Source organism: Thamnophis elegans, chromosome 3 (assembly GCF_009769535.1).
Source record: "Thamnophis elegans isolate rThaEle1 chromosome 3, rThaEle1.pri, whole genome shotgun sequence".
Lineage (NCBI taxonomy): Eukaryota > Metazoa > Chordata > Lepidosauria > Squamata > Colubridae > Thamnophis > Thamnophis elegans.
In genome coordinates, this window is record NC_045543.1 from 90,888,439 (window position 1) to 91,032,617 (window position 144,179).

General features: G+C 36.8%; 1 protein-coding gene across 1 annotated transcript; it reads right to left on the reverse strand.

The window, feature by feature from the left end:
* Window positions 1–16,736: 16,736 nt before the first annotated feature.
* On the reverse strand, window positions 16,737–99,578 carry MEGF10 (multiple EGF like domains 10). Its single transcript, XM_032214117.1, has 24 exons — window positions 99,463–99,578; window positions 97,201–97,302; window positions 96,228–96,328; window positions 91,630–91,722; window positions 64,708–64,954; window positions 63,089–63,209; window positions 62,248–62,384; window positions 60,244–60,456; window positions 54,701–54,875; window positions 52,029–52,149; window positions 51,117–51,280; window positions 50,318–50,420; window positions 41,757–41,903; window positions 36,168–36,302; window positions 34,708–34,836; window positions 32,184–32,312; window positions 28,708–28,836; window positions 26,753–26,881; window positions 24,861–25,097; window positions 22,327–22,454; window positions 22,052–22,175; window positions 21,866–21,910; window positions 20,031–20,237; window positions 16,737–16,897 (listed from the first exon to the last, which is right to left on the reverse strand). The coding sequence occupies exons 1-24, from the start codon at window positions 99,576–99,578 to the stop codon at window positions 16,737–16,739; spliced, it is 3,393 nt and encodes a 1,130-aa protein (XP_032070008.1).
* Between the last annotated feature and the right edge of the window lie 44,601 nt (window positions 99,579–144,179).

The window sequence follows — 144,179 nt, forward strand, 5'->3', positions numbered from 1 at the left end:
GAATGTATTGCAAAATCCTCCTAAGCAACAGCTGTGCTATTTTGATAGAAAATATGCCTGGACCAAGTTCTGAAGGTAGGTTTTGATTTGACAAAGTTTCAATCAACCCCGCCCCCTCAAAGCAGAATAATGAACTGAAGCCAAATCCCATTTTAATACTGCAATTTGAATCAAGTAGCTGCAAAGCCCTACTCAACACTGCTTTTATTACCATACATAAGGGAAAGGGAGACGTTGATTAATGTCCCACCTCTTTTGGGGTGGCAAAGCTGACACTGTTTGGATTTCATTCACTTTCTCTCCTTTTAGCTTTGACTTTGTTCTTCCTTGTCCTAATGGAATGCGGATCCTGTCAGTGCAAGCAGACACTCCATTCAGCTCCCAGCATGCTAAATATGGGCTTAGGACTGATCCTGATGATTAAATTCTGCTCATTTGGGGTTCATTTAAATCACTGACCATGGAAGTGGAAGTGGAACAGCCACTTCCTTTGTGCCAGTCAATTTCTGTTATTGTTCTCTATATCTAGGAGAGCCGATTTCTGCTCTTTCTGCAAATCAATTCATTACCAGCAAACCACAATCCTAAGTCAACACAGTCTTGCCTACAAGAGGCCTGACTCCCAACCTAAGGTAGAGATAATTTGGTACTTCTCCCTCCCAACATCTAATCCATTTGCTTTGAATCGTGAAGTAGAACTCAAATGAAGTTACACCCTCCTTTCCAGTCCTAATCAAATCAAGGCTGATTTGCCCCATCCTCACTCATCTTGAGGCACTGGTTCTTCTATGGGAAACAGATTTTTTTTGGTGTTGTTATAAATTATATGCTTTTATATTCAAATTCAGGGGAGATGGGGAAGCCTTGCACAGATTCTAAAGAATTACAGAAAACAATATTCAGTCCAATGAACCGGTGGGACTCACTTACCTTCCCTACCAGTTCACAAATGTGAGTGCATGCGTATTCTTGCTTCACTTGTATGTGCCTTGTCTGCGCATGTGCAGTGCTCACACATTACATGGAGCGGGGGGGGGAGACCCTACCACAGCTGCAACTACTAGTTCTCCTGAACCAGAGAGAACCAGCTGAATACCACCTCTGGTCCAATGGATGGAATTATACCCACCTTTATTTTATTTTATTTTAAAAAGTAATAATTTCCAGTTGTTTGTGTGTAAAGATTTATTTAAACAGCAAATTCAGATTTATGCCATTTGCTGACTTTTTCAGTGTGGTAAAATCTTTCATTCCTTTTTCTCCATATACACAGTAACTATTTTTAGTAAAAACAATTTTATATGGGTATAATCATAAGAGATCATTCAGAAAGAAACAAATTTAGGGTTTTTTTTAAAAAAAAAGTTTTGGCAGACATCCTTCCACCCAAAATGTTTTCTGCCAAGTCCTTGTGTAATGCCTTTCATTAATTTATAATGGAAAAACTATAATATGCTTTTTGTTAAGAGAAGAAAAATTGGGGGGAGGGGAAGCTGCAAAATAGAAAAGGAGCCATTTTACACCAAGGAAACTCTATTCTGATAGGCAGATGCTCTCTAAGGTCTCAATTGGTTTAATACTTGCCTCACAATTAAATCAGGTTTGAAAAGAAAAGCTTGGTGATCATGAAAGGAAGTTTAGAAACTCTGCTATGTATGAAAGCTTATAATATTTTTAAAAAGAGTAAGTTAAATTTAGTTAAACTAAGATTAAAAAAATGAAATGATGATAGATATTGTTAAATAAATGATTGATAATGATAATAATGTAATATTTGTATTGACATGATAAAAGGAAAATTGGATATAAATTATAAACAGTGATTAAGAAATGAGGTTTAGAAACGTTGTTATTAAACATAATTAATTTTTATTTAGAAAGTGTTATAAAGATGTAATGTTGCTGGATGATATTGAAAATAGATAAAAAATGCCATCATGTGGTTTTGCTTTAAATTTTGGAATATTTTATATAAAGGGACATAAAAACAATTATAGTCATATGAGGATTGAGGTATGATGATAGTAATATATATAAATATATTTGATTTAAAATATATAACTTGATATGAATTGTAGGTGATGACTGTGGAAGGGATGCACGAAAGCTCTTTGTAACCAATTAACACACTTTTTACAATTTGTAGTGGAAGATATTTTTGTGGTGTTTGGTGTGTTTTGTCTGTTTGTGTTTATTCAAAAATAAAAAATTATAGATATAAAGAAAAGAAAAGAAAAGAAAAGCTTGAGGAGGCTAACAAGCCAGCAACATCTCGGGTGTGCCTAATTCTGCCTCTACCTCATATGGGTGCCAGTTGGACTCTAAACTGCTTAAGAAAATTCTTTCTGGGCTGGAAATGCATCAACATGACAGGTATTCAGTCCAGACTGCCAGATGCTGCTCTCTCTCCAATTGGACAGTTTCTCTGCTACTGTGTCCTCCCAACTTTCTGTGCCAGAAAAGAATTGCCAACCATCTTTTTTTAGTAGAAGTATGAGAGTTTTCAAATACATTTACATAATCAGAAAATAAGCATATTTATCCCCAGACTAAGCTGATTTCCAGATAGGCTTGCGGAACAGAGGTGTAACATTCCCTCTCCTACTGATGATCAGAAATAACTTCTTCAAAAGCCTAAAAAAAAAAAAACCCACCCCAAACAAGCACAGAATTGCAGCTGCGGGAGAATAAATGACTAGAGAAAGAAATTGGGCTTGGAGAGAAGAGAACTGGCAGAAATAGCCAACACCCCAGAAGATAGGCTCAGAATCAAGATGGATTGGAACAGCCTGGGACACTGGGCCCTATCTAACAAAATGAAGTTCAAGGTAGAGAAAAGTAAGGTTTTGCATGTAGGCAAGAAAAAACAAATGTACATGTAAATGTACTACAACAGTAGTAACTGTGAAAGGGATCTTGAAGTCCTAGTGGACAATCATTTAAATATGAGCCAGCAGTGTGCAGCAGCTGCCAAAAAAGCCAACACAGTTCTAGGCTGCATAAACAGAGGGATAGAATCAAGATCACATGAAGTGTTAATACCACTTTATAATGCCTTGATAAGGTCACACTTGGAATACTGCATTCAGTTTTGGTCACCATGATGTAGAAAAGATGTGGAGACTCTAGAAAGAGTGCAAAGAAGAGAAACAAAGATGATTAGGGGACTGGAGATTAAAACATATGAAGAACGGTTGCAGGAACTGGGTATGTCTAGTTTAATAGAAAGAAGGACTAGGGGAGACATGATAGCAGTGCTCCAATATCTCAGGGGTTGCCACAAAGAAGAGGGAGTCAAACTATTTTCCAAGGCATCTGAGGGTAGAACAAGAAGCAATGGGTGGAAACTCAACAAGGAGAGAAGCAACTTAGAACTGAGGAGAAATTTCCTGACAGTTAGAACAATTAATCAGTGGAACAGCTTGCCTTCAGAAGTTGTGAATGCCCCAACACTGGAAGTCTTTAAGAAGATGCTGGATAGCCATTTGTCTGAAACGGTATAGGGTTTCCTGCCTAGGCAGGGGGTTGGACTAGAAGATCTCCAAGGTCCCTTCCAACTCTGCTATTGTATTGTATTGTATTATATTGTATTGTATTGTATTGTATTATGTACAGATTAGATGAAACTTGGATCAATAGCAGTAAGTGTGAAAGGGATCTTGGTGTCCTAATGGATCACTTTAAATATCAGTGTGCAGCAGCAGCCAAAAAAGTCAATGCAATCTTAGGCTGTATTAAGAGAAAGATAGAATCAAGATGACGTTATGTACTAGTACCACTTTATAAAGCCTTAATAAGACCACACTTGGACTACTGCATCCAGTTTTGGTCACCATATTATGTAAAAGATATTGAGACACTGGAAAGAGTGCAGAAAAGACTAACAAATATGATTAGAGGATTGGGGGATAAAACATATGAAGAACAGCTTCAGGAATTGGGTATATCTAGTCTAGTGAAAAGAAGGACTTCGGGGTGACATGAGAGCAGTGTTGTAATATTTGGGGGGCTGCCACAAAGAAGGGAGGGGATCAACATATCCAAAGCCTAGAAGGCAAGACAAGAAACAATGGATGGAAAGTAATCAAGGAGAGAAGCAATCTAGAATCAAGGAGAATTAACCAGTGGAACAGCTTGCCTTCGGAGCATTTGTGGGTGCTCCATCACTGGAGGTTTTTAAGAAGCTGGACAGACAGCTGCCTAAAATGGTATAGTGTCTCCTGCTTGAGCAGGAGGTTTGACTAGAAGACCTCCAAGGTCCCTTCCAACTCTGTTATTCTGTTATTCTGACTAAAGCAATTAGTTTATACAGGTAGTTCTTAACAATATTGAATTTCCATCACTAAACGCAACATCAAATGACCACATTGCTTAGTAATAGCATTGCTAGAATTCACTGTTGCCATTGTTAAGTAGGGATGGTGTTTCATTAAGTGAGACTAGTTGGTTTGCAAGCAGGCTGACAGGCATGTAAGTGGATACTGCTAGGTGGGGAAGAGTGCACAAGGACATGCACGGCACATCACCAACATGTGGGTTGCTGCTAGGTAAGGGAGAGTACAAGCAACTTACTGGAGTAGTTTGTAAGCTTCCCTGTCACCTTTCTCATTGACAATATGTGGGAAGCTTGCAGGGAAGGTTGCAAGTGGTAATTACATGATTGTAGGACACTTGACTTCACATAACTGCAGTTATGTGATTGTGCATCCAGATCACAATCACATAATCGCAGAGGAGCTAGAACTTCAAGGACAGGTGATAAGTCCCATTTGTTAAGTGTTGTTTTAACTTGAAATATCCATTGAACAAGTGGTTGTTAAACAAGAACTCCCAATAAGTATATATGATGCTGGCCATCACGGAAGGTAGGACAGAAGACAAACAGAATAACAGAGTTGGAAGGGACCTTGGAGGTCTTCTAGTTCAGGCAGTGAACCCAATTATTTCTTTGTCAATTACATAATGCCTACTCAATTAAATCCTATATAAGATTAGTTGCATGACAATTTTAATCTAGTTCTGCTTTGATGTCAGCGTCGTCAGCATCATACACTTCCTCTTTCTAAACAGTGATCCCAAAATAACACTTTCTTCTACTTGTTTATGTTGCTTCCTGCTCCGCAACTCAGCTTTCTCAAGTTGCTTTCAAACACAGTGCACATATAAGAAAGCCAAAGGCCAATCAATCAGTAGACCAAGTAAGTACTAAGAAAGCTAATTGCCAGTTTACTTTGGCCTCTCTAACCTTTTACTAATCACTTCATTCTGAATTACCAATCTTGGCCCTGGTTTGCATTAGTAGATCAGTAAAAATGGCTTGTGAAACCTTTCCTGGAACTTACAAAGAAGGTCAAGACTGTGGGTGTTTTTATGATTATGAATCACAGCTAGCCAAGTGTATATTAAACTCAAATGTTGTGCAAACCCAGTTCTTGGCTCAATGTGTTGGGTAATGCAAAATTTTGCATTACTTGATAACACATAATGTAAACAAAGCAAGCAAACTTATTACAGTATAGCAATGAAGTACAACCACCTATGCAAATATTCCTTTTGGTAAAGTATATAAATTTTAAAAGGAAACTGTACAACCTACTCCTTTGGGTCATTCTTCTTTCAATATTTATTTTAGGCCTGTGCCATTTCTCGTTCCCTCACAACCAGGGCGGGATTTTCCTATAGGCTAACTAGACTTCAGCCTAGGGCCTCAAGATCAAGAGGGGCCTACATTCAAATTGTTAGCAAAATTAAAATTACACTATTCTAAAACCAGTGAACACTAAAACACTGAACCGAAAATAAGGAGAAATTCTACACATATGACTAATAAACAAACATAAAAATGTATTAGTTAAGATCGCTCCAGCGCCACGGCAGTTGGGGAGGCCACCCACGTTCCCTACACCGGCGGTCATGCGAGAGGCGCGGCCACTCCCAGTAGCCGCCCTGTCGACGTGGAGCCCACCAGCGGCCAGGCAAGTGAGGGCGAGGGGGCCGAGCCGGACAGCTGAGCGCAGCAGGGGAGGCGGCTGGCCTCGCTGCCTTTGCCGCAGAGCAGAGCCGCCCTCCGTCAGGAGGCCAGCTATATATATTGATATATATTGATATATATCACAGTAATGATGTATTTTATTGTCTCTCGTGTAATTTACAAACTTTGGGAGGTGAAAGGGCCTCATAAGTGGAATAGCCTAGGGCCTCTTTTCATCTAAATCTGGCCCTGCTCACAACCCTCAAGTGAGTCTAGGTGAAACCTCTTCCTTCTTTTGGCTGATCTACAGAACTGCCACTTTGCTTTGGGGAAGAGGAACAAAGGAAGCAGAGACCACAAGAAAAACTGAATTCCTCATTCTGGCATGTCCCCAATGGCTCCCTCCATTGGGAGGAAGAGAGCTCATCCAAACCCAGTGCACTCCTGCCAGCCCTGCCTCACTAGCCAGCACTAATTCAGTCAAATATGGCTCTCCCCAAAACGACTGGGGGAATCAGAGGTGGGTTCCTACCGGTTCACACCGGTTCAGTAGAACCAGTTCGTCAAATCTACCGGACCGGTTAGAAGAGGTTCCACCAGTGGACCCGGAAAGCAGGCCACACCTACAGGAGAGGTTCCAAAAAATTTTGAAACCCGCCCCTGGGGGGAATCTATTGCTGTTCTGATTTGTTTCCATTTTTGAGATCATTTCCATTTGGTGTTGATTGGGAGCCAGAGATCTGTCCCTTGGCCCCTGTTTTGGATAGGTGCTTACTCCATTTTTTCCATTCCTATTTTAACATCTACATGAAAGCATTGAGTAAGATCATCTGCCACCATAGGATGAGATATTATCAGTATGCTGATGATACTCAGTTGTACATCTTTGCCTTTGGTGAGTTAAGTAATGCCACACCACCCTTTCATGGGGCCTGGAGTTAGTTGATGTGAACTAATCAACAACTTATGAACCTGCTGCCTGATGGGGAGCAACAGGTTAAAATTGAACTCTGGAAAGCAGCGTGGTTGGGAATCCTTGGTTTTTGCAAAATTGTTGGGGAGAATGTGGGGTGTTCTCCAGGAATTGCACTGCTCCAGACAAACCCGGTGCCTAATCTGGGGCTCTCCTGGATTTGTGACTCAAGATTGAGGACCAAGCAGGAGTCATGGTCAGGAGGGCCTTTGCACAACTGTGTTTTCTGCACAAGTTAAACCCTGGACCAACAGGCCCTTGTCACAGTTACCCACACCCTGGTCCCATATGGACTATTCTAATGTGCTTTACAATGGCTGCCCTTGGACAGCATCCAAAAGCTTCAGTTGGCTCAAAATACAGCAGCCCACATGGTTTTGTGCAAGTCCAAATTTGCCTATGCAACCTCTTTTGTAAGAGCTGCAGTGGTTGCTGATTTGCTTCTGGGTGCAATTCAAGGTGCTGGTTACTACATTTAAAACCCTACAGGCCAACCCACTTTTCTCTGATTACATCTACCCAGCCCACAGAGCAAGAAGGCAGGTCATATGGCAAGTCCCAAAGAAGAACATCTTGTGGGATCTGGGAACAAGGACTTTTCTGTGGTGGCTCCCTCCCTTTGGAATATCATCCTCCCAAAATCAGATTACCTTGTTGCTTTTATGCAAGATGGTGAAGACATGTTTTTGTCATCAGGTTTGGGGACCATATTCAGAATTGATCAAGTGGCTTGTTTGATTCTGTTGTCATTGCCACAGGGTGGGGAGGAGGGATTTAAATTGTGCATATTTAACTGTAGGCTTTTAATGTTATCTGCCACCCAGCACCATTTTGTGTGAATTCGGCAGCTATATAAATTTGTTTAATAAAATAAAACTTTATCTTAGTTTATATTATTACCATCCAATGTTTATTCAGATTTGCTCACTTACTATTTTTGGCCTGGTTCCTTTGGCCTCTTTTATGTTCTTCCAGTTCTACCACTGGTGACTTTAAAGGCTCTTTATTGTCTACTTCAAGCACATCTCTTCTTCGGTATTCTTGTGACTAATCTTTGCAGAGTCCTCTCTATCAATTTATTATTTTCCACTGATTCTGTATCTATCATAGTACTCACTGTACTATAGAGCCAATTTTCTTTTTTCTCATAGAAGCTGAATTCTGATAGCTTTGTTCTCTGAATAACTGGAGACAATTTATGGACATCCCCCTCTCATTCTCCCAATTTCCCCAGCCGTCGTCAAAATCTTTGATTTAGCTATATTATTCATTAGAATGCAAACACTAAAATGAAAGGCAAGCTTTATACAGAATTCTGTACTGAATCATATTTAAAAGAATGACAAACATAAAAAAGATCTGTTCTGTTGCTTGCAATTCCATATACTTTGGAAAACAATAAGAAAAAAAACCCATTCAAAGTATTACATTGTATTGTATAACATTATATTATTATATATGAGATACAAACAGGACCTACCTTAGACAAAATGGTATTAAATTCATGATCCCAAAGCTTTCCTTTATGTAAGTTGGTGAAAAGAGCCATTTGGAAAGCAGATCTTCTCCTGCCTTCTACCTCTTCCACTAGAAATTGATGTCGTGTTCAGGCTGCTTATATATCTGGACTCCCACCCACTGCAGGCACTTGGCATCTCATCCTACTTGACAACCGTAGTAGCATGATTGGGCCCCATCCTTTTAATTCTCTCTCACTTACATTTTTTTTCACTTCATCTTCCTAACCAGAGTAGTATTCTCCTTTGCGGAAAGCCTGAGGATGAAAACTTTCGCCATATTTGTCATTATTAATTCAAGGCTACTCCAAGATAGTGAAGCATGGTGTTCACCACTATCTATGTCAAATGGTATTCTATCTATTTGGAGTCAATTAAAAGATCTTACACCAGAGTCAGAAAATCCCACAAGTGTAAAATCTCTCTCATTCTGACTGTCTAGTTGTCATCATCTTATTTTAAAGACAACAAATCACTGCTGGGTGTTTTCACCCACTTCACTTTGCCAGATGGTAGTCTGGTAAAGTCGTTTGAATTTTTTGTGTTACACGTATTGGCGATCACAAGCAATCGACAGCAAAGTTAAATTCTACAGCTGACCTGTGGGAAAGTGCAAAAGGAGAGCAGTTCAGTTCACAATGTGCTGAAAGGGAATTAAAAATGTACTTTGCAAATCAAGCTAACAATTAGGATTGATTGGCCACATAAAGTATAAAGCTGTTGAGTGTTGTGAATGAAAGCCATTCAAACAATGTAAGACAGTTGTTTGGACTATGAAGGGGCAGCAAGATTTTAATTATATTATTATAATAATCATTATTATTATATTTGAATGGCATAGAAAAGGAGATTCCAACATGAGTTAACTGCCTTTGGCCTAGTTTAGAGAAATATGACAGCTCTAACAGTCTACAGGCACTTGGGGAATCCCTAGAGTGAATAGAAGAGGATTCTTCAAGAATCTGAGAAGTAAAATGGGAAGGGTTTTTTGGTCAGGCTAAATTATTTAACCATGTAGAAAGTAATGTCCCTTTAACAACCAATGAGGATTTCAAGTGAGGACTGCAAACTCTCAGAGATAGCTGTGTGTCTCCTATGTCACAATGCTGAAAAGTATTGAGTTGTAGATGCTACTCAGAGTTCTCACCTCACCATTCCCCCATATCTTTTTCTTTTCTTTTCTGTTTTCTGACTGGCTTTCTACTTCAGCTTCCTTTGAAGTTTATGAACCTGCTACCTGAAACTGAATGGTTCAGGCCAAACAAAGATCACCAGGTATATATACAGTGATGTCCCACATGACAATCTTCTTTTTTATGCAATTTGAGGCAGGAAGAATAAATAGGTGCCTTGCTAAGCCTCTAATGAATGGCTATACATGGTCCTAGGCTATGATTAGATCAGGTGGTCACAGGCTGCATCTAGAAATAGACTTATCATTTCAGGTCCATGGCATTTGCCTCTACCTTTGAACATAAAAAATGCCAGACAATTTAGCTGGATATTCTCAAATCAAGATGCTGATTTCAAGTATAAGTGCCTGGATCTGCTTTGTACCACTGTGAGAGACCAGGGATTTGGTGTGAATTAGTGGAAGAAATGGAAGAAATGCAGAAAGAAATGTGTTGTGGCCCAGCAGGAGCTGTTGGAGCTGTCACCAGACTCTGACAGCGAGGGGCCCTATGAGTCGGCTCTGGAGGATGTGGAAAACCCTGGACAGGGTTCTGACTCCAAGCAGGGTGCAGAGAGGCTAGTTGGCCATCAGGAGGCGCCTGAGCCTTGGACCAGTGGGGAGGAGACAAGGGAGTGTGATCCGGACGTCAGCAGTGAGTTGTTCCTGGATGCCCAGCACCGAAGAGCTGATAGGCGTAAGGAACAGTTGCACAGTTACAGGAGATAATTGCACTCAGCTGGTGGTAATTAGGCTCCTCTCAAGACTGTAAGAGGAATGTTTGTGCACATGCCCTGTTGCAGGAATCAACGCATTGGCTAAAAGTTGGAGAACTTTTGTGGCTAGCTTGGCAGGCTGGATTGCTGCCAAGGCTTGTCTGTGCTGGATTGCTGCCAAGACTTATCTGTGTTGGTTTGCTGCCAAGGACCTGTCTGTCTTTTAATAAATTCCTTAAAGTATCTTTGGCTCAGCGTGTGTTGGTGTGGGACGAGGGGAGTCAGAACAGAAATGAATAAATTAAAATTCCTTCAGAGCGTTTTGAATCAAAACTAGTGGAATATTGTGGCATCTTATAAATGTTTTATTGTACACACTTTTTTGGATCACTTTTCACTTCATGAGCTACATGGAGTATACCAGGAGACTGGGAGCAAAAAAGGAACCAATGACAATCACACCTATAATGGCATGCTGAAATTATGGAATGACAGGCCTTCCTGTCCTCTACCATTCTTTGAAGTCCATTTAAGCTCATGCCTACTGCTTCGGTGACTTCAGTCACCTCGTTCTCTGTCGTCCCCTTCTTCTTTTGCCCTCAATCTTCCCAGCATTAGGCTCTTCTCCAGTGAATCCTTCCTTCTCATTAGGTGGCCAAAGTATTTGAGTTTCATCTTCAGGATCTGGCCTTCTAAAGAGCAGTCAGGGTTGCTCTCCTCTAGGACTGACCGCTTTGATTGCCTTGCAGTCCAAGGGACTCGCAGGACCAGCACCATAGATCAAAGATCAGAATCTCAGTTGCAAACATACTATAATCAGTGTGTTTCTGGATTCAGTTCAAGGTGCTGGTGGTTACCTATAAAGCCTTATATACTATAGGTAATCTCCAGCACCTTGAATTGAACCCAGAAACACACTGATAATGGTAATACTGTCTTTAAATCATGTTTTACAACTGGATGAATTGCATCAAGTAGCCTTTCAGATAATTTGTTTTCTCCCATGAATGTTCAGAAGACATCCATGCCTTGCCAAAGCTTCTCCTAGGAGATCAGGATCCATGACAACAATTAAGAACTGGGTATCAGAAAAAAATAGTGGGTGGCTAAAAAAGAGGCAGAAGACTTGAGCTCCTTCTTTAGACCAGAAGCCTTTGGATGAACAATTCTGCACTGAGTAGTGTGTGTAGTGAGGGTAGAGCAGGGAAAGCAAGCAAATGTGGATATAATTCAAAATCTAAAAATAAGGGGCTAAGGAAAAATATTTGAATATTGAGACATTATATAAATAACTTTTATTCACTCTGTTTAAAAAAAATCTTAGCTTTGTAAATAAAGTTAAGGCTAAAACTTTCAGCTACCAGATCTGCGCTGCCAAACAAGTTCTGTTGGTAATCTGGGTATTTTTGCAGGCCAGATCTGGTAAACCTATTAAAGTCAAAGATAAAGGCGAATGGGAAAACTCATCCCAGCAGCCTTCCTCAAACTGCTATCTGCATAGACCGCTAAAATAGAAAACTGGGTTTGATTGTTGTTTTAGTTCTTGGACTGTTCACAAGAAACTGCCTACCAGACAGTCAGGCAACAGTGTCAGGACACAGTTGTCAAACTTCACCGCAGAACTGATGAGGTGTCTGTTTTGTGATGGCGTGATGGCGGTCTAAAGGAAGATAAACATACCAGCAACATGCCTTTCATGGGCATCAATGTCTATTGAAAATATTCCCCTACCCACATATTTTTTCCAGGACAATGCTGGCATCCATTATGATAATCTCACCCTAAGAATTATTTCACAAAACTCAAACAACAGAGGTAAAGAAATGAAACTTATTTCCCCTTCCAAATCCTTTCTCCTGCAATAATAGGCAGTAAAATTTCTTTTTCATACCCTACATAAAAAAGATGACAAAAGTGAGCAGATAGGAAAAATTTCTCATATGTCTCTAAGAATGCACATACATGGGAAACAATAAATCTATTATGGCAAACTTATGCATGTGGGCTTCAAAGGTTTGTGGGAGGAGAATCAGTGGTGGGTTCCTACCGGTTCGGGCAAGTTCGGCCAAACCGGTAGTGGTATGGCGGCCTAAGTTGCTGGAACCCTCAGTGATCCAGGCCTTCCACGCCCCCAAACCAGTTCCCCAGTTTCTTCTGCTGTCAGCATGTTTCTTCGCATGTACAGAACAGTTTTCAGTCAACTGCGCATGCGCAGCAATGTGCGGTGGCCGCACGGACAAGCAAAGCGAGCAAAACTCCTTCTCAATGAACTGGTAGTAAACCCGCCACTGAGGATAATCTATCGTCGCCAAAAATCCTACATCTTTTTTGCCATTTCAACCATTTCATGAAGGCAACTGTAGTCCGCAAAAGGAAATGCCTTTTAATAAAACCCAATAAATGCTATCATTCCTTCTAATTTAGCACTTCCAAAGTGATCACAGTGCATCTTCTGGGTTAGTATTATATTTCACGTGGCAGGTTTGTGATCAGAAAAGCAAATAAATAAAAATGTATTGGTGTAACTGGGTAGGGTTTTTTATATTAAATTGATTGAAAATGTACAAAATTGGGTGACTGATTCAGGGTATATTCATTTCAAAGGGAAACATTGTGATAAGACTGCCCTCTCCTGGACCTTCGAGATAGTGGCAAGGACTTAATTATGTCACTTGCATTTGGTTTATATGTAATGTTGGTGAATAAAATTTTGGGATTTCAGAGAGCTGTTCCTACATTTCTTTTAATTATAAAGCGATTACAACTTAATTTTAAGTAACCTGTAAGTGCCATAAGATAATTGCTGGCTACATATTGTTGGGAATTCTAATGGACTAAATAATATATTTTCTTCTTGTGAAAAGTAAACATGAATGTAAATGAATACAGTAACAATGAATGGATAATATTTTTACTTAATAAGCATCTGGATTTCTTTGCTCTCTTTGTATGAAACATAGATTAAGTAGACATTCATCTTGCATCAGTCAGCACATTTGTTTGGCATCCATATTTCTAAATCCTCATTTTCTTGCCTTCTTTATTGCTAGTAACATATAAGTCTATTTGTTCATTATACCTTGGCGTATGAACCCAACACTGATAATATCCAATCTAATTGTTTATTGCAATAAGATTTAAAGAAAAAAAGATGCCCTTCCAAAGTAGGAATTTCATCTACTTACCATAATTCTGCATTTTATATTTTCAGGGCTTCGTCTACTACCAGAGATAACAGGAAAGAAACTTGAAAAACAATATTTATTTTTTAATCTTTTGATGAGGTCCTCTACAGTTATAACTACTGTTTTCATTCTCTGGTTCTCTGCTAGGTTTCCTGACAGAGGTAAAGATGGTGAAATACAATAGACATGTTACACAATTATTTTAACCATATGCGTTGGATCTAAAGTATTATTATTCCCTCCCCCTCCTGAATTCTTCTGTAGGACTTGGGAATCTGCAACCACTTTTGAGACCACATACTTAATGTCTCACATTTCTGTAGGTAAATATCCTCATGCTGGATATCAGGAGAATCTTTAGTCCACTTAATATTTTTCTAAGGGGAATGACAAACACTAAAAGTGAAGTCAATTTTATAGAAAGGTTGTTCTTCAACCAGCAATGACATATCACTACTTTCTCTTCACTTTAAAACATAAAAAGATACGCCTTTACATAATAACAAACTGAAAACTATTAAAATTATGATAACAAGATAACAAACTATCCTAGGAGTTGAATTATGAACTGCACATTTTCTACTTTTCAGCCACAGTTAAATCTAGTGTGTTATAAACCAAGATGTTATCAGTCTGAAATTGGAAATCCCACAATATTTTAACCTGCTCATTTTACTACTTTTCAGCTATATGAAAATTATTCCTGCCAATTGAAACAGAGATAAAGAAAGAAATGATTTTACAATTTTAGACTATCTCCTGGTGTCCTTTTATTTAAATAAACATTTACAATTTTTTAACAATTAACAGAAAGACAGAAATTTTGGAATAGGGAGCCTGGCCAGCACCAATGGAGACAACGTGCATACAGCTGAGTACCCTGTTAAACCCAGGTTTTATTTACTCTATATATCTTTTCTTTTACTGGCATTTTCCATTACATTCTCTCTTAATATGAGACAAAATGAAATTCAGTAACTCTTCAGGTACTAAGTCAATTTGTTTTACTCTTAAATTGTTGATAAATTAATACTGAAGTCCAGTTCAAAAAAAGCTTTTTATACTGTGACACAAAAGCCAATAGAGCTATTTCTGACGCTATTCCAACCTTATCCTTCAGCAAGATATTTGAACTGTTTAAATTGCAAAACTTTGTTCTTTTGTCCTTCAGGTTTGCATCTTCTAAGCATATTATGTGTTTTAGTATACAAAGACATTGCCTACCAAGTCTGAATCAAGTTTTGGCAGCACCTTTTGATGTAGAATGCCTTTGAAGTAAAACACCTTTTCATTTCAATCCAGGTTTATCTTCTGGAATATCTAGAAAAGTCTTTGTTTTCTAACTCTATCATTATCTGCTTTCAATTATGTTAGATCCGAGCAATTGATATTTTAAAAAATTTAATAGCTCTAAGGCATATGACATACCAATTTTAGGAACTGAATGGTAAGAAATAGAAAATTGGAAACTGCAAACTGAGAAGTCCAACAGTTATACTTTATACATATAAGGAATAATCTGTTACTATTAGAGCTAAAAATGATATAGTAATGAATAGCTGCATTGTACAAAACAATTCTAGATTGAGAGCTGATTATTTACCAATTTTTTACCTTTTATGTGAAAATTTAGCTATTGGCATATTACAACATAAGAAAATGCCCTTGAAACAGAGATATTACATTTTAATTAAAGAATTAATCACATATAAGTTCTCTCCAGTTTAATATTTTTTGTATAAATAATCCTTGCCCTAATATTAAACCTGTCTTTTAAAAATCTGAATATCACCACAGTTTACACACTAGTAAATTGCAACTTTTAGGTCTGTTGGGAAATTGATGTACTCAAATAATTTCATGAAGCTGAAAATAAGGGGAGTTGACAGGGTAATAAAATATAATATTTCACCATTGATGTTCTAAACCACTAGAAAACACAGCTACATTATTTTAAAATACAAGTTAATTAAATGTGGGCTAAGCATGCCAAGTTTTCAACAATGCGAAAGTCCAGCTTAAGCATATTTTTCTATTCCTTTCCTATCATAAAAAAGGTACATTTTCAACAAGTATACAAAGATTGGTTCAATTAATTTCAGATGAAGAATACTCTTCCTTGTTAATGAATTGAAACCTTTTTTCATTCAGAGTGTATATATGTTACATCTGGGTTCTTTCATCCAGTCCTTGAAGACATTTTGGTAAAAATAAAACTTCTATATGTTTATGCAATTCTTATAGATATATGTATTTGTTATATATTACTCACATATAACAAATATTGTAATTAGAATAGCCACTATTGAGCCAACAGTAGGTATGACAAATCCCATTTCATGATACAGGTCTCCAGACATATTCATTCAATCTTCAATCTTCACTGATTCACTCCAATTCAAAATTATTCCTGTTCTATATTATATTTCCATTACTAGCAATGTGATAAATATCTTGGAGGTTTGTCCAATCAGTCCAGGATTGTGGTGAGTATACTCTGAATATCTCCTTATGCCATCTTTGCCATTTTGCAAAAATGGTATCTGTTTCTTTTTTACAACCCCTACCCATAATTAGTAATCCTGGCTACTTGGCTAAGTGAATATTTGGCAGATTATGCTGTCTTGATTGTATGTCATCATATATGAACGGTGTGGGGGCCTAGTAGTGAAGATGTTTGCCTCCCACTCAAAAGTTTGAAATTTCAATCCTAGGTAGCAACAGATGTATCCCTCTCAAGGCGCAAAGGGAAAATATCTACTGCAAACTCCATATAGCCATCAGGAAGGGCATCTAGCCAATAAACATTCAGCTCCATTCAGTTAACCCAACCCTATCCCGAATAAAGGGTTTACAGTGTTGTAAAAAGAAAAAAAAATGTATGTCAACATATATAAGTTGAGATAGTGAAAGATGGCTTCTTCTTCTAAGCAGTAGAGTTCTCACAAGCATTGTTCCATAAGCTTGGATATTGAGCCAATGTATCACAATGTAAATGTTTTGGCCCTTTTTTTAAAGTTTGATGGAAAATCCAATATGACCTTCCAAGCTTGACGTGTATTCATCAGTAGTGAGTTTACAGAAACTGTAGTTTGATTCTCCTCCTTTATGTACAGCAAACGTTTACTGAATGCAGGTAGGAAAACAGAAGAAGAATAGCCAGATTCCACTTTTCAAGATAACTTGATTATGTTCATCAAGGGTTATTCACTGTTTTCATCTTTGTCAGAAGATGCAGGGCTATCCCGAGGAGGCAGCAGGTCATAGTGGCAAGGAATGTGGCTGTTTTTTGGTAAATCATAAAGATCTTGGCTGATGGGTCCATTATTACTTAAATTGCCTTGGACAACACTAACTGTTGGTTCTGCAATTTTAAAAATGTATGCGTTATTACTCTGATATTGTGAGAAAGAATCATAAAGTTTAATCAAAATTAATGAATTCATTCATTTAGAAGTTTCCATGCTTTAAACAAGACTCTCAAAGGGAGGAAGCTACTGATAGCAAGTAGCTTTGCCAAAAAAGGAGACGCAGCTTCCCTTAATTACCTCAACCAGTAATAAATAAACATGAGGCCAAAGTCACCCAGGGACTTCTTGTGTTTCAGGAAGTTCTTAGGATGAAAGACAGGTGGGTTGCTGCCAGTTCGGCCTGGTTTGACCAAACCGGTAGTGGCAGTGGCGGACGGCTCAGCCCAGATACTTCTGCACATGTGCAAAGGCATTGCGCATGCAAGCGCATACACATGCATGAGCAAACTGATAGTAAACCAATTAGCAACCCACCACTGGTGAAATTGAAACAATGGTCAATTCAGGTGGTGGGATAAAAAAATCTAATCAATCAATCACAGAAAAGGTGTTTTATTTCCAGGAGTATGTATAGTGAAAAATCTTTGGGTCATATTGGTAATGAAACTCATAAAACTTAAATCTTTGGGGAAAATCTACTCTAAAAATAGGTGATAAAATGTTCTATTGGAAAACTGGAGCAGAAGCTTTTGTGATTTTAAACTAATAATGGTTGTTTTAAGGATTTATCCTGACTTCAAATTAGATTTGGTCTTCCAATTCACAACAGTGGTGGTATGTTTCAACTTAAGCATGTCCTAATGGATCCATGTACACCAGATGGTTTGGCTGCTCCAAAGGCATCTGAGATACTCAATTATTTGAAGGAATCCATGGCAGAAGTACAATTTGTAACGTATCTCTATTTAAAGTTTAAGTATATTTTTAAAATAGAACTCTTGAGATATTCAAAAAGTGGACTCAAGAATAAAAATCTTGGCTAATAAAGATTAGAAACAATGTACAATGTACTTACAAACTTTAAAATGTATCAATATATTTGAGATTGATTCATCAAAAACTTGTATTATGACCATATTGGACTCCCTAAGCAATGTGCTTAAAAGAATAATCAACTTTCTTTGTTGTAGGTATAAAAAAAATTGAGGAATCATTGATCCATATTGTGGGGTTATATGATCATCTGGTATCTTTTTGGAATAATATTTATTGTATATAAAAAGTGGAATGGTATTTTAATATACACTATATTGCCAAAAGTATTTGCTCACCTGCCTTTACTTGCATATGAACTTACTGTAAGTGACATCCCATTCCTAATCCATAGGGTTCAATATGACGTTGGTCCACCCTTTGCAGCTATAACAGCTTCAACTCTTCTGGGAAGGCTGTCCACAAGGTTTAGGAGTGTTTTTATGGGAATTTTTGACCATTCTTCCAGAAGCGCATTTGTGAGGTCACACACTGATGTTGGACGAGTTTACGTGGCCTATCACTTTGTGGCTGAGTTGCTATCATTCCCAAACAGTCTTATAATACACCTGACAGTTGACTGTGGAATATTTAGGAGCAAGGAAATTTCACAACTGGATTTGTTGCACAGGTGGCATCCTATAACAGTTCCACGCTGGAATTCACTGAGCTTCTGAGAGCGACCCATCCTTTCACAAATGTTTGTAAAAACAGTCTGCATGCCTATACATCTGTGGCCATGGAAGTGATTGGAACACCTGATTCTGATAATTTGGATGAGTGAGTGAATACTTTTGGCAATATAGTATACATAAAAGTACATTAATATACATGTCATTATGTAAAATGGTTACACAATGTGCTAAATAATAAAATAAAATAAAAAAAATAAAATCAGATTTATGGAAAAATCCTAATATGTTAATGTGATGTTGAAATCAATATGAAACTTTTGGAATTATCTAGGATGTTTTGATTGTCCAACTTTGAATGAGAATATTCAATGATGTAGCAGTAGCAACTGTCACTACTTATTCATTCTCATGGTCCCGGAATTCCTCTTTATTTAGAATGTGGATTTCCTTTGCTAAAGCTGCCATCCATTAGTAGCTGTCCTATGCTTGAACACTATAGAGTTGCTGCATTTGTTTCTGCAAAAGTCTTTCTGCTGAGCATCTTTGTCTTTTATTACCCTGGAGCTTCCCGATAGACTGTCCTATCTCCTTCTTGACACTGTGTTATTTCCCATGAACACAGACTTCCCAGAATAACTGAGCCCACTTTCTGCCTCAAGCTGTCTAATGTCTACCTGTGACAGACAAACAAGATAAATGAAGCTTAGGCTCCAATCTTAAACTTAATTCAGAACCAACTTCAGTGCTTCCCCATTAATAGTAACTGAAAAGCACAACATATCAGCTGCTGTTTTCCCATGTCGCTTATATGTTTTTTTAATCAATTTTATTCTGCATTCCATGACAAGACATTTGAAGTGGAGCTGAATTTTCAGGAATTGTAGTTGACTTATATAACACATGCCAAATTGAACATAAACTTCTTTTAAAGAGCTGCCAATATCATTTTTATTTCCTTGCAAAATTGGAAATAATTTTGGGCATAGTTGCCTCTTACAAGAAATAAGTCCTGCCAAGTTTTCAGATGATAACGTCCAACAATTTTATACTATTTTTTCAGCAACTACCAAATAACCAGAATGAAATTGTGAAAAAAGTTCTTCACTTTCACAGTATTTTTATTTAATAAATGTATGTTTATTGACATAATTGTTTCATTTTCCTCATTTTGGACTCACTAGCAATTTTTTAATCAGTTATATGAAAAAAACTTTAATGTTATGGCTCTTCAACTAATGAATTAGTCCTCATGTAGCACTTAAATGATTTCTGCTTAAAATAATGTTTTTTCCCTTTTCCAGGCTCTTTTGATAATGGCATTAAACAATTTGCATTCATTTCAAAATAGTATTTTATCATGACAACACAAGATAGATGAGAGCCTCCTAGGACAGCATCCTAATGCCTTCTTAAAAAATTAAGATTTTTTAAAAAATCAAGTTGTTCATTATCATTATTGATAAATTAGAAGATGGTAGAGTTCTAGAAACTGACAGACTACTAAAAAAAAAAACAACCAAGAAAAACAGAACAAAAGTTACTGTAACATAAGAAGTACATTTCTAAAATTGGAACTTACCAACTTCATATACATTTTTGTTAGATGAAACAGAATTATTAATTTCTGCATAGGCAGAATCCCTGTGTGCTGGTGATTTCATTTCAACATATCCACATTCTGAATTTTTTGGCATAAGTGCTGGTGGATCTTTAATAGTAGCATATGGATTTTCAGAGCTACTTAAGGAACAGTTACTTAAATTATATTCAGAATTCTTTATTAGATCTAAGAAAACACAAAAATGATAATTTAATGGTAATATAGAATGACAACGAATAACAAACTAGAATTATTGTTTGAAACATTTTGGTTATTTGCAAAGTTTCTATTTTTAGTGCAATGTATACAGCAATAACAGTGAAACAAATCAGCAAATTAATTCATGCTAAGCCAATGTTTTCTTCTGCATTGTTTCTCATTGTATTCACAGTGAATTTAATGAAAATGAAAGTCCTTGGAATAGTAGCCGATTATAAACTTGATATAAATCAGTATCATGATGAGGCTGTAGAAAAAAAGCCAATATTGTTTTGGGCTGTATCTACAAAAATATAGTTTCTGAATCATGTGGATTAGTATTTCCACTTTCGTATTGCAATGAGTTCTGGGCACATTTATAGCATTTAGATAAAATTGAAGAGGTTCAGAGAATAAGAAAGAAAAACTAAACCTTGTGAAGGGAGGTTGAAGAAGATCAGAATGCTTAGCCTCAGCGTAGGTCATAGGGTAATGAAGATTCATATTTTTTTGCTGGCAAAACCAAAAAGTGTAACTAAAGAGAAGATGGGCTAACATTTCTTGGGAGCAGGTGTATATGATAATAGTTTAATAAGGATTTCTTGGCTGATCAATAACCAAAAAGGTAGTAACTCTGTTAAATAAAATGATGGATGGAAAGCAGGGGTAGATTCCGGCAGAGACTACTGCCAGTTCACTCAAGGACATGCCGCGCACGTGTGCTTTGCACATGCATGCACATGCACACTACAACTAAAATTGATGTGCGCATGCATAGTACAACTAAAATTGTTATGTACATGCGCAGAAGCAAAAAACAAGATGGTGGCGCCTATGGCAGCACCGAGAGAACCGGTTTGGTGGTGTAGCAAGCCTGGGTCGCTGCCAGTTCCAGCGACCCAGGTGGCCAAGCAACTACTAGTTCGGTCGAACTGGTCCGAACTGGTAGGAATCCACCACTGGTGGAAAGATGCCAAAAGGCCTAAGGGAAAAACCTATTTTTGTATTCTTTTTCTTTAAGTTCAGGTGTAATGCAACATATTAAAAAACTTTACATAGTATCAAAACATACAAACAGTCCTTGACTTATGGCCACAATTGAGCCCAAAATTTCTATTGCTAAGCGAGATAGTTGAGATAATGAATTTTGCCCCATTTTATGATCTTTCTTGCCACAGGTGATAAGTGACTCACTGCAGTTGCTAAGTTAGTAATACAATTGTTAAGTGAACCTGAATCCCTTCTGTCAGAAGATTGCAAAAGGTGACCACATGAACCAAGACACTTCAACCGTCATAAATATAAGTTAGTTGCCAAGTGTCCAACTTTGGTTCCCACGTGACCATGGGGATGCTGCAACTGTCTTAAGTGTGAAAAATAGTCACAAGTTACTTTTTTCAATGTTCTAAACTTTGAATGGTCACTAAATGAAAGAGTGTAAGTTGAGGGCTACCTGTGTTTCTGAAGTTCATGAATTAAAATATTCTCAGAATTAATTTATCGTTCCTATATATTTTATGGGTTCTATCCAGAACAGGATCAGGTCCAGGGATGCCTAACTTCAAGAAATCTGCCATATGCCGATATATTTTCTTTTGGCGAAATGTCATACTCACCTTTCAAGGATTTCCCCAAGCAGCTTCTGTCCGCTCCAAAAACTCCTGTCAATAATGGACAAGAAGAGAATCTAAATATATTACTAGTCTCTTCTGCTGGGAAGAGTTATATCCATTGCACTAATTGTTCCTAATTTCTAAAATCTATTGTATCAGGTTTGGAACAGTCTGTTTTCATGTTCCTACCTAATTCATTGTGGTAGCCTCCATGCTTCCAATCAGCTGGCAATGTCCCTGTGTAATCCGTGATGGGAGCACGCTTCTGGGGATCCATGTTTTTAAGATTCACAAATAGTTGGTTCTTGATTGACTGTTTCAAATTAAAAAGAAGGTAAATAATGATATATTTCAATATATAGAAGGCAACTAAAAGTGTGGTGTTTTACAAGTATAGTCTTTTTTGAGATACGCAGTTCATATGTCCACGTAGCACAAAATATGCAGCCTTTTTATTTTCTTACCTTTGACAGAGTCATCCTATTCCTGTTGTTGGCATTTGCTGTATTTGAGCATTGTGTTAGAGTGTGATAGCTGGGGTTGGAGAAGTAGTGAGTATTAGTGTTTCCACCATTATTATGAGTAACAGTTTCTGAAAAGAAAAAAAAACTTTTATCATTACCCATCCTTGGCTTTATATTGTAATTCTTAAGAACTATCAAACAACTTTCCTAGAATTAAAGCACAGATTAAGAATGATTTATATCATTGCTTTGCAATACTTTTTCATTCCTAAATTATTATTATTTTTATTTTAAAAAATTATTTTATTTTGATTCAAACATCATCTTTCATTAAACAATGTGTTATCTGGGTACAAATATTTTGTGCAAACATTTTATACAATAACAATTACAATTTACAGCCATATTTATTATTTTATCTATAACTTAATACTAATACTAATACTGTACCTAATACTATAACAATCCTATTCTTATTTAACTTTGTTAAAAAAAATTCTCTATTTCACTCATCTGCTTTCCTCCACTTTTCATATTTATTCTCTAACTATTGATAAAATGATTCCCATATGTTATAATAATCGGATTGTTCCTTTTCTTTGATTTCAAGTGTTAACCTATTCATTTCTGCACATTCTAATATTTTTCCTAATCACATTCTTATCCATAGGAATCTCTTCATTTTTCCAATTTTGTGCAAATACAATTCCAGCTGCAGTTATTACATGAATTATCCAGAGGTGAAATTCAGCAGGTTCTGTCAGGTTTTAGAGAACAGGTAATGGAAATTTTGAGTATTAGGACAACCAGCAAATACCACCTCTGGCTGACCCCAGAGTGGCATGGGAATGGAGATTTTGCAATATCCTTCCCCCAGGAGTTTGTTTGTTTGTTTGTTTGTTTGTTTATTTGTCTTGTATGCCGCCCACTCCTGGAGGACTCCAGGCGGCTCACAAAAGACAAGGGAAAGGGGGGAACAAGACAAAGACAACATATTAAAAACAAAACCAACATTCACAATTTCTATGGAGGTAGATGCTTCTCAGCTCCCCCCAGCCTGCTGGAACAGCCAGGACTTGGTGGCTTTGCGGAAGGCCGGGAGGGTAGTAAGGATCCGGATCTCAACAGGGAGCTCGTTCCAGAGGGCCGGAGCTGCAACAGAGAAGGCTCTCCCCCGGGGAGTCGCCAGCCGACATTGGCTGGCAGATGGAATCTGGAGGAGACCCAACCTGTGCGATCTAATTGGTCTGAGAGAGGTGAGGGAATGGGGATTTTGCAGTATCCTCTCCCTGGAGTGGGGTGGGAATGAAGATTTTGCAGTATCCTTCTCCTGCCACCCCCATCAAGCCATGGCCACAGAACCAGTGGTAAAAAAAATGAATTTCACGACTGGAATTATCAAACATACATTTTCTTTACTGTAAGTTTCTGGTAGAATCATTCATTCCTAAATTAATCTACTGAACTTAGTTTAGTCTTTTCCTCAAATACACTAGGACATCAATTAATATTTCACAGTTTTATGAAAATAAAATGCATATCTCTCTGCATTCTATTTTTTTTTAATTAATTCAAATTATTGCTGGCCTTTCATCGCTTTTATGTGGATGTTTTAAATGCAGCTTATTACCAAAATGAAATATAATTGTTTTTTCAGTCTCTATAAAGGTCAAAGCAGATATAATATTCCGCTATACATATAATTTGCAATGTAATACATCCATTCCTTTCCCACACCCACATATCAATTTCTTTTTAAATAACAAGTAATAAATTCATTAGCAAGAACAATGAATGTTAATCTGTTTGGTTTCCCCATACTGTCTATAAATTGTCCTGATAAAGCAAGACAAGTAACTAATTTTTTTTCCAAATATTATTGGATTCCCATCATTGTTTCATAGTAGCCATTCTTGCTAGATGAGAACTTGAATTCAACAACATCTTGAAGATCAAATATTGCTTGGTTAAAGACATTTCATTACTTTGGACTACAACTAAGCAATGTACAGAAAGTTAGTGGTTAACAAGTAGCAGGTGCTAAATAATCTCAACTATAAAATGCTATACTGAGGGTATAGAAAGAATTTTAGATTTTCATTTTTCTTCATAGTACTGTGATCTATCGATATGGCCACTAGGAGTCGAAAACATCTTAATTGAACATAATCAACCAATCAATCAAAGCAAAATATTCTGTTTCTATAAAATTTTCTAACAATGTACAAAGCCCTTAACTACTGGAACAATTTTTAAAATTTTCTTTGCTATAATTATGTCTAACAGATGTATGTCTATGGCGATTCTCAGTCATCCAGGTCATGGTTTTCCCAAAGATACTTTTTAAAGAACTGGACCTTTTAGTTTTTTTTTTCTTTGAATATGTTTTGCTTCTCATCCAAGAAGCTTCTTCAGCTCAGAAGCTCAGAGCTGAAGAAGCTTCTTGGATGAGAAGCGAAATGTCTTCAAAAAAAACCAGAAAGTCTATATGTCTAACAGGGATAGAATTAATGCTTGCAGTACTGTATTTTTACCTGAAATTGTATAATCTGCATTGATAACTCTCATGGCAGGTGTATAGGTAACTGCTGGCATATTTGTTTCTTTCCCTTTCTGCTTTTGTCTATAAATAATGAACAATGCAAGCAGAAAAAGGACAACAAGGACAAGAATTATGATTCCAGCAATGGCTCCAATTTGGTAAGAATCAGCTGGGATGGCAGCGCTAGTACGGCTTAAACTGTTCAGGTTTCCTACAATGATCACCCCTGCTGCAAAAACAAGAAAAGAAAAAGAAAAGAAATGAAAAAGGCAGTCATAAACACATAAAAAAGTCCTATGTGCATATTTTTATTTGGATTGCCTAAGCCTGAAAAATATACAGTATACTAGAAGCATATGACATGTTTTGAAATATTGTTCAATCTCAACTCTGTTGTAGTCTACTGGCAGCATTCTGACACTGTTGCAATCCCACCCCCCATCTGAGTTAGAATATACTATTAAAAAATGGGTACATTTCCTGTAAGTTAGAAATAAATTTTAGAATGGCTATTTTAAGGTGGAAACGGGGCATTTGGGGACCATCACATTTCAATCGCAAAATGTTTTGAAAGTGTCTAATATACATTATTTTATAAATGGTTTAAGTAAGCTTGAAATTGGATAAGGAACCCGGTACTCAGATATTTTTTTAAAAAATATGCCATCACATAACAATTACATTGCATTAGTGAGTAATATATTTTAAAGAGTTGCTTTAAGAAACCTGGTTCTTTAAAAAGTCACTTCACAGAGAGTAGTACAGTAGTTAAAGCACTGAAATAGAATTGGACTCAAATTTCCAGTCAGCAATAAAGCTTTAGAGACTGTAGAATAATTCATTACCAGCAGTGTTATTATATAGCTTTCTGATTTGAGGTTCATCCAAACCAATTTTAGTCCCCCCCCCAAAAAAAAAATCAGTTGGCCAGACAATGCTAGAACTTGGCAACCTAAGTATTGCTGATTAATCTCTACATCAACAGCAGTGGTGGATTCCTACCATTTCGGAACGGTTTGGCCGAACCAGTAGTGGTTTGGCTGCCTGGATCACTGGAACTGGCAGCGACCCAAGCCTGCCACGCCTCCGAACCGGTTCTCCTGGCGGCGCCATACTTGCTGCCATCTTATTTTTTGATTCTGCGCATGCGCAGAGCATTTTTTTATTGCACTGTGCATTCACGCGCAGTACACATCAAGCGTGCATGTGCCCACAAGTGAACCAGCAGTAGCTGGAACCCACCCCTGAGCAACAGGTCTTGGCATTATCCAGAATGTCTACACAATTCTTGCCACTATGGCTAACACATATCTTCCTCTGCTCAATTCAGCCATTTTGGAGGCAGTGAGTCTGTGAAGTGAAAGGGAAGCAGCATAAAAGAAAGAAGGAAAATGTGGGTCTATGGCTTGAAGGTGCTTGCCCAACACCTTTGTGTCTTCTTCTCTGTCCATCTCCTGTTGGGGATCTGCAATCAAACTTGTCACACTATATCTTGGCCAGTGGAAAAATCTGATTGGCAGACATGGAAATGTTACTTAGATCAAATAGGTAGATGTTTAATTTTTAATCCTGAACCAATTTAGTTCAGATCAAGTCCTATTAATGTAAAACAGTTTTCTTTTGACTAAACTTACATTAGATTGTGATTAATCATGCTTAGGTTGGTGCCATGTAAAAGATAAAGAATTGTGTCTGATTATGCATATATCGAATGGGAGCGAGATTCTTACAAGCTTCACATATTGTGAAATTAAAACTCTCAGCATTCTTCATCAATGTCTAGTATTCTAACTTGAAAACTTAAATAGCAAAAGCAGCCACACAAATGTACTCTGGGAGGCAGTCATGTCACCTTTTTAATGAGCATTTTTTAGAAAATATTACCTTGGTCACATCTTGCTCCTTTCCAGCCAGGGCTACAGTAACAGGTTCCAGTGATATGATCACAAGTTGCGTTGTTCAGGCAATCACATATTTGCCGACAACCATAACCATAAGTACCCGGGGGACATTCTTTAGAAAGCAAGAAAAAGCACATAGAGGATTTACTTTATTACTTTATTTAAGAGCCGCACTGGTGCAGTGGTTAGAGTACAGTACTTCAGGCTACTTCTGCTGCCAGCAGTTTGGCAGATCGAATCTCACCAGGCCCAAGGTTGACTCAGCCTTCCATCCTTCTGAGGTGGGTAAAATGAGGACGCAGATTGTTGGGGACAATATGCTAACTCTGTAAACCGCTTAGAGAGGGGCTGTAAAGCACTGTGAAGCGGTATATAGTCTAAGTGCTATTGCTATTATTCTAATTTGCAGTCAGATTCATAAACTAGCCATAAGTGACTATGAGCAACTTAGAGTAAAACTGGGACTTCCAAATTCTTAGTAATGAAGAGTAAAGATTTTCTATGTTAATGGATATCCATTCATTAGCAGGGCAGGAAAGATTCCATTTTCCATTCAACATGTCTCTCCCTACCGTTTATGAAAAGCAGGCCTTAAATGAATTGATGGTATGTAGGAGGAAGGAGGAAGGAAATCCCTATTTCATGAAAGTAAGTTTTCCTGTAAAATAAAGTCACGTATGTATATTTACACTGCTGTAGCCAGATTAGTTTATAAGCTTTTTTGAAGCTCTATGAATAAATTCTTATTGCCTGCAGATGCAACAAGTTACCACCAGATGGCGAGATTTCACAAGAAGACTTTATACCTAAGCCATAACCTGATGTGCTGAATGATTATTATAAATGCAATCAAATACAATTTAAAATAAATACATGTACAATGTAGTATTCACACAATAAAAGATAATGTTGTCACCAGTTTTCTAAAAAGGCTCCACAGAAAATCAAGTTGCTAAAAAAGTTGGGAAACCATTTGTTACAATAGAAATCAAACTCTCGGACGTTATGTGATGTTTTACAGATATTATAAAAATATGTATGTTGAGTAATTGCATTAATTGAAGTTAAATTGTAGTTTCCTGGGTATTAACTGTAAACATTTTTCTCTAGAAAAAAACAAAGTTTAAGGGGAAAATACTAGTAAAATGTTTCTCATAATACGCCAAAGCCAACTATAATATTCAGAACATATACCAGTTTTTAGAGGAAAAGGAAAAGAAAATTGTAGATTGTTTTTGAACTGATGAAATATTATTGAAAGTAACTTCAGCTACAATGCAAATATCCATCTTAATCCTCCTATTTACATTACATTCTATTGATTTCAATGAAATGTGGATGCCAGTGACTTTGTTTAGAATTGCATTTTAAGGAGCTAACTATGTACTCTTAATCCCACCAAATTCAGTGAAAATCATGACTTAAGATCAAACTTTAAGTACCATCACATTGGATTGAATTCAGGATGTGTACATTACAGTTCATAATGTATTAAGAAGAGGTGGGTTTCACATAATGTTACCACCAGTTCGCCACACATCAAAACTGTGTGTGAGAGAGAGCGCAAGCTCGCTTCATGAGACCATGCGCCTTCTGTGCATACACATGCCCTTCCGCGCATGTGCTTTGCTCATGCAATGCAGCTTGCACGCATGCACACGGCTTAGAAAACATGGCTAAATAGGACGCCATAGAGGCCGGGCAGGTGGGCAGGTGGGTGGCACTCGCAGATGGCCACTACCGGTTCACCGGAACCAGTCCGAACAGGCTGAATACCACCATTGGTATTAAGTGCCATTGCCTTTATCTTATCCATTTAGGTATCCGTGTAAAATTTTATTATAGTCAGCCTAATCTAAATAAGAAAAAAGAGCTAAGTTCATTTTAATTATACATACATCTTCTCTTAACAATGTGTAAGAAAAGTTTCCAACTCACTCTGTTCACAGTATTTCCCCATGAATCCTGTGCGACATGTACATTGGCCTGATATGTGATCACAGTCAGCTCCATTCTCACACTGGCAGATTGAAGCACAGTCTATCCCAAAAAAACCCAGCGGACATCCTTGAAGAAGAAGAGCATAAGAAAATAAAATGAAGCAGTTTATGTTCAATAACTGCCACTCTGAAGCAAATAACCTAAGTATCTCTAAAAATACACAATTCATAATCCAAAGAAAAGATAAAACATTATTATCCTTAAAAGTGTTTATCATTGAAATAGCTCTGTAATAGTTCTCTAATAAAAATTCCTGAACTTCCATAGTAGGATCTTCATAGGGTATAATTCTGAATAAGTTGTATAAACTATGTTCTAAATCTCATTACTTTGAAAGAAATCCACTAGATTTTGAAAAAAAACTATTTTTGCATATATTCTAGAGAAACCAGAGTTATGAAACAACAAAATAATATCAGAGCAGAAAAGAACAGAAGCTTAAATAGTAATGATTCCAGTAACCATGAGTAACAGTATGCATTTCTTCCTAAAATTATGTAATTTTGGTGCAATGTAAATATATTGTTGTTGTTGTTGTTTGTGGTTAATCTTTGGTGAGATTCACAGCCTTTGATAGCTCAACAGCTCAAGTCCTAACCAAGGACCTAGGAACTGTTAAGGTAACGTTGGAGGATATAAGCTGTACCAAGTAGGGCGTTTTTTTGTAGAATCAGAATGTTCAAGTCTAATAAATTTAAAATTTCCAAATAGTGAGGTAGCCCTTTAGGTATTGCTCCAAGGGCTCCAATTACAATCAGGACAACACACAATTTCTTTTTCCACAGTTGCTCAACTTCAATTTGCAAATCCCAGTACTTTGTGATTTTTTCTTGCTGTTTATCTTCACTTCGTGAATCTCCAGGTATTGCAATGTCAATGAAAAATATTTTTTTCTTTTCAACTATTGTTATGTCAGGTGTGTTGTGGGCCAAGTGCCTGTCAGTCTGAATTCTGAAGTCCCACAAGATCTTGACTTTCTCATTCTCTAAAACCTTCTGAACCTGATGTTCCCAGTGGTTTTTGCTGTACTCAAATCTAAACTTTTGGCACAATTTCCAGTGAATGATCTTAGCAACACGGTCATGGCGTCGTAGGTAGTCAGTTTGTGAAATTTTGCTGCACCCACTGATCAAGTAGTCGACTGTCTCATCTTTCTCATTACAGAGGCAACATTTGCTGTTGGTGGTAACATGTTGAATTTTTGCCTTCATGCAGTTTGTGGCTAAGGCTTGTTCTTGAGCTGCCCAATTAAAGCCTTCTGTTTCTTTTTTCAGTGCTCCTCATCTTAACCAGTTCCAAGTTAGCTTTTGGTCAGCTTTGCCTTCAATACTTTTCAAGTATTGGCTATGCATAGCTTTGTTTTTCCAATTTTCAGCTTGCTTCTCAATTACTTCTTTCTTATATTCAGCTTTTGACTTAATTGTCTTTAAAAGGCCTCCTTTATTTATTTCCTTAATCATTGGTTCTTCACTTTTCTGGATGTAATCATTCAAGCTGTGTCTTTCTTCCACAGTCTGTTTTACTTGTAAGAGTCCTCGACCACCCTCTGCTCTTGGTAGATACAATCAGTCAACATCACTTTTAGGGTGAAAAGCATGATTCATTGTCATAAGCTTCCTTGTTTTTCTGTCCAAATTGTCCAACTCCATATGGGTACAGTCAATTATTCCTCCAGAGTATCAAATCACAGGTATAGCCCAGGTATTTATGGCTTTCCTCCATTCAATTTGGACTTTAATATCTTGCAAATTCGTCAAATGTACTTAGTTGAAGTTAATTCCTTGACTTTATTATGCATTAAGTCAGAGGCCTCTAAAATCCCCAAGTACTTGTAGCCTTCTTCTGGTTTTACTGCCTTTATCATTTCTTCATTCTCAAGTTGTATTCCATCATCTTCTATGACTTTGCCTGCTTTGGTTGCCATTGTTGCACATTTGTCAATTTTCAAACTGCATACCAATGTCTTGGCTAAATTCTTTTGTGCTTTCAATTAATAAATTCAGTTCAGCTTTTGTTTTACCAAACAGCTTCAAATCATCCATGTACACCAAGTGCAAAATTTTCAGTTGTTTCTTTGCAAGTTTGTATCCATAGTTCATCTTCTTCAAAATGATTGTCAATGGTAGCATTGTGAATATTTTTGTTGTTGTTGTTGTTGTTGTTGTTGTTGTTACTGTAGATGTGTATTCAGAAGCCACACACTCTCATTCTAATCAATAATTGTTTCAGAACTAATTGCCATTACTAGTAAAAATATTAGGAGGGCTACACTTTGTTTATAAATGATCTTCAAAAAACAGCTATGTGAACATCAAAAGTATGGCTGCAGCGCTTCCTGTAATTCTTAAAAGCAACTTCACTTTCTCCATGCTTCTGTGTAATCCACTCATTCAAGTCAATTGTGACTCTTAAAGCATTGACACTTTGAGTTGGGAAGGAGGGGATTCATGCAGAAGCCTAAAAAGATCAAACTGCTTAAATGAATAGAAAGGTGCTATATTCATGCAAGTTTGATGCATTTGTAATCATTTTTGAAACATGCACAGCTGTTGGAATTCTAATTTTGCATTCTGATTTATATCCTACTAGCTGAATACCTGTGCTCCGCTATGAAACTATGTGATTGGACTTGATAAATCGACACTTACAGTTTGAAAATTAATGATTAGTTACAATTGGCCTCTCCTCCCCCCTTCCCTCCTCAGGCTTGCCCCACAGAATCCTCTCCTCTCCCCTTCTCTCTCTCAGGCATGCCCCATAGAGGCCTCTCCTCTCCCCTTCTCTTCCTCAGGCTTGCCCCACAGAGGCCTCTCCTATCTTATTTCCTTCTCTCCCTCAGGCTCCTCTCCAAACTCCCAGCCCGCAGGCCGGATGAGTCACGCACTGGCCATGCCCAAGTGGTAGTTGGAACAGAGTTATTTTTGGGTTGGGAGGGGGAGTAGAATGTCTAACTCCTTAGTATCAGAGAGTGTTAATAATAATATATTATAATGATATAATAAATATATTGATGATCTGATGGTCATTTCGAAAAATCCTTTCTTAGCGAGCACCTAGAAGCCAAAAGGAACATACATGCCAAATTTCAGTTTTACGGTTCTGGAGATTTCATGATGTTGCATGAGTGGCATTTCGCTTTGATAGATAGATAGATAGATAGATAGATAGATAGATAGATAGATAGATAGATAGATAGATAGATAGATAGATACATACATACATACATACATACATACATACAATGCCATTTCTCACATTCTGACTTATGAATAATATTACTTGAGGGCATTAAAAATTCCTAATCTCATATAGATTATTTTGTCACCCAACAGGAGCGCCTCTAATTTTTAATGTTGATATTACTGTTTCTGAAATGCAGAATACATTTATCAAGGCAAACATGTTTAACTCACTTTGTGTGCAATAGAGACCAGTCCATCCTGGTGTACATTTACACTCTCCATCATAAGCGCTACAGTGAGCTCCATTGTGGCAATTGCATGTATGAATACAGTTTGGGCCCCAGTGAGAAGGAGGGCAAGCTGAAACAAAACAAATCAGTTAGCCTTATCGCAGTAGAAAAATATGCAGAATAAATAAGAGTTTTGTCTGAGAGATTGTGCATAAAAAAATTATTCAATTTTTAAAGAAAACGTTTAAAAATATAGCAAGTGAGAAGACTACAATGAGACTATCAAAATTTTGGTTTACTTGGGTTTTTTATGTCCTGCATAATGAACAATTTGCTGTGGAGAAGGCAATGATGAGTAAGGCATGCCAAGTCATACATATATTTTAAAAAAACAGAGTTTTATGGAAATAATTCCAAAGGCTTTTTAAAGTAATGGGGATACTTCTTTCTTTAAATATTATTCCTTTCACGGGAATGATATAAAATGGATATTCCTGGTTTAAAAGTCAACCTTAACATTCAGTATATCTCCTTTCCTTCAGCTGGCACATTCATTTCTTCCAATTTATCAGTTGCTCATTGGTAAGGAAATAAGAACCAATATCATTTACCAAGGGTAGATGAAGACCAAGGTGGACAAGAGTCCAGAACTGGACCTAGGAGAGAAACAACTGACTTGGAAGAAAGGGGATGCAACACTATTAAGTCCTGTTCTCTTAACTAACTTTCCCAGTCCCTCCACCCCATTCAGCCTGTTCCATTCATCCATCCCATTAGCATTGAGGACCCAGATTGTTGGGGGCAGAATGCTGAGTGTAAACTGCTTAGAGAGGACTGTAAAAGCAGTATGAAGCTGTATATAAGTCCAAGTTTTGCTTGGACTATTGCTATTGACCACCCTATGCAGAACACATCTGAAGATAGGTGCAAAAGATTCATTGAGTTCTACTAACCAATGGCCACTTTGAACATGAGCTTCTGCCACCCTCTCACTTCTGTTGCAAAGATAATGACATTTCTTCTTGCCAGGCATCCAGGAAGATGCTGCTTGCACTCAACATTTTCCTCAGTCTGTACTACCCTTGAAGAGCAGCAGAAACTCAGCAAGCAAAGACTTAAAAAGTCCTTCAATTCCATCTTCGTATGCATACATAAGAAATGAATTAAGTCTACAATTGGTCAGTGAGATAGGTGAGCAACCTATGAACATTTCTTCTAAGGCTTCCAATTATTTTTGCTAGTAGAGGACAGAAGATTGGACCTCACTAAATGATCCCGTTGTCAGTGAAAGATACTGTTGGAAGGAAACAGTAGCTCTCCCCCACTTCTGAACTATTTGCCTTAAGCATATGCTTTCTATACTAGTCTCTTCTGTGCCCACTAATTTTGTCAGCCAATTTCTCTCATAAAGACTCCATCACCAAAAGCATGTTTCTCTCTCTCTCTCTCTCTCTCACACACACACACACACACACCAAAAACCCCTCTTTAAATAAAGGGATTCTACTTATCAAAAACTTTGGCAACAGGAGGATGGCAATTACTGTGTACACAATTACTGGGACTACATTCTTCTGAAATAACATTTCCCAGTTTTCCCACCTTTCTAAATTATTTTCATTTTCAGTCTCTACACAGTGTTTTCTTATCCCACAAATTGTTACTGTATCTATTTCTCTCTTTGTGAGTCAGTTGGAACTAAGCTTCATTCATTTCAAGTTGTAGACTGTTTCTCCCTAACTTTGTTCTCCACTGACACTTCCTTTTTATTGACCTCCCCCCCTTCTCCTTTTAGCTGTGCCTTGCTGTACTTTCACTAGATTAAATCTTAAATTTTCGTTAGGTGAATGGACGTGTGCAAAACTCAGTATGCCAGCTACTTCTTCATTACAGTCCAAACTCTAGTACCATCAGCCTGTCAGCAGTTCAGTACACTAATTGGCAACCATCTTGTTCTCTGACCATTCTGGTCTTTATCTGAGTTTTACTTATTAGTTAGCAGATGGCCAGTAGGTGGAGAACACATAAAAGTACATGTTTTTTCAGAAAACATGTGAGACTACATATAGGAAAGAACTTGTATCTTTGAGAAACTTGACTTCTCCCCAAAACACTAGGTATGCAGGGCGTGGGGGGACCCACACTGTTTTAGTCTGTTACAGCTGTGCTTGTCTTTATACACTTATCAAGGATGGTTCCATATTTTCCAGCTTCTTCTTTGTGAACATTTCCATGGATAAAATACAGGAATGTTTTTTATTTATTTGTAAAGCAAATACTTAAGAGCTACTGAATTATTTATAGAGTTTATATTAGTGGCTATGTTGTAAAGTTTGATTTTTTTCAAATGTGGATAATGCACATGGCATATATCTCACACACTATTAGATATGTAAATATAGTGAGATAAATTAGCCATGCTGCTTTAATCATTTTATTTGTGTGGGAAAAGATTTTATGAATTAAACTCTAATGAAATATGGCCCAAATAGAAACTTCCCAAAGAAGGAAATGCTAGTACTTACGCTGGGAGCAATCACTACCAATCCAGCCAGGATAACATTGACAAGACTTGTCAATTGGATTACAAGTTCCATTATTTGTGCATGTGCAAACCCCTGCGCAGTTCTTTCCAAATCTTCCTCTGGGACAAACTATAGAAATAAAATACAGAGGTCATGAATGTTTATGCTTTTATACTTCTGCCTTGGTGGCACAGTGGTTAGAATGCAATATTGCAGACTAACTCTGCCCACAGCCTGGAGTTTGATCCTGACAGGCTCAAGGTTGACTCAGCCTTCCATCTTTCTGAGGTCAGTAAAATGAGGAACCAGATTTTGGGGGCAATATGCTGATGTTCCAAATCACCCAAAGAGTTCTCTAAAGCACTATGGGGCATATATAATAGCTATTGCTACTTTTTATTTTTTAGATACTTTTATATTAATAGTCAGATGTCAGTAGCTATCTTTTTTTTTCTATAACCTTTGTTTTTCCTATCCATTTCTCTGGTTTCCTTCTCTTTATCTTTGCAGACTTCTCACATTCTCTCATTATCCAGGATTCACTCTGTTTATGTATCTTCTGTTTATATCTTTGCTCTTTTTCCCTGCCTTTTCAGTGTGGTATATTCACCATGCTGCTTCTCTTTAGTCCTTGTTCTCACTTAGCACTCAACAATCTTATTTCAGTAAGTAAAATATCATATATGGAAAACTATTTCCATGACTTATTTTTTGTTAGCACAAGGTAACCAAAAAATAAAAGGATCTGGAACTATTTTTTCTGATTAACAATCAGCTTTCATGAGCTGAAGTTCACTCCATCATATAGTAGTTGGGAAAGATTTTACTCCAGATGATGATGATGATGACGACGACAATGATGATGGTAATTACCACAGGGTGAGCCATGATTTTTAAAGAATACTTATATGTATTTAGATATACATTTTATATATAACATGGAAGATGATTCTTGAAAATGCAGAACCACCATTTGGATCCAATTTTTTGACTGTAAATAATAGGATACTGAGCTTGTCAATCAGAAAGGTCAGCAGTTCAGCGGTTCGAATCCTGCTGCGAAACAGGGTGAGCTCCCATTATTTTTCCCAGCTTCTGCCGACCTAGCAGTTTGTAAGCATGTAAAAATGCAAGTAGAAAAATAGGAACCACATTTGGTGAGAAGGTAACAGTGTTCCATGTACCTTCGGCATGTAGTCAAGCCGGCCACATGACCACGGAGACATTTTTGGACAACACTGGCTATTCGGCTTTGAAATGGAGATGAGTACAGCCCCCTAGAGTCAGGAACAACTAGCACATATGTGCAAGGGGAAACCTTTACCTTTATGTATCATTTACTAATTAAGGCTATGTTGCTCAGTACAGCAACTCTTACAATGATTTGTACAAGCCTAGCAAATAAATGTGTTACAAAGACAAAGCTGAGAACCGTTGTTGGCATTATTTGGTGATCCTACCTTCATTACAGAGAGCTCCAGTAAAACCAGGTAAACAGTCACATAGTCCTGTCACATGATGGCATGGGCCACTGCTGTGAACACAGTGGGGGCAGGCCTGGTTACAGCGATGTCCATAAAATCCAGGAGAACAAACTGAAAGAAGAAAGATGCTATCATATTCACCTTCCACACATACTTATCTAATCTGGAAGAACTGAGCTAAATTCATTTGGAGAGATTTGGAAATACTGGAGAGGTTCTAATTTATGCAGATTTGTTTCATACAGTTTCAAGTATTAAATCTTCTCTCAATGAAGCTGGTCTCCTCATCCATTTGAGTCACTACTGACATTAGGGACATACATTTTGTTTTCTTGCCAACATTATGAAAATTATATACTATTGCTTCTTTCAGGATTTGTTTTCAACTTCCAGTGATTTCCCTTCAAGGTAATAACTATTTGAGATTTAAAGACAGTTTGATACACAATGAATTTGTACCTAAAATTGCTGTTATTTTTATTAGTGTCGCTGTATATAAAACCATTATGTTCATAATTTAATGTTTCCTTGTCATAATTGTCACTACAATTCGGTAGTTTAAATATTTTTCTCTGTACAAGAGCAAGTGCAGACAGCTGCATGCTGCTGTTTATTTTTGTTCCATTCATGATTTAAAGAAAAAAAACCTATTCACTCTTATGGCAATATACCAGTCCTTCCTTCAGAGAGAAATTTGAATTGACTGAGGAAGAAATAAATTGTTGGGTAGAATTTATTTCTTTATAGCTCTAATATTCTGGCATTCCTTTAAGGACGAATCAATATATTAACAAATGTTTCAAGTTATTAAACAGCAATTAACATTGACAAGACTAACTTTTGCCTTTACATGTTTAGAATTGTCTAGAGTTCTAACCAGCCTGACATGTTTGAAAGAGGTTCCTTAAGAAGGAAAAACAAAGCATTCCAGTCACATCAAATTTTCAGTTAAAAAAAAATGCCCACCCATAATTTCTCCCTTCTCTCTTCATGCAAGTTAGCTACAGTTGTATAAACATAATTAGTGCAACTATCCTTTCTAATGCGATATTGTCCCAAATATACTAAGAATTTATCCTGCCTCATATATAATAAACAGAGTCTCCAGGCTACGTCTATGTTATAATGCCTTTACTTCATTTAATTTACAGTGCTTCAGCATTAACTGAATGATTAACTCTGAATGTCATTAGAGATTGTTGTCAGTCTTGCAAACTCCTGTGTAGCTTCAGTTCAATTCATTGGGGTTGATGTGGGAGTAAATTTGATGGATTAAACATCCCATAGATAAAGGGATGGTTTAACATCAATCACTCAGATTGTTTTGTTAATTAAGAAGTACCAATTTCTATAGCTTGGTACCAATTTCTATAGCTTAGACTACTACATAAATTTATGAGTCAGATTTCAATTTGTAATAACTAACATAAAACGCTTAGAAGGATTAAAATGATAATAATAAAGTCATATTTTTCCAGCATTCAGAGGGAGGATATGTGTCCTCTCACAATGTATGATCGCATGATAATATAAAGACATAATAGATCACAGAAAATGTTCATTCTTTGGTAAGGTTTTATGGATACTTTCAGAAAAAGCTTATTAATAAAAGAAGCACAGTTGGAAAAAATATATAAATTAGGAGGAGAATGCATAGAGACACAAGAATCAGAGCAGAGAACAGTAACTAGATAGAGTGGGAAGTAGATAATGAAATATAAATCAATACTATTATATTATATTATATTATATTATATTATATTATATTATATTATATTATATTATATTATATTATATTATATTATATTATAATATTATATTATATTATATTATATTATATTATATTATATTATATTATATTATATTATATTATATTATATTATTATATTATATTATATTATATTATATTATATTATATTATATTATATTATATTATATTATATTATATTATATTATATTATATTATATTATATACATAATATTACCGTATATTGTATATTATATTAATGCACCTATACAAGTATGTTAAAAAATAATCCCCAAAGGTGTGATTTTAAAATAGGATTTGACTCCTACACCAGTGTTTTTCAACCTTTTTTGTGCAAAGGCACACTTTTTTCATGAAAAAAATCACAAGGCACACCACCATTAGAAAATGTTAAAAAAATTTAACTCTGTGCCTATATTGACTATAGGCAGGGTGTTTTTCCCACGGCACACCTTACACTATGTCACGGCACACTAGTGTGCCACGGCACAGTGGTTGAAAAACACTGTCCTACACTATATAATTGGGTCATTTATTGCCACTATTTTGTTTCAGTTGGTTCTTCTTAATAAGTATCCTCTTCCTTTTCCATTATTAGGATTGCTTTTAAGTATAGAATTATTACTTTTTTTCTACTTTAGTTTTTTATCATATGATTAAAGAATAGTCTCTGAACCTTTTGCTTCAATTTGTTTTTAATAAGTAAAAAATAATAATTATAAATGTAGGCCATCAATAGGCAAACAACTTTCTCCTATTTATCTCTTCTAGGTGGATTCTACTTTATTTATTATTGATTAAACTGCATTTATATGCTTTATTTATATATATTTATTAAATTTATATACCAAATATATATTTAGTATTACTTTTAAAAAAATAAATCAAGTTTTTATAAACTGGCTAATCCCATTTAAAGATTTTGTATCTTTTTTGTTAGCTATTTTAAAATAAAAATGTGGAAGATTTTGGACCCAGATTGTTGTGGACAATGTGCTGACTTTATAAGCTACTCGGGGAGTGCTGTAAAGCAGGGTTCCCCAACCCTCAGGTCATGGACCACTAGGAACCAGGCCATGCAAGTCAGTGGTGGGTTTCAAAAAAATTTAGAACCTCTTCCATAGGTGTGGCCTGCTTTGTGGGAGTGGCTTGCCCACCATGTGACCGAGTGGGAGTGGCTTGGCAGTCATGTGACTGGGGGCATGGCCAACTTGTAAAATGTGGTGAAACTCACTTAACAACGTTCTTGCTTAGCAACCAAAATTTTGGCTCAGAAACTCTGGCATTTGAAGCACGCAAGTCTTAAAGCTGTCAAGTTACAAGACCCTTGCACCCCTAACCCTTTAGGAAAATAACCCCCCGGATGTTCAAACTTCACAGCTTTAAGACTTTAAGGTTTAGATAGAGGCAGGCAGGGCAATTGGTGAGCCAGCCAATCAGTGAGCGGCACGCAGGGCAAGCATGGTGTGGATGGGCGGGGAGAGGGAGCTGAAACCGGTTCTAAATGGCACAGTAGATTTGTGGAACCTCTTCTATAGAAGAGATTAGAACTGGCAGGAACTCACCTCTGATGCAAGTGAACAAAACTCCATCCACGCATGTGTGGAATCCAGGTAGCATACAAAACTACACACTCCTGTTCCACTGAAAAACTGCCCTCCATGGAACTGGTCCCTGGCACCAAAAAGGTTGGGGGCTGCTGCCACTGTTCCCTCTAAGGTGCGCGGCTGTGCAGCCACGCACCTTGCAAGAAAACCCCGCGCAGCAGTTTCTATCTGCCGCGCAGAGATTTCTGTAAAGGAAACGTTTTGCAGGTGGCTACAACTGGATCTGGCAGTGCTGTTGCCTGTTGGAGGAGGAGGAGGCGAACCAGCCTGGCACCACCGGCCACCGCCAGCCCCGCCGCTCTTCCCGCCCCCTTCCCAGCCCCACAGTCCAGCAGTCGCAGCAGAAACAGCCCCGGGTCTCCGCTGCCGGTCCCGCATTTTCTGGACGGGGATCCCTTGGAGAGGGGATTCCTTCCTGCGAGACCCCGTCCATAAAATGCGGGGAGCGGCAGCGGAGACCCGGGGCTGTTTCTGTTGCGACCGCTGGACTGTGCGGCTGAGAAGGGGGCGGGAAGAGTGGCGGGGCTGGCGGTGGCCCACGGTGGCAGGCTGGTTCGCCTCCTCCTCCTCCAACAGCACTGCCGGATTTCCGCCCAACGCTGTGGGGGCGCCAGCGGGAGCTTTGGCGGCTTCACCTCAGCTGCAGCGCTGGGCAGCAAATGTGTTGGTGCTGTTGGAGGAGGAGGAGGAGGAGGAGGAGGAGGAGGAGGAGGAGGAGGCGGCAGCAATAGCACCTGAGGACAGGACAAGAAGCAATGGAAACTTGTCAGAAGGAGACTCAAGCTGGAAATAAGGAGAAATCTGACAGTAAGAACAATTAAAATCAATGGAATCTTAATTCATTTGCTACAGGTTTTCAAAAGACAGCCATTTGTCTCAGATGATATAAAGACTCCTGACTTGGACAAGGGGCTGGACTAGAAGACCTCAAGTATCCCTTCTGATTCTATGATTTTAAAAACCACAAGCTTTTTACAGCTCGCTTGCAACTTTACCAAATTTAATTCAGCCATTTCCTTTTGTTATTAAATGGGTATTGCTAGTTCAATGCACATGCGCTCCACTTTTAAGATGCTGAAAAAATCCCCATGACCTGCAACAAAATTCATTCTTCCACTCTTATCTTGCCCTAATTTCTGATAGGTTCCTGAAATATAGATCTATAAAATTTAGTGAAAATATTTCTATCTATTTTAATACAGACTCGTAAAACAGATTGGGACAAATGACATTAGTGCTCTAGGATAATAGCAGGTTTACTCTATTTGGATTTTCAGATAAAAGGTATCTTTTGTGCTAAGTTCTAACAATGTAGTTCTCTAATGTAACTATGAAACAGTCCAAATATATAATTCCCCTCAGGGAGGAATTCTGGGAGTTGAAGTCCACAAGTCTTAAAGCTGTCACGTTTGAAGACCCCTGGGGTTTTTTTTCCCTAAAGGGTTAGGGGTGCAAGGGTCTTGTAACAACAGCTTTAAGACTTGCGTGCTTCAAATGCCAGACTTTCTGAGCCAACATTTTGGTTGCTAAGCAGGAGCGTTGTTAAGTGATACTGATATTATATAACACTTTTAATTAAGCGGGTACCTTGAATAAACATAACTTTGAGTTTCAAATAATACTGATTTTGTTGTTGTCTTAGGTGACATCTGTGAAAAAAATTCAGGTGCTCAGGCATGAAAATATGCCGCTCAAACACTATACTTTTCTGCTCACACTGAAAAAAAATTAGAGGGAACATTGGCTGCTGCTGTAAAGCACTATGGAGTAGCATATATGTCTAAGTGCTATTGTTATTGCTGTTGCTAATGCAAGTAGCTACAAAAATATGCAATTTAACAGGGGGTAAATAACTCATAATTGTTATAAAACACAGGAGGGAGCTACCAAATAAAACACATTTTCCCCATCATCTTTCCTGTGAGTATTGTATCATTCTGAATAATTTATCCAATTTAACAGAAGGCAATTAATGCATTTCCTCTAGGTGTATATATGTGTTTATGTGTGTATAAATATATAACTATAGTTCTTTTTAGCATTGGATTATTTATATGATAGATTTCCATATGAAAAAGTAGTTAGATGACTAACTCAGCATATCATTTTGTAGCAATGTTTTTCTATCATAAAATAGTTTCCTTATATGTTAGTATTATAAACATAATAAACTAGGAATAGGAAACTTACTTCTTTGACAAGTAGCACCCCTGTAACCAGGTGCACACTCACAGATTCCTTCATCTGGAGAACATGATGCTCCATTTTTACAGTAACAGGACAATGAACAGTTTGGACCCCAAAGTCCTTCAGCGCATACACTGTCACAATGTATACCTGCAAACAATCAATATGTACAGTTACTAATAACAATACTAGAAGATCAACAAAACTACCAGAAATAAAATAGTAAATGAAGTATAATGTAAATCTGGAGTTTCAGCTTCCTTGGCCTCCAATAGCCCACTAACGTATCAAGTGAAGTGCTAGACTCTATGGCCCATATGACTATTCCTTTCTATCTAAGGGGAAGCTAGCAAATTTCAAAGCAAATAATGCTCATCTGAGCAAAAAGGAGCATTGATATAGAGATTATTTATTTATATCTGATTATTTATTATGTTTGAAGCCACAACAAGTAAAATTTGGGTCCCTGTGATTAAGCAAAGCTTCTTGTTAAAACACAGGGAAAGAATGAGCTCAAAGTACGGAGAAAGGGGGAGAATAAGAAATAAGAAATCAAAATTATTGGGTGACCAAAATAGATAGTGATGTGCTATTCAGTTGATGCCAATGAATTAGGTTTCAGATCAAGACCGACTACAGTAGTTGAAATTGCTTGTATCTTCAATTTATGAATATGTTGCCTTAAAGCATTATATAATTGCAATGTATTGTGAATATATTATCTTTTGAATAGCTTAAATATCCCAGTTTAATCTATTAGAAGGGCAAAGATTAAATAATTCTAAATATTATTCGTTTATTTAAAATTTATACATTGGGGACACAAAAAATCTAAACAAATAAAGGTTCACTTGATTGTGCAAAACAGGTCAATGGAACTATATTGACTTGTTTTCTTTCACAGTTCATAAGTTCATAACATCATTTGAAGTGTTTGGGAAAACTAAACTTTTTTCCCTTTTTAAAATCATATATTGTATATTATATCTGGAGTTATGCTATCCTGCTAATTTACATCTGTATTTGAAAGGTATTAAAATAGATGTTTGTATTTTTTTATTCTTTCCTTTCCTTTTTTCTTAGTAGAGTAAAGCTAAGAAAAAAAATCTCCTTTCAGCAATCCATATATTAACTCTTATGGGGGTTGGGAACAGAATCTTGTTGGGAAAATATCTTTCTTGGTTAGAATAAAGGAGAATGTAGGTTAAACCTTTTATGACCCAGGTCTTTTTATCAAATTTGCTAGAGAAATAATGACAGAAATAACTGTAGTGGAAAATGCATCACATTGAAATTTGACAAGAACTCAGAAACTAATTTTATACAGGATACTGAACAAGTATAAAGGGGCTATTTTTCCTGATTGAATGAAAATTTGAATGGGCTTTGAATTGACTGTCAAGATATAAAAGAAGTTGTACCATCAACCTCTTGCAAGCTGATTCTTGTCTAGCTAGCTCAGTTTTCTGAATCAAATCACAAAGTAACTTATTTTTCAATAGAGTAGAACAGACATTTTCTACTGGAATTTTAAATTCAGCCACCTTTATTTGCAAATAAATTAAATTTCTTGTTGAATCTATGCTGGCTATCATTAGATCCACTGAAAATTGTGCAAACATCATACCTTAAAAATTTGACTGTGCTGGTACATTTTAAAAATATTAAACTTGGATGTAGAAATTAATGTACATAAGTTTGAAATAAGCAATTTAAGAGAATATTTTTCTACTGGGAGTAAACAAGGATTAAAAAAGAGAGATTTATTTTAGAAATTATTTTCTCGCTTTTTATGTTTTCATTCATTGTGTTTCATCCAATGTAAATATTCTCTTATTACCCATATCCCAAAATAAATCACTATTAAACTTAACCAAATTTATTTTAGAGTAGATAGGTAGGACTTTCTGTTAATAAGTTAAATAATTTATTTTGGTTACCGCATAATATGATATGAATACATTATAAGTACATTATTTGTTAGTTTAATAATCTATAGAAATAAGATAAATTAAACTGAAATAGCATTTATGATTACACTTGTTTCTAATCCCAAATTACCATTTAGCAAAATAAATATCATCTACAGATAGCTTTAAATTTGTGTGTTCTTCTTTTCTCCTTCTGTGGCCCAACAGTGAGGAGGAGACTGGGAACCCCTCTTTTTATTTTGTCTGAAATCTAAACTGTGCAATATCCTTCCCTCAGGAGTGGGCTGAGAATGGAGATTTTGCAGTATTCTTCCCCCAGGAGTGGGGTGGGAAGGGATATTTTGCAATATCCTTTCCCCAGGAGTGGGGTGGGAATGAAGATTTTGCAGTATCCTTCCCCCAGGAGTGGGGTGGGAATGAAGATTTTGCAGTATCCTTCCCCCAAGAGTGGGGTGAGAATGGAGATTTTGCAATATACTTCCCCCAGGAGTGGGGTGGAAATGAAGATTTTGCAGTATTCTTCCCCCAGGAGTGGGGTGGGAAGGGAGATTTTGCAATATCCTTCCCCCAGGAGTGGGGTGCAAAAGGAGATTTTGCAATATCCTTCCCCCAGGAGTGGGGTGGGAATGAAGATTTTGCAGTATCCTTCCCCCAAGAGTGGGGTGAGAATGGAGATTTTGCAATATCCTTCCCCCAGGAGTGGGGTGGGATGGAGATTTTGCAATATCCTTTCCCCAGGTGTCGGGTGCGAATCGAGATTTTGCAATATTCCTCCCTCAGGAGTGGGGAGGGAATGGGGATTTTGCTTTATACTTCCCCTGCCATGCCCACCAAGCCACACCCACAGAACGGTAGTAAAAAAAATGAATTTCACCACTGGTATAATATGACTATATCTGACTGCAATGAAAATATATTATTTTTGTACACATCCAGAGCAATTCCCTGATGAATTCTGTTCTTACACATGTCTTTATTAATACATGTATTTAACTAAACACTGCTAAAATAATTAGGAACACAAACAGGGAAAGGAACATATTTGTCCACATTCTTTTTTTGAAGGCCACATGTCAGCAAGCAACTCTGCCTTAATGTTTAGATATTTCAACCCCTAGATGACTGCATGAGTACTTGGCATAGAAAGCTTTTACACTAAAAATGACACAGATGCTTTTTTATAGAAACTTTGAATATTTAAAATACATTTTCTAAAACAAAAGAATTATTAGCAAATAAGTCCATTAATTTCATTCCTGTTGAACAGATCGGTCAGGAAATGTTTTGCCAAGAGAATGAACAAAGACCTCTTTTATGGCCTTTGCAAGTTGCTAGGCAATAGGAAAATGGTTGTGATAAATTTCAGCTAAGCAGCTCTGAAGAAATCCTCGAACTCAGAGAACTATGCCAAGAGCTTCACTTCTAAATTAGCATTCCTGTAGCACACACAATGGTGTGAATGAAGGGAATGATTACTTGGATAATATTATTTATTCCACTATAAAAATTTGTAGTCTACATGTAGTCTATATTAAAAAAAACTTTTTCATATATTTTAGCAATAATAGGACTATGCAACATTGTGGTAACATTGACATGTGGAAAATCTAATCTCTGTACTGTGTTGTTGGCATCCAGTGAATGATCCATACTTACAGCTGCTGGAGTGCACATTAAATGATATTTTATATATTTGCTCATGTTTCAAAGGTACAAACAAGTCAAAGCAAGGCCCTCTTCACAAGCAGTAAATACTGGAGATTGTGCAATACTTCAGATTCAAAAGCAAAAATATCCTCTGCATTGTGCAGGATTGCAAATGTGGCATCTGTCTACACTTCCTTGAACCAAACATTCTTTCCCAGGACTACAGGAAGAGCCTACACTAAAACAATAGACAAATATATGTTTTTCTAAAGCAAACTCTGAAAATAATTGCCCTGTCAAAAGGAGTAGAAATTTTAAAATTAGAATAAAACCTATATCGAGTTCCTTGAACTACAAGGCAATCAAACTGGTCAGTCCTAGAGGAAATCAACCCTGACTGCTCTTTAAGAGGTCAGATCCTGAAGATGAAACTCAAATACTTTGGCTACCTAATGAGAAGGAAGGACTCACTGGAGAAGAGCCTAATGCTGGGAAAGATTGAGGGCAAAAGAAGAAGGAGACAACAGAGAATCAGATGGCTGGATGGAGTCACTGAAACAGTAGGCGTACGCTTAAATGGGCTCCAGAGGATGGTAGAGGAAAGAAGGCCTGGAGGAATGTTGTCCATGGAGTTGCAATGGGTTGGACATGACTTTGCAACTAACAACAAATATTGAGTTTGATAGATTGACCCATCCCTACCCATGATTGTTGATCCTAGCAAAGGAAAAAAAAAAAACACTTAAGACTAGGATTGGGGCTGTTACATTGAAATGTTGAAATTTCCATCATGTCCTATTTATCCATACTATACTATATTATAATTAGATTTTGATTGTACTTTTGGCAAAATCAAAACCCTACTCTTAACAGGAAATTCCCCATATAGCATGGGTATACTAAGGCTAAAAACCTAGCCATCAGTTTAGCTATAAAGATATTTACATTAAAAAGATTGTGTAAATGTCTTCATTGAACAAAGCCATGATTGTCAATATCTACGAACCGTTCTTCATAGCATATTAATATAATAATAAAAACCGTGATAATAGAATATTGAATGAAATGTTAAGAGGAATAAATAATAAAGATTATAAATTCATTAACGAAATGAAATAAAAAATAACGTGTGTCTGTGAAACTAAGAAAAAGGCAAAGGATATTGTAAGCTGATATTGTGTAGTGGAATTGAGGAATACATGCAGAGAAGTAAAGGGTAGATTAAATCATGAATGGAGACAAATAATACATAACAGAAAATTTGAAACTATGTTGTTCAATATTGTTTCATATGCATATGAAAGTTAAGAATACATAGCTCATTATAATTGTATGTGCCCTGTTGATTAATGATAATATGACAGAGATGAGCTTTGGTGAAATTGTCCAACATTCTGAATGAATATTATTTGAGGGAAAATGATTCGGGAAAATGATAGGAACAGATTGATGGGAACAAGAAGAGAGTGAGCTGAAAAAGTGATCGGGCCTTGAGAAAACTCAAGAGTAAATGAGCATGTTGTTCAGTGAGTATCTTCTTAGTAAAATGTCAGTTTGTTTCATTTATATCGTTTACATTTATATGTGAGAAAATGAAAGTAAATATAGAAACATATTTAATTTTATGGTTTTTTGATGAAAAATTGAGAATTACTAAAAGATATGTGAATGATAAATCTTTGACTGTGGAACTGGTCATATTTTGTTAGTGTCAAGAGAGGATATTTGGAAGTGAACATGAAATAAAAGGCAAGACAAAAGAAAGCAGAATGAAAGTAGAACAGGAGTCAAAGTATGCAAAGATATTTGAAAATAGCGAAATTTCTTAATAGTATAATTAAAAAGCATACAGAAAGAAGATTTCTGGTGTGAAATACATCAGTGAGTGAAGTTACAGTAATGAGAAGTATGAAAAAATATTTCTAGGTTGAGTGAATGGTGAGATGAAAAAAGCTATGGATGAGCAATAAAAGAGAATGATTACTGGAATTAAATTAAGTAAAAGTTATAGTATACAGATAAATATTTGCAAAGAAACACTTAAAAATAAAAGAAAGAAGAAAAAGAATGGTTTTGGTTTAAATTTTGGAAATGGATAAAGAAGACTAATGAACGAAATTGAAAGAAAACACAACGGAATAGATTAGGATTAAACTGGAGACAAAAGGTTGGGAAGGAGTATTTCAGAGATTTATAAGGAAGTGGTAATAATATCTTGAATATCAGAATTGAAAGAAATGCTATCAATGTTAGTGTCCAAGAAAAAAATGGATGAAAAGAAAGACATCTATGTTTGAATATGCATCTGACAATTGTAAGAATGCTTTCATTGTCCTGTTTACTGAAGTATAGCTGGCAAGAATGGATTAAAAGTCTAGTGAGGAATACATTTTAAATTTCGTTAATTTAAGTGTCTGGTAAAAATTGGTCTGGTTCAAATATTTCTAATTAAAAAGGAATAGCAATAGCAATAGCAATAGCAGTTAGACTTATATACCGCTTCATAGGGCTTTCAGCCCTCTCTAAGCGGTTTACAGAGTCAGCATATCACCCCCACAGTCTGGGTCCTCATTTTACCTACCTCGGAAGGATGGAAGGCTGAGTCAACCCTGAGCCGGTAAGATTTGAACCGCCGAAATGCAGATAACAGTCAGCTGAAATGGCCTGCAGTACAGCACTGCGTCACCTTGGCTCTTGCAGCCAAGGTGCAAGAATAAGAACTGACAATGTCAATTGTAATACAATTGGTTTTTTTTAAATCTTAGAGCTGCATTCCAAATTTAAAGAAGTTTGTAATCCAAAGGATTGATCTAAATTTCTCATTATCCTGGGAAATGGAATCAAAGTCACTTTGCGTAGTGATGGACACTGAATAAAATCTGAAATATAGCTGTCATGGATAACAAGTATTACAAATCCTTACATTTTGGGCTGTTACTGTATTATCAGATTGTACTGTAATAAGTGCAAAATATTCTATTAAGACATCTTTATACATTTTATGGTCTGCTATCTGTAGTTGTGAACAGTTGGTTTTGGAGTGTTTTTATTTTATTTCTTAAGTACAGTATATGTTCTAAATAAATAAATACAGTCTACTTGGATTGAAATATTGAGAAAAATAAAGAATCATCTCAGTAATATCTAGATGTATAACATGATACAAACAAGATAACTTTGCTGGTACTGGATGTTTCAAAAGCACTCTTGCCCAAAGACAAATAGCACTATAGTCAAACATAACACTTATTCTGGCATGTGTGAATGTGAACTATGAAAGATGAAGATGCGCTTTAAAATAGCTGTATCTCAAATTTGTGGTGTTGTGTGATTTTTAGAACACAGTAAGAACTTTTTATTAAATTAGGAAAGAGAAATAAAGAAAAACATCTATTCACGTGAACAAAATAATGAAATGCCACATTTGCATTAATTAAGAAAGCCAGTAAATGGAAAGCATATTTTCAGAAACAGCTCTATAGGGTACTGTCAGATTACAGAAGAATTGCCAAGATTAACTTTGTAGATGTAACACTGATATTTTTTTCTGCTAGCATCAGAGTTGTAGTTGTGATAAAGTTGAGTGTGTGAGCCATTTTTTTTGTATCTTCTTAATTAAATCAATATATGTACTGTAATTCTAGTAATTTTTGCTGTGAAGATGGTGATAGAAATATATTTTAAAATACTTGCTAATAAAAATAGAGTGGTGCAGTTTTAGTAACATGGTATAATATGAAACTTAAAAGTCTAGAATAAACAACTTTAGGATAGATCTAAGAATCACAATTTGGAAGCAACCCTATTACAATAGCTATAATATAACATTTGACCATATGAGACTACTATGTTTTTTTTAGAGATTGGCTGATTAATCTGAGTTTTCTTTCTGATCAAATTGCCATACCTTTCTAGTTTGACAGTACCAGAGGCATAATCCCAGAATACAATATAACAGGCTGGAGACTGGAGAATGCAATGACATTTTTAATTAGGGTTTCCAGGTTGTACTAAGATGGATGTCCTTGGAACACAAACAATACCCTTGCCTGTCCATGAAGATTCTCCATGTATTTTTTGTTGGTTTGACATCCCATGTTTTACTGCCCATCCAAACTATTTTGCAGTCTGAACAAGTTGGTTGGGGGAATCCGAGTTGGCAGACAGTCGTTAGAAGGTGCCAGCCCCTAAAATTCCTAGGGATATTGCCACACCAACTTCCAGTTTCTTCCCCAAAGTGCATGACAATATGCTGATGAAGATTGTCAATCATCCAGTACCACTGTCTAAAAAATTGAGTCATGGCAACTGGACTTATATTTTGTTGGTTTGAAATGTTGGGCAACAAAATGTCTCAAAGCAGAAAAAAACAAGTTCAGTTGCCATGACTCAATTTTTAGATAGTGCTACTTGGATGATTGACAATCTTCTGACAATACTCTACCAGTATATTTTTAATATTTTGGATTTTTACAAGAATGGAAGCAATGAAATTTCAAAACTCCAGCCACTGCAGTATGCAGTAGTCTATTAATATATATGTTCATGTGTATTCTATTCAGAAAAATAGGAAGTAATTTACTGCACTTTGTATATGCCTTTTAAATATTACATTGTTGCAAAGAAAATAAGTATTGTGTAAGAGTTATGTTATGGAGAAAATTTAGATTTTTAAAGCTAGGAGTTGAAAGCAACTTGATGGCACACAATCAATCAATGGGATTCTGTCATGAAAGGTTAAAGGCCTACAATTATTTAGATAAAATTATTCCATTCCAGAGAATTACTCTATGTCTATTTTCTGAGAAAGGTTTATGCAATTAATCTGAATTGCACCACATATATTTGGACTCATTGTGATTAAAATAGAATATATCCTAAAACTTTCATATATTGATCAAAATGCTATTAATTTACCCAAGGTTGGCTAAGCTGAATCAAAATTTGGATGGCACTGTCCTATTGTTACAACAATGTCAAATTTACCTGACCATCCTGGGAGGCAACGGCAATAACCTGTTACTGGGTGACATCCATCTGCATGACTACAATCACACCGCTCTGAACAGTCCAGGCCATACATGCCATCCTGCCAGGAAGAACATGAAATGATATTAAATTTATTTTAGTGCAGTTAACATGCAAGCCTTATATTATTGACCTAATAAGAGATTTGATTTGTGAATGAAACATATTTCTCCTGTGTTCTACATTATTTATACTTCAAGGTGAGTGTAGGAAGACGTGGAAAAATTGCTTCAAACTGAAACATCAAAGAACAAATTTAAAATGCCAACATGATGATGGACTAAGGATAAATCAAAGTCTGCACCCTGAAGATGTGTCCTATAAAAGGGATGGGATAACATCCTTGTGCCATAGTTAATGGACTATATGGATTAGAGCTGAGGTGGCACAGTGGTTAGAGTGCAGTACTGCAGGCTACTTCAGCTGACTGCTAGCTACAGTTCAGCAGTTCAAATCTCACTGGCTCAAGGTTGACTCAGTCTTCCATCCTTCCGAGCTAGGTAAAATGAGGACCCAGATTGTTGGGGGCAATATGTTGATTCTATAAACCGTTTAGACTGGGCTGTAAAGCACTATGAAGCAATATATAAGTGCTATTGCTATTAACTATTATTTTTCATACTACAATACCTCTGATGATATAGACATGTTTTATTTAAAAATACAACATATAATATTGTAATATTCAATACATTTATCAAGGCATTATATTATTGCAATCTCCAAATCAAGCTTTCAGTGGAGTCTGCTTTATTACCTGACAGGGGTATTCACATTTTTCTCCTCTCCAACCTGGAGCACATGTGCAGGTTCCATCCAGAATATTACATGCTCCTCCATTAAGGCATTGACATGTTAAATTACAGCCAAGACCCCATCTCCCACTAGGACAATTTATAGAGCAGTCCACTCCATGCCAACCTGACACAGTAAAAAGGAAAATGCCTCTTTTTAGTATAGAGTTCTAAGACCTTACTTCATAAGAACAACTGATAGCTGATAAGCACCTTTTCAGGCTTTGAACAGGAAGCTATTTTTACATATATCATTCACTTGCCAGAATTATAAGAGGATGGCTGTGTTAGTCTATGGCAGCAAAAAAACCAAAAACAAAACAGGAGTCAAACACCATCTTTTCCATCTAGCCATTGTTATTACAAGACATAAGATTTTGTGAGCTGCAATTCACTACATAGTTGCAACTAACTTCACAACATGTAGTTATTGATACAAAGTCTTTAGATCTACAAATGTCACCAAGCAATTTGAGGCAACAAAAAGAAAAATGCAAAGGGAAGAAAGGAAATAGAATAACTGCTATGCACAAGAAAAATATATGCAAGGATGATGCAAATACTATCAACTATATCAAGAGAGAGTTAATTGCAAAATAAGTAGCCAAAGAAAGTAAGGAATAAATATGATTAAAAATCAGAGAAAACACACTGGGATATTGACAGATATTTTTTTAAAAAAAACATTTTGGTGTGATCAAGAGGAAGGAACCTGGAGTGGAGTGAATAGAATTAAAATGTGAAAGTTAATTCTGAGAGTGCTGGAAGTAGCAGCATGGTGTGATTTATGTCATTCTTTTAAAAGTATTTAATATGTTTTATTAAAATGTTTAGTATGATTTTCATAGTACAAAAATGTAAATTAGATCACTTACCAACTTTGCAGACACAAGAACCATCCACTGGGGAACAAAGAGCCTCATTTTTGCAGTTACATATAGATGAACAGTTTATTCCATATGTTCCAACAGGACAAGGAATAGAACAATCAGAACCCTAGAACGCATTTGACAAAAGATAAAAAAAATGCAATGTTAAAGAACATGATTTAATTAGATTGTAAAATAAAAAGATAACCTTATCAGTGTGATGATGTTACCTAGTTGGGTAATGAAACATCTGCATGATGATGATATTTAGTTGAAATAACAATAGCACTTAGACTTATATACCACTTCATAGTACTTTTACAGCCCTCTCTAAGTAGTTTACAGAGTCAGCATATTGCTCCCAACAATCTGGGTCCTCATTTTACCCACCTTAAAAGGATGGAAGGTTGAGTCAACCTTGAGCCTGGTTAGATTCGATATGCCAAACTGCTGGCAGCCGGTGATCAGCAGAAGTGGCTTGCAGTACTGTACTCTAACCACTGCAGCAGTGCAGCTCTTAAATAAAGTAATAAATTTACACACCTTGAAAGGATGGAAGGCTGAGTCAACCTTGAGTCGGTGAGATTTGAACTGCAGCTAGCAGTCAGCTGAAGTAGCCTGCAGTACTGCACTCTAACCTCTATGCCACCTCGGCTCTTAGGTGCAAGCAACCACCTTCAAGGCTCAGAGAACATCAAGAATTCCACAGTTATTGGAATATTAAAGAAGAACAAAAGACCAAGATGGCTCCCATCATTCTCCTCTACAGCAGTGGAATTGACAAACTTAGGATGGACCAGAACTTTGAAATAACTGTATAGCTAATTCTAACTTTGGAACTGGACATCATGGAAAGCTGGGAATTTGAAGAACTATGTGAAATTATAAAAAATATATATGCATAAATCCTTAAAATCAAGCCTAAATAGAATTCTGAACCCAGAGAAACAGATATCTAAAGAAGAATTCAAAGAAGAAGGGGGGCAAGGGGGGCAAGATAATGAAGGAGTAGAAACGGAGGGAAATAAAAGGCAGACAAAAGAGATTAAGGTTGTTAGTGGCAAATGGGAAATTGAAGGGGGAGGTTTTGCCCCAACAAAGAGAAATAAAAAACATCCTTTTGGTGGTGACCAGGGGAAAGTTGTGGAGAGTGGATGTGCCTAAGCAAAGAGAAGGGAGAGGGCAGGAGCAGAGAAGTGGGACAAAAGACTTACTAGGAAAAAAATCAGACAACCAGAAATTTTTATGTGGGAGAATATAAAACTAAGATAAGGGTTTTATTTCTAAATATGACAATAAAATGGAATTGCTGATTGATTGAATGTAATAATGGAAAGATAATTAAGCAAAGGTTGAAATATAACGAATATGGACAAATATGATATTGGTATTGATATGGGGAGGTTGTGAAAAACATAACAATAAAATGGAGTTGCTAACTGGTTGACTATAATAATGGAAAGATAACTAAACAAAGCCCAAAATATATGGAATGTTGATAAATATGAAACTGACATGGGGAGGTTGTAAAGCAGAGGTTTGCCATTCACTTTTATACATGATACATGGCAAATTGACTGGAAACGACAACTAAGGATGGGTTAAAATATATGAAACATGGATATACATAGAACTTTTAAAATGATGAAATAAAGCGAGATGTTTACCGTTTGTTATTCTATACAATAGATTAAGGGAATTGAAATGAATATTGAACAGCGAAGTTTGCCTTTCATAGACAACAAAAGGTAATCTAATCCAAGACATGGAAAAATTGGAGAGGGAATATGAAATACACTTATAATGGGAAACTATTGAGATTTAAAGGCAGAATCACAAATTGGGGGTACATAAGGATGTATAATTATATAAAGATAAAGATGAGAATAGCTGGGAATTGTAACCAGAACTATATCTCAACCAAAATTAGGCTGGGGGGTGGATTAATGACTATATATGTATACTTTTTTGTTCTATTTTTCTTTTTTTTAAAGGAGGAGACTATATGTTTAAAATTAAATATGTATATTGAAAAGGAACTATAAATACCATCAACATAAAGTGTATTTCAGCTTGCTCAGAAGCTGAAATACACCAAGCAAATGAGATGAAGAGTGGGAAGAAAAGGAGAGAGGTAAGGGAAAGAGAAAGGGATAGGAGAGAGGGTAGGAGGGGGGAAGAGGAGGAGAGAAATGAGGAGTGGAAAGAGGAGTAGGAAAAAGGAAGGGGAAGTAGGGAAGGGAAGGAGGACAGAAAGAAGAAAGGAGGTAGAGAGGGGGATGAGAGAGGGAGAAGAAAGTGAATACACAAATATAGTATATGGAGAGCAGAAGAGCCAATAATTGCTTTTTTTTTCTTTTTCTTTTGGAAAGTTGATGGTAAGATTAATTGATGTAAACATTTAATAATACAATGCGATGTTGGCTATGTAATAATATACATGTGTTTATATGTTATGAAAATAAAAAATAAAAAACTTTATGGGGAAAAAAAGAATTCCACAGTTCAACTCTGAGCTCCACATATTCTCTTTTTTGAAACAAAGTTGTCTTATTTGCATCCCTGCGTATTTTGAAGCACCTCTTCTGATGGAATGTCAGAATCCCAATAGGGACTATGGAAGTTGCTTCTATCTTCAAAGGCAGACAACCAATGAAATAACAATCAGAGCCAGTTACCTTAAATCCTGGAGCACACGTGCATTTTCCAGTCACACTGTCACAGTCAGCACCATTTTGGCAACTGCAGATTTGTTGACAAGATTCACCAAAGAATCCTGGGGAACAGCTTTCATTGCAAGAGAGACCAGACCAGCCAGGCTTGCAAAAGCACACTCCAGACATTGGGTGGCAGCTGCCAAAAACGAATGCATGGATAAAGCATTTGGAAAGAATATGATACCAAGAGCCCAATGAAGAAAAATGGACACATTATACAAAGGATTTCACACAAAGAAGTTATTTAGAAAAATGCCCTCACTTGGGTACAGGGAGTGGGTGGAATTAGAGGACCATGTGGTCTAATATTAATTTACTGCAGCATTAATACTGTGCTACTAATAATAGCATCTACATATTTTATGATTTAAAACAAAACCAGTGCTGAGAAAATCTACCACTTTGATATAATTATAAATGCATTTATAATTAAGTTTTCAGATGAAATACGACAGGTATTAGCCACATATGTACAGGAAATCCTCAATTTATGATGACAATTGAGCCAAAAATTAATGTTGCTAAGTGGAACAGTTGTTAAGTGAATTTACCCTATTTTCCTGCCATAGTCATTAAGTGAATCATTGCATTTGTTAAGTTAGTAACATGGTTGTTAGGTGAATGGCTTCCACATTGACTTTGCTTGTCAGAAGGTTTCAAAAGCTGATCACATGACCCCGGGACACTGCAACCGTCATAAATATGAACCAGTTGCCAAAGATCTGAATTTTGATCATGTCACCATGCTGCAACAATTGTAAGTGTGAAAAAATGGTCATAATTCACTTTTTTCAGTGCCATTGTAACTTTGAATGGTCACTAACTGAACTATTGTAAATCAAGGACTAGTTATAGCCTATAAAATCAAATGTAAACTCATTGATTCAATATTTCATTACCTTGGAATTGTAGAAATAAACAAAATAGGCTACCATGAAGATTAGGAACATACTTTTGAATTCTGATAGTTTAAAATAATAACAAAAATGAACCCCTATTGAAATACATTATTAGATTATCTTCATGTTTCCTCAATACTCAGGAAAATCAGTTAAATGCATGTATGTATTTCTATCCATCTTTCTTTGAAACAACAATTATAGAACTCCCTTGTCCATGTTTTCCCCTCAAAAATCCATGAAGTTGATTAGACTGAGGAATGTGAGTAGCCTGAAGTTTCTCAGGACACTTCCAAAGTTAAGGATGGATTTCAAACTAGGTTTCCTCACCCTGGGCCAACCCTTTATTGACTATAGCATACAGTAGATTTCTTAAGAAAAATAGTAGCTTCAAGGAATGTACTCTTGTCAAGACTGCAAAAAACAAGATTTAATCACCCCTTTTATGCTAGCTGCAACCTTGTAACTATTCCCCAGAATTTATTCGTTTTCTATAAAATCTAAACCAAATTCTAATTAACAGATACATAATTTGACCTTGCATGAACCTATGAGCTTTCATCTAAATTCCGGTATGTGTTTAGTGTGCAAGTGTTATATATTTTTACTTAGAAGCCGTGCCAAATTGCTTACAGGGGAAAGGTCAAGGGCAGTCTTACAGCCTTCAAGAATGTTGATATTTTAGCTTCCATACCTGGTGTCGGGCCATCTGTTCCTACCTGAAAACAGCAGTTTTATTCAATGCGCAACCACACAGCTGTTATTTTGCAACAAATGGAACCATCAGCTGTGCTAAAATATATGTGCCAAGACAGTAAACACAAGGACAGTTCTGTGGTCCTCTGGCAGGAAAAGCACTTAGCTTAACTCTCACCAAAGGGAAGCCTTAATATCCAGATCAATTATATTTACAATAGGCAGCCTGTTTAAAGATGACTGATCACTGATTGAAGTAATATTCCCTAAGGCATTCTGAAAGGGGGGGAAATGTATTCAAGTCAAGACATATTAAATGAACGATGACAGAAGAGTGTCTTTTCTGTGTTTTTTTTTTCAATGCCTCTTTTCAATGCCCCTTACTCATTTTGCCAGTGTAATTCCTTACAGCGAGCTGTTCTTTATCCCTATTATTGAACTGCAGTCAATCTATCCCTAAGATATCACTTTTCTTATGAAAGAAACACATCTGTTTGTTTGTAAAATATGTTTTCAAACAAATATATAGAAAATGGTTTCTCTTATTAGTCTATGTATTAAATGTATAGAAGAAAAGGGCAAATTGTAATTTATTACTGTTGTTATTATTAAAAATGCATTTATCTTAACTGTCATAGTGGCCTCGTGCCATATTAGACACACATTATGCTAACCCAATGAAGCAATCTGACTCCCAAAATCTTCATCTAATCTCAGTTGGGAAATGTTGCTCTTGTTCATATTTTGTAGAAAAGTTATAGCTCTAATAATTAGTACATGTTGACAAAGTGTATTTTGGGTTCCAGTCAGAAATTTAAGGAAATTCTAACTACTAGTTGGCACGATAATACTGCATAGAATAGGATTTTGCCACTCATCTCTTTTTAATCATGTTCTAACCCAGAAGAACTCAACTGGGTCAAGGCCAGATATTTCCCAAGCACCACTTCAACATAAGAGATGATGTCACTGACCCAGGAGTAAAACCTATGTGTCACTTGGGTAAATGTTACATTGCTCCCAGGCAGAAGTGCTTGGAAGGACTCTTTCCTGGAGCCAGCACTTAAAGGTGCTTTTAACAGGGAATTGGCTCCTAAGGAGCTTGATTCAGTCACCCTTTATCTTCTCTCTCTGAAGAAAAAAGCAGAGGATGCTTGGAAGTGCTTTTAAAAGTGGCTCACATGGGCTTCAGAATCAGGCTTTTTATTCTTAATCATTTTTTATTTTGGCTTTAAAAATAAGGAAAACATCTGTATTATTTTAGATTAATGAGACGTTATATGGTAACCCCTGACAATACTTTGGAAATAAATAATAATGAATTATTGTACTTCAGGAAGTTATTTTAGCTCTGGTAACCATGGGCAACATCATAACATAAAACCAATAAAGAAACAGAAAGTGTAATCATTTTAGAATACTGTTTTCTACCTCATTTTTTCTTCATGTTGTGGGTGTGAGAGAGAGGGAGAGAGAGTAATGAAATCCACATACAATGGAACTGACGCCAAATCTCATTAATATTTGTATACCTATTCTCCTGGTATACGATAAATACGTGGTGCACACATACACTGATTGAGTTCAAAATTATAAATCATAATCCATGATTAAATATAGGAAATTAAATTACTTGAATGCTTTTGGGGTAGTTATTTTAACTGGCAGTGCTTAGGTTGCATAGAGTTTGAAGAATGATATAAATACATAACTCTTTTTAGAATAAATCTTGGGAAATTAGATTACGTGAAAATGAAAGTGAATCTATATTTAATCAGCAATTATTGATAGAGAAATGTGAAATGCACAGACTGTCAGGGCATTAGTGTTTACATTTCCCCAGGTATAGCCACAATACATTCATGCTGATCAGATTTTTGGAAGATTTTCACATCCTAAACCTAATATTAGTGTGTTTACTTTGTTGAAATGCATAAGAAAAGCCTCCTTGATTATAAAAATTAGAATTTGAATAGCATAACTTTAACTTTAATATATCTGCAATGTTAATTTCTGGCATTTACTCTGACATTTTTGCTGTTTGTTCTCTCATGCATATACAAACATATAAGCACATACAATTTTTCCACTTACACTAAAAGCTAAATATTTGTAATATCAATTAAAGTTCACTTCTGTAATCTAAAATAACAGTACAATGCTGCTATACTCATATTACCGCTAAATCGGTTCAATTTGTTACAGAAAGGAAATGTTTAAAAAACACTTTCTAAAATAAGTGCTTCTATTTTTTTAGTCTGACTTCCCCACAAGCTTTCCTTCAGTGGTATAAATGAACAGCTGTGTTGAACATGAATCAACTTAATCCTTGAAATATCAGAAATGCTATATAATGTTGTGCCATACATTCTTGTCAATTTAAAATGTCCACTACAAATTTAGTTATTTTCTAAGTTAATGTCTAAATTAATTGCAGAACATTTGATAAACATTCCAGCCCAGGTCCTACTAATTTAACAATGTTATTGAAGGACAAGAATGGACATACCACTGAATAGACAAGTTAATGGAAAAGTTGCTGGCTTCCAACTTTAGTACACTTGGAATTTTTAAGTATATATTCCTCATGAACAATGATGTTAGAGAATGAAGGAAGCATTTCTTTAGAAGTTTCTCTGCTAAAGGGACCATTAAAGATCTCCAACTAAGCAAATTATGCATGGTTTACTGTAGGCATAAATAACCTAGCTTAACTGTTGTCATAACAATCAAATCAAAACAGATATACAACACATACATATACTGTATATTATTGAATGAAAGCTCAAAAGTAGTTGTATTTTGGGTTCTGGTTTAAAACAAAGGGTTCCCTCCCCTTTATATGTGTATTTTTTTAAAAAATAGTAAAATATTAAAACTAGAAAAAGTGTTTTCCCCCTTTAGAGTTAAGAAAAGTTAAAATAATATAGAGGATTCTCTTAATATGAATTATGATAAAGATTAATGAGTTAACAGAAATATATATTATTCCCCACAGCAAAGAGAGAAAATTGATCTTTTAGCCAAAGAAGAGAAAATATCTAACCTTGTTTCTATTCTAAAATTGCTTCCGAATTTTGTGCTTGCAATGGGGAAAAAATAAAACTTTTGTATTTATATTTATATTTCTCCTCCACCTCCTCCTAGTTTTCTATTACTTTTTTGAATTTTTCTTTGTTTTTTATATTTTGATAAACCAATAAAAAAAATTTAAAAAAATTCAGACATTTGGTAACAATCTTGTATTTATTACAGTTGGAGTGTCCAGGAGTTATATGATCACCTTTTGCAACCTTCTGACGTCAGTGAAGAAGCCAGATTCACTTAACAATCATGTTAATAGCTTAACAACTGCAGTGACTCAACAACTGTAGCAAGAAAGGGGCAAAACTCACTTAAACAAATGTCTTGCTTAGCAATGGACTCAACTGTGTTGGTCTCAATTGTGGTCGTAGGTCAAGGACAACCTGTAATAGCTTCCAAAGCTTTGTCAGGAAAAGTAAATAAACTGTGACTTTGTTTTTATTAGTAGGTCATGAAACCTACATTCTTAATACTATATATTTTTCCTACGAGAAACATAGCAAAAAACACAATTTCTTAAGCATTTATTTTTTTAAAAATCCAAAGCTTTTAATCCTTCTGAACAGCTTTAAGTACAATATCTGGATATCTCGAAAAATGAATCCTTCCTCAGATTCTTATATTTCTTGCCTTCTCAGTACTGATTCATGGTGATATATTGTTCTTGCTGTGGCAATATAAGTTCACCTGCATTAGTGATTTGTCACAATAGTTGAGTGGCATTATAAGAGCATTATAAAAAAAACCTACTGAAAAATTTGTCCAAGACTAATTGGCAAACAAAAGTTGATCCCACAGAGATATAACAGAAAATATCTAAAGTACCTGTAAGTATTTGGCAAATGACAGGGACACCTTTTGTCGCATTTAAGACCATAGACTATTTCAGCACATTGCCTTGTTTCACAGTGTACTCCGGTATAGCCTGGCTCACAAAGACATTCTCCGCTAATATGATAGCATTTTCCACCATTCATGCATTGGCAGATCTCTGCACACTGTATTCCAAAAGTTCCAATTGGACATTCATCTTGACAGCTGATAAAAAGACCAGGAAGAAAAACATTTTCATTCTATAAAAATATTATAAAATATACATTTAATTCTTCTCAGGTGCACTATATACATAACAGATGCAAACACAACCATGTATACAGATACAATTTCATGCAATACAAATCCCCTTTTTAATTATGGTACTCTGGATAACAATTCACGCAAACTATGCTCTTGTGACTTAAGTAGCATCATATGTACTTCTTAATGGAAATATTACAGAGATATTACAAAAAGAAGACATGGTTACAATGCAATATTGCAGTGTAACTCTGCTGACTGCCAGCAGTTCGATTCAGCTCAAGATTGACTCAGTCTTCCACCCTTCCAAGGATGGTAAAATTAAGAGCCAGATTGTCAGGGGCAATATGCTAACTCTGTAAACTGCTTAGAGAGGGCTGTAAAGCATTATGAAGCACTGTATAATTCTAAGTGCTATTGCTATTGTTTTCCTTTCAAAAAGTGTTCCTCTTACAGGCCATTATGAAGGACACCAATAAGGTAATTCTGAACATCTCATTTCTATATAAAATGCAGTGGATGCTATTGCTGTGGCTAATATTGAGCTAGGTAAGAATTGAGCTACATAGAAAAATAGTCTAAATATATATAAGAACAGCTTTTTAAAATTTAATATAAAGTAGGCAGTTCCTGATTGCTCTAGTGAAGGACATTTTCCTTTGTCAATTTTCTACACTATACTTCCAAACATTTTAACAGAATTTTACTATGATATTTAAGCAAATGCTTTTTCTACAAAGTGCCATTTGATTTATTATGTGAGGATTTATTCACTTAAGTGTCCAACTCTAAATCACACCCAGTAGGACAAACTAGATAACATAATATTTCCTGTGAAAGTTGAAAGAGGAACACCCCAGACATCTGTGTGTCATTAGATGTTGATCTTTATAACATAAAATACGTTATGTAGAGATAATTGAAGGTTAGGAAAAGAGGCCAGGCTTATAGCCAGCTGGCTACACATTCCTTTCAAACAACACACATATTATACAAGATTTTAGAAAATACAAAAAGTTCTTATAATTCAATAGCTAAAACAAATTCAGTGTAAAGTTATTCTGCACAAATCACATAAACATAAGAAGTAGCAGGATAGAAAATTAATTTACTAGCATAAAGTCCACTTAAAAACTTCTGGGACAAAATTTTCTCCTTTTCCCTTATGAAAATGATTCATGTTATCATACCAAGATGATTAAATATAGGAAAAAATAAGACAGTAAGCCCCTAACATCTACAGGGATGAAAGAGTTTTATTGTGCCCCATAGGAACTGGGGGAAATGGCAGTGAAGTGATGATATTCAGAAAAAAGAATTGATGGAAGAAAATGTGCTTACAACTTTGTTCACAACCATGGGACTCTTCACATGAATTATGTTCTCACATAAACCAGTCACTGATTAATGAACAATAAAATAGGAATAAATGTTTTTAAAAAATGAAATGGGGCAGTGTTTTTTTTCCATATAATAAATTGAAGTGACGTGACCAAACTATTCAGAATGCGAAAAAAACACCCCAAAAATGCAAATATTTTAAAAATATGATCAATGAAAACATAGCTAAATAAAATCATTTAGTGATATACAGTGATTGAATTCCAATTTGCTTCTTAAGTAAAATTGAACCAGCTTTTGTTTAGTTTTGACTAGAACAATAATCAAGTTTGCATAATATTGGAAATTCATTCAACTTTCCTCTTTTCCACAATCATGATGATTGAGTGCTCTGAAGAATTGCCTTCTTACCGTTCTCCTGTATACCCTGAACTGCAACGACATTGGCCAGTAGCTAAATCACATGTCCCTCCATTGTGACACTGACATTCTTGGGAACAATTATTTCCATAACGTCCTTCTGGGCAAGGCTGACCACAGACTGTGCCCTGTTTGAAAACAGAACTTCACATTTATTCATAGGACTGCATTATGAGTTTGCATGAAATGTAAAAATGCCAAAAAAATAATAATTTAGTTTTCCAATACTATATACTGTATATTTTCTCATGAGTGTTAGATTGTTAATTTGTTGGAATGTTTATGCTGTAAAAGAAAGCTAATCCAAGATTTCAATTCTACATAACGGTAATAGATTCAAACAAATTATTTCCCTTTTTTCCCTGCATTTAACTTAGAATTAAAACTCCTAGGTGTCAAACTCAAGGCCCGGGGGCTGAATCTGGCCCATGGGGTACTTAGGTCTGGCCCTTGGGACTGGAAATTACAGTATCTCTGCCAGCAAAAATCCAGCTGGCAGAGGGTTGCAAGAGGCTGTTGAAGCCAAAAATGCAGCTTGCTAGGGCTGCAGGCAGCCCTCAAGAGCTTTGTTTTTGCTGACAGAAGATTACAGGAAGCTGTCGCAGCAGACAATGGAACTCGGGAGCCCATTTTTGCTGGCAGAGAGCTCGGGCCACCACAGATGCCCCCGATGCAAGTGACGTTGAGCTAGCCATGCCCACCCTGGCCCCCTGAGGTCAAACACAACTCTGATGGCACCTTCAATGAAATTGAGTTTGACACCCTTGTCCTAAAACATACCCATGAAATTTCAAAGTCAAAAGCGATGAGATTTTATAGATATTATAGCTACCATCCATCCAGAAGGGCAGGCACATTCTCCTGTTACATGATGACAAACTCCTCCATTCTGGCATGGGCATCTTTCTTCACACTGTGGCCCATGTTTGTCAGGTGGACAAAGATCTTCACAGCTAAAAATAAGACACACATTCACAGAGAGAAAGCGTTTAATTAAAGTGTTTCTCTTAATTATAAGAGGAATGGTGAGATATTTATGTTTCTAATAGGGTTACGAGTGTTAATCTGTAAAACTAAGGAAAAAGTATATAAATAATTTCTTTATTTAAGAAAATATTTTTATTTGTAAATGCCAATAGGTTTTTCTTATTTTATCAATTTAAAAACAGCAAAAATATTTATCTACTTTATAGGAATTTCTAATCTATGTAAGGAAGCTATAATGTTAAAAGTTTCTATGTATTTGCTAAATATCTTTTACCTATTTTTGATTAAATATTTTCCAAATTGTCTCCTGAATCCTGCTCTATTTTGTGGCAAAATACTAGGCTTGAATTAGAGATTGTATATTGTTGCTATATGTGGTGCACAATTACCTAGTCAATATTCTTATATTTCTTAGATTCAAATAATGAGCTTATGCCTTGAACAATCAAATATATTTATTACCGGTATACCAAGTTAATATAAGTTATATACAAAAGTAGCTTATGGTCCTGCTTTCTCTATTCATAATTAACTATTCCTTTTTTTTTTAATTGATCACTACCCTGTTTTTGCTTTTACAGAATATTGTATTCTGATGAGTTGCTGAAATGTTCATTCTTTGGATTGCTTTGGGAAAATATGCTGCCTTCTCTATATTCCAATATATGATCTAGACAATTTCAAAGCAACTTTTGGCACAGACAGACTGCTGATTAATTCATTGTAGCTTTATCTCACCGTTTCCCAAATCAACTCCAAGCAATTTTGTCGTCAGATCTATTTACTTGTGATAGGATGGTAAGAGGAAAATAATTGTGACAGCTATTGATTCTAAGTCATAATGGAGTAAGAATTTGAAATTTGCATTTTCTTACACATTGTTACCAGAGTTTTCTTTCTTGAGAGTCTTTCTCATATTTCCTGTCATAATCTATTATAAAAATATCCTGAGAACATTCATTCTGGCTTTTATAAATCAGAGTCCACTGTGTTGGATGCATGAAATGGTTTCCTCCCACATCTCATCCAATGGGTTCTGGACCATAAATTATTCAGCTTCAGTATATTGGTTAGTCTTGAAGGTTCAACTAGAATCTATTTAAACTGTTCTACCCTGCCTAAGGATAAAAATCCTTCCAACATATTAAAAAAGGAATCAAGCATTAATAAAAGCAACATAAAAATACATTATATACATTTAATATTCCTCAAAATATTAAAATATAATTCATCTTGTCATATTTCTGTTGCTTATTTATTATCCACGAATTGGCAATATTGAATTTGGAACTGAGAGACCATTTCAAATCCCAATAAACTATTTGCAGAATGCAAATTATTTTTCTATCTTCACCAAAAGAGTAACCATAGCATGAGCACTATATTGCCATCTTCTTTGTAAAAAAAACAATGATTGTGAAATTCACTAATATTCCACACATAGCCAATATATCAATCACATACAAAGCTCCAGTATATCCAGGGGGACATCTGCATTCTCCAGTGATATGATCACAGGTGGCTCCATGCTGACACTGGCATTTTTGGCGGCAATCATTTCCATATGTGTCTTGGTCACAGTGTTCCTCACAGCGCCATCCCTTGAATCCTGCAGTGCAGTGACAGGCTCCAGTGATGGGATTACACAAAGCTCCATTTTTACACTGGCAGCGACTACTGCAGTGAGGTCCCCAATGATAACTATCACATGCTGCACAAAAAACAGAAAGCAAAATTTTAGGGGTTGCCTTGTCAACATATTCTCCCTGCTATTTAATTAATTATGACACTGTGGCAAAGTGAATGCTCAATTTTCATCTTAAAATTAAGCGAGAGAAAACATATCATTATGTTGCATGATATATTACGGTATTAAATATAATTTTCCTTGATATAATTATATTATTACACCTAATGCATTTACATATTATTTTCATAGAATTATAAATTATATTTTAAAAAGCAGAAGCAGTCTTACCAGATGTATTACAACAAAACATATGATGAGAAATGTTAAGAGTGTTTGTAAGCAAACGTAATATGAAGTTTTAAGCAGGAAATATGAAGACACATCTTGAAATCTGTTTCCTTCCTGACTTTCTTTATGGATTTTTCTTTTTTTCATTTTTGCTTTCTGATGTGGATCAGTAATGCCTCAGTTCCTCTCTAAAAAATTTTGGGTTAATTTTTCTTTTTAACCTATCTCCATGAATGGAGAGATAGTAGAAATTATGCCTCTAGTGATTATGGAAAATGCAGAATCTAAGTAATTATATTTTAAAAAACTAAAACCTAGTTATACTACTGTGAATTAGCAGCCCAAACAGTACCAGTTAGGACATTTGTTATATGTAGATCTTGAAAAAGGGCCCAAGAGTTGCCAATTGTAAAGTTTAGTAAGATAAATCCTTGTAAATACATTCTTTTTCAAGTTTCACAGAGAAAATGGAAGATTTTTTTAATGATAAAACTGTAAATAACCTCTATAAAGATCATATGAAGTTCACTAAGAAATCATTATACATATGCTTAGAGCATCTGGTTTCATTTTCATGCTGAACTGAAAATAAAATGGCAATATCCTTGCTAATAATTGTTACTGGACCACTTTAGTAACTATTATTCTCATAGCTTTCTCCTGAGGCAAAACAGACCATTTTTTTTAGACCTTAGAGGAGACAAAAACAACTCAAGGCATCTCCTCAGACCGATCATTACTCTAGCGTAAAGCTAGATTCTTCAGACTGCACAAATAACAATAGTGGGTTCTTAACAAAGATTTTTCCCCATTAATGTGTTTTATACATTACTTAGATATGACAGCTTTGTCTTGGACACAATTGTCTAATGATGTTGTGATTTGTAATACACAATAAAACATAGTTGAATCTGGGGGCGGGGACCTCCACTCAACACAACATGTAATTTTTTATTACTCTTTACTCATTGCTATGCTTCTTTACTACTCTAGTAAAGTTTACTGCTAAACTACTATCTTGTGTATATAGTACACAATATGCTCTTCCAAATTGTGTTTTGTGTATGTATATGTGTATATGTATGTCGGTAGTCCTCGATGAAGTTCACATTGAGCCCAAAATTTCTGTTGTTGTTAAGTGAGACATTCATTAAGTGAGTTTCCCCCCATTTTACGACCAGTGAATCTGGCTTCCAGTTGACTTTGCTTACCAGAAGTTTGCAAAAGGGGATCACATGATCTTGAGACACAGCAACAGTCATAAGTATGAACTAGTTGCCAAGCATCTGAATTTTGATCACATGATCATGGGAATGCTGCACAGTTTTTCACATAACTGTAAAAAATGGTCATGTCACTTTTTCAGGGTGGTTGAAAAGTCATTAAGCGAACTGTTGTAAGTTGAAGACAGTATAATGTAAATAATTTAAATGCTTCTGGTGGGCTAGAAAAAAATATGTTCGTGTGTAATTGTAGTGGAACATCCAACTCTACAGGATATATAAATTTAATTATAATAATAATTTAAAAAATAAAGTCTACAGGACAAAAACCTGGAGGTGTTAAACTTCCTTCCAGAAGCCTTCTGGGTCTTCACACCCTGGACCTATCTGGGATAGCACTTTAATAATTCCTGTTGCCATCCACTAATCTTCCCAGTAATGCCTTATATGATATCTATCTGCAGAAAGATTGGGGATGTAGCATACATATCAGAAGTTTCCCTAGTTTTTGGATTATAAATGCAAGACAGAGAGAGAGATGTATTTTCAGACTTGCAAATACTCTGTACTTAAAGATAGAATACAATAAAGATAGAATTAACACTCCTTGTTTGAAGTATCTTGAAGGGCTTACAAGGTCTGAGATGAGAACAATTAACCAGTGGCGCAGCTTGTCCTCAGAACTTGCTTTATCACTTGGTTTTTTTAAGAAGACACTAACCAGTCACTAGTTTAAAATGGTATAAGGCCATGATGGTGAACCTGTGGCACGCATGCTACAAGTGGTATGCAGAGCTTTATTTGCTGGCATGATAACCCTCAGCTCCGGAGGTGCATGTGTGTGCTGGCCATCTGATTCTTAGCCTTCTGGAGGACTGGGGAGACCATTTTCACCTTCCCCAGCCTTCCAGAAACCCTCCAGAGCCTAGACAAGTTTGACCCCAAACTTCCAGTTGGCCTGATGGCCCGTTTTTCGCCCTCCACGGGCTTCAGGAAAGCCTCTGGAGCCTGGGGAGGGCAAAAAACAGGCCCAATGGGACAACCAGAAGTTTGAGAACAAATTTCCAGTTAGTCTGTTGGGCCTGTTTTTCGCACTCTCCAAGCTCCGGAGGCTTTCCTGAAGCCTGGGGAGGGTGAAAAATGGGCCCAATAGGTCAACTGGAAGTTCAGAAATGATCAGTTTCTGCCTTCACAGAGTTCCTCCGGAGACGAGGGGGAAGCCATTTTCACCCTCCCCAGGCTTCAGGAAAGCTTCTATATGGGAGGGTTCGCGCACGCATGCCCAGATGGGTGGGACACATTCCATTGTGGGTCTGGGCCCGCACACACACAATTTTGTCATGCCTTTGAAAAAAGGTTAGCCATCACTGGTATAAGTTCTCCTGCTTGAGCAAGGGATTGGACTAGAAGACCTCCAAAGTCCTGTCCAGCTCTATTCTGATTGATTAATTGATATTATAGTGGCTGAATATCCAGGTATTTACAAATGCATATATTTGATGTCAGTGTTGTAGCTAGAAATTAGATTTTAGATCACATGACTGAAGAAAGTAAATAAGATGACAATATTTAATAATTGAGTGTTAATTGGCAAGAACAGATTGTTCTCATATATCTCTACTATTTATATAGGTTATGTATAATCAGTTTGGTATTGTGATTAAGGCATCAGACTAGATACTGTGAATTCTAATCTGTCTTAGTCACAAAGCCAGTTGGATAACCTTGGGGTCAGTCACTTTCTCTTAGCTCTAGAAAAGAGACAATTGCAAACCACTTCTGAAAAACCTTACTAAAAAATCCATAGAGACTTGTTCAGGAAGTCTCTACAAATCAGATATGATTGAATGAGGGGCGGGGGGAGGCAGAGCTTAACCACCTTAGAACTACAAATTCACTTTTTTAATGCTAACAAAAACAAAACAACATATTACTATAAAATACAAGTGGTGGTAGTTTTCCCCTTAATTATATCTCTTTGTGACTGTATGATGAATAATAGAAATACTATGAAGACGTCATAATTCACATTTTTCTTGAACATTCATTTAATTTCAAATGACTACTATTTTAGAACTCTCTCATATATATTGGGAACATCATAAAAATATGTAACAGCAAACATTTACCCATATCTCAAGTAAAAAACTCACACTGGGGATTATAATATGCATTAAATAAATAAAATTAAATTCATAGGGTTTTCAAAATATGTATTCACTATTAACAAGAAAAGTATAAAAACTCATGCACTTTAATGATAAATGCAACTGTTTTTATAAGAAAAGCTTTGGAAACAAATATTTTTCAAGGTATAAACATAATTGGAATATCAAAATTATTACTGGGACTCTGGTATATTTAAAGATTCATATTAGATATTTCACATTATAATTAAGTTTCAACACATATTATTAGGCAGTTTAAGATCCACTTTTTTTGTAAATTGCATTCATAAATTTGCAAAATGAAAAGCAAGTTTGTGATTTTGTACACTGCAGTATAAAATTGACGATGTCTACATAGATTTCGAATGGTTTTAAAATATATTTTTGAGTTAATAGCAAATAAATCATCAATCTAATCTATGGAAGGATTATTCTAGATATTTCATTCCACTTACACTTTTCTTTTTTAATATCTTTTGAAAATAGAAAAAAATAAAACTTTCATGGATCTAAGAATTGATGGAAAAGAATATTTGTAAGAACATTTCTAATATTTGAATCCAGTTCCTGCTGATTTTAACAGAATTGCATGCAGTCCTATTTTCTTCTATAAAACAACATAAAATAATCATAGAATACCTGATGGTTGCAAAGAACAATTCAAACAAAATAACTAGCCAAAACTATACATTTGGATCTACCATATGATTTTCCACCAACTTATAATTTGTGTTTATTTCAGATGCTTTAAAAATTATTCAGAATATGAGTTTATGTATTTGCAATTCTATTTTTTTCTTTAGAGTGTTCTTTTCATCCTGCAGTCCAGACTATATACCAAGCAAATAGTAGCATTTTATGCCTGAATGCAGCAACATCAGACATTGTTAACAAAGCCAATGGCTTTATCAATAGGAACATATGGCTTTGAAAGCTGTACCATCTGAAAAGTTGGACAAAGACAAATGTGAGGCCTTTGAATTGAGGTACTGAAGAAAACTGTTAAGAGTACTTCAAATAAGAGTAGGACAAATGTTTTATGAACTAAAACAGATTGCTCTCTTAATTTACTAATAATGAAGCTAAAGCTTACAACTGTTGAGCGCATAACTCAAAAGTAACAGTTTTCGGAAAAGATCCTAGTGCCTAGAAAAATTGAAGGCAATGAAAAATGGCAGACAATGTGGATAGATACTATTACTGATGTCACAAGCATGAGAGTTTACAGGAATTCAAAGAAGCAGTTATTGATACACAATCCAGCAAGTCACAAAGAGACAGAAGTGATTAAATAACTCGAAAACAACATGCCTAGTGTTCCTTTAAATTGAGTTACCTGACTTCAAATCCCTACTCTATTACAAAGCTCATTTGTGACTTTCATTCAGCTATTGGGCTGGTTCCAGAGTAAGTCTTTGAAATACATGTAAATTAAACTTGTCCTGACTAACTTGAGCTATTAATTTCTGTGGGAAAAGGATGACTAAAACAGGCTGAGATAACCCTGGTTAAATTCAAAAACAATACATGGGATCATATATGTTAGATTTTTTAACTATTGCATAGAAACTGCATTTAAAATATTGACTGCAGAAGCAATTTTTCATGAGGCTATCACTGTATTCTATTATTCAAGAAAAATATTACCTACCTCCACACTCCTTATCTAAAAACACATTTTCAATATTAAATTATGTATAACTCTGAATGTGTATCAATACACTACATATATAACCACATTGAGGGAATGTGGAAAACAATAAGTGCCTTGCAAGTTCTTTTCTAGATTTGCATGGAATAGTGTGAGCAAATTTGATTGGCTATAATTGACAAAATCTGCCCAAACAAACTGGTATTATCCTTACCAGTTTCAAGGACTTTACAGTCCATAATTTCTTAATCTGACTAAAAATATTATTTGAAAGCCTTAACTGACCAAGGGCATGTTGAGCAGCAAAGCATCTATGATGATCATAGCATGCTACTTAGAATGTAATATAAGAAAATATATAAGAGTATGAATTAACAAATGAAGTGCATGAAAGAGCTACAATATGTTGTGGATCTATGAAATTAAGACAAAGAGAAATAATGTAATAAATCTGAATGAAGGTGGCATGAGCTAATGGAGTGAATGAATACATAGAAGGTGAAAGTGTTGATTAATTTTGAAACAAAGGACTAAAACATACATCCTAAAATATGTCATGCAACAAGTTTTCTATATTTGTAAAGGTTTTTATTAGGCAAACATTAAAAATGTTGGACATAGTGCAATATTTCTGGCATAGTCATTTCCATAGAGTTCTTAGATCTTGCAACAATTACAGTTTATAGCCATTACATAGGTATGTGTAATCGGTCAAATTACCTACCCATTATACCGACATCCTAAAAGATGTCTTGCAGCAAGTTTTCTATATTCTTGTAGATCCATTTTAAAAGTGGTATCATGAGTTTATCCCCCTTTTTTGCATCCTATTCCTTCACGAAATATCCAATTAGAAGAAAAAGCTCCAATGGATGCATCATGTTTTTTTCTTTTGACCAGTCAAATCAATTTGTTTTTCCTTAGTTCCCCAAATTTTCATTCTACGCAGTTCTACTAATTTCCATAAATAGTTTTCAAAGGATATGTTATGTTTATAAAAGGAATATACATAGACTGTGGGTTGTACAGAAGAAGCAAACAGCTCTATTTTTTCCTTTCTGTGAAAGAGACAAGTGGTTTGATTGTGTGGGTGTGGTTTTGTCTGTTGCTCAGTTTCAGAATTGATGCAAATTTTAAATACAATGGAAAGAAATCTGTAGAGGGCTGAAAAACAACATTAGCAGCAGGACTACCTTTACTATTCAACTAAATACTTGCACATTCTTTACCCATAATAGAAAGAATATAGTAAAATGAATGTGACATATTATTGAAAGAAATGAGTGATAATTTGGATGTATTACTGTATATATACCATGGTAATATTTGTTTGTAAAATAGCACTTGAATGATTGATAGAAACCTATGCCATAATAAATTGGCTATGGGGGGGGGGGAATGCTGTTAGATTCTTCAATCATTGTTTGCTATTTTAGTTACATGAAATAGATCTCATGTTATGTTTCATATGTATTCAAGCAATATATATTCACATTGTTGCATTTATAATTCCTTTCCTATCTAGTTTCCTCTAGAATCTTTTGTTCCTATTTTATTTTACTACATTGTAGGAATTTCCCTCCTATTTAACATATACATCATTCTAATTTATTTATTGTTGAGCCACGAAGACAAAAAAATGAAGCATTACTCATGTGTATTAAAAAAAATTAACTATGTTTTTTGTTTTTTCACAATATTCAAAAATAAAATTGTAACATGCAATACTGAAGAACATTTAGGAAGATAGCAAGATAGTTTAATCTTTAATTCCTGAAAACAGGAAACATGGCGTGGGAAGAGAACCATGATGACAGCAAACACAAATATGAGTGTGGTTCACCACTGCACTATATTTTGTAGTGCCTTTTGGATGTTATTGTTATCTGTTGTGATTCACATACCACTGACCATGAGTATGTAACTGTATTATTAGCATCAATGATGTATTTTAATAGTGAGATAAAATCTAATTCTAGTTGGCTTGCCATGTTTAAAACCTCTTCTATGCTCAGATAGCAGTTTCATTTCAGCATCCCTTTGCAAATATACAAACTCCCTGAAGGCAGATTACTACTTTTTTGGGGGGAGGGAGGATGATTATGACTTGCTTGCATGAATGCCAATGATCCTACTCTTCTGCCAAAATAGGATGCCAGTTAATGTAAATCACCCTATTTAAAAAGTGTAATGTCAACCACACCATCTTCATCGTCATTCCTAGTCATTTTAGATAGTCGCTCTTCCTAGTATTGTTAGTTTATTCCCAAGTGTCCCTATTTGTTCATGAAGTCTCTTCTGAAGTATCTCTACCAGTTTAAATCAGTGATTGAGATGGTAATCTAGCTCCATGTTCATTGGATCAATTTTCTGGTATAGATTTGATGCCAAACTTGGTGCCAAACACTTAAGAAACATCTTAAGTTTATGAATGACCCTTGGAATGATGGCAAAGATGCAAATGATTGAAACTGCTAGAAAAGACTTGCTGACCAATGTGCTTTGCAGGATCTAATGATGAGGAGGAGGATTTTGGATATTGACACCTTTATTGTACAATATTTCACTCTTTCTATCTTTCTATCTTTCTTTTAACTTCTTTGAATCAGTTACTATTGGTGTTCTTTAGCATTCCAATTCAAGAATGGAATCTCCTTCTGAATATAGAGATCTTTTGGAAGATTTTCCTTGTCTTTTTCTGTCTGTTTCCATCTTCAGTGTCTTTACAGATGTCACTATAAAAGTAACTCCATTTCTTTTTTATTTTTCATGTCTGAGTAGTAAACAAAGTGATCTACTTACTGAAAATGTCTAATTCTGGTCTAACTCAATTTATTAATTCCTAAGGTGTCAATTATTATCATTTATATTTTAATTAAAATGTTTACTTTCTGCTACTACTGTTTACCTTCTGCAACCTATTTCATTTCATGAAGTAAATAAAATGGGAAATATGTCCATAGATGAAATGGGATTAAACAACATAGTTATATCAAAATTATTTTCCTGAAAGTCATAAAACAAATTCTTTACTTAAGTTATATTTAAATTTATTTAAGTACACTTAAGTGTATTTAAAAAAAACTTTTATCTTTTGAAGATATGCAAAACTTTAGTTGCTATTTTCCAAATATTGTCCAAATATTATTTGGAAAATTATTTTATTATTTTACTCACATTTGGGCAGTTGTGGTATTTTCAAATGATAGCTGAGGCAACACTTCTTTCTTTCCATTGGGGTAGCCAACATATTATAGTATCAGAATTTAATGAACAAGCAAAAGTTGTGTACTTTAATATATTTTGTTACCATGGTGGTTGGCTGCCACAAACTGATCTCAGCCAGTTCCATTCAAAAGTAACATCATATGCAATAGAGAAACTTGGCAGATTAAGATTACTAATTTAGGTGATAAGCAAATTCATTCATTACACTTTCTAAACATGCCGTGATGTTTTTATTCATGATTTTACAATCATCTCCATTATTCAAAGTAGGTTCAGAGCAGTGGTGGGATTCAAATAATTAAACAACCGGTTCTCTGCCCTAATGATTTCTTCCAACAACCAGATCACCAAACTGCTCAGAAAGTTAACAACCGATTCTCCTGAAGTGGTGAGAACTGGCTGAATCCCTCCACTGGTTCAGAGCCAGGTCTGTGAAAGAGGCATAAAGTACAGTAATAGCAGATTTTAATTACCCCAACATATGTTGGAATATAAACTCTGCCAAGCAGTCCTTTCAGGAAATTCCTTGGTTTTTTGCTCTTTCAGAGAGGGAAGAAAGACAGATGTTGGAAGTTCTTTAAAAAGAAGATCCTAAAAGCACAATTGCAAAAAGTTCCAAAGAAGAGTAAAAATAGAAGACAGTAGAAGAAAACAATATGCTGTACAAAAAAAAAAAAACTATCGAGAATCTGAAGAAAAAAATAACCTGTGTAGGACATAGCCTACAGGCTGTTCAGAGTTAATTCTATGGTATCAGAAAAACTAAAGCTCAGAATGAACTGAGGCTTGTTGGCAAAGAGATTAAAAAAAAACCTTCTTATAAGAAGAGGAATCCAGTCTCTTAATGAAGGTAACATTCATTCTTTAAAGAAAGACAAAACAAAGAAAAGGCAGAACTACTCATTTCCTATGGAATAAGTTCTGCCAGTCAGCTGTGAACTATAGGATGAAGGGACAGGACAGGTCGGAACTGAAATTCAAGGTAAATCGAAACATGTTACAGAATTGTTGAAGTTGAAACATTCTGACTGGATGTCTAAGTATTCTTGAGAATTAGTCTGACCTGAGCAAGGATTAGTGAAGCAGATTTTACTACTGTAGCAGAAAAGAGGTTTATGTATAGGAAATATATTATAAACCTGGGAAGAAAGACCTTAGATTAGCAATCTTGCAGATAACAAATCAGGCTCAGTGCTAAATGATGCGGGGACAAAGTAAACTTTTACCTATTGTCATATTCTGGTGATAGATAATGAGATGTTAAAGAAACAATGCCATTGGATTTGGACCCCCAACTCCCTTTGGTATTAGCTCATGAACATATCCACAATTTCATTCAACTGTTGAAGGTTCCTAATAAGTATCTGCCATCATCTCATGATGAGAAGTATTTTAGTGAAACGTAAGGAAATTCTAGGTACTCAGGTAATAGACTTTACCTGTCTCTATCATGCACTTCCTGTGAATAAATCTCCTTTCAGTTATAGTTATAAAAGCTGATTCATTAATCATTGCTCAGAATAGTATGCTGCTCTCAGAAACAACCATGTGCACACACAGAAGACTTCAACTTTAAACAGAAATAACTCTTTAAAGAAACAGAAATCTCCAGATTAATTTTATAAAATATAGAAGATGCTCTGGGCAAATCTTAATTTTCCATTTTTAAGGATAAAATGCCAGACAGCTGAAGGCAAAAAAATATTACCCCTAAGGCTAAAGCAGAGGAATAGAGAAGCAATGAAACAGATATCAGAACAGTTTCTATAATAATTCATAAACAGACTGAGTAATAAGCACCTTGAAATCAATGCAATAATTAGGCATGGATTAGGCAACAAAAAGTCTTGCCAGATCCATCTTATCTCAATTTTTGATTGGATGATTTTCTTAGCAGATTGTGGGAATACTGTAGATGGAATTCAAGTAAAGCATTTGACAAACTAGCCATGGCATTCTGATTAACAAGCTAGTTAAGTGCTGGATGGATGGCATGACAACTAAGTGAAAACACAGCTGGATAGCAAATGGTACTCAAAGTGTATTCATTAAAACCTCTTCATCAGACTGGTAGAGAAAATCTAATACTACCACAAGGGTAATGTAGTTTTCTGTAATTTTTAATGAATAACTTGAATGAGAATATGGGAGGAATGATTGTCATATTTGCACTTGGGTGGATAGCTCATACTTTGGAAGTCAAAAAGAAAATTCAAAATGTTCAGGTTAAAGGAATGGACTGATTCCTAGTTCAGTTTGGTTCAATGAATATATCCAAGTGAAAATATCTATCAGGGATGTATTAATTTATATTATTGCATTTAACTGAGTTTGGTTTCTATGATTTTTTAAATTTGGCTCAGTTGGAAGCAACTTTGAAATCCTGCCGTGTTTTGAACTATTTGGATTTTTCATTTTTTTCAAAAATAGCTTCATATCCAACCTAGATATAATTAAGATATATAAGCAACTATGTGATTTGTAAAGTGGCATATAAATTCTCATCTGAATAAAGAAATCCAACCATTATTTGAGTATCCAGGACCATGGTTGAATCCAAGAATGTTGCCAAATTCTGAAGTCATAGGACAAATTCTGTGACATCTAAAACAGCCCAAATATCCCCACACAAGAAGTAGTTGTCTGAATATTCCCACACAAGAAGCATTTCTGACTCATTACACAATTTATCTTTCTATTCCCAAGTAAATATAAAATAGCATGAAGATTAAACCCTGAGGGAGACCAATGAACAATAACCAGATGAAAGATTGTGTTATCGTCCTTAAGAAAGGACAAGGGTTATGCCAGAATAATGTCTACTGCAAGATGGCATGAAAAACCAGTAACAAAATTAAGAGGGAATATTTCTCAAACCCAGGTTTGATTCTTATTGTATAAGTTCAGCTGATGCTTTAATACAACTTCTATAATGGTTTAGTTAATGGTTAATGGTTTAGTTAAAAAAAATAGTTTAGGATTTTTTTTTCTTTGATTCCCTGATTATTCTGCTTCTGGGTTGAGAAAATGCAATTGTCTACTTTGGTTGAGTTCAGTCTTTCAGGGGTTGATTAAAAACGAAATGCTTCTCTGAGAATCTGGCAGAGGTTGTAACTCGTGTGAATATCCCACAGAAATTGTGCCAAAAACTACTGTTTCTACTCTCTTCTGCATCTGCCAGATCCTGTGAGAAAAATAATTGGCAGTATGGAACTTTACAAGACCTTTACAGACATTCTTGATGGTAAATGACACTGCAGGGAAGCATGAAGATTGTGTCTGAAAATTTCCATAATAAACATGTGCTCCGAAAGTAAAAAAGACATGGAGTTTTGTTTTGTTTCTGTTTTGTTATCTGTCACGCCTGGAAACTTAACAAGAAATATCAGCTCAGTTCCTGAGTACATGCTTTGCATTCAGAAGTTCACACATTCAATCCGGGGCATAGTGTTAGGAAAAAAGGGATTTGACACCCTAGAAAGCTACCATCAGTCAATATAAATCACAAATAAGCTATTCTATATACATGGGAACTAGGGGTCCAACTGAAGGTTGTTTTTTTTCAGTTTCTAAAGTCAAAATTTTCATATGAAAATATACTGAGATCTTATAGGATTGAGTCCCCTTCGGGGGAAAAGGGCGGCATATAAATATAATAAAATCAATAAAATCAATCAATTCATGAGATGCAATCATTTTATATCAGAATTTACATGATTTTAACTATGATGTTGCCAGTTTTCACATGTTTAATGTAAACTGGCACAGTGATATCAGGAGGCCAAAAATGGATGGCTGACTCCTGCTATAGATTATGGTTTTTATTTTCATAAAGCAGTTTCCTATTTTTTCACATTTTATTTTTATCAAAAAAAAATCCGTGTGCGCACAAAATGCCTTTTCTCAGCAAACTGGTAGTAAACCATTAGGAACCCATCATTGATATTAGAGATGATTAGCTCTGTGAGGCGGGGTGAGCTCCCATCAGTCACCTCAGCTTCTGCCCACCTAGCAGTTTGAAAGCATGTTATATGCAAGTAGATAAATAGGTACCACTTTGGTGGGAAGACCAGCTGGCGCTTCATATGGGCAGTCAAAACACTGGATCTTCTCAGAGGTGACACCTGTTTGCAAGGCGGCTTCAGTGGAGGGAGAGGACCTCAGATGATGCTACAAGATGCTGTTCATCTTTCTTTCTTTATGGTGTGAAGCTAGGTTATCCTCTGTGGTGTTCCATGGATAGTGCATGACTGTGAACAGAATGGGCTAGCAGTCTCAAGCAGCCAAAACCTACTATGTGTTAGCCTCCTAATTGTAGTCTCCTGATTATTGTAACATTGCCATACCTTAAATAAATAAATAAACTGATGCAGAATGCAGCAATACATTGCTAGCTTCTAGAAGAGCACATATTACACTACTGTTCTACAAGCTGCATTGATTGCCAGTCTGCTTCTGTATCTAATTCAAGGTGCCATTCGTTTAAGCATCCTGAAATCTAGATGGACTATCTGCTTTTAAATAAGAGATAATAATCTTGTATTTGATTTTATACACTTTAGTTTGCCATGGCCGTGAGGCCCAAAGGGGCAGTATAGCTGCATCTGATCATTGTCACCCATTGAACACTACATGTGTAGTTTAAGGAATGCTACAGATGCAGGTGATTATTTCTCCCACTCCTCTGCACTGGTTACCAGTACTTAGTAATAGCATACTTCCCCACATTAGATGACAACATCTTTCATTCCCATCCATTGCCAAGGATGCTTGGCAACAAGGCCCTCTCTATTCACCAGGATAATGCACAGTCCATCACAATATTGAAATCCAGTAGGCCAGCTTGGAAAACAGATATTCCCTTAACATCTACCCAGTTTAAACCCGAAAATAACTGGAGTGAGGAATGGTCCAAGGTATCTTCTTGTTGCCTGACCACTAGCAATCCCTCTACCAAATCATCTGGTTTTTACCTGCCTCATTTTGTCTGGTTGAAATTGAATAGAATTAGGTGTGATGCTGGAAAAATGCCTCTGCCCTATATCAGTAGGGATGGAAAGATTCCACTTGTTGAGATTGTAGTGCTGCTATGCAAACTATTACACATACTATGCAAGATTGCTCACAACATACGTTCTTTGGTTCCCTAGAAGATCTGCATGAAGCAATGCCACAGGCAATTGCCTGGATAGCTGAATTGGACATCCAGGTATGCCATACGATTGCCATAGAGGTTTTACTTATAATTACGTGGATTGCGTGGATATGTTTACTTCTCTTCTGTCATGTTCTCATCATGTGCTAAATATAATAATAATCTTGTATTTCTTCTGCTAGTGAACAGACTCTAATCACATTTATTAAGATTATAATTATCATGTAATTGCTTTTATTGTGGCTTTCTTTCACCATAAATTCTGAAACTGACATAGCTATCAATGTTCCAACTGCTTTAGAAATCTTTCTCTTAATGCAATTCTGACAAAACTGTAAATTGATATCCAAATTCCAAGGGATGGCTTGTTGTTTTCTTTTCATCTCAAATGATATTGATCTACTGTATACAGGAAATAAAGTTTTAATAACTTGATTTTATGTCAGAATATAAATATCAACTGCTTTTACTGAACAGGAAATATTTGTAGAGATATATTCTTGTCCTAATATTCCTTTGGATTTGTATTCATTTCATGTATTCATAATCATGTTTATACTTATATCTATTATCTAATCCATGCTTGATGAAATGAATGAATAAATGAATGAATAAATAAATAAATAAATAAATATTAATTTTTGTTTTCGGTAATAAAAGCAATTTTTAATCTGTTTTCATACATTTCAGTCACTAGAAATATCTTTAATTTTTTTGATGGGCCAAAGAGAAGCATATAGAAGAATAAAATAACATATTTTTACCATGCTACTTTTTGGGACAAGATGCAATCTGATTTTTTTTTCTTAATGTTTTGTTCAAAATAATGTTTAAACTTGTAATATATGCTTATTAAATCATTAAAACAAATATTCATTGATTCTATGACTAATTATTTCAAAGCGGAGCAATGCAAGAAATTTGATGTTTGGGACTGGTTTGAGTGTACCCTCAGGGTAAGATATAAAAGGGCTCTGTTTAGAAACAACATGAAAAGCAAAATGCAGTGAAATAGTGGCTGATCTTAGAAAGAGTAGAAAAGGAGGGGCAAGGGGGGGAATCCAAAGTTACTTGAGAAGTTAGGAAACTATGGCACATCACTTGGCTCTTTTAGAGACAAAAACAAAGCTTTAGTATTGTATTAAAGTGGGCCCGAAGACATTATGAAAGGAAGAATGACATTATCAGTGCTATCTCAACTATTCAGTGGAGTAAAGTGGTTCACTCTGATGGCAGATCCTGGGAAGCGTCAGCAAGGTGCGTGGAGGAGAAAAAAAAACGTATGTTCCTTTAGCTATCCTGAAGGCATCCCATCAGCAGCCCTGGCAAAAAATTCAGTGTTCAGTGTCATTTGTTTATGTATGTGCAATAGAAAGAGGCTGTAGCAAGCTCTGGAGTAACTTAGTTGTGGAATCCGTAAAAACTATCCATGTAATGTCTGCTAATCTGACCTGGGAAATAATTCCAGGTAAAAAAAACATTGTTCTTTTTGGCAAAAGTACCTAAAACCTTTCTGAATGTTTCAACTGGGAGAAGGCATAATACTTTTAATGCATTATTATTATTGTTGTTGTTGTTGTTGTTGTTGTTGTTGTTGTTAATCTTTGGTGACATTCACAGCCTTTGGGTCTGGTTGTTAGCTCAACAGCTCGAGTCCTAACCAAGGACCTAGGAACTGCTCAGGTAACGTCGGAGGATATAAGCTGTTCCAAGTAGGGCATTTTTTTGTAGAATCAGAATGTTCAAGTCTAATAAATTTAAAATTTCCAAATAGCGAGGTAGCCCTTTAGGTATTGCTCCAAGGGCTCCAATTACAATCGGGACAACACACACTTTCTTTTTCCACAGTTGCTCAACTTCAATTTGCAAGTCCCGGTACTTTGTGATTTTTTTCTTGCTGTTTATCTTCAATTTGTGCATCTCCAGGTATTGCAATGTCAATGAACCATAATTTTTTCTTTTCAACCATTGTTATGTCAGGTGTGTTGTGGGCCAAGTGCCTGTCAGTCTGAATTATGAAATCCCACAATCCCCCTGATTTTCTCATTCTCATGTTCCCAGTGGTTTTTGCTGTACTCAAATCCAAACTTTTGGCACAATTTCCAGTGAATGATCTGAGCAATGTGGTCATAGTGTTGTAGGTAGTCAATTTGTGAAATTTTGCTGCACCCACTGATCAAGTGGTCGACTATCTCATCTTTCTCATTACAGAGGCGACATTTGCTGTTGGTGGTAACATGTTAAATTTTTGCCTTCATGCAGTTTGTGGCTAAGGCTTGTTCTGTTTCTTTTTTCAGTGCTCCTGATTTTAACCAGTTCCAGGTTAGCTTTTGGTCAGCTTTGCCTTCAATACTTTTCAAGTATTGCCATGCATAGCTTTGCTTTTCCAATTTTCAGCTCGCTTCTCAGTTACTTCTTTCTTATATTCAGCTTTTAGTTGTCTACAAAGGGCCTCCTTTATTTACTTCCCTAATCATTGGTTCTTCACTTTTCTGGATGTAATCATTCAAGCTGTGTCTTTCTTCTTCCACAGTCTGCTTTACTTGTAGGAGTCCTTGACCACCCTCTGCTCTTGGTAGATACAATCAGTCAACATCACTTTTAGGGTGCAAAGCATGATTCATTGTCATAAGCTTCCTTGTTTTTCTGTCCAAACTGTCCAACTCCATCTGGGTCCAGTCAATTATTCCTGCAGAGTATCAAATCACAGGTATAGCTCAGGTATTTATGGCTTTTATGATGTTTCCTCCATGCAGTTTGGACTTTAATATCTTGCGAATTCATCGAATGTACTTGGCTGAGGTTAATTCCTTGATTTTATTATGCATTAAATCAGAGGCCTCTAAAATCCCCATGTACTTGTAGCCTTCTTCTGGTTTTACTGCCTTTATCATTTCTTCATTCTCAAATTGTATTCCATTATTTTCTAGGACCTTGCCTGCCTTGGTTGCCATTGTTGCACATTCGTCACTGTTTAATAAATGTTGTTGTTGTTGTTATTATTATTATTTACTTTATTCATTAAACATGAAACTCACCCAACTGAACATTCAAAAATGCATTACAAATACCAGTGCCTGGTGCTAATGGTTGATATGGGTTGCTGCCAATGTCATAGGTCTCAACCAAGTACCTTCTTAAAATATAAGATGTTCCGAGTAGTGCAGTTTTTTGCAATTCTGCTGGTGTCAGGAAGCTGCAATTTGTTGATGTATCTTGTAAAATTCTTGGACATAATGCAAAGTGCCCCAATGACAATGGGCATCACTGTTACATGCTTCATCCAAAGCCGTGTAGTTACAATAGCCAGGTCGTGATATTTCATTATTTTTTCTAGTTCTTTTTCTTCGACTCTGGCATCTCCTGGTACAGCAATATCAATAAACTGTACACTTCACCCCTCTATAACCATGATATCTGGTATGCTGTGTTCCAAATGATGATCTGCCTGTATTTGAAAGTCCCACAAGATCTTTACCTTCTCATTTTCGGTAACTTTTTCCACTTTGTGCTCCCATGACTTTTTGGATAAAGGTAAGTCATATTTTTTACATAATAGCCAGCGGATTAATTTAGCAACTTGGATGTGTCTAGCTTTGTACTCAGTTTGTGCAAATTTTCTGCATTCACATATTAAATGTAGTTGGGATTGTCAGTGGATTTTTGTGTCTTCACTTTCATGGCATTAGTTTGTAATGCTGGTTTCTTGAGCAGTCAGCATTAAACCTTCCGTTACTTCTTGATGGTTCCCATCTTAAGCCATGTCCATGTCAAGTTGTCATCACATTTTCCTTCATTGTTTTTCAAGTTTTATCCATGCAAAGCTTTGGTTTTCCATCTATTTAATCTGCCATCCAGCTGTTTTTCCTTATATTCTGCCTTTGTTTCTGTTTTTATACTGTTCTCGATTTTTACAGCCTGCAGCAATTTTTCTGTCCTTTGGTTCACATAATCATTCAAACTTCATTTTTCTTCTTCTACAGTTGATGGATTTGCAATAGTCCCCTGCTCCCTATTATTTTGGCAGGTACAGCCTGTCGATGTCACTTCGTCAATGTAAAGCGTGGTACATATTCAAAAGTTTGCATGTTTTCAGTCCAAGATTTCCAGTTCAGCTAGTTGATTATTTCAGCTGACTTGTCTATCACTGGAATTGCCCATATATTAATGGCTTTAATTATGTTTCCAGAATTCATCTTTGATTTTAATATTTTGTGGACCCTCCTGATGTATTCCTTCTGCGTTGACTCTTTGAGTTTTCCATTCAAGATGTTATCTGTTTCCAATATGCCTAGGTATTTGTAACCATCATCTTTTGCTAATGCTTTCACTAAGCTTTCATTTCCCAGTTCATTTCCCAGTTCTATTCCTTCTATTTTTTCCATTTTTCCTTCTGTATGGATAATATAGCACATTTTTCAAGTCAAAAGTTCATTTTGATGTCACTACTGAACAGTTGAACTGTGTTGAGTATTGATTTAAGTTCAGTGGGGCTTTTTGCATACATTTTAAGTCATCCATGTATAGTAGATGGTTTATCTTGCCATGTTGGCTTGAAATTTGGTATCCCAGTTTTGTGTTTCGTAGGATTATTGTCAGTGAAATTAATGTGATGTTGAACAGTAGTGGTGAAAGTGAGTCCTCCTGGAAGATTCCTCGTCTGATGTTGACTTCACCAATGTTCTCCTCATTTGTTGTTAGAACTGTTTTCCATTTTTGCATATTTACTTTCAAAAATGTACAAATATTTTTGCTGATTCCAAAGTTTTCTAGATAGGCGTTAATCCAGCTGTGGGGTAATGAGTCAAATGCCTTCTTGTAATTAATCCACGCCATATTTAAATTTGTTTTTCTTCATTTTGCATTTTTAGTACCATTTTGTCAATGAGCAGCTGATCTTTTGTTCCTCTTGATTTTTTTTACAATTTCCTTTGTTTTCTACCAGATACAAATTGTTTTCCATCAGATGTTTGAATACTGAATTTGCCAGTATTCTTGTAAAAAGTTTGAACATTGTTGTTGTTGTTATCTCTTTTAGTCATTAAACATGAAACCATTGACTGGTGCTAATGGTTGATATGGATTGCTGTCAACCAGATACGATGTTCCAAAAAGCACCGTTTCTTGAAGTTCCACTGGTGTTATTGCAGGAAGCTACTATTTCTTGATGTGTTTTGTAAAATTTTTGAACATGGTACCAAGTGCTCCAATGACAATAGGTACCACTGTTACATGTTTGATCCATAATCCTGTTGTTGTTGTTGTTGTTGTTGTTGTTGTTGTTGTTGTTGTTGTTGTTGTTGTTGTTTCTCTTGGGTCTTAGTACAAGTATTTATTAATAGCTAAATACATTTTAAAGTATGTTTGATACATACATTTTCCCATAACGTGATAACTATAACAATAATAATAATCATATAACAATTCATTTCATTTTCCAGAAGATAATTTCAGGATGGCATGAGGAATCTTAAGGTGGTAGGAAAGCAGCAAAAGTATGTGCAATGAATTAGATTTTATTCAAAAATCCAGGAATTGAGCTAAAGATTATGCATTCCATCTTACTTTGGCTTCCTATGCAATTGTCATATAATGGCTGAGTTTTAATTACTACAGTATAGCATTATTTGCTAATTTGTAATATTACCCTCTCTAAGTAATATCAACATCTAGTTTTACCTTAGTAAGTAAGGTAACATTAAACCACAACTAGAAAGTAAGACATCATGTAAAGGAATCACCTGAGTCACTTACATTTTACTTGTTATAAAATATTTATCTTCCCATTAATAATCAAAACTGAATGGAACCAAAATTTGTCAACTATAATATATTTATATTTCCTAAATTAATGTACAATACTAAACCTAGGTTTGACATTAAGGAGAATTTTTTGAACATCACTTAGACATGGAAATACAGAGAAGTATACAAATCTAAATTTATCAGATTATTACTTCTATCCAGCTCAGAAATCATGTTGAAATATTAATTGGATGTCTATGTCACATTTTCACACTTTTACATTTGATAATAAAAGAAATTAGCCCTGCACATGGCAACCTGAATGAAATATAGGATAGGAATCTGATAAACAAATGGATCAATTCAAACATAGCAAACTTAAATAATAACAAACTCCAGCAGTTGCAATTGCCCTACAAGAGATAAAAGACTACTGATATTTACAACAAACCAGCACTTTCGTGCAGCTGTTTTTTTTTAAAAAAAAAGTTTGAATATCGAATACAGGATTGGCCCCAATCTAACCACTGTCTCACAATGCTAAGTTCAAAGTTAAGTCATCCTCCCATTAAATTACATGCCAGACACAAGTCTCTGACCCTTGCCCTCTTGTCTGGCCTTTACTCACTTGGTTCTGCTATACCGGAACACACTTTCAAGAGGACAGAGTACTGTAATGCTCCTTTCAGATGCTACTGTAACTCCACTGTCTCCAAAATTCTTGCACTGAATTGAGCACATCTGCCACTTTGTTCAGAGGTTTTTATCCATATATAGTTACTATCAAAGGAAAAGATGAGTAGACTAGAATATTCTTCTGATTAAGGGCCACTGAATTCACTTAGATTATTGTCTGAGTAAATTGCATAGAATTACTGGGTTAGATCAAGAAAATGATTCAAGGAAAGGAATCCTACACCACTGTTGACATTTTAGTAAAATTGAACTCATTAACAAACATGATTACGTGAATTTGATTCTAACTGGCTTACTAACCATTCAAAAGTGACAATACTAAATTTTTACTGACAAAAATGTAGTTATTTAAAATCCATTCATAAAATGAATGGCCTAGGCTGAATAGTAACAGGATGTAAAGGGTTATTTCAAAATCATGTTTAAAATACTGTTTCCTTCTACCAGCCTATATATTTCCTACATGCAGACATAATACATCCTGCTATGTGGTCAACATGGGTACGTCATTCCATTGGTGGATCCCACTTGGAATAACATCTATGGATATAACATTTAATTGTAATGATTTTATAATTAATAATGATGGGTTATTTGTGATAGGAAAAAGATTCAATTTGAAAAAAGCTATGGTACTAGCTGATTTTGAACCCTTTTAATGATAGAAATATACATGAATTTATGAACAAACCAAATTTTGATGAAAAAGTTTAACAAGAAGAAAATTTTGGAATGGCTAGAGAAAATAAAATTTGGAGCAATACAATGTACTAAAAACACCCTCTCATTTCTCCTTTTGTCTGCTATGGTTAAATGGATGCATGCCAGATAACTTAGGCCTCTTGCTTACAAAATCCTGCTTTAACAGCATGTGAACAAAGCAGTATTTTCTATCCTGAAATGCCCTACAAAAATATTTTTTGAAAAAAACATTCTTTAGCATTTCAAGTCAGTTGCAATTAGTATGCAAAAATTTTTTTTATAAGGGGTCACTAACATCCCAGGGGTTTCTCAGCTTATTATTCACTCATTCAGCAACAACATGTCTTCCACACAATCCTGTTGTGTAAATAGACAACATTTGCACTGCTGAACCTGGCATCAAGGGGAAATGGAAAGGAAAGGTAGCAGCAATAAAATAAGCTGAAATTCAGCATAAACGATACAGGAATCATATAAAAAGTCAGTCTCCAGACAGAGTCAGAAAATAATGCATTTTTAATTTTAGACTGGGTGGATCAGACAGTGGTGGGATTCAAAAAAATTTACTACCAGTTTTGTGGGCATGGCTGGTGGGTCTGGCATGGCTTGGTGGGCATGCTTGGTGGGCAGGGGAAGAATACTGTAAAATCTCCATTCCCACTCCTCTCCAGGGGAAGGATACTGCAAAATCCCCATTTCTTCAGCTGGGACTCAGGAGGCGGAGAATAAATGGTTGCGGGGCCAGTAAGAGGTGGCATTTACTAGTTCTCCAAACTACTCAAAATTTTCGCTACTGATTCTCCAGAACTGGTCAGAATCTGCTGAATAACACACCTGGTCAGACAGTGAAGAAGCTTTTTGGATTCAAAATGTCTTTAGAAAAAACCCAGAAAGTCCAGGAGCCTCCTGAAAAAGCACCTATGGGACAACCATGACCTGGATGACTGAGAATCTTCATAGACACATCTCAATTTGTTCTATTTCATTCAACATACAGTTTCATCCAGGCAGGATGTTACTCTGGTGTTACTTCTTTTAAGAATGTTGCTATTGTTCTCATCCTTGGAGAACATTTTCTCTTCTGATGACTGTATAAACAGGTCAAAGAAGTTTTCTTGTCAATATTTCAAAAATAGTTTCCCAATATCTTCTTGCTAGGGCTGAGAGTGAATGGCTGGCCCAAAACCATTCTTCTGGCTTTTCTGCCTAAAAGAAAACTTGAACTTCCTGTTCCATGTTCAGCATCTTTTGCGTATGCGCTTCAAGTCAGTATTAACTTTTGGCAATTGCCCTGGTCTTTTTAGCAAGATTTCAGAAATTGTTTGCCATTGCTGTCTTCCTTTTCAATTTTTATAATGTTGCTAAAACTGGCAGATTGCTCAGCCCTTCCTAGGACTGTGAGAAAGTGACTGGCCCAAGGCCATCCATCTGGCTTTGTGCCGTAGGTGGGACTAAAATTCCCCTGTTTCTAACCTGGTCGTTTTATCCACTACACTAAACCAGGGGTCACCAACCTTTTGGGCTTCAGGGACCACTACATTCATAATTTTAAATCCCGCGGGCCACTAATATGGTCTGCCAAATGACTGGTTGGGTGGGCGTGACTAGGTGGGTGTGTGACTGGGTGGGCGTGGCCAACTCAATGTCATTCACGTCAAGAGGCGCCTCGCCAGCATCTACTCGCCCCTCACCTCCCAGCCACTCCTCCCATCTCCACCTGGACTCTTTAAGGCCGCAACAGAAAGCAGTTGTTGGAGCCAAGCAGCCACCATGAGAAAGAGTTGGCACAACAGCTGGCTCAGTTCAAATTCATAAAGCTCCTCTCGTCCGGGACTTAATTTTAGACGAGAGGGCAGACCTGGCATGTATTACTGAAACCTGGCTGGGCCCAGAGGGAGGAGTCCCCCTTGTAGAGCTGTGCCCAGAAGGATTTCAGGTGCTGCATCAGCCGAGAGCCCAGGGAAGGGGTGGGGGTGTGGCCGCTGTCATCCGGGAGTCGTTAGTTCCTCGTAGGGTCCCTGCCCCGGAGATTGTCGGGTGTGAGTCTTTGCTGTTAAAGTTGGACCTCAAGGGTCAAGTGGGTCTGCTGCTAACGTACCTGCCTCCCAACAGTGTTGCAGCAGCCCTCCCCTCGCTCCTCGAGTCGGTAGCCGAGCTGGCAATTGAGTTCCCTAGGTTGATGGTCCTGGGGGACTTTAATTTGCCGTCGCTCGGTGAAAACTCTGATGGGGCGCAGGAGTTCATGGCTTCCATGACAGCCATGGGCTTGACCCAAGTAATTCGAGGCCCAACCCATTCAGCGGGACACATGCTTGACCTTGTATTTCTCTCGGAGCAGTGGATTTGTGAACTTGGTCTGAGGGGGAGTGACATCATACCCCTGTCGTGGTCAGACCACTGCCTACTGAGGCTCGACTTCCGGAGGCCAAACCCCCACTGTAGGGAGGAGGAACCGACCAGGTGGTTCCGCCCCAGGCGCCTTATGGAGCCGTCAAGGTTCCAGACAGAGCTTGGGGTTATTCCTGACACTCTCGCCCACAGTCCGGTGGAGACTCTGGCTGCTGCGTGGCACTCGGCAGCGTCGGAGGCCCTCGACCGGATTGCGCCACTGCGGCTCCTCCGAGGCAGCGGATCCCGGAGACCCCCTTGGTTCACCGAGGAACTCCGGGAGATGAAGCGCCGGAGGAGATGCCTAGAGCACCGTTGGAGGTCCGATAAGTCCGAATCGAACCGAGCAATGGTAACCACCTGCACCAGGGAATACACCAGGGCACTCAGGGCAGCAAAAAGATCCCACATAGCCACCCTGGTTGCATCCGCTGAGTCCCGTCCAGCCGCCCTGTTTAGGATAACCCGCTCCCTACTGAACAAAAGGGAGGCGGGGGAACCCTTGCAGGGCAGAGCTGAAGAGTATGCCCAATTCTTAGCGGACAAAATTGCTCGGTTTCGGTCGGACTTGGACTCCACCCCCGCAGTTCCAGCCGAGGCACAGGGGGACCAAGTAGAACAGCTCTGGGTTGAGTTTCAGGACGTTACCCCCGGGGATGTGGACAAGGCCATGAGAGCTGTAAGTTCCTCCACCTGTGTTCTGGATCCGTGTCCCTCATGGCTGGTCACGAACTGCAGTGAGGTGACACGAGGCTGGATCCAGGCGGTTGTAACCGCCTCCCTTCGGGAGGGGAACTTCCCCGCCGCACTGAAAGCGGCGGTGGTGAGACCCCTCCTGAAGAAATCATCCTTGGATCCAGCTGTTCTTAATAGCTATCGCCCAGTCTCCAACCTTCCCTTCTTGGGGAAGGTTGTTGAGAAGGTGGTGGCCTTCCAGCTCCAACGGTCCTTGGAGGAAGCAAACTACCTAGACCCCTTCCAGTCAGGCTTCAGACCCGGTTACAGCACAGAAACCGCTTTGGTCGCATTGATTGATGATCTCTGGAGAGCCAGAGATGAAGGACATCCCTCCATCCTGGTCCTCCTTGATCTCTCAGCGGCTTTCGATACCATCGACCATGGTATCCTTCTGCGACGACTGCGGGAGGTGGGAGTGGGAGGCACCGTGTTACGGTGGTTCTCCTCCTACCTCTCGGACAGGTCGCAGTCGGTGTTAGTGGGGGGGCAGAGATCGTCCCCTAGGCCCCTAAATTATGGGGTGCCTCAGGGTTCGGTCTTATCCCCCCTACTATTCAACATCTACATGAAACCGCTGGGAGAGATCATCCGCAGGCACGGGATTAGATACCATCAATATGCGGACGATACTCAATTGTATCTGTCCGCCCCGTGCCAACTCAATGAAGCGGTAGATGTGATGGGCCGGGGCCTTGAGGCCGTTATGGACTGGATGAGGGTTAACAAGCTTGTGCTCAACCCAGAAAAGACCGAGTGGCTGTTGTGTTTTCCTCCCAAAGATTTGACTAATATTCCACCACTCAGGCTGGGGGGTCAAATTTTACACCCCTCAGAGAGGGTTCGCAACTTGGGAGTCCTCCTGGATCCACAGCTGTCATTTGACCACCACCTAACGGCTGTGACCAGGGGGGCATTCGCCCAGGTTTGCCTGGTGCGCCAGTTGCGACCCTACCTGAATCGGGAGGCTCTCACAACAGTCACTCGGGCCCTTGTGATCTCTAGGCTGGAATACTGCAATGTGCTCTACATGGGGCTGCCCTTGAAGAGCATCCGGCGACTTCAGCTAGTGCAGAACGCAGCCGCGCGAGTGATTGCGGGTGCACCTCGATTCACCCGCATAACACCTATCCTCCGCGAGCTGCGCTGGCTGCCTGTCGATCTCCGGATGCGCTTCAAGGTGCTATTAATCACCCATAAAGCCCTACATGGCAGTGGATCTGGATACTTGAGAGACCGCCTTCTGCCAATTACATCCCTGCGACCAATAAGATCCCATAGACTAGGCCTCCTCCGTATCCCATCGGCCAGCCAGTGTCGGCTGGCAACCACAAGGAGGAGGGCCTTCTCAGCAGTAGCCCCGACCCTTTGGAACGAGCTCCCCGTAGAGATTCGTACCCTCTCCACCGTCCAGGCCTTCCGCATAGCCTTGAAGAACTGGCTCGCCCGTCAGGCCTGGGGATAAGGATAGTTGCCCCTCCCGAATGATGAATGTATGTTGCCTACCATTTTATTATATGTTTCTATCTTGATGTCTGTATTCCCCTTTCCCGGTTTTATGTGAGCCGCCCTGAGTCCCCTCAGGGAAAAGGGCGGCCTACAAATTCTAATAAAACTCTAAACTCTAAACTCTAAATTGGATGTGACCAAGAAGGAGGCTCAGTGGAAGCAACTCACTGAGGACTATGAGCGTAGGCTTTCCAAGCAGAGGGATGGCCTGTAGGAGTGCAAGGCCAGGTACCTGTGCCTGGAGGCTCAGTGGGCTGAGATGGTCAGCCAGTTCCAGGCCATGATGCAGTCTGGCTGGAACAAGACCCTCTGGCTCTTCATCACTAGCAGCGCTTTCCTCTGCCCTTCGCCAAAGCTCAGCACCAGGAGGCTGAAGAAGGGCTCAAGTCAGAATTTCTGCCTCCCTCCAACCCACAAAAAAGAACCGAAAGGGGGAAACTCTCAGCAGCAACACAAGCATTCCTTGCACATATCCATCCCAGGGGGCATAGTTTGAGGACCTGTGATTTAGGGCAATATAAAAAATGCAAATAATTTTTCTGCGGACCACCTAAATTTTCTCACAGACCACCAGTGATCCACGGACCACCAGTTGGTGACTGGTGCACTAAACAATACCTTTACCATGCTGGTCTTCCTTTAAGGACAAAAATGCATTAGTCATGAGGTCAATTCCACCTTAGTGAGGACTATTTTAACAAGTGGTACAGCTTGAAAAAGCCTGACTTAATGACTGGTAGTCATTTTCTCTTCTAGTTCTCTGATTCCTGAAAACTATATATCGAACAACTAGGCTATTGCCACATCAATCTGATAACCTTTCAGGTCTAAATATATAAAAATAACTTTTATCGGAAAGCCTGAAACCTGGGCATGGAATTTGGGCTTAAGTCTATTACCTGCCAATATTCTGTTATAATTTTGGAAGGAGATATTTCTAAAATGGAAGAGATCAAATTGTTTATTTATTTTTTCTGTGATTCAGATGTTCTCTCCATTTAATTTACTAAACAACATGCTATATAATAATAAAGCAATGTTAGTATTTAATAAATTGAAGACTGAATCAGACGTGGTGCATTCTACCCCTTTGGAAGTGATATCTCAAATGCGGAAGAACTATAGCACAACAGTGTTTTAATCTCCCTGCAAAGAAGAGCAACAGAACAGACAGCACAGAAGACTGACAAGAGCAGATGCAGACTTACCACTTGAACAGTTGGGTCCACCCCAGCCAGGCTCACACTGACAGGTGTTTGGAGCAATGCAACGGCCATGAATGCATTTATCAGTACAGTGAGCTGTCAAAGAAACAGGGAGAATGAAACAAATAATGAAAAATCAGAAAGAATAAAAACAATGAAGGAGCAGGTTGCAAAAAAGCAACAATGAATGTTGTTTTTCTGCAACCTATCCATTAAGAGGCTAAGTTGTTCAATTCTTGTTTTCATTTGTACTCTAAATGTCATTATTCTTTCACCCATTTATATGCATTTATTTACTAATTGTCCTAGTTTGCTACAATTGAAACAAAAAGACAAAAAGAAAACAAAATAAAGAAAGTAATATTTTAACCCTATAAATTCCAGTGATGAAAAACAAGAATAAGTGTTATTAAATAATATTAGCATTTTGTATAGGAAGGTTTTATAAAATCTAAATTTCGTATTTAGTAAATATCATTCATATACAACTTTCTAATCAAGCACTGAATTCATAATCATTACTTTAAAGATGTTTCTAACATAAAAATGAATCCAAAGAAATGTCTCCTTTCATCTTTTCTTTATTTTATGTCTTGCTAAATTAATGTAAAACAGTACCTTGGTAACTAAAAGAGAAACTTCTGAAAATTGTCGTGCTTTAGATAATGGTCAATATCTTCAAACAGTCAATGTGAATAGCTTCCTGCCCCCTCCCTTTTCTATTTTTATCATTACCTCTTTTATTCTTTGATCATTTATCTGAAATAATATAAATATATATTAATAATGTTTCTTATGGGAATGTGAAACTGCAGTGGTACATTTTAGTCTTCCTGCCCTAAGAAGCATTTAAAAAGAGCACTGCTGCCGAGAGATAAATCATAGATTAGAAGCAATTAGACTCTGGCTGGTTGCTTAACAATTGCTCCCAGTCCCAACAGCCTTGGAACAAATACTATACAGCAAGGGTGGGGAACTGTGGCCCTTTTATGACTTGTGGACTTCAACTCCCAGAATTCCTGAGCCAGCATGGTCCATTAAGTCATAATGGGGCCATAGTTCCCCATCTTTGCCTTACAGTCTATAAGCACTTCAAACTATTGTAAAATGACATACCAGTTCCCCTGGTCACATGATTCCATTTTAGGTACTTGAAAACCTGTTCGCATTTACATCTGGTTGCCAAATGCCCTGCTATCATGTGATCACCATTTGCAATTTTCTTTATTAGCTTCCCCAGAAAGTCGATGGGGAACCCAGCAAAGAAGGTTGCAAGCAGAGGGATGTTGGATTTGAGGTCTGTTGCCCTAGTGTACCAAGGGATTTCTCCTTCCTTCCATACAGGGAGCATAAATCCTCCCATGCAGAAACAAGATCTCAAATCTGCAAAATGGCCAGCATTCTAAGCCTTCTAGAACTATGATGTTTGCTAGTGTTTTTTTGCCAGATTGGAGGTCCATTCCTCCAGCATGCCAAGAAATTTTTAAGGGAATGGACTTCCACTCTGACAAAATTGCTATCAAATTCTCTCATTCTTTGTTCATTTTTCTTAGTGGAGCAGAGAGAAGGTCCAGGCTCCTAGATGTTGTGGGAGGCTGAGACTCTCCTGCCATTCTGCTTAACAACCACAACTAGGAGAGACAGGATTACGGTCATTGAACAAATCAGTCATGTCTCATTTAACAGCTCCTTCATGCAATTATCGAGATTCTGGGCCCAAATGGAAAACTACCTCTATAAGGATATTTATGACATGGTCACATTGAAAGAAAAAAAATTGAAAATAAAAAGATGTGCTTTTATTATAATTTCCCTACACATTTAAGGATAAATATAAAAATATAAATTAGAAGGATGTTAGTCATCTTTAAAGAGTAGTGTCTAAGAAAATATAACATGAGACCACTAATCTGCTAAATTTGAAGTTATAAAAAAAGTTCTAATTAGCCACTGTTGTCCAATAATACTTATCTGTCTCTCTTATTTCAGACAGATGCCTAATCTCTATTGATTAATAATAGTTGATACTGTGCAGAGTAAAAAATAAGCATGCGGTGTTCTTTTCTGTTGTAAGATTTCTAGAGCTAGATTCTTAATTTAGGAAGCGGTTTTTGGTGGTATATTTTGTATTTTAGAAGCAAGAACTTATAAAATGGCTGCTGTGTAGGACACAGTTAATAGAAAATATCCATGAGATTGCTAACTAATCAAAAGAGGTATCAAAAATTGTTCTCACAGACCAATATCACTTAGAAAAGAATGTTTCATTACAAAACAAACTTGATGAGGTTTTAAAATTTAAAAGGGGAATACAAATGACAAACCAAAAGAGTAAAATGAATGTTTTTATAGGATTTGCAAAAGAGGCTTGTTAAAGTCTTGAAGAACTCTGTGAAAAAGGACAATGAAAAAAATAAGAGAAATCAAATCTTATGGCAATATTTGAATGAAATAAAGCTGAGAAATAAAAAGAAGAAATATAAGGATGGTTTAATTGATCAAAGTTAAAACAAGATATGGTGTTAGTTCTGACAGTTTTTTATGGACTTTCTGCTGACATCACAACTTAAAATATGTTGTTTTGGAGAATTGTTTATAGATAAGAGATGTGATATAGAATGAAATAATAAATGTTTGTAACCTTACTAGAGGTGAAGAATCACTACATTTGTTTATACTTGTATCACATCTAAATACACGTTTTTCTTTATTATATTCTTACTTTTTTCTTTCTTCTCTCTTTTTCTTTTCTTTTCCCTTGCACTTTTTATTCCTTATTTCTATATGTTCTTCTTCAATTTTAATTAGTATTATATTTTACTATTATAATCTAAATATGTTCAAAAAAGGAGTTGACCTGTGGAATGACTTCAGACCATGTGAAGCAGTGGAAGAGAAAAGGGGCAGCAATAAAAACTCCATGTGTGCCCAAGAAATAAACTGATCTTTTTTAATTATTAAAAAAATACAAACAGATGGCATTGTTATGGAAATTGGTGTTTGGGAATAATAACTTTCTATCATGCCCTTCTCACAGTCAGTGTCTGTGGAATCTATGTCATTTTATTGCATAAAAAGAGACTATAGTTTTGTCTTTAGTTGCTATGCTGTTCTATGACTAAAGGATATTCCTTTCTTCATTCATTCATTTAGTCAGTTCTAATTTGCTTAAGAAAAACACTATCCATTTTTAATCTTATAGTAGTATCTTCCTGACTGACTGACAGCTGAAGAAATAATCAGTGACTCTTCTAATTCTGGCACCAGAGATGCTAGACAAGAAGTCAAAACTGCCAACTGGAGCTGTCAATCAAAATTATGTACACATTAATATTGCACTTCACTTTGAAGGAAAAAGACTGCAGGGAGGTGATTTAAACTATAAAAAGGTGTATTAAACCTCTAAAATACTGACAAATGGGGCGCATGTTCTCAAAATACCTCATAAGAAGGTTTAGCCAGGCAAATCAGGTTTGTTTCTTCACAATAAACTCTCTACATGGCACAAATCACCAAGTTCTATACACTTAAATTGTGTGCATTGAGACTCCAAGGCATGTGAAAGAGCTGCTGTTGTGCTTATGCATGTATCAATATTCTTTTAATTAATTATGTTAATCTACAACTACGAACAAGCCATTTCCCGATGTCTAGGCTGTGTATGGTAATGCAAATAGTCCTAAACTTAATTTGAATCTTTTTAAAACTCTTTTTAACGATGGCTGGTTGGATAGTTTTCCAACTGGAACTACCACTGCAATAAAATAAGAAAAATTACTATTTAAAAAATAAAATTAATGACAGGGGCAAAAGACATTGTATGCAAACATATGTTTCTATTGACCAGAAGGATTGTTTCAATGTACCTGTACACCATTCAATACACTAAACTACAATACTACATCCAATTATGGTCGCCACACCATAAAAAAGATGCTGTAAACACTAGAAAGAGTACAGATAAGATCAACAAAGATGATTAGAGGACTGGAGGCTAAAACATGTAAACAACTGTGGAATTGGGTATGTCTAGTTTAATGAAAAGAAGGAGTAGGGGTGACATGATAGCAATGTTCCAATATCTGCGGGGCTTTCACAAAAAGGAGGGGATCAACCTATTCTCCAAAGCACCTGAAGGCAGAACAAGAAGCAATGAATGGAAATTAATCAAGTAGAAAAACAACATAGAACTAAGGAGAAATATCCCAACAATTACAACAATCAGTGGAATAACTTGCCTCCAGAAGTTGTAGGTGCTCCAACATTGGAGGTTTTTAAGAAGAGCATGGACAATCATTTGTCTGAAATGGTATAGGGTTTCCAGCCTGAGTAGGGGGTTGGACTAGAATACCTCCAAGATCCCTTCCAACTCTATTATTCTGTTATACCACACTCCTTTGCTTAGTGCCAAATTGATAACTACTATATTTACTAAGACTCCCCATCCCCCATCCATTAGGGTCACAGAAGCATCTCATACCTGTAAACCGCCATACTTGTCTCACTGCTTTTCTAAAGACATTTTGATTCTTGGGGAATTCTCATTAGCATTCTCATTATTAACAATAGCTGTATATTCTTATGAAAATAATTTTACTTACGAATGCACATTTCCCTGCTTTCATAAAATCCAGGGCAACACTGAGATTTCCGTCTATACATGGTCTTTTCTCCATGCCTATAAGCAGTTCGATAGCTGATTCTGTTAAAATATGGACATGTAAAATTTGTGAGCAACTATTTCAAAAGCTATGTCTATTTAAGGATAAATTGTATTGGTTCTATAAATCAGCTACATCCCTTACAAAGAAAGATAAGCATTATCTGCAAATGGAGATCCTATGCAAGATCTATGACAAATACTGCAGAATTGCAGCTGATACTATATGGATTTGTAACTTACATTTGCTATTAAATATTTTAACTAATTAATTGGTACACATTCAGACCAATATTTAATTTTTAAATGCACAAAACCATTGCCAGACAAGGGAGCACAGCAAGAGCAAAGTATACTTCTCTGAAGTGTCATGAATTTACAAATTCCGAACTTTTAAAACTCAAAATGATTCAACATTAAAAACAAATTCTGTAGTGTTCAAAAAGAATCAGTAAATAAATACATGAGTTTATTTGTTAAACTAATTTCTATAACTACCCAACTCACACACAGTGGCTCCAAGGGGGTAGAGGGTTAATAAATACAGAGCAGTTATACTGCAGAACCACTTGAAAATTTCTGTTCTCAAATAATAATATTATATCCATTTTACTGAATTATCTTTTTAGAGAAAGAAAAAATCTTTGCAAGTCATACAGTCCTCTTTAAACTAGTAATGCATTTCAAAACTCAGGATAGTATTTTCAAGGCTTAGAGAAGATAATTTATACATGTAAATATTAGTGGCACTGTAAATATGTAAATATATCCATATCATCTGATTTTGCAAATGCTATCAATGTGCCACTATGCTTCAATATGTTTTCTACTGTTTTTAACATGTATCAACTATTAAGTATTTATAAAACATCACTTAAAACAGGTAGTCAAAATAGAGTTACTAAAAAAATCACCTGTGTCGTGTACACTTAAACCAGTTCAGTATGTCTGTACAGCTGGTGTAGTAAATCTGATCAAAAGGATGGGGATAGGATTCTTGCACTGTAACAGAATAACTGCACAGGAAAAAAGGAATAAAATTATTAAACATGCACTTTGTTAGAGTAATTAAGTGAAGAAATTTCAATAGGATGGAAATAAAGGTGACAGTGAAAATAATTACATAATAAGATAATTACACTCCCTACTACAGTGGTCCTGAAATTAAACATGAAAGTGAATAACAATGGGGGCATTGCAGTTGTCCTTCCTTTGAGTGGGGTTGGTAAGTATCTTTTTGGGGATCTGTTGTAACTTTGAATGTCCATTTAGTGACTGTTCATAAGCCAAGGACTATCTGTATTGTCAACATCAGACAAGCTTAATTCAAGTAGTGTCTTTTCAAGCTTATCTAAACAATGTAATTTTTTAAAAATATATATATATACAATGTCTTACAAATCTAATACAAACCTACTGTTTTATGACAATCCAAGAAAGTTCAGCCCATTCCATGTCAACTTAGACAATGTAAGTCCCAAACAGAAGGATGCAGATTGCAGCCTTTAGCTAGGAATTCTGCTTATTAAATTGAGATACAATATTATTTCTATATACTTAGTACGTATATTCTTCTGTACCCTTGAATACAGGATATTCATAGAGGTTCACAGTTATTTATTTATTTTCCTTCAAGTGGATTGTGTTAGAATCGTGTATATTAGAAAAAGAAGACACTTTCTGCTGATTATGCTCCTTCTATTTATGAGCCCAAGGACATTGTCAGAAAATTTAGAAGTCAATTATTGATCACATCAAAACTACAAATAACACTTACAGCATTCATTAGTATGGAAAATGTTTGCTTTAATTTTTATATTACTGAATACTATAAAATAATAAAATGTATTATTTTATGGGCATACAATGAAATAATGAATATTATGGTTGGGCACACAGTTAGCCAAATGTATAGACTGTTTGGGACAGTTTTGTCTAGCTATTGAGTCTTTCTCAAAGATCTGGGATATGCATGTTCTCATTCAATGATATTAAAGGATGCAAGGATGATATTACAGAATGCAAGTTGTTCCAAGTAGTGCTGCTTTCTGCGATTAAGAGATGATGATCATGATAGTGATTTTGTCAAAGTCAAAGAATTCAAGTGGCGCTCTAGATGTTTTGGGATAGTATCCAAGATACCATTGATTATAGGTACTACCTTTGCTTTCATTTGCCACAGTTGTTCTACTTCTATTTGCAGGACCTTGTATTCAGACTTTTTATGCTTCTTATCAACAATTGTTAAGTTTGGGGTGATTTGCGGCAAGTGTTTGTCCCATAGTACTTTAGCTTCTTCATATTCTATTACTTTGTCGACTTTGTGGTCCAGCAATTCTTGCTTATAGGCAGGGATGGGCTGCTGGGGGTTCATAGGGGTTCGGGAGAACCGCTAGCTAAAATTCTGTTCATTTCAGAAAAACCCCAAATCTCACTCCTGGTTTGGCCTGCCCATCCCACCCTGTCCCTCCCAAAAGTCCCAACGCAGCCCATTTTGTATGCAGGTAAGCATAGGGAACGTGTGGATGCTCGGGGAGTGCAAAAAATGGGCCTACCAGAAGTTCATGAGGCTGGAAATGGGCCCAGTTCCAGCCTCCAGAGGGCCTCTGGAGCCTGGGGTAGCAGTTTATGCCCTCCTGGAGGCTTGAGGAAAGCCTCCAGAGTCTGGGAAGGACAAAAATCCCCCCCACCATGGTGCAGGAGGCCAACTAGGCCATGCCCACCATTGCCATGCCCACCCAGCAACTGAGAACAGAACCCATTGCTAAAAAATTTGAAGCGTACCCGTTTACAGGAAAATGATAGTTCTTGCAGATATTCCAAAGTACCATTGTTGCTATTTGTCGTGCCATTGTTTATAGTCAATCTGTGCAATCGTCCTGGGGCAGTTAATCTTATTAAATAGAGTCTGTGCACTTCATAGATAAGGGGCATCATTCATTGCTGCTATTTTTGTTTTATACCCATATCTTATTTTAGTAGTTTTATGCCATTCATAAAAATACAGGTACACACTTGTGGCTTGGTTTTATATTTTATATATTTGTTTTAATATAGTCATTTCATAATGTTACCCATGTCTTTCTGTTTAACTGTAAATGCATATTTTACATAGCCAGTAATTAAAATAACCATGCTAGTAGAATTTCAGAACTATTGATTAAAAGTAATGTTACCTCTCCCAGTGGCTACACACATTTGGATCCTCAAGATTTAGACATATACTTGACACAATCCAATGGTTAAAAAGCATTAGTGTGAAATGAACAAAGGTGTCCAAATAAAGAACCATCTTTTCAACAAAATGCCTGTAAAAAGAGAAAAGAAAAGGATTGCTGATATTAATGGCCAGGTACTTTGCAAGCTATTATAAAGTCATATACTTTGGGATAAACAGTCCTGCTTTGCAACAGAATGAGAAAACATACAACATCTTAAGGAAATAATAGAAACCAAGTCATTGTGAATGGTGTAAAACAGCTTCCCATGCTCAAATGCTTTAAATTTCAACCTCATGCTTCTGCTTAAATTGTAGCAGGGGTGGGTTCCTGCCAGTTCTAACCTCTTCTATACAAGAGGTTCCACAAATCTACCATGCCGTTTAGAACCGGTTCCAGCTCCCTCCCCCCGCCCGTCCGCACATCATCAAGATGAAGAGCGAGAGGAGGAATTCTGGGAGTTGAAGTCCACAAGTCTTAAAGCTAAGTTTGAACACCCCTAAGGTTTTTTTTCTAAAGCAGTGGTAGACAACCTGGTCCCTACCGCCCACTAGTGGGCATTCCAGCCTTCATAGTGGGTGGTAGAGGTTTTCTGTAACTCTGCTTTATAAATTTTATAAAGTAAAGTTACTTCCCTGCTTTATAAATCACCATTATTGTGGAACCAGTGGGCGGTTAGAAAATTTTACTGCTAACAGAGATACAAAAGTGGGCGGTAGGTATAAAAAGGTTGACTACCCCTGTTCTAAAGGGTTAGGGGTTCAAGGGTCTTGTAACTTGACAGCTTTAAGATTTGTGTGCTTCAAATGCCAGAGTTTCTGAGCCAACATTTTGTTTGCTAAGCAAGAGCATTGTTAAGTGAGTTTCACCACATTTTACAAGTTGGCCATGCCCACCCAGTCACATGGCTGACAAGCCACTCCCACCCAGTCACATGGCTGGCAAGCCGCTCCCACAAAGCAGGCCACACCTACAGAAGAGATTCTAAAAAAATTTGAAACCCACCACTGAACTGTAGGTTGGTTTGGCAATGACATCTGTTTTAGTGACATGCAAGAGTTCAGAAATTATTGCCTGTCTGTACTTTACGAAATGTCCAAGAAGTTTCAAGTTGAACTATAACTTTGTTTATTTACAGTAACGAACTATTGGAATTGGAATTGGAATTGGAAAAGTTTATTTATAGGCCGCCCTTTTCCCTGGGGGGACTCAGGGCGGCTTACAACTCATAGGGAAAGGGGATACAAACAATGTCACATAGGCACAATACATAATTAAAAAGAACACAACATTCATACCATTCGGGTGGGGATGGATTACAATCTTTAGCCCCAGGCCTGACGGGATAGCCAGATTTTAAGGGCTGCGCGGAAGGTCTGGAGGGTGGTGAGGGTACGAATCTCCATGGGGAGATCGTTCCAAAGGGTCGGAGCTACTACCGAGAAGGCTCTCCTCCGCGTGGTTACCAGTCGACACTGACTAGCAGATGGAATCCGGAGGAGGCCTAATCTATGTGATCTAATTGGTTGCAAGGAGGTAATTGGCAGGAGGCGGTCTCTCAAGTATCCAGATCCACTACCATGAAGGGCTTTATGGGTGGCAAGTAGCACCTTGAAGCGCACCCGGAGATTGACAGGTAGCCAGCGCAGCTCGCGGAGGATAGGTGTTATGTGGGTGAACCGAGGTGCACCCACAATTGCTCGCGCGGCCGCATTCTGGACTAGCTGAAGTCGCCGGATGCTCTTCAAGGGCAGCCCCATGTAGAGCACGTTGCAGTATTCCAGCCTAGAGGTCACAAGGGCACGAGTGACTGTTGTGAGGGCCTCCCGGTTCAGGTAGGGTCACAACTGGCGCACCAGGCGAACCTGGGCAAATGCCCCCCTGGTCACAGCTGACAAATGGTGGTCAAAGGTAAGCTGTGGGTCCAGGAGGACTCCCAAGTTGCGAACCCTGTCTGAGGGGTGTAGTATTTGACCCCCCAGCCTGAGAGATAGAACACTTGCCAGATTAGTGGGAGGGAAACACAACAGCCACTCGGTCTTATCCGGGTTGAACACAAGCTTGTTAGCCCTCATCCAGTCCCTAACAGCTTCAAGGCCCCGGTTCATCACGTCCACCGCTTCATTGAGTTGGCACGGGGCGGACAGATACAACTGGGTATCGTCCGCATATTGATGATATCTTATCCCGTGCCGCCGAATGATCTCGCCCAGCGGTTTCATGTAGATGTTAAATAGTAGGGGGGATAAGACCGAACCCTGCGGCACCCCATATGTTAGGGGCCTAGGGGTTGATCTCTGCCCTCCAACTAACACCGACTGCGACCTGTCCGAGAGGTAAGAGGAGAACCACTGCAAAACAGTGCCTCCCACCCCCACCTCCCGCAGTCATCGCAGAAGGATACCATGGTCGATAGTATCGAAAGCCGCTGAGAGGTCAAGGAGAACCAGGATGGAGGCGTGGCCTCCATCCCTGGCTCTCCAGAGGTCATTGGTCAATGCGACCAAAGTGGTTTCAGTGCTGTAACCAGGCCTGAAGCCGGACTGGAATGGGTCGAGATAACTAGCTTCCTCCAAGGATCGCTGGAGCTGGAAGGCCACCACCTTCTCAACAACCTTCCCCACAAAGGGGAGGTTGGAGACTGGACGATAATTATTAAGAACAGCTGGATCCAAGGATGGTTTCTTCAGGAGGGGTCTCACCACCGCCGCTTTAAGTGCGGAGGGAAAGACCCCCTCCCGAAGGGAGGCAGTAACAACCGCCTGGATCCAGCCCCGTGTCACCTCACTGCTGTTAGCAACCAGCCAGGACACGGGTCCAGTACGCAAGTGGAGGCACTCACAGCTCTCATGGCCTTGTCCACATCGTCCGGGGCAACATCCTGAAACTCAACCCAGCGATGGTCTATCAGATTATTCCCCTGTGCCTCGGCTGGATCTGCAGAATCGGAGTCCAAGTCCGACCGAAACCAAGCAACTTTGTCCGCCAAGAACTGGACGTAATCCTCAGCCCTACCCTGCAGGGGGTCCCCCGTATCCCTCCTATTTAGGAGGGAGCGGGTTATCCTGAACAGGGCGGCTGGGCGCGACTCAGCGGACGCAATCAAGGTGGCAATATAAGATCTTTTCGCCGTCCTAATTGCCCTGATGTACTCCTTGATGCAAGATGTTAAAAGTGCTCAGTTCGAACTATGACAACTGTTCAGTCTTTAATCTGCTTTTCCTAATCAAAATTTCACCCTCCAGCTAAGTTCCAGATATTTTGGGAAGTGGTAGTCAGTTCATCCCACATCTGTTGGCTTTAGATTTATTATTTAAATATAACAATAGATAAATAACCCAGCCCTAAGGTAAGCTAAGGGGGAAAGAGGAGAGTACAAGAAAGACAATAAATTTGGAAGGGAATAAAGAGAGTCAGAAATCTATTAAGACAACAATTTTGAGTGTAGTAGATAAGTCAATATATTCCAGTGTCTACAATGTTCATCAGGCATATTATGGTTGTTTGCTTCTGTTTTCAATTTCTCATTACTAAAATTTTGTAAATTTATTTGTACCCTCGTGTGTATTAATGTTTTAAAGCAGGAGTCCCCAACATGGAGCGGCACTGCTCCCCTTCATGCCAGCAACTGGTCTGCGCAAACAAGTGAAACGCCATCCGCAGGATGCACGCAGCATGCAAAACCATGTCCCCTCTGATTCGCGGAAAAGCCTTTTTCCACGGAACCAGTCCCTGATGCCCAAAAGATTGGGGGCAGCAAAGATAACTGTAATATATGAATTCAGATGTAAATTGTGCTGATATTACTGATTGCCTGATTTTTCAGTTTCTCACAAAATATTATCTTATTAACTGTGTAAATTCATGTATAATCACAAACTATGGTTTGAAATTATATTGGAAAGAGGCAGTGAGTGAAAGCCATACTAAATATAATGGCATGAACAACCAGATGCTCTTAGCATAATTGTTTTAATGCCACAGAATGCAAACCTTATCAATCTGAAGAGCAAAAGGACTCATTCCTGTTTGCAGAAAAGGATTCACATTCAATATTAAAAGCCATCTGATAAAAAAACCCATAATGGTATAGGACAAAGGTAACAAGGGAAGGGGCTACAGTTAAGCACACCAGCTCTGATCAACATCAACATTTTACAAGCATATAATTTTTCAATAGTAAGTCAGTTACATCAAAAATAAATTTAAAAAGTGTACCCGTTTGTGCATTTTGATTTCAGTATTTTGATTTCAGCAGTATTTCACTTATTAAGAAGGTAATTCTATTTCCTTTTTTAAAAATGTCAATAGTTTTCCTTCTGAATATATTTAACAATAACAGAAAATCAATGTAAAAAAGTTTTGAGCTATTTGCATGAACCCCCTAGTGTAAAACATGATTGTATCCTAGATCTTTTGCCTAATTATTAAGAAAAATCAAAACAGAAAATCAGTACAGCTGATTAGCATTGCTAAAGTGGTCATATTAGCAATAAATGTAGAAGGTATATTTAACTCTTACTATTTCCAATGCTAAGGCACACATTTTAAAATGTTAAAGAGAATGTGTTAAGAGAATAAAGACTATTTGATAAATGCATCAAATATTTTATAGATTTCAATCCTGCAACTCTGATAATGTATCCTCTAAAGAAGACAATTTAAAATGCTGGTGATATATAAAATAAAGATACCCAATAACTACTATTCAGGCCATTCTCGGATTACCATTGAGTGATAGAATAACTCAATATTAAATTATGTAATGACAACATTTCAGCGCAATCAAGAAATGCAGCTATTCCTTATTTAACAATGATAATTAGGAGTGGTAATATCATCACTAAGCAACAGAGTCAAAAATCAGGGTATCACATGACTGCACCAACTTACAAAAATAGTTGTGGCAGTGGTTACGCAAACCATGCATAGTTCTTCAGTGCAATGTTACATGAGCACCATTTGTGATCTCCTGCCAGAATCTTCATTACTTTTGTTTGTTAGAAGCTGGCAGTAAAATCACAAATGGCAATCATGCAACCATGGGCCTCTGCAACCATTTGCCAGTTACCAAGCTCTTGCAGAGGGTTGGACTAGATGACATGCACGGTCCCTTCCAACTCTGTTAATCTGTTAAAATCTGGATACACTGTTGTGGATGCAACTGTGAGAACCAATCTTAAATCTTGTTGTTATGTGCTGTTGTAATTTAAAACTATTGCTGTGGTTAAATCTGTGCTAGCATTAATTATAATAGGAAAAATATAAAAGAAACTGGTGGATTAGATAATAAACGTTTTTTCAAAAAATCAAAATCTTCATAAATACTATGTTTGAACTGAGGAGGCACTTCCTTGCATTGAGAAACAAGAAAAGAAGAATGTTTAGGAAGTACTGTCCACTTTACACTGAATGATCTCAGACTGGCATCTTCTCCATTAATCTTTTGATAGGAAATTCCTTGCTGTGAGCAATAATGTGAGTATATTTTTATTAACATAAGCAAAAAGGAATTTCAGTTTTCAAACAGTGATCTTTTCAAAATATTTGAATACATTAAATATGACTATATGTTCCTTTAGAAAGTAGATAGTACTGATATTGATAAATATTGATAAATATATTGAGTTTTCATATATTTTACAAAAAATATTGTTTCTAGTATGACCTAATTAACTACTGAGATACTGCATTAAATAAACAACATTTTTAGTGAAATATTAACTTAATGAGACACTTTATTAAACATGTATTCTCCATAGTAAAAATTAAGAGAGAATGTTCTACAGTTCAGATGCAACATGAGTTATGAAGTAATTTACAATAATTTATTGGTGTGTGTACTACTCTGCACTACAAAATAAGGAGATAGCAATAGCAATAGCAGTAGACTTATATACCGCTTCATAGGGCTTTCAGCCCTCTCTAAGCGGTTTACAGAGAGTCAGCATATTGCCCCCAACAATCTGGGTCCTCATTTTACCCACCTCGGAAGGATGGAAGGCTGAGTCAACCCTGAGCCGGTGAGATTTGAACCGCTGAACTGCTGATCTAGCAGTAGCCTGCAGTGCTGCATTTAACCACTGCGCCACCTTGGCTCTTTTCAAATGATACATAAGTATACTGTACATCCAACTGGAATTGATAGTTTGTCTCTTATCTTCTATTAGTTTTTAAAATTAGTCTGTTAGAAAATACTTGTGTACACTGGTTATTTGGTATTTTTTTGTTACTGATTATCCTAATCTTTTATTTTCAGAAGCCAAAATCAATAATCTTTGTTTTAACTAAGTCCTTTTAGCTCAGTCACATCAAGCAGAATACAGAGAAATCAATGGAAAAAATATGACAGCATTTCACCCAAATCATAATAATTTTTAACTTTCTTGTTTTTTATTGTATGCAAACCTATAAAGAAGAGCAGAAATAAAATGATGGAGGGAAAAACCTGTGTCTTCTTTATTAACTTTTCCTATCTTTTTAAAAATATTCATATGTAAATAAAGCCCTCCGTTCAAATTTTGTACTAAGTTTAACTGACAGGTACATTTTGGAAACAGTTGTAGTCTGTCTGCTGAAATAAAGATTAAAAGATCAAGTTTCCCTTAACTTCCAAACTGGTCAAACCACAGCTGGTGCATCAAATTTTGAGCAACTGTTCAATGCAGATACAACAAGGCTTCTGTCTTACAGTTGGGTTTTGCTCAGGTCATCTGCATGTGGCATGGATTAAAGCAGCAGTAAAACTTTTTCAAAATATAAAACTAGGCTAAACAGTGAGATTATAGACCAAACTCTTCCGATACTGGTAGATTTTGCCTTCTAATATGTTCTTCAGAGGGATTAAATTCACAAGGCAAAACTGTATGAACTTACATTTTTGCAACAGTATTGAAAGAATGAAAAAGATGTGATTTAAAAAATAAAAAAGGCAAAGGGAATAGAACATAATATGTGGAGGGAAATCTCTCAAGCAAATATGTTTTCAACAGGAACAATTCATTTCCTTGTACCAAAAAAATCTCCTTATATATATTAAAAAAAAATTAACTAACAAAGCATCTCTTTTATTAATGCAATTAATTCTTTATCTTCAGAATTGGATATTAGAATTTCGCTGATATAAATCAACTAACCTATTTCATTATTTTTAAATAAATACATAAATGTAATAAATAAATAAATAAATTTAAATTTTTAAATTATTTTTATAAATTAAAAGAAACATGAAAATTAATGAAACCAAATTATGAAAACCTCTTTTCAAAGGGAAAAAATCATAGTAAATTATGTTAGAAAAATACTACAGAAAATAAGGCTTTTATTTTTTTTTCATTTTCACAAAGTAAGCTATCCCTAACCATACAAATAAAGCATTTTCTCATAGAGAAATCAGTAGTGGCTATATCAGTGCAGCTTATTAATAAGCAAGTCCTTTAAACAAGGACTGAACTATCAATAGTTTTTTAGTTATTATTCCACTTTGGAAAAGTATCTTATGTATGCTTACTATAGAATATATCCAAACAATTTAGATGTGACTATATTTAAGAGCAAAGACTACATTCATTGCTGCCCAGAGAGATTTTATTTTTCTTTCGTTGTAACACAAACAAGCCTCTCCAGATATAATGTATATGGGCATATGCAGGAAGAAAATACTTACCGGTATATTATATTTTCCAGTTGCATTGAGTTAAACAACTTTCCTCACAACTTGAACAGGATTTCTCTGACAAGAGTTTAGGGCTGATATAAATATTCTTTTTGATGTAATAGAAATCAGCTTGAGATGAAAACAATTCAAGCTTGTGTATTTATATATTACACCTTTTCAACCAATGGCACCAAATATTTCAATTTCAGATTTTAACCACAGGTCATAATTAACTACCTAGAGAGAACATTAGTCTTATCGTATTGAATTGTAAAATCAATTCTGATTCATTTTAATCCAAATGTACCATTTTAAAATGTAGGCCGTCCTCAACTTGCCACAATTCGTTTAATGGCCATTCAAAGTTACAACAGCTTTGAAAAAAGTGACTTATGAACAGTTTTCACATTTAATGGCTGCTGCAGCTTCCCCAGAGTCATGTGATCAAACTTTGGGTGCTTAGCAACCAGAATGTATTTGCAAGGGTTGCAGCATTCCAGAGTCCTGGGCTTGCCATTTGCAACCTTCCTAGAGTGCTTCTGGCAAGCAAAGTCAAAGGAGGAAGCCAGATTTGCTTAACAACTTCATTGATTCACTTAACAAAAAGGCTGTGAAATAGAGCATGATTCATTTAACAACTGCCTTGCTTAGCAAGGAAACTTTTGGGCTCAATTGTGGTCGTAAGTCGAGGACTGCCTGTACATGCATCTGTCCTTAAGCACTTGATTAATGACGAGCAAATGAAACTGAGCTGCTACATGCCACAGCCCTTTGCTAGATACTTTGAATTTAACCAAAAGAAGGTAAAAGATCAAGCTCACTAATCCCTAGGCCTGTACCTAGTGCTTGCATATTTATTACCATTACTGCGGAATTATTCTTCAGGTCTGAAACTGAAATCACAGACAATAAAGCCTCCTTGTAAAGCTTTTAATAACATAATTCCTTACTTTCTTTGTCAAATATATGCTCCCTAAGTACTGCAATAATCAAATTCCTTTCCTTTCTTTTCTTTTCTTTTTTAAAAAAGAGCAAATAAAAATTCAAGGAAGTTAGTTTATTCTAAATGTCTCCATCATCCAAACAGGATTTAAGATGGTGTACAATTATTTGAATAATTACAGCGTTAGAAAGTTGACAAATGAAACAACTAATCACCAGGACAACTTAACAACTTCATTGATTCACTTAACAAAAGGCTGTGAAATAGAGCATGATTCATTTAACAATGCTTAGGAAATGCAAGCTTTGAAAATTTATATAACTGGTTAAAAACAAGTTATTTCCCCTTTTCTATCTGAATATCAGTCATTACTCTTTCTTCTCCTTATTCTTTGAAATCACTTCTATGACATCTGTCCATTTTTTCACCTGTTTTTTCATCAGCATATTATACAAAATGCACAATTTGAAATAACTTCCTATACCTAAATTCATTTGGAATTTGATTTGTCATAGTAGCCCTCGCAGTTGTTCTTATAGGCTAAAGCTAGAGTGCTGCAATCTTGTCCTACTTAATTATTAAATTGTTTATTAAATGCATTTACTGTATATTGCCACCCAACTCGCACACTGCCTTCAGACAGCTTACAATGTTAAAATTCCACAATATAAAAATCCCATATACCCCACTGACCCACCACCCATTCTCCTGGCAACAAGCACAATCATAACAGCCATTTGATTAGTTCTGTTACCATGGAATCCTCAGATCCACTGACAGAACCATGTTTTTAGGGCCTTCTAAAAAAGTGTCGAAGTTGAGATACTCTTATCTCCAGAAGAATGATATTCCAAAAAGGGAGGGAACCATCATACAGAAGGATCCCACTCAGTGGTGGGTTGCAGGCGGTATGCCCCGGCTACCATTCCAGTACGGTGCTCTGGAGGGTCCACCTACCCGCCCTCCTTACCTGTATTTCAGCTCTTCGGCACTTCCATGAACATGCACGGAGCGCATGGCGCCTGTGCGACACTCTGCCAAGCAGCTGGAATAGAGTACACTTTTTGAGTAAAGTAAGAATTATATGTCATGGGGGGGAATCAGGATTTTAGAGATGCTTAGGTGGGGCATGGCCAAAAAAGGTTGGGAACCACTGCACTAAATGTACTTTCCTAACAGTTGGGATCAGTAACATACCTTGTCTTCCTGCTTTGGTGGGCTAGGTAGATTTAACTATGGATATTTGTGAACCTATCATCAGTATCCTAAAATACAGGATGCTTGATCAGGGATTCTGATTCATGATGATAATCTTGCCATGATTCTTTGCCCTAAGTGAGTGAGAGAGAGTGAGTGAGTGAGTGAGTGAGTGAGTGAGAGAGAGAGAGAGAGAGAGAGAGAGAGAGAGAGAGAGAGAGAGAGAGAAATATCCTATATTTAATTGATATATTATAAAAGCAGCATTATTAAAATTAGAAAATAACTGTCATGATTATATGAATTACAATTCTTCAGTTACTCTGTGCTACATTAGAAAATCCTAAATTTTGATTTTTCTTATTTTAAAACATATTAATATTGCAATAGAAGATAATATACGTATGTAACTTGGGGTTGATCTATAGAGTCCTTCATGCTTCTAAGCTTGGTTGTTTCCTTGCAAATGTTTCATTACCCAACTAGATAACAACATCTAGTCAGGTAATAAAACACCTGCAAAGCCAATCACCAAACTCAGGGGTCACCAAAAACTCCATGTATTAATATTGATTATTTAATATAGAAATTGTAACTTTTTGGGACAAAGATACAGTAATTAAATTCTGCTAAAATAATGCACTGCAATTTAAGATATACTTCAATGAGAGCTCATGCAAGCCTTCCAGGCATAATTTAGAAAGTATTTTTGAACAGCATATGGTCTATTACTCACTTTCCCACCCACCATGTCTGGTATGGCTGAAAATCCCAAAGGATTATTTTTATATTTAAATAAAGGTTCTTCTTGTAAAAATTGCTATCTACAAATAGTAACAGTCTGTCTAGCCTTTATTAACTTAACCTACTCAGCTGTGTTGTCACTTTTCCTAGAAGGCTTGATGTAGTTGGAAGAAAGAATATATTACTGTATAGACAAATTCCATTTCTGGATTAGGCATAGATGTGTTAATTGTTTCTTCAGCTTCTTCCTTGTTTAGTGCTAAACATAATCAGAAAGTTATGTTTTACAAAAAAAAATCCTATGGATGCTATTGAATTATTGCAGATCTGCAACTACTAGTTATTGTTTTAGGTATGCTATTAGTACAAAATAGTTTGTTATTTCGATGGTATATTATTTCTAGATTGAAATAATACAATTGAATTATTGCATAATTGCATGTTATGATATTTTATTTATTGTAGGAGATGACTAGGCTGAGCCGGAAGGAGTGGTCAAATGTGTCACAAGTCACAAGTCCCTACACGCCTGCAAGAGATCTAAGTTTAGCCCACCCTGAATGTCTATATTATCTCCCGCTCCATTCTTTTGGTGGTTAGTTGGTCAAATTCTTTTAGAGAGCTTAAGCTGCAATAAATCTTTATACTCATTTGAACTGCCTGAATCTCCTGATTTCCCCGGCACTTGACATTGATTATTATATTTTATGACAATTGTAATTAAAAATTAAGTCAGACAAACGGTTAACACAGTGAACAGACTATGAGATGCTAGAAGCTTGGCATTCAGATAAAGCAGCCATTAATAGACACATGGACATAAACCACATTTACACATCATTCAAAAGAGACAATAAAAAGTTACAAAAGAAACAAAAAGACCAGAACATATCTTTTCCAACAATCAACATCCAGAGGAGCAGGATAACATGAGACAAATTAGTTGCTTCCATAAAAAGCATCTTTGGGACAAACATGACCTGGATGACTAAAAATATCTACAGACTTTTGGCCATACAATTTGGAATGAACACCCTTTGAATTGTGTGGGAGTAGGAATAGATTTCCAGAGAAAAAAATTGCAGACTAATTGCAGAAGTGTCTTCAAAGAAAAACAAGTTGCCTCCAGAAAAAGCACCTTTGTTTCCCGATTGAAAAAAATCACTGTTATCTAGTTTAAAATATTCAGCCAATGAAGGTGGTATCAAATTAAAACATTTAAATGAGAATCACAACATTTAAATATAATTTATTGGCTCTACTTATGGAATGATCTTAGAATAGGTAACTTTAGTAATTAAATAAAACTGGTAATTTAATTAAAGCTGACATACGATTACCTGGTTTCATTGGCAACTGATATCATTTTTAATGGCCATAGATGGTCTCTTAAATGGACCATTTGAATGAAAAAAATTAAAATGTGGTTTGGTGGATATAGGGTGAGGTCATTTTGTAGTATGAAATACAAAGAGAAATGAAAGAAATGACAGTTTCTTATCTATAATTAACTGGGATTGGAATAGTAGCTTGGGGGAAGAGGGGAATGACCACCTGTGTTATCAATTTTAGAATGTTCCTTCATTCTAAAATCAAAAATGCTCTACTTTTATATTTGCAAAACAAAGCAATTAGTACAAAAGAACTGTAAAAGAAATAAAGCCAAGCAGATTCTAGTTGAAAGTTACAGCTGTTTTCAAGGAAAAGTGAATAATCCCAGATATTTTCTAACCTTAATTCTGCCAAGTTTTCCTTGAATTTAAGCAGACTAAAACTGCAGTTCAACATGTATATAATGGTTTCTTTGTCTAGCTGTCACATGAATAGCATTGTTACCATTATTGTTACATAAGATTTAAAATGGAAAAGATGCTTTTCTTTAAATTACCAGCTTTCCAGAATTGCAGAGCTGTTAAACTGATTAAGTAGTAAATAGTTTTCCTACTGTCTATTACATCAAAATTTAGAGGCATGAGTTACTTATTTTTAATTATATAATAGTCTTTTTATATCAATGTTCTGGTGTCAGGATTATTTGCAAAGCATTAATATCACAGCATAATTTAATATCAGTGTGATATGTATCTAAAGGTTTCCTACAGAGCAGTTGTCCCTAAAGATCACTGAATTCTTCAGTGTAGTTCACAATCACCAGTTGCCTCACTGCTGAATGAAAGAATTCAACATATGTAAACTCCATCATGTTAGAAGACCAAATGACAATAAAAATGAGTAAGCAGACTGAATTGCCTTCATCCTGTGATCTGCCTTACAGGATGTTGTTGAAAAAAGTCAAAACAAAAAGGGTAATCTTTATTTAGTTAAAATGTTTTTACTGGCTTTCAACCAATAGATCGAGATGTGTTTGCAGCTGACTGTGTATGTGTGTGTGTGTGTGTGTATGTATGTATGTATGTATATATATATATATCTTGTGAGAATATTGCAATGTGTTTGCATCTCTTTGTGTAAAGATGTGGATTTTAAGAAGGGAAAGACAAAACTTCTTAAGGATGTACAGTATGTCCTCCATTGCATGTTCATGACATGTATATAAAATACTTCTAATATGTTAAATTTAGAATATGTATAGTTACATGCAGAAGCATTCCATGATATTTTGTTGTTGGAAGCAAAACAAAGATGCATACTTTGGGGAAATAACAAGATGAACTGTCCAGAGCCTGTACTGGTTAGGTAGAATGTCATTAGGATTCATTACAGTGAAATAAATATTTATATTTTTTTAAAAAACAAATGCCGTATTCTAAAAGCTATTTGAAAGTATTTTCTTTACTTGCTTCCACATGTCTGAAGGCAATATTGAGATATAGGAAGAGCACTTATAATTTTCCAGAATTTGCTGAATAAGACCTTGCCTAATATTATTGCTGGTTCTGTCCAAAATATTCAAAATCTTTCATAACAGCTAAAAGGTTGGAATTTTAACCTTGACAATTGATATATTAAAACCAGGTTGGTAATATGTAGGACGTTATTAAGTATTATTTGCTCTGATGAATTCAGTCCACTACTTCTGTTGTAGTATGCAAATAGAAATAGCAATAATACATAGACTTACATACAGCCCCCTAGTGCTATGATGGCAAACTTATGACACATGTGCTCGAAGTGGCACGCATAGCCATCTTTCCAGGAACATCAGTTGTTGCCCGTTGATCTTCTGGGTTCTGGCACACACATGTGCACCGTCCAGCTGGTTTTTGCACATGGGGGACCATTAGAAACCAGAAGAGCAGTTCCCCAGCGCGCATGCACGCATCGGGAAGCTGAGCTTCAGGTTTTCTGTGCAAGAATATATGCCAGCCAGATGGTCTTCGCATATGCATGCATGCCAGAAACTGGAAGACCAGGTGACCGGTGCGTATGTGCAGGCCGGAAACTGGAAGCCCAGCTTCTCAGCACACACATGTGTGCCAGAAAGCTGCTCTTCCGTTTTTTGGCACTCACACATGCATGCACACTCCCATTTCAACAGTCGTGCTGAAAAAGTTCACCAACACTGCCCTAATGCTTTACCACACTTTCTGGGCAGTTTCCAGAGTCAGCATATTGCCCCCAACAATCTGCATCCTCATTTTACCAACCTCAGAAGATGGAAAGCTGAGTCAACCTTGAGCCAGTCAGCATTGAACTCCAGACTGTGGATAGAGTTAGCCTGCAATACTACGTTCTAACTACTGTGCCAACATGGTGTATGATATGTTTATCAAAATATGTTATAATTCAAGTTAAATTCAGGAGTGGATTTACCTTTAAAACTCCTCTTGGCTTAACCATCACTTGGTACTGTCAGTATTTTAATTATAGGAACTATAAATCACAGTAAAAAGAATTTTGGGATCTTCCCTTTAGAAATAGCATAGGTCATTCAGTATATTCACTTTGTGCAAAATGAAAAAAAAAACATTTACTTGAGTTCAATGAAGAGTTACATTCCTTATAAATGTACTCATTCATAAAAACAGTTAAGATAAAATTTCAAATGAAGTGACTCGGGGTTAACTTCTAGTATACAAGTAATAAATACCTTTTATTGTGTCTGGGAAGGTTTGGAAGAAAAGACACTGGCATGCTCATTAGACATTTAGAGTGGTGTGCTTTCATTAAGGTAGTACCAACTCAATTTCTCTGCATCATCTGAGTAAGGAGATTATTCCTTTCATTTAAGGAATTAGGCCCTAAAAGGTAGTCTGGAAGACTGTAGTAATCCTTCTGGTCTTCCTATTCTATAATCCAGTTTGCATCTCCAAGCCCATGTAAATGATTTCCTCCTTACATTGAAGACTAAAATAACAGTATTGTGCAGAAGCACCAGGTTTCTTTAAAATCATATTATCTAGATACAGTAATTATATTTAACTATAGCCAATGAGACTTGAGCATCATTATCAATTAATAAAGATGAGCTAAGTCTTTTTTATTACATAAAAGAAAAAGCTGTTAAAAACAAGATCTGTTTGACCTCATGTAGTAATGCTTCAAACTTTGACTGGTTTGCTTACTTACAATTTGAATCTCTGCTTTTACTTTGAATATGCTTCTGGGACAGTGGTGGGTTGCAGCCAGTATGCCCCAGTACGGGTGTACCGGTACCTACCGGGAGCACTGGGTACCGTTCCAGTATGGTGCTCCGGAGGGCCCGCCTGCCCGTCCGAGCTCCTTACCTGTATTTGAGCTCTTCAGCACTTCCGTGCATGCGCATGTAGCATATGGTGCCTGGCAATGCTCCGCAGAGCAGCTGGAGCATCGCAGAGGCATCGCAGAGGCATCGCGGAGGCATCATGGAGGCATCGCGGAGGTAAGGACACATGTGCATGTGTGTGCGCATGCTGCATACGTGCATGTGGGGGACACTGAGCCCGTTGCATCATACCGGTTGCAATGGGATCCGGAACCCACTACTGTCCTGAGCTAATCCTTTATTGGCATTGTTTTCTATATAGAATATCTGATGCTTGCATTAAACTTTGACTCTCTTGGTATAACCATACTGACTTTGGTCTAATTGATTATAATTCCCTATTTGAATAATTTCAAGATGGAACAGTTCATTTCCAATTGGTGTCAAGCTTTATAGGTTTCTGGAGAAGATTTATTTCATTTTTCTTGAAACTGTTTCACTGCATTTTGAAACCAATTAATACATCTTATTTTTAAAAATCAAGCTATATTTTTTGGCTTAGCTAAAAAAAAGTCATATGGCTAGCACATTAAATGCTCATCTCTCCATAAAATTTAAATTTAGTTTAGTTTAGTTTAGTTTTGTTATAAAATAATTTTATAACAACCTTTTTTCAGATTAAGCAGTTTAAAGTGATTTCTAACATTGATCAGTATAAAGTAGTTATTTTTCCTTCAACAGCATAGAAATTGAAGTTGAAAATGTAATGAACATTTATTTTCTTGGCTTACTGCCTTTCCACTGCACAAAGGGATGTAATTTTCTTTTTCTTATCTATAACGTTGAAACAAACAGCACTAAAATTCCAATCATTGTATGTGTGTTTATCAAATAATGTTAATATTTAGCATGTAAAAAATGCAAAATGAAATATTATTGAATCAAATTTTTTAAGAGCAAGCTGGAATACATGTCAAAAAGTGTACATATTTGTACATATTTTTAAATTCACACAGTGCATAAAAATGCCCTGTAATATATTCATTATTCAATTATCAAGGTTCTCCATTACAGTTGACTGCCATTCTTAACTTGGCCCTAAAAAATGTAAATAAACTAGTCAGCAGCATGCTAGTTACTCACTTTACTGTTGTGCTAAGTCCATTTCCTTACATCCTATACTGCATGCACATCATGAAGAACACACATTGTTAATTATGTATGCTCTCATTTTGAATAGTGTTACTAGGTATTCAGGAATGTTTACAGAGAAAAATGAAGTCTGAAGCCAGTTTTCAGTTTCAGCTTTGCATCACATATGGAGCTCAATCAATGGGCACATTCTTTTGAAGTACAAAACAGTGGCTTAGCTGGTTAGAAAACTTCCACTTTTACAGATCTGTACAAGCTTCTCAACTGCTAAACATTTACTCTCCAAGAGGTACCTTAGTCTTGTATCCAGCTTAACCAATATTGAGGAAATAAGTAATTTTGGTCGTTTTGAAATTGAAAAAGAAAAGGAGTGAAATTGTATTTTATCTATTTCGTATATTTGCTAACCACTCAATGACCTTGATTCTTTTATAAGCTAAAAATATAGAACACAAAGGAATAAGTAAATGATGGTAAAATGACTGATACAAAACAAATAAAACCAACAGCCCTACAATTCAAACACAGAAGGAAAGTAAGTTAGAAAACTAAGAAATCATGTGTGCTTGAAGGATATCTCACTAGAGGCAATGTAATATATCTAAAGACAATTGATACAATTTAAAATATTTAAATTTTATTTTTTTGTCTAACAAGTATTATAAAAATTAAAAGTATGACAAAAAAAGTGCAATCATTAAAAAAATTAACCTAATAACCCTATTAACCCTAATCCTGTTAACACTATCACAGAGCATAGTAATACTTCTTGAAGGGTTTCAGAAAAAAGGAATAAAAATGACAATCAGGATCAGATAAAATAATCAATATGTTTTTGAGTGTTTCTCTTAAAAATTCCATTACATGATAGAGTCATATCAAGCTATTCAACCACTAATAAAATCTCATACCTTAAATTAATGGATAAGTCTGTTATCCTAAACTTTATTATTATAGTTTCATTGGTTTCAAAGTCCACGTTTAATTTGTTGAATATTTTGAACTCCAACAAAAGTTGAAAGACTTCATTCAGGTGAATGAAATGTATAATCAATGAAATATGAAAACCATGCTGCTTATCATTAGTAGGAATTACCATATCGGGGGCATAAAAGGATTACTTTTATTTTATTATTTTATTTCTTTCACAGAAATTCTGTGAATTTCTCTATGCTCAGGAAGGCCTCATTATCATCTCATTTACTTGCTAGAGCAAAAAGTAACTCTGCTGTTACTCTGGTGTCCCGATAGATGGGATCACTGATCTTCCTCCTCACAAAAATAGTCAAGAAATTATTTCTAGAAGTTCATTACTGATGTTATCCACATATCAAAATTTAAGAAAACAAGATACACCCTCTCTTTTTGTTCATGCATCAGTGAGAAAGGTGAATCAGAGAACATTCTATTATACCCATTTTGAATACAATGCTTGTGAACTGTTGTTTATTTATTCTGTTTGTGTTATTAGCTATAGCTATCAGAGCTGCAATAAAACATTACATTGTGAACTGAACTTTTAGTCATTTTTCTTTTGTATCTCCACTATTTCTCCCACCCAACTAATTTGAGCTCACTCCTAAATTATTGGCTTATTTCAGTCACCCAAGAAATTTCTCTAAACATTCTGTTGTCACAATGCACTTCTGCTAATACTCCTTGTACCTGAAGATTGAGGAATAGAAGCCATTAACAGCTATAATACAGCGAATACTATAGGACTTAATCATGTCTGAGACAAGTAAACAACACCAGAGGCTTTTGTAACTGTGCAAATCCGAGTCCTACAAAAGATTCTCTTTTACGGCAGGATGGGAAAGTGCTATGGAATGTCAAACCATCAAATCTAATTAACTGGTTTATTGATAGTGGTCAAGTGTTTGAAGACCAGTGAGCCTGCCAAGTTCTTGTTGGGGAGAATCAAATTACAAACAGCTAACCCTTAATTTGTAAAACAAGACATTCTGTCAGTCAGTCTATCCTTGCTATTTTTGTTGTCCATACAGATCACAAAAAGGGCAGCTTTGTAAACAAGACAGTGTACCATCACTCAGTAAAAAAAAAAAACACTGTACAGACTCACTGGACAAGAGCCTAATGCTAGGAAAGATTGAGGGCAAAAGAAGAATGGGACGACAGAGTATGAGGTGGTTGGAGGGAGTCACCGAAGCAGTAGGCTTAAATGGACTCCAGAAGTTGGTAGAGGACAGGAAGAACAGGAAGGCCTGGAGGAACGTAGTCCATGGGGTCGCGATGGGTCGGACATGACTTCACAACTAACAACAACAGATTTCATTTGCTGCAAGGTCCTTTAGAGTCACAGCACATATTCAAAGTAGTGATAGTGGTAACTTAATTAAAAAACAGATTGGTGGACATTGTTTAGTTTAAATTTCATGGTTGAATGATGAAAAAACTCTGCATTAAACTAATCAAACGACAAATTATTAATGAAACAAAGGGTGCCGACCCAACTTTTCTGGAAAATAAATTTTTTACTGAATTGAAAAAAACAACACATTAACTTTGGAAGTGGGGCATAAAAGGAAAGGTACTAGAGTGCCTCATTTTCTCTCTCTCTCAAAACAAAGTTATATTAAGAAAAGTCTCATAAGAAGATAGTGAAAATTGAAAAACCAAAGATAAATTGGTAAAAATGTGGGCAAGTTAACCTTAGAATAACTGAAAGACTAATCACATTATTGGAGGACCAGCTTTGATGGGCAAAACCTACTTCATGATGAATCAAATGAAACAAACAAGATGCTAACAAGTTATGATATTCATGTAGTTGCTTACCAAGCACATCGAAATAATATTAAAGTAACAAAAATATCTTTACAATCCTCAAGGCATATCGCAACTTTTCAGCACCCCTAACGTTTGGAAATTGAAAGTTGAAAAATTTGACAAGCCCTAGAATCATATGGGCATTTTGGACTTACAAAGGTATCCTTTCCTGGTCCATCTCCATCTCCAAAAACATCACCCCAAAAGACAACAAATCAATTTCCATCCTTGGAAGATCGCAATTTTACACAACAATGGCACAGGTGTATGTAGGTATGTGTGACTTCCCACCATTCCCTGCAATACGCAGCAAATCAGTCTCAGAAAACACGAAGGGGGGGATTAGTTGTTCAGAGCCTTTTCTGAAGCCTTCCCTCCGCACGTTCACCCAACAGAGATTTCGCGTGTATAGCCCAATCAACCCCCTCTGCCGCCATCCAGACATACCCGGGGCATCCCACAATCACCTGAACAGTTTTAAGTTCTCTAACGCGCCTGCGTATCGGTCTGGCCAGACATCCTTCGTTTTTGAAGTATAGATCTCTTAGGTTATCTATATATTATTTTATACCCGACGACTTTACGAACTCTTAACGGGACGAATTAAATCGCCACCTCCACACCGTGAAGTCCTCGGCGCCCCCAACCTCTCTCCCCGCCCGAAAAAGTCCTCGACAAATCGCATCCCCGAAATAAGGCACCTGCCTCTCCTGCTTCTTACATGCCTCACCTTTTAAGCTGAGCTGTCGGGGCGACGGACGGGGCGGGGGGGGGGGTGTCTCTCAGGGAAGGTCTTCCGTCGTGCCCGCAGACTTAAATGTTCCTCCTTTGCTACCGTGCTTCCTTGGAAAGCGCCATCGTTTGCTCTGGGTCGTCCGAGCTGAAGACCGCGAAGTCTCTCAAATTGGCCCGAGTAAAAAAAAAAAAAAAAAAAAACCGGCGAAGCTCCGAAGACGAAGCTGCTAAGCTGCTCCCGTCCCACGGAGTTGTTCTGCGTCCGCTCTGCGGGACAAGGCGCGGAGGACTGGGGGACGGTGGGGGGGGTGGATCGCCTCAGAAGCGCCAAGCAGCGCCTCCTGCTGCTTTTGTGCCTCGGAAGCGCTTCTTCTCGAGGATTCGCTGCAAGGCGCTCTTCAGCCCCCAGCCGGACCGGCCAGTAACACGCAAAAGTGGTTGGCAGCAAACTTGGAGCGGCGAAGCTCCGGCCCAGAGACGATTTGTGAAGAGTGAGTGGAAGCTTGCAGAATCCTCGTCTGGGGTAGGAAAAAGGTGCCCGAGGCCCAAGAGCGTGAAGCAAAGGGACATTTCATTCTCCTCCCAATCCAAGCAGAGACGCGCGTATGATTCCGTTCCGGAAAACATCCTTCGGATCGCACCTCAGCAGAGGAAAGGAAGGAAGGAAGGAAGGAAGGAAGGAAGGAGGGAGGAAGGAAACACCCACAAATAAAACTGTATAAACTATAGCAATTCAGTTTAAAGCTGTATAAAAATTAGCAGTTCAAGCACCTTCCTTTCTACTTATACATATTTGTTGGCTGACGTTATTTATGGATACCAAAAACAAATAAATGTTACTTATTACATTTTACAATAAAGGGTATAATTCCTCTTTTGTGGACATAAAGTCAAGCATTATGGCATTTGTTCCGGAGCAGCTATGGAAGGCACTGGGTCCTGCTGAGATGTCAATCAATTTGGTGTAGTGGTTAAAGGCCTGTCTAAATATCTGGAGACTGTGAGGCAACCACCAAGAATGTTCCAAATAATCAGGTCTAAGAATGAATGGTCATGACTTTATATTCAGCTACCTTGGTTTTAGATCCATGTTCCTCCTGGCTGGCTAAGGCTACTTGGAAGATGCCATATGATGAGTTTTGGATATAGCCCAGACAACCAAATTAAGGTGTACTTTAATCAAATTTGATGGGAATTAATGTGGACTCTAAACTCTGTTCAGCTCTATGATGATTCATTCTGTGTTGCTTCTATGTTGTCAGCTCTTCACAGTAGAAAAAATCAAGAAACAGACTCCATAGGAAGTCTGCAACTATGTTATCAGAGTCTTGTCAGCCTGCTTTAAGTTTTAACTTTCTTCCCTCTTACACTCCAGTGAATCAAGTAACATCTTCCTTGAGTCTCTTCTGAATATTATCTTGTTTCTCAGGACCTAATGAATGTTTCAGTCTTCTTAAATTATTCAGTGACTCTTACCTATTTCCCTAAAAATCACCTTCCTGATGCTGTAAAAAGTTTCTGAAGTTTCAATGCATAGGAGAAGTTTCCAACCCATAACTTCACTCATATGGGACAATCCTCACTGCTCACATAGTTGTCTTCACAACTATGTCAGCAGTGAGCATTGTCCCATATTTGCCATGTCAAATAAAAAATGTGTATCTTGTTTTTCCATAAACATGAATGCGATTGAATATTTCTATAGTCAAAAATTTATATCCCTTTGTTTCTGTGTGGAGCTGTGATCCATATTAAAAAGAAAACGTTCTATGTCACAAACATATGTCTAAATATACATCTAAAAGGCAATGTGTTTGCAAAAACAGATAGCTCATTGCTTTGCAAAAATCTTTTAACAGCCCACTCATGAATACAGAGAAATACAAGCATAAATTTATACAATTAGTAATGAACTTTCAAGTTGTGAAATTTTGCCAGTACAAATAAATATGCATATGTGATATGCTAGAAACTAATTCTCTCCCATCCTTTGCTGACATACACACACCAAACACCTCCCTTTGGGCTGGAGTTGCAGATAGGAGCAGCACAATTGTTAACCCACACAATCAATAGTATTGTAGCAAAACCTGACAGGTTTTGCAAGTCCAGGGCTGCAGTGGGAGAAATGGGAATGGGCCAGTTTCCGGTGCACTTATGTGGCATGCCACATGTCAACCCTCTCCTGCTACCACTCAAAGCCCTCTGGTTCACTACCCATGCAAAGTAAGAACTGCACTGGACTGTGCAAGATTTTTTGCTTGTTGGACTTGCAAACAAAACGGACTTAAGAACGATCTCTTAGAATGTAACCCATTTGTAAATAGGGGACTGTCTGTACATTGAAACTGACACAACATGAATTCAATGGGAATTCACTGGGATTCCTTCTTGAATAGGTATATTTAACCTTCTACTATTCTGAGCACATGTAGAAATGTATTTGAAAACAGAGCCATCTGCTGTTTATAATAGTCTCCTGCCAGTGGCACCTTATTTTCTTGTCCATTGTAGTAACAAAGAATGGAACAAATTCATTATTTTATGAAATTCATTATTTTAAACTAATTACTGAATCTAATTAGAATATTTGTTAATGGTTTACAGCTAGTCCTTAACCTATGACCATTTGATCAGGAACTGTTCTAAGTGTTGAACACACTCTTGCAGTGTCACATACTTATCCCAACTTCCCTCATACCCTTACAATACTTCCCATGCTATGCCATGCCATGTCATGCCATGCTGCTTGTGCAGCCTCCTTGAACCTGTTCGCTGTCCCGCATTTTCAGGCACTCTCTCCAGCCCTTTTCCACTCTCTGCACTCACATTTTTCTTCACCCAGCAGCAGCCACCTATTTGCAAGCCTCCAACTTATAATTTCCTGCTAGCTTATCCCAATGGCATTGGTTGTGGTAAGCCAGCAGAAAATTGCCTTGCCTAATGACTGTAGGATTCAGGTGACGAAGCAACCAGGACCGAAGGGATAGTTGTCACTAAGTGATGCAGTCATGCTTTATAATCACCTCACTTAGTGACAGAAATTCCAGGCCTTATTTCTATCATTACTATCATAAGCCTAGGATGACCTAGAATGACCTGCAATTTCTAGAATACAGGAGACAGAGAAAAAGAGAATGAGAATGAGAATATTAAATGTTATGAGGGCACAGAGAATTTTGTTATTTGTGTCTGTAAGCAAATACAACAGTGCAATGGTTATGAATAAGATTCAGACTCTAATCCAGTGATGGTGAACCTTTTTCGCCTTGGGTGCCAAGAGCATGATCGTGTGTGCTGTCATGCCCGCCCGCACACCCACTCCAATAACCTAATGCCCCCCAATGCCATGCCCCCTGTGCATGCAAACGTGACACCGCCTGCTGCCCTGTGCATGCACTCATGGCTTTCTTGGAGTCTGGGGAGGGCGAAAATGGCCTCCCCCTCCCCAAGAGGCCCTCTGGAGGCCAGAAACGGCCCATTTTCCAACTTATGGTTTGCGCATTGGGCCATTTTTCTCCCTCTGGAGAGCAAAAAACAGCTGAAAATGAAGGCTGAAATCAGTTGGCCAGTGTGCACATGCGCACTAGAGCTGCCAGGGCAACACCTCACGTGCCCTAAGAAATGGCTCCGCATGCCACCTGTGGCACACGTGCCATAGGTTCGCCATCACGAAGCTAAACCATTCTTAAGCCATGGGAATTTACTTGTTTGAAAAACAGTTGCTTTTCTGGAGATAAAATAAGGGAGACCCTCATATAAGATGCCTTAAATTCTTAAAGGAGAGGTGATATATAAATCCAACCATTTTTTTCCATTAAAAAAATCATATTAAACTATTAGTATAAATATATAACTTCTTTCTATACAGAATATGGTATGCTACTGTAGTGTCAGAGGTTATATACAATGACTACTTCTGCTAAATAAATTTTCCAGATCAAATTTAAAATCGTAACAATTAAGGAGAGCCACATAACCTATTTCAACTTCATATCCTGCTTCGTGTCAGAATGATTTGGAAAGTCGCACAATGTTGTGGTTTGAGTTTATCTTTTTGGACCCTGTCTTTTGTCTAAGTTGCTCAAGGTGAAATAAGTGTTCTTTTAACTCAAAATGTGAAACGTGGTATCTGGGTTGCAAATAACTTGTCCCTTGTTTCTGTATTGGCAAAATATTGACTGTAAATGTGATTGGTTCTGAATTAGTGTTTGAAATATGAGTTCGGTTAATGCAGTCAGACTTTAGTTCCATTTGCAATACTGTCTTAAGGTTTATTTATGTAAACTATATTTAAATAATATTTTAAAGAGCAGTCCAATAGATTACTTCTTTTTTCTTAAATACTCATATTGCTCACAATATCAATTTAAACAATTTTGTTTTTAAAAAAACACAGTAAAATTCTGTTGTGTGAAAATGAACTATTCTGAAAGAAGAGAGTGTCTACATCATTATGATCCAAAGTAATAATCTTTCACCTTGACCATATTATAAGGAGTACATGGAAGAAAATGACATTTCTGATATATAATGCTGAGTATTCAGTTAGCGATGCAAATCAAAAGAGAATGCAGTAATTATTTTTATAAAGAAACATCAAGGTTTATGTTTGCTTTGTTATTGAACTTGCAATTTGTGATTACTTTGGAACTATTTTTGAAGGGGGATTTTGGTTAGCTTTTGATATCTTATTGTTTTTATGTTATTTTATAGTAGTGAGCCACCTGGAGTCCAAACTGAATAAAACAAACAAACAATGATTGGATAATTTACATATAGGTAGTCCTTAAGTTACAACAGTTCATTTAGTGATTGTTCAAAGTTATAATGGCACTGAAAAAAGGGACATGAATATTTTTAGCACTTACGACCGATGCAACATTCCCATAGTCATGTTATTAAAATTCAGATGTTGGCAACTGACTCATAGTTATGATGGTTGCAGTGTCCTAAAGTCATGTTTTCACCTTTTGTGACCTTTTGATAAGCAAAGTCAATAGGGAAGTCAGATTCACTTAACAACCATGTTAACTTAACATCTGCAGTGATTCATTTAACAACTGTGGCAAGCAAGGTCGTAACATGGAGCAAAACCCACTTAACAAATGTCTCAGTTAGCAACAGAAATTTTGGTCTTAATTGTGATCATAACAGAAGGACTAACTGTAATTTTAAAGTATTACCAGAGCATTTTACCTATGTTTTTAATTGTTTTCCTGGCCAGAGAAAAATAAGGAACTGGGAATGGGGAATGAATGCTTTTAATGTTAAAGCATTTCAGATTTAACTTGGTACAGTTTAGGAGTGTACATTCCAAATATTCTTGGTCATACTTTGAAAAAGACAAAGCAAAAAAAATGGAAGAGATGGAATATTAGGAATTGGCACCCGTTATAAATATATCTTTTATTAGATTTCAGTTCATTATTGTCCTATTCTGAATCTGAGGACAACAATGGGCCCAACACAAGTAGTAATTAACTTGTTTCAGAGCCTGGGATTAGAATATAGGCTTTAATGCGTTCACATCCATTATTCATCATATTCTGCTCCTTTTGATGCCTTAAAATAAAATAGAGTAGAATTTTGGTATCCAGCCTACTTTCTTTCATCTCTGCATGAGCTCATACACAATTTGATTTTGGAGATGATGACAGTTTTCCATATCTCAATCTAAAGAGTCAGCCTTTGTGGCACTTTTGTTGATCTTTTTTCAACTGTGGATATAAATTTTTGTGTCAAAACTGAAATATTTCCAGCAGAGGGCACTCTAATATAACCTTATGATAGCTTTGTTAATCTTAAAAAAATTTAAGGCTATACTTTTTTTCCCTCTGAAATATCATATTATTTCAAACAAATAATACATTAAAATAAATAATGGTTATGTTAACATCACAGAATAGCAAAATCCACAAAATATGTTTTTTTTAAAATAGTAACAGTGTTACTATAGTGTTATTAAGAATATTGAAATAAAGGATTATTTTAAAATTCATTTCTCTTAGATTTAATATATCAGCTTTAAATAAAAAGATAAATCAGCATGCACACAATAGTATATTTGATCAATTTCTGAACTGAAATGTTTAAAAGGATGAGTTAATATATAGCCCAGACTATGACAGAATTTGTTTGTGTATGTTTGCATGTGTTACTTATAATGAGTGCTGAAAATCCATTTCACAAAGCTTTAAGGTTTGGGGTTTTTTGGTTAAAAAAAAAGATAATAGGACCAGAAACTCTTCATTTAAAGGCTTGCATTCTCTTTTAACTTTCCTTCAAAAGTCTTCTAGTCATGATCTTTAAAAAAAAAACATGTTTTATTTTAAGGTCAGGAAATAAATTTGCTACCAACTCCTTGCCATTCATGAATAGGATAGTGGTTTAAGTACTGTTCAAGTAGTCCTCAATGTATGTCCACAACTGAGTCCCAAATGTTTGTGGATAAGTGAAACATTTGTTAAGTGAATTTTGCCTCATTTTACAAGCTTGCTTGCCACAGTTGTTAACTGAATCACTGTAGTTGTTAAGTTAGTAACATGGTTGTTAAGTCAATCTGGATTCCTCATTGACTTTACTTGCCAGAAGGTCAAAGGGTGATCACATGACACCATGTTACCTCATTATCTGACAAACCTAATTGAGGCCTACTTTTTTTTTAAAAAAGGTCCAAAAGCAAATAACATTATTTTTTAAATTAGTATCATTCAAGGAAACCAAATAAAGACTGAAGCATGACATTACATGGAAAAGATCACCAGACACAATGATAAAATCAAACTGGTTATACAGATAAATAAATAAATATAAAAGTCATTCTCAATTGAATGCTGGGCATATTGGCAGAAACAGACTTCCAATGGTGAAACTGACATCCTGCTGAAGTGCAAGATTGCATTTCTGAGAAAATAGCATCTGGATCTAGGCCAACTAAATCTCCCTAGAAGAGAGATGTTGAGATCATCCATGTGATTCAGTGGTGGGATTCTTTTTTTTTTACCACTGGTTCTGTGGGTTTGGCTTGGTGGGCATGGCAGGGGAAGGATACTGTAAAATCTCCATTCCCTCCTGATCAGCTGGGACTCGCGAGGAAGAGAATAAATGGGAGCAGGGCCAGTCAGAGGTGGTAGTTACTGGTTCTCCAAACTACTCAAAATTTCCACTGCCAGTTCTCCATAACTGGTCAGAACCTGCTGAATACCACCTCTGATGTGATTACAGATAGCTATTCTTCATAAGTAAACTGTAAATACTGTTGTTATGTCGGTGACGTATGAGTTAAGTGGCTGGTAGTTGGGCTCCATCAAGCTCACTCCCATGATGCAGTGTTTTATGCACATTAAACTCAACCAAGCCTTATATCTTAACTATCTGCCTACTTTTTAGAATGTGATTCCTGGTATTCTTTGAGACTTTTTACTTGGTGCTTATATGACAAGTCCATGAAGTTCTTCAGGCAGCATTTTTGGATGTAGTATGCCACTTCTGTTTTCCTATGACTGAAAAGAAAATATTGGTCCTCAGGTCATCTAGTTTTCTTTCATACTTAAGGCAGACTAGAACTCAAATTCTCTACTGCTAGTCCAATCCTTTGACACTAGACCAAGCTTGATGTTGGCACTCTCTTTCTTCATCTCTATCCAACCCCTCTCCCCCAACCTTTTCTTAATATCTCCTCCCCCTAAATTTCCAGAATGCTGAGAATTCCAGCAATAATTGAATAAGATAAGTAGACAGGCCACAGGTTTGTGAACAGTGAGAAAGAAAGCATACACAATCACTTCCTGAATTCCTATACAAAGAAACAGAGTTAGGGTATATGTTTCTGGATATCTTTATTAATTAACAATTAATAGCAATAGAAAATTAATGACAAATGCCCAGGCGACTTATTTTTTTGGAGGAAAGAGTACAACAGACCTTCCTCCCATGTAGATTATGAGCTGACTTGATATCTTTTTATCATCTCTATCAAATGTGATGGGATTTTAATGTTTAGATCATCAAAAATATTTTTGTCAATTCAATGTCATTCCATCATTATAGTTTTCTGTTTCTTTGTTATTTGTTTCATTAGGGACATAGCGTGTTCTACCTTGAAAATGCCTTTCAATGAACTCATCAGAATAATCCTGAGTGGAAAACAATATTTGTGGTTACGGAGGTAAAATGCTTGGTATTCCATGTGCAATGCGAGTGAACAAAAACAGTCCTTCTTCTAAGAGCATTGGTGGAGGGGGGAGATTAGATAATAGGTTATCTGCATTTTAGAAATATTTTTTAAACCTTTCTTCCAGAGAATAAAAATGTACATTTGTGATAATTTTCCTGCTTTTGAAGAAGGTAAATTCTCCTAATGAAGGATAACACATACATAAGCATACCACACAAGAGCTACAAAATCACCAAATTATCTAAATTTGATTAGATCTAGCCTGGTATCATAGAAGATCTGAACTCTTAATTTATGCCTTAGTATAACAAAAGATAAGCAATTACATAAGAGTTTCTCCAAAAACCAGCATATTCTACAGTCTGGGAACTGAAATTGGGGAGGGGGGGGACAGATTTACATATCAAGTGGTTAATGGGTTTGAGTTAAGCGGTATTGCTTTAGTGTTTTGAGGCAGGGCCTCAATGTAGAAAAACAAGTCTATCTACATTACCTCCATTTTAAATCATTGTGATGGGTTGTTTCATTTATTCTGATTACTTTATTTTGCTGGACATGCCTTCTGCATATCTGCAAGGGTATATCAAAGGCTGTTATGAAGCAACCAGTTTGATGCAACAGGTTAATTCTGATGTGGCTTCTTGGAACTTCATCAAAGAGCACTTCACTAAATTCTTGATCAAAATTACCTGTTACCTTGAAATTTTGTAATATGCCTAGTGACTAAGGTAGATCCAGCCCACTTAATAGTAGGGTGGTATGTGTGCATACTATAATTTATGATTCCAATCACAATAGTAAGTACCTTCTCGGTCCAGAAATCACTATGTTGCATACATCCATTGGAAAAGAGTCTCAGGTGGGGGATGCTTCAGTCTATAACTGAGATAATATTTGTAGCTCAGAGTTGAAATGAAGGGTCCTTGGTGCTTTCTGAGTTGGTTGTATTCTTGAAAAACTCCACTCCTTACTAGCACTGATGTTACCTACATAGTTTGAATAATAAAACATCTGCAAGAAAACAACCAAGCTCAGAAAGCACCAAGGACCCCTCATGTCCAAATGAGCAGCTGGTTTCAGAAAGCTCCAGTAGGAATCTGGTAAATCTATTATTTTTTAAAGATCCAGGTCCAGTAATCACTCCAGGAATTGAAAGGAAAATGGTGGAAATTCAACATCAGAAAACTTAGAAGGCTCTCCTGCAGAAAAAGTCTCATTGGGAGTAATGATCTGCTGAAGAAGTTGCAAGTTCTTGCTTGTAAGTAATTGTGGAGGTATGGGGAGTTGTTGTTGTTGCTGGCTTATAGTTTATGATGTTATAATAGAAAGAATTGTATGGTGGGAGGAAACTGCATAGAATGCACATGAACATGCATGTGAGTGGCCTGGCATAAATATAAATGGGAAAGGCTGTGCTACAGCTCAGCACAAGCACAACTAGGGCACTGTAAAATGCAGGCAGAGGATGCCATGGGTAGATGCATGATGCAAGAATGAAACACCTAGAGCTCCTTGGAGAAAAAAAATCTGACAAGAGTGGGAGTGACGTATAGGAGGAATTTGTGACCTTCTCTGTTGACTTTTCCCCTTGATTCTGCTTGCGAGAAGCTGGCAGTGAAGGTTGCAAATGGCAATTATATGGCCATAGGGCACTACAATTGTTTTAAGTTGCCAAGTGCACAAATCATGATCATGTGACAGCCAGAACCTCATGGACTGATCATATATACCACTTGTTCAGTGATGTTGTAACTTCCAACAGTCACTTAATGATTGGTCATTAATCGAGGGCATCATGTAACTATGACTGAGAACAGAGACAAAAAGATGCAAGTTAAGGATCAAAAGTGGAGAAAGCAATTCTCATGTCTATATTGCTTGCATGGAGAATGGCTCAAATGAAATAACTTTATTATGACCTTTATTGTAAAAAAATAACTTTATTGTAAAAAACCCCAAAAACAGAAAAAAGAAAAAGTAGTAAAGTAATAAATATGAAATGTATTAATGTACTGTGAAGCATAAGCACTTACATACCTAGATAGATATTAGGTTGTTATCATTTGAAGAGAGAAAGAGAGAGTTGTCATCTGAGAGTATTTTAAATAAAAAAGATCTCAACCCTCTGGGTATTTTGTTAACATCAAGGATGTAGGGCAGAGATGAATGCCTGTATAGAATTGACAGTAAAGGAAGACATGATGAATTCATACAATGTAACAGCAACGTAAAAAGCATATTTTTCCACTTGCAGACTTCTCCTGAATCTCTCTTCAGTTACTGAAATAGGAAGAACATTAAAATGGGCCAAGGTTAATTTAGGAACTGGATATGATTTCAGCATTCAGCTGATTTCCATTTTCAAAAGGCAACTGACAATATGTCTCTTAGCAGAGAAGCCTGTTTATTTTGGTTTTCCATGTTTAGCACCATCATCTAAACTCAGGATGGATTTTCTTATGTCCCAGAAACCATATTACCTTGCTGGAGTTAGCTGCATGTCATGTCAAGTATTTTTTCCCAGCTGGAATTAAACATGTTAGTATTAAAAAGACCGAACTAACCTAACCCAAGTATATTTTTAGTCAATATGATAAGCTGGAGTCACCTCTAATTTTGATGACTTCTGACTGCTCGGTGTCATGTTTAAAATGAAGCAAGCAAAATTGAAATATATTTAAATTTCATCAGAATTCATAAAATCATAGAGTTGGAAGGGGCTAAAGAGATGTTCTAGTCCAGCCTCCCTCCCCAGCATAGGAATCCTTATATCAACCTGGACAAATGGCTGTCCAGTCTTTTCTTGAAAATGTCCAGTCATGAGGCAGGCTATGGTTAATAACTGTCACACTCAGGAAATTCTTCTTTAGTTCCAATTTGGATTTCTTACTGTAAATGTTCCCGCTCATTGAGTCTTACCTCATTCTCAGGTGCTAGAGATAATAAATCTACTTCTTCCTGTGACATTACTTTATATATTGGAACACTGCTATTGTGTCTCCTTTTAGCTGTTTCTTCTTTAAGCTAAAAAGGCCAAGTACCTTTAATTACTCTTCATGGGATCATCTCCAAGCTCCTGACCATCTTTACTGCTCTTCTCTGGGTTCTTTTCAGTTTCTCAGAAGCTTTTTTGAATTGTGGTAGAATTGGGCACAGTGTTCCAGATGTGGTGTGACATTATACCACTAATGAATAGCAATAGCAACAGCACTTAGACTTATATACCACTTCACAGTACTTTACAGCCCTCTCATAGCAGTTTACAAAATCAGCACATTGCCCTTATCAATCTGGGTCCTCATTTTACTGATCTCAAAAGAATGGAAGGCTTGAGCTGGTAAGACTCGAACTGCCAGCAGACAGCAGAATTAGGCTGCAATACTGCATTTCAACCACTGCATCGTTAACAGCTCTAATGAAGCAATCCAAAACAGTTTTGGCTTTTTTGACTGCAGATCATTGCTGGCTCATTCTTAAATGTGCTTATCAATTTGAACTGTATTTTCCAATGCATCCATGCTACTGTATGACCTAACAACAATATAAAGCAAAGTTCTTTCTTATATCTAATGGCACCAAGGGCAATATTACTGGATCTTTGGTTGCAGTGAATCTTGTATATCGGTGAGCAGAACTGCTGAAATGAAGAAGCAGAGAATTTATATTATATTTGAAAAGCAGAAGACTAATGTGATTTTCTTCATTGAGATTTCTTTTGTGAGATGACCTAATGTGCTACATCTTATTTTTTTAACTATAAATCTTACAAAGTTTAAAAAGAAAAAATAATAGTAATCTGTTATTAGCAGAACTTTTAAGTTTTTTCTTGAAACTGAACCTAGTACTAAAATTTCTATATTCAATAGCACATAACAAAGAGCATTTTTTTAGCTAAGCATTGTAATATCATTGCTTGATCTCTCAAAAATGACCTACCCCTGAAATATTCAATTGGTTTCTTACAACTTCAATATTTTTCCTTGCAATATGGGTGCCCAACTTACTAATTAAGTGGAATTAGGTGATAGACAATGTACATGATCATTGCTGAGTCTTGTTGGTTACCTCTCTGCTGAAGGTTGGAATAATTACGGTCAAGCCACAGCCTTGGGGGAATTGAAATCATGTAATAACTGCAAAAAGAAAAACCAGAAAAAAGCCCTCCCTTCCGAATTCATTTTTAGGTTTTTTACAATAATAAAGTTCAGCCTTGAGGCCATGGTAGGCTTTAGATAATTAATTATAGCTACAGTATTATCCACAAGCATGTAACCTGTGGTCAGTGTGGGAAAATAGTGGCATCTGCTTTCAGAGGACAAACTCATCATAAGACCATCTCAGGAGAACAATCGTGCAGCCTGGAAAAAAAGAAACACTCCCTGGGGAATTTCTACCCATTTGGAATGTCTCTTTGCAATAACCTAGTTCAATGGATATGTTCAGAAAAATAGAAAAAAATTACAAAGATCATGAAATTCTGTTTTATAATGCTTGTTTATACCTACCCACCCAGCCCCCCAAAAAACTCCACAAGTGAATCCTGTCATATTTCTCCTGGCACTTCTTGGCATGCTGTACCAATACACCAATTTTGGCTTATTAAACCACAAGAAGAATTGCTGTATGTAGCCGCTTCTTTTTAATCAAGTCTTATTTTGTTTTTTTAGTTGCTTTTTCTGCTTGAACAATTAAGTGAATTAACACAGCAGAATCTATAGTAATACAATGTCCATGGTTAATGTAATCATCTATTCAATTAACCCAATTTTCTGGCTTCAAATAGAACAAAAAACTGAAATTGTATTATGTTTGGACACCTTGTTATTCAGTGTATGGTGCAAACACAGCCAGGATGAACAAATCCAAAATATGCTTTGCATCCAAATGAACCGTGATTCACAACTGATCTCAAAACTGAATTTAAAGTGGCTTACAATCTTACTTGTTTGTATGCAATAAAACATAATTCTCAACCCAAATATAACACATGCTTGTTTGCTGATTTTGACAGCATCAGAGCACAACAGAAGCAACATACATTGTAGCTTTAGAAATCTAGATTTTAGTCTCTCCAGACATTGTCAGTGTTTTCATTGTTATTAGGAAAGGTGCAGGAATTTCTTTTATATTAAGTGCCCCAAAGCACACATTTTGCGCAGCCAAATCTATCATTGTAGTAGACTTGCTGAATACAACAATATTGTATTAGGGATGAACAGTTTAGAATGCTGACCTAATAGTATGAGAATTACCAATAAATCCTTCAATGTGCAACCTAAGGATTACATGGAAGCAGGTACTTTATTATTTCAATAGTCAAGAGGATTTAATTAATCCCATTTAAAGATTTGGTATCTTTTTTTGTTAGCTATTTTAAAATAAAAAGTGACTAGGGACTGTTCTATTTGAACTATAAAGTTAAATTAACCCCGTGATTAATCCCTTGCACAAAGAAGGAAAAAAGAAGTGTGCATTAGATATGCCACTGCATGTTCTTCTAGTATTAACAATCTGGAGATTTCTAGCTGGTAGTAAAAAAAAATAAGTGTAAAGTGCTGCAATATTCCTGTTAGTGCGAACTGGCAGCAACTCTCTAATTATGTGAAATTATTTGTCATCACCAAGCTATTTACACTGAAAGCCAGATGGTACATCATGGTCATTGAAGATGTTATTTAAATCTTGTGTTCAAATTTTCTTCTGCAAAACAAACAGAAGCCAGATGCTTTTATTACCCATGTCATGAAGCTACTACTTCTGTATAAAGCCCCTTTGGTGCAGAAGGGCCTGTCTATGCAATCATTAGTTGACCTATCCATGCTTCTTTGGTGCCCACATGTTATTTCAATATATGGTTTGTCTTGATAACTTTCTTATCTATTACTTCATTCTCTCTGTACAGATAAAACACTAAATAGCCAGATAAAGGTACAATATGTCCCCAAGATAATATATTTGTATCAATGCAATCTAAATTCTGATTCAACAAATGTGACAGCTACTTAATTACACTAAGTTGTGATATTTCTATTTTTATTATTAGATTTATAGCCTGCTTTATTTTGTTCAACTCAAGAGTGCATGCATAATACTCCTGCTTGTGATTTTCCCATAATAGTAAACCTGTGAGTTAAATTGGATTAAGAAAGTGTGACTGGCCCAAAGTTACCCAGCCAGCTTTCATGCCTAAGGGGAGCCTAGAATTCACAGTTTTTCAGTTCCAGTCCGGCTCCTTAACTACTACTAAATTGAGCCTCAAAATGTTTTTACAAAATATACTCAACTGTGTATTTTCAAGAAGCCTCCAAGAAACGATCTGTAGTCACTTGCTGTACTTGAGGTTTATGGCCCCACAAGACCAGAACATGGTGCTTCAGAGAAAACCTGACACCATGCCAGAAGTTAAGATTTCATGAGTCATCATCTGAGAGGCAGGAGACAATACCCAGCCAAACTGAGGAAGGACTGCCTTCAAGACAATCCATCACTACAGCAAGGAGTTTTCAGAGAAATGGAACATTTATAAATCTTCAGAACTTGTGCTGAGAACCAAGGGGGAAACTGCCACAGGAGGGAGCAGAAATTTCCATTTTCCTGATGGTGACCAAGCCCATGAAGAACATGAAGATGGGAAGATTGCTATCATATGGGGGGGGAAGTATCTAGAAATATCTAATGTTATGGCTATGGAGGCCCAAACAGGAAAAATCTCTTGGAGGCCCAACTGAAAACACAATTAAAAAAACCCCAATGTGTTTGAAAAGTACCATTTCTGGTCCCACAAGTGGGTAAATTTGCAGGTACAAATAGGTTTGTAACAGAATTATGGCAGGAAGTCAGGAATTATGAATTTAGGGACACAGAAAATATGATCCTGTTATTAATTTGTGTTCAGTGTTTCAGATACTAGAAAGAAAAGTTCTTTCAATCTCTTATCAGATTGTAGTTAACTGCATAACCAAAGCATTAATATTGGCTCAGCTATAAGAAATGTCAGGTGATGTGTTAGACCATCCTATATATGCTATGAGAAAATCTCTTTCTAAGGATATCAACAGAATTGTGAGTTGGGCTGCTAGCAACCACAAGAAAGACATGCAAAGGATAAATCATATGTAGGTGGTGTGGACAAATGCCCCAAACCAGAGCATACCTATCTTATAGTGTTATATTTAAGTAGTATAAGGCCTAAATCATTTCATCAAACTATGGAAGAGAAATCTGACCACCTGAATGAAAGAACTGCAGTTTGATGACACCAAGTACTCTTAACATTGTAGGCCTGTGATACATAATTTTAATATCTGAAAATTAAATGTTAATGTCTTTCAGACTGAATAGTTGTGCTGAGGTGACATGCCAAAGGTTACTGATGGTCAAACCTCCACAATTAGGTACCAAGGCCTTGCTAGTTGCCTTCAGGAGAGCATGTGTGAAGCTAAATTGAGAGTTAACTTGGTATGAGGGTTTGCTTTTTTTACGATCAGTGATATTACTTGGTCCATATGCTTGTGCTGTATCTCACAGGAAGGATACTCATTGTGTTATTCAAATTTTCAGAAAGTAAAATAGACATATTTCAAATCTCAGTATCATCTTAATTTTCATGAAGGTCTTAAGTCCCATGAATTTTGGAAAATAAAAATGGTGGGAAGTGGAATGACTGGATGTTTACCCATCCAGGAAACAAAAGACAAAGATAAACTATGTGGGTATATGGTGTTGGTTAGCTACCTTATCACTTTGTCTTCTGATAATGGGTGATCTGTAACTGGTTATATACAAATGGCTGAAGTTTGTGAGATAGCCCAATAAAATAGACATGAAATTCTAAATATAACTCTGACAAAGGATTTCAGCAATAAAATAATAACTTCCTTTTATCAAAATGTGAAACTTCTTCCTGCTTTGTTATTCAAACCCTTATAGTCAATAAATGAGGACAAGAGCAGTTTATTTGAAACTGATGCAATGTATTATCTATATAAGTAATCTAATTGTAATTTATAGTCAGTGCACTTTGAAAGTTAAACCTCTCTGAGACGGCATATAAATGAATAGCACATATTCTGTGGCTCATTAAGTTTCATCCTTTGTTAATTAAAATGAAATATTAAGTCTGTAAAATTTGATGGCCATATTTTTGCATCTTTCATTGGTTACATTTCTAACTTTTTATCTTTTGTATATTTAAAAGTGACAAAAAGATTTCCAACTATAAAAGAGGAGCTTGCTTCCAAATAAACATATGGTCAAGCTGAATTTTCATTCTTTTTTCCCCAAGGAATATCAATCTTGATTTATCATTTCTGGCAACCATGCTAATAATTTTATATGTAATACTGTCTTTACTGACCTACGCCATCATTTTCATATTATATTTAAAACTTAATATTTTGAAGCAACTGATTTGTGGAACATCTTTAGGAAAGAAATTAAAAGTCTGGAAACTTAATGGTGAGGTGGCAAGCTGGTTAGGGGATTCTGGGCATTGAATTCATAATCTTAAAGATTGAGAAACATTGGCATAGAATAAATTAAAGCATAGCAGGCAAAGTGAAAAGTAATGCTTAAGCTACAAAAAAAGCAATACTTTTAATTGGGAGCAGGTAAATATGAGCAAAAATTGTATTTGCAGAGAGCTGAGGTGAGCAGAAAATGATGCCATTAATTCCTGTTCTCCATAAATTGTTGGGGAAACCTAACTATGTGGACATGCTTTTAATTTTTTTACTTATTCGGTCTAAGGCTGGAACATAACTCACATCCCTCCCAGCTAATAAGCTAGCATCTTTTACCACTACATCAAACTGGCTCTAATGCCTTCAAAAGTACACTTTGGGGTGTGGGCAGAGGTGGTATTCAGAAGGTTCTAACCAGTTCTAGAGAACCGGTAGCAGAAATTTTGAAGTAGTTCAGAGAACCAGTAAATACTACCTCTGACTGGCCTGGCGGCCAGCCCCCATCTATTCTCTGCCTCCCGAGTCCCAGCTGATGGGGAGGAATGGGTTTTTTGCAGCAACCTTCCCCAGGAAAGGGGAGAGAATGGAGATTTTACAGTATCCTTCTTCTGCCATGCCCACCAAGCCACACCACACCCACCAAGCCACGCCCATAGAACTGGTAGTAAAAATTTTGAATCTCACCACTGGGCGATGGGAACGGGACAGGACCTAAAGCCTGTTCTTAGTTTTATTCTACTGCTCTAGAAAACATGTAACTCTCAGAATAGATGTTATTCTGCGTCGGTTTGTTATCTAGAAAATTCTTCCATCTTAAATCTGAAGCTAAAAGGAGATACTAAATCTTATCCACTTCCAAACACCATCTGGTAACTTCTCCTTGTGCATCTCAAGGCAAACATATTTCCTAAGGCAAAAGCTTGGGGGAGATCTGCCTGCAAAAACCAGCCAGAACATACATACGTATCTTATGAAGATGTGCCTTCGGAATGCCTGCAATTTTAGTCTGGATGTTTCATAGAAACATCATAGTTTCATAGAAGTAAAAAAAGAAAAGAAAAAACTGTCTTTATATATATAAAAAAAGAACCTCAGTCCCATTTAATAGGTTATCCACTGCAAGGCTTGCTACAATCTACGTTAAATGTATTGCTTCATATGAGGGAAATCTAAAAGGGATAAACTCGGATTTTAATAGAAAATGTGAATGAAAATATTGTCAGTTCAGAACAGGCCTTGATTTCTGGAAAAGAAAGAAGAATGAAATGGCCATAAATGGTAGGGAAAACAGCAAGGAAATCAAACATAAAAATTCAGTTCTTCTTTCACAGGCTATTGATGCCTGTCAATCGCAATTGATAAGGGATTCCTTAGAAACATGCCTTTTGGCAATTCTAGGACATTTTTGAATCAGGCTGCAGCCAGGCCTAGCTGAAGGCTAAGGCCAGAACATTTTATGATTTAAAAGTGTTATTACTCCAGATGATAAGGAATGGCTTTTGATAATGTGTGTTTTATCTGTCTTGGAAAAAGCAGTGTTTTCTACTAAATCAGGGGTCCCCAAACTTATCAACTTTAAGACTTGTGGACTTCAACTCCCAGAATTCTCCAGCAATTCTGGGAGTTGAAGTCCACAAGTCTTAAAGTTGCCAAGTTTGAAAACCTCTAGTTTAGTAGAAAACACTGCTTTTTCCAAGACAGATAAAACACACATTATCAAAAGCCATTCCTTATCATCTGGAGTAAATGTTCAAGTTTGAAAACCTCTGTACTAAACCAAAGGATGAAGCAATATGCACTATTACTTTGGCAAAGATTTGGTATATTTTACAGTGATGTTTTGTATTGATTACATCATACTTCTATTCACACATTAATCAAGCCAACTGAAAAATGCTATGCATGTTTGAGTGACCTATCAAAAATCATCAAGCACAATTCACGGGTGGCGACATTGAATATCAGTTGCAAAAAACAGTTTTGTACTTGGGTGGCTAATTCTTCCAGTTTTGTTGACACTCAGGAGTCCAATGATAAAGGGAAGTAAACGCTGTAAGGACTACATGCCAGGAAATGGATTCCATCAGAATTTGGCAAACAGGAACTTCAGTGAGTTTGTGCTAGGTGGGGGAGGGAAATCAAGCAGAACAAGCGAAGAAAGAACACATAAAAATGGTGTAAGACATCATAGAGTTTAAGAAGCAAAAAGGTCAGAACAGTTATCAGCAATAAAAATTAAAATAAATCTGAGATGAAAGATAAGTGAGAATCCAAAGATGAATATATTCACAAAATTAGTATCTGAACTTTACACTGAATATGAAAAGTGTCAAGAAGCAAAAACAAACAAACCTGCAGAAATATTGTCACTCATGCAGGCAGAAATATAATAAAGCAAACATTTGGGTGGATGAAATCCTGAAGGAAATGCTTCCTTGCCTGAATCAATATGGAAATAAACAGCTTCCTCTGTTGCTCTGCTTTGTAATGCAGCCTTCTGGGGATCCTGTAAGTTAATGCAGAAATTATCGCTACTTTATGGAGTCAGATGTAATTACTGCAGGAAAATTTCAAGTGAATCCTTCCTTGTAGTCATGCTTTTATTTATTAGTTTAATCATCTGTCACTTTCTATTTATTTGCTCAGAAATATTTTGCTCTCCCACTTCCTAAAATCAAACTGAGTTCATGCATTATGGTGTTAATATGCAAAAAGAAATGCCTATGTGCTTGTCTGAAGACTCAAATGTGGCCAAATAGCTGTTATATTATTTAGAAGGCTGTGCAATTTGTACTTGCATTCCAGCTGTGCTACACATTATCTTGAAGAACCGAGTATTTGCCAATGTTGCTGTAGCTGACAGCATGGCCTGCCGGCGTGTTCCCATCCACAACTGTTCTTTGTTCATTTATAAGCTCACAGTTGTGCAGAAACACCTCAAAGAAAACAGTGCCATAAAAATGTTCTTTTTACATCCATATGTGCTCAAAATAAAATAATTCATGCTCTCACTTTCCCTTAAGCAACTTCCAGATAGGCTGGTATAGCATCATGCCACTTCTATTGCTTCATTAATATAATTTCAGTGAAGGGGAGGAAGTGATTTCACTGATCATCCTTCTGTGTTTTCCAACTCTTTTATTATTTTTCTTTCTTTCTATATCATTAAGGAAGAAGAATCAAAATAGCAGCATGGTGTCTTTTGACAGTAGGTCCAGGAGCTATCAGTGTTTGTATAATTAGTAAAGGATCTTAGTACACTGTTGCATTATATTCTTTTGTTTTCCTTTTCATTTAAGTCACATAGCAAGATAAGCAAAAACATCCCTTCTTAACTTCAGGATCAACATGAGGAGACAACATGGAAGATAGTGCATTGTTCTTTTTTGTCAGTTGTGACAATCACCAAAGATGGATTATAAGATACTAGTTCAAGCCCAGAATCAGGGACAAGGAGTATGAGCTATTAAAATACTTTGTAATATTTCAAACTGAAGCAGCTATGCCCTGTGATATTTGAAAAAAAAAATCTAAAGTTTAATAGTAGGGAACTTAACAAACAGATGCTGTGCTCACTGTTCCCTCTATTGTCAGTTGCCCCGTGTTCAGCAAAGCAAACCCGGGGAGGTCCTTTGTGGGCGGCCAATCCTAGCCGCTTGCACCTGGTGCTGAGGCTGAAGTGAACCCCCAAAGCCCCCGCCGCCACTAGAATAACTGCCTCCTCCTCCTCCTCCTCCTCCTCCTCCTCCTCCTCCTCCAACAGCACCACCACATTTGCTGCCCGACGCTGCGGCTGAGGTAAAGCTGCCAAAGCTCCTGCCATCACCCCTGCCCATGGCAGCGGTGCCTCCCCCTCTGCTCGGAGCACCTGAGCTGGGCACCGCATTACTCCTGCTCCTTGCTGTGCTTTTGAGGAGCCATGAGGCTGCGGGAGCCAGTAGGAAGGCAGTGGAGGGGGCGGAAGAAGGAAAAAAGGTCCCATGGCTTCTCAAAGGAGGAGAGGAGGAGGCAGCGGCAGGGGTAACGCGGTGCCCAGCTCAGGTGCTCCGAGTGGAGGGGGAGGCGCTGCCGCCACTGCCATGGGTGGGGGTGCCAGCAGGAGCTTTGGCGGCTTCACCTCAGCTGCAGCACTGGGCAGCAAATATGGTGGTGCTATTGGAGGAGGAGGAGGAGGAGATGGCAGCAGTTATTCTAGTGGTGGCGGGGGCTCGTCGGCATCTTCATTGTTAAGTGATACTGATATTATATAACACTTTTAATTAAACGGGTACCTTGAATAAACATAACTTTGAGTTTCAAATAATACTGATTTCGTTGTTGTCTTAGGTGACATCTGTGAAAAAAATTCAGGTGCTCAGGCATGAAAATGTGCTGCTCAAACACTATACATTTCTGCTCACACTGAAAAAAAATTAGAGGGAACATTGGCTGTGCTTGGGACATGCTGCAAATAAAGACACTGGATTGGATAGTGAGTAGGTTTAGCAATGTTATCTGCTTGGTCCCAAAAGCAGTAACTCAATAAAGCTTGCTGGGGAATTCTGGGAGCTGAAGTCCACCCATCTTAAAATTGCCAAGGTTGAGAAACACCGCAGTATCTGATTAGTTCCCCTGCCTGCTCTTTCTCAAATTCTGATATGACTGCTTTAGTTTTGTTTGGTGACAATTGCAGTTAATATTGTTTGGGTGTTGGCAAATAGGGCAAGACCAGTAGAAGATGCTGCTGTGGGAAGAAAGGAAGAAGAATTCTAGTATAGCACCTCAAAAGCCCTCCGATGCAGAAGAGAAAGCAAGCTCTCTATAAGACTAGGGATCATCTCAGTGTTACAGGTTGGATTAGAATTAGGTACTGTATTAAAATTAATACAAGAATAGACTTGCCAGATTGCAAGTCCTGGATTTAAAAAAAAAACTGTATAGGGTCCTTTATCTAGTACTAGATATTAATAAATATCAGAGGAACAAGTTTCAAAACTACACCTTTGCCGATTGTTTGAATATAGCAACACATATATCTACATGTATTGATGAAGAACAATGTCTTGTCTGGTAAGTTTATTTAGCACATTTCTCTTCCATTTTTCTGGAGTGAACAGGTGCAAAATGTTTGCCTCAACTCAAATTTGCTCCCATTTCTAGAGCTCTTTCTTGTTTTGCCAGGAGAATGGGCAGCTGGTCATTCCTTAAATTCCTCTATGCTTGATGTACTTCCTTGAGTACGGAACACCAGTGAGGCATTCAAGATGCAATTGCATTTGGCTCAAGAAAATGGATATGTAAAGGAGCAACAGCAGCTGCTGTGGGTCAGCCACTCAATGGCAACATGTAATTGTTGTAATTCCTCTAGTGAGCTAGGCAACCATGGTCATTTATTTAGTGTACATTGTTAAATGTGCATGTACCCATCCACAGATCATCAGAGTATTCCTTTTCAGAATAAGCAACATAATGCAAAGCATAGAAAAGAGCAAACTTTTTTTGAGAAGCAGCCGGAGATAAAAGAAAAGGAAATCTATTATAAGTAAATCTAATTTAAAATCACACCATTCACTATACCTTTATTTATTTTTCTGTTTCTGAAAACATTTCTACCACTTCCATTTACTGAGTTGTGCTTTGCCTCTTGCTCTTTAAACTTTTCGCCTCTTTTTTTTGTATCAGGTTGTCAATTCCATTCAGCCAATTCAAAAGTTTATCTGACAAGTAGGAGTTTCTATTAGCTATTAGAAATATTAGCCGGTTGGAATCCAACACATGGTCCAGATGTAGTTCATCTTTTGTTGCAAGCTGCAGGTGCCCAATTTGAGGCTATCAGGAACTTCCTCATGTAAGGGAACAGCACCAATTATTTTAGTCTCTGTGGGCTTGGGAGGTGGAAAGATCTGGGGGACTGGGTGTAAAATAGAGAAGAATGTCTTTGTATTGGAATTCTGAATATCTAAATGTCCCATGGCAACAACAGTTATATACCAGATTGCCTCTCATCAGCCACACAGAAAATATATTTCTCAGAATAAATGTTTCTACCTTGGGCAGTTGGTAGGAATTAAATGTCTTAGAAATTTAGTTGTTTTGTAGGTTGCCACTAATGTTCTTCTCAAATAATCATAATCTAGTCTTGATAGTATCAGCTTGTTCCAAGTCCAACAGATTACTGATGGAGAATAATAACAGAACAACAGAGTTGTTAGGGACCTTGAAGGACTTCTATTCAAATGCCCTGCTCAAGCAGGAGATCTTATACAATTCTGTACAAATGGCTGTCCAATCTCTTCTTAAAAACCTCAAATTATTGTGCACCCACACTATATGAAGGCAACCCATTCAACTGATTAATTGTTCTGCCAGGAAATTTCTTTTTGGTTCTAGGTTGGATTTCTTTTCAATAAGTTTCCATCCATTGCTTACTGTCTTGTCCTCAGATGATTTGGGAGAATACCATAGGTTGTCTTCCTCTTCATTGTGATAACCGCTGAAATATTGGAAGACTTCAATGAGCTGCTTATTGCAGAATTCACAATCATTTCCTTAGACTTTTCCCTCTCAAGGGTACTGTTGGTAAAACATCCTTGGGATTATCTGTACATTAAATTATTGTACATTAAAGTACAGATTACTGTACATTAAAGTTCCAATGGCTATGTTGAATTGGCTAGGTTGAATTATGAGTAAGATGGTTTACTCCAGGCAAAAAAACATGGATTGGAAAAATGGAAAAGTGGCTTTAGAAAGTTTTCATTATAATTAGCATGCTGGGAACTGCAGGTTTCCCAAATGACAGTAAGACTTGCCAACAACTGCCTCTAGGAGGAAGACATTCAACTGTCTGTAGATCTCTTAGTTGTTTTTTGCAGCCTAAAACCAGACTGAAGAACTTAATGGATTTCTAAAATCCCGATCAACTTGTTTACTCCATTATTTGTAATTTGCAGGATGATCTGATTAATTGGTATATAGCATTTGCTTTTTACAACTCTTTCCTCCTTCAGCACTTGATTATTTAGAACCTGTCTCTCATTCTTCCTTATGAAATTGCTAACCTTCTCCATTCATTTATTTTCTCAATTTAAATCTGAGAATAGTTTTTTTTCTTTCCTCCACCATCTATATATGGAGCATGTATTGTGTACAGGGTTTTGTTTGACAATCTGGAGATTTTTCTTTGTTGACTCTCAACAAACTTTTAATTTAAAACAGTAAGTCCCTTTTTAATCATTTAAACAATACAAAAGATTAACAGAGTTGGATGCAAGCATTTTGTATTGACTCATCAGTACCTATATTACAATAACACGGTTAAAATCAGCCTCAAATATAAGATCTAGCAAGACCATTAATTAATTAAACCTATAACTTATGCAGGAAGCAACAAATGGCAAGTCTTATGCCCACGGGAGGCATAGATTGACATAAAGTTGTTTCTGAATGCACAAGGGGTTGATGGAAAATGCCCCAGCAAAACCACAGGAAACAAGAGTTCCAGTGGCACAGTAGAACTTTGAACACGGAGTTCTGATCCACCTGGTGACCCATATATATTAAGTGTCTCACAATGGCCGAAGAAGGCATTTTATGCCCATGATTTGCTGCTGTTGTTGAATTACTCAAGTCTGCTTGGACCCATTTCGGAAGATGCTCCTTTATTCTGAAAGCCAAATTCCTATCAGTTCTGCCAATGTAATTGTCTCCATAATTACAAACAAATTGATAAACACAATGAGTTTTGGCGCTGATAAGTTGTGCTTCCTTAATTAGGGACAGGGTTTGATGTAATATGTGAAGCTCAGCCGTAGTGAATGTTGCTTCAAAACTTTCAATTCTTAATAAACTTAATAAACGATAGATTCCCAGTGAATCTATTTGTTTTGGACGGTGGTCAGTAACTTAAAGATCAAGAGAACGCTTTATCTGGATATAATCTCAATCTTATTCCTTCTTCTGGTCATTTTCAATTTTCATCCCTTATCTCCTTCCTAAACAAGAGGAACAAAGGGCTGCTGAGCAAACAGCAGCAATCTGGAGGGCAAGGATGTCCTTTCTTATGGAGGATGACAGATCTATAAATCACTGGCTGTCTATCTCCATTTGTAAGTCCCATTCTGAAGACTCATAGCTGTCATATGGACAAGGACAGATGATGTTCCTTACAGGGAAGGGTTGCTTGCTTGTGA

Coding starts and splice junctions, on each gene's coding strand:
- MEGF10 (XM_032214117.1), bottom strand. CDS start 99,578: ATGGTTCTTTATTTGGACACCTTTGTTCATTTCACACTAATGCTTTTT. Junction 21,911..22,051: donor AGGCTACCACAATGAATTAG/GTAGGAACATGA, acceptor CATTATTGACAG/GAGTTTTTGGAGCGGACAGA. Junction 16,898..20,030: donor CAAAAATGTATATGAAGTTG/GTAAGTTCCAAT, acceptor TTAAAATTGCAG/AACCAACAGTTAGTGTTGTC.